General features: G+C 40.5%; 7 protein-coding genes, 1 long non-coding RNA gene and 1 pseudogene across 26 annotated transcripts; 3 read left to right on the plus strand and 6 right to left on the minus strand.

Moving 5' to 3' along the window:
• Positions 1-5982: 5982 nt before the first annotated feature.
• LOC103711027 (serine carboxypeptidase 1-like) lies at positions 5983-8506 on the plus strand. Of its 2 annotated transcripts, XM_039128572.3 has the most exons (8): positions 5983-6429; positions 6511-6618; positions 6712-6986; positions 7115-7366; positions 7464-7576; positions 7698-7796; positions 7899-8004; positions 8202-8506. In XM_039128572.3, exons 1-8 carry the CDS (start codon positions 6039-6041, stop codon positions 8343-8345), a joined length of 1488 nt encoding a protein of 495 aa, XP_038984500.3. In that variant the 5' UTR covers positions 5983-6038; the 3' UTR covers positions 8346-8506. The 2 variants fall into 2 exon arrangements, with proteins under 2 accessions (XP_038984500.3, XP_088578008.2); XM_088721882.2 differs by having other exon boundaries at positions 5983-6618.
• Positions 8507-8677: 171 nt separating this feature from the next.
• On the minus strand, positions 8678-12679 carry LOC149753497 (uncharacterized). Its single transcript, XR_016413229.1, has 2 exons — positions 12479-12679; positions 8678-11533 (listed from the first exon to the last, which is right to left on the minus strand). It is a non-coding gene; the product is annotated as an uncharacterized LOC149753497 (long non-coding RNA).
• Positions 12680-12889: 210 nt separating this feature from the next.
• Positions 12890-28746, minus strand: LOC103710981 (uroporphyrinogen-III synthase, chloroplastic). 6 transcript variants are annotated; one of them, XM_088721884.2, is made up of 10 exons: positions 28381-28746; positions 24990-25077; positions 22577-22643; positions 21204-21322; positions 18168-18263; positions 16986-17041; positions 14676-14761; positions 14153-14287; positions 13361-13412; positions 12890-13246 (listed from the first exon to the last, which is right to left on the minus strand). In XM_088721884.2, the coding sequence occupies exons 1-10, from the start codon at positions 28729-28731 to the stop codon at positions 13232-13234; spliced, it is 1065 nt and encodes a 354-aa protein (XP_088578010.2). In that variant the 5' UTR covers positions 28732-28746; the 3' UTR covers positions 12890-13231. The 6 variants fall into 6 exon arrangements, with proteins under 6 accessions (XP_088578010.2, XP_088578012.2, XP_088578013.2 ...); XM_088721886.2 differs by having other exon boundaries at positions 28422-28739; XM_088721887.2 differs by having other exon boundaries at positions 22577-22689; positions 28422-28731.
• Positions 28747-41686: 12940 nt separating this feature from the next.
• On the minus strand, positions 41687-50456 carry LOC103710980 (uncharacterized). The gene is made up of 6 exons (XM_008796931.3): positions 49794-50456; positions 48567-48802; positions 48224-48482; positions 42419-42598; positions 42168-42323; positions 41687-42075 (listed from the first exon to the last, which is right to left on the minus strand). Exons 1-6 carry the CDS (start codon positions 49821-49823, stop codon positions 41902-41904), a joined length of 1035 nt encoding a protein of 344 aa, XP_008795153.2. The 5' UTR covers positions 49824-50456; the 3' UTR covers positions 41687-41901.
• Positions 50457-58642: 8186 nt separating this feature from the next.
• Positions 58643-59210, minus strand: LOC103710979 (uncharacterized protein At5g64816-like). Its single transcript, XM_088721891.1, has one exon. It carries the CDS (start codon positions 59208-59210, stop codon positions 58830-58832), a length of 381 nt encoding a protein of 126 aa, XP_088578017.1. The 3' UTR covers positions 58643-58829.
• Positions 58643-69432, minus strand: HO2 (heme oxygenase 2). 2 transcript variants are annotated; one of them, XM_008796925.5, is made up of 5 exons: positions 68895-69432; positions 67041-67264; positions 65904-66011; positions 63914-65795; positions 58643-59251 (listed from the first exon to the last, which is right to left on the minus strand). In XM_008796925.5, exons 1-4 carry the CDS (start codon positions 69373-69375, stop codon positions 65703-65705), a joined length of 906 nt encoding a protein of 301 aa, XP_008795147.2. In that variant the 5' UTR covers positions 69376-69432; the 3' UTR covers positions 58643-59251; positions 63914-65702. The 2 variants fall into 2 exon arrangements, with proteins under 2 accessions (XP_008795147.2, XP_088578016.1); XM_088721890.2 differs by having other exon boundaries at positions 63862-65795.
• A 5238-nt stretch (positions 69433-74670) lies between these two features.
• On the minus strand, positions 74671-91882 carry LOC103710976 (alpha/beta-Hydrolases superfamily protein). 11 transcript variants are annotated; one of them, XR_015987163.2, is made up of 11 exons: positions 90920-91882; positions 86279-87427; positions 80587-81723; positions 80330-80371; positions 78059-78154; positions 76590-76666; positions 76028-76112; positions 75874-75957; positions 75653-75754; positions 75484-75582; positions 74671-75160 (listed from the first exon to the last, which is right to left on the minus strand). XR_015987163.2 is itself a non-coding variant. In XM_008796921.6 (10 exons), exons 1-10 carry the CDS (start codon positions 91649-91651, stop codon positions 75050-75052), a joined length of 3615 nt encoding a protein of 1204 aa, XP_008795143.1. In that variant the 5' UTR covers positions 91652-91881; the 3' UTR covers positions 74671-75049. The 11 variants fall into 11 exon arrangements, 5 of the variants coding, with proteins under 5 accessions (XP_008795143.1, XP_008795142.1, XP_008795146.1 ...); XM_008796921.6 differs by lacking the exon at positions 78059-78154 and having other exon boundaries at positions 86279-87424; positions 90920-91881; XM_008796920.6 differs by lacking the exon at positions 78059-78154 and having other exon boundaries at positions 90920-91880.
• A 5007-nt stretch (positions 91883-96889) lies between these two features.
• LOC103710975 (E3 ubiquitin-protein ligase RHA2A-like) lies at positions 96890-99018 on the plus strand. Its single transcript, XM_039128576.3, has 3 exons — positions 96890-97436; positions 97510-97601; positions 97688-99018. Exons 1-3 carry the CDS (start codon positions 97092-97094, stop codon positions 97929-97931), a joined length of 681 nt encoding a protein of 226 aa, XP_038984504.1. The 5' UTR covers positions 96890-97091; the 3' UTR covers positions 97932-99018.
• A 3225-nt stretch (positions 99019-102243) lies between these two features.
• On the plus strand, positions 102244-103572 carry LOC103710974 (putative carboxylesterase 12 pseudogene; annotated as a pseudogene). Its single transcript, XR_015987165.2, has one exon. The product of XR_015987165.2 is annotated as a putative carboxylesterase 12 pseudogene (transcript).
• Positions 103573-125956: the final 22384 nt, after the last annotated feature.

The following is a 125956-nucleotide window of genomic DNA, read 5'->3' on the forward strand; positions in this document are numbered from 1 at the left end:
TGGCATCCAAATGGATCGAACTCCCACTTTCTCTATTGGAAAACATCATCCATAATGGACATAAATTCACTTTATTATAGAATTCATGAAGTTTAGAATCAGGGATATTATGCTTGGTGATTTCGTTAAGGGTACAGGTTTCTTTAGAACTGCCACGCTTCCTTCCCTCTGAATTAGTTTGAAGACAGGCCCTAAATACCTATTTTCATTCTTGATGGTTGATTAAGAAAATTTAATCCATGTCCATTCTGGGTGCATTCCCATCCCAGTTTTCTGTATACTTTAATGTATCACGAGGAAGCATGGGTCCAAAACTCTGAGTCAACTAATCAGGTGCATTTGATGATTTGGACCGGCAACTCAATGGATGTTTTGGTGTTGCTGGGGATTCTCAGAGTACATGACTAGATACTTGGTATCCTAATTCTTGTACTGGTCCATTCTCTTTCTGACCCCAGGTTGGCGTGGCCCACAAAAGTAAGTAGCATAAATTATACTTAAATCCCCCGAAATTGTTGTTCATCTACAATTGAGGATGGTTGGCACGAAGATCAGATTGAACTCAACCTTTGATTACCAAGTGCAATGCTATGCATCCTGTATAAACTGTACGTGAACAATTTTCTTACTAGAGATTCGTTTGGTTCGCAGAAAGTATTTTTTTTCTAAAAATATAATTTCTGAAAAGTGATTCTCGAGAAAAAAATGCTTGAAAAAATACTTTTAGCATGTTTGGTTGACAATGAAAAAGTGACAGATTTCCAAAGTACTTATATTTGGTTGACCATCCACTTTCCTGAAAAAGTTATGTTATTCCTATTATATCCTTAATGAAAATTAGATCTTTAATGCCTTTTTAATGCTGAAGGATTTTTTTGGAAAAAAAATAAAAATAAAAATGATTTCCGGTTCAACATGTTTCTCATGAAAAAAAGTTTTTCATGAAACGTGGGAATCAATTTTCATGGAAATACAACTTTTCCGTCTTCCTCCTTTAAAAACTCCAACTAAATAAGAAGCATCTTATTATTTTTTTGTTAACCACACTTTCTTCCCTTCTTTTTTCACGAACCAAATGAGTTCTAGGTGGCAAGAGAAAATTTGTACGTCCATTAATTATTGAGTTGCCAAAGTCAACAATTATAATAGGAAATTTGTAGGTCGCTATCCCATTCCCAACTGCTCATGTTGACGCAATTAAGGTTCAGTCTAAACCAGCTTTTTAATATTTTGAATATATTCTGCACACGTTCAAAGAGCCACCAATGACTGATGCTAGAGAACAGGTGGATGAATGGATCATGTCCATGGATGTTCCATGCATCCTTATATGCAGTTTTATTGGATGACCTTGAGACTTTCTCCCGGAGAATTCGCTGACCTTTTTTCAAAAGAATTGCCGGTCCAAATTTCTCAGCTTTCATTTGGGCCAAGGTTAAATGTGTACCCATGATCTTCATGATGTTTAAATCACTGGTGCATGTGCATCCAGCTTCAGCTTTGATTTCCTTCGCAGAAATCCTTGGTCATGTCTTTGTTTTTTTTTTTTTTTTATGTAAAGGGAGGCAGAGGAAATCGTTGGTCGCGTCCTCTTTGGCTTTGATTCTCATTGCACGGTTGTTGTGATTGCCGCTGAAAGTTGAAGTGCAGATTGGAACACACTGAAGCCTACTTCTCCTGATCACAATTCAGCTCTCTTCCTTGCTGCTGCTCTATTCCTAGCGGTTTTGCTTGTTAGTACTTTCTTCAGCATCCTTGCAACCTTGTAACCTTTTTTTCCTTGTACATTCTAAACCTTCAGAGTTCTTCTGTAAAAAGTGTCCTCAATAAAATGTGGCATGGCAGAACAATTTCTCTATTAAAAAAAAAAATCTCCTTGCTTTCATCAAACATAGAATATATTATTCAAAATTTAAAATTTAAAGCCGTCTGCTATACAAACATCAAGCATTATTTGAATTTTGAAATTCAAATTTCAAAATTTAGATAGTATTTTCCTTTGCCACTAGATCATGATAAAGCACAGCCAATCATCAGAAATCTACTCAGTTAATTCACTCCACAAATTTTCTTTCTGTCCTATCGAAGAAGATCATGGGCACATCTTTACCTTGCCTTTATTTCAAACACTAGAAAAAAAAAAAGAAAGCGAAGGAGAGAAAATGAAGAGAGGATAAGGAAGGGAAGCTGGAATCAAGGAAGGTATCCATGTTGAAGAGAAAGAAAGAGAAGAAAAGAGAAAGAAAAGGAGGACTTGATCTTGGGGGTCGACTAGAGGGAGGAGAGGCTCATTTAGGAGGCCCACTCTCAAAGAGAGAGAGAGAGAGAGAAAGAGACCAAAAGCAAGGACGGAGAGGAGGGACCGACAAGCATGAGAAAAGGAGAAAGAATACTAGATTTGGAGATCTTTGGAGAAAGGTCAACAATCAAACCATAAAATAGAGTATGGAGAGAGTAGAGATTAGGAGAGGGGGTAGGGGGTTGGCCTCATAAAGGAGAAGAGAGAAGAAGAGAGAGGAAGGGCAGAGGGGAAAGCTATCTAGAACATATCAGAAGGGGAAGAGGGAGAGGGTTGTTTTTCATGGGTAGAGAAAGAGGGGAGGGAAGAGAGAGAGGAGGCAAGATAATGGATAAGCACCTATATTGACAATTATCAAATGATCTTATTAGGGCATCCAAAATTAGTTAGATAACTACTAGGTTGAAAATTCAGAATATGATGCTGCAAAACCTGATTCTTGAAGTTGTCTTTCATGTAACGGATACAATATGAGTGGTAACTACAAGAAAAGCACTTTGGCACTGATTTAATAATTTCTGATATCTATCCATTATAAATGTAAATTGCCGGCCATTATAGTAATAGCAACTATGAAGTTCTTCTTTCAAAATCCGACAAAACTAGTTCCAATTGTTATTAGTCATTGTATCGACGACACCATAAGCTATAGAAAACATATCTTCATTGACATCTGTGGAAGTCGCGCCAAGTAGTACACCTCTATTCTTATGCTTCATAAATATTCCATCCATAAAAATTAGAGATTTACATCCTTTTATGAAACCCGTTATTGAAGCATGAAATGAAATGAATAGGTGTATGAATCGACCTTCACTTATTTCATACATGCTATACTGTCGGGGTTGGTCTAAAGAATGACGTCATAATACCAGCGTATCCGGCCATAAGATAGGGATCTGTGACTATAAAGCTCCTTCATAACTACCTCCTTCCTATACCAAGCCTGATGATACGGTAATTCAACACCATATTCTCGACGAATATCCTTTACGATATCAGTCGGTCTATATAACGTTATATTTTAAAGTTTATCTTTAACAATATTCGAAACCTAACATTTCAAAGCCTATATAACATCATACTTGCAACCCTCCTCCGCATGTATACTTACTATTCATTTTTTTAATTACAAACCTTTTTTGATTTCTAAGTCAAGAGGCATGGATATGCCATTCACATTCCTCAGATGCACATTCCATAGTCACTCGCTGATGATCGTTCTTCACAAACACAAAATTTTTGCAATTTGCGTGTAGAAGTTGCAAATTGTGTCACGAAGAGTTTCCACATTTTTGAACTCCTGACCAACACCCTCTATAGAGGTATTCCAAGCATCCAGGATTTCTTTGACTAGGTTCCTCTTCGATTGCGGCTTTTGTTTCTTCAACAACTCAACCGAAATTACTTGAGCCACCCTTTGAATCATTTTTGGATCTACAACTACACTCAACATTCTGGGATGGGTCACTATCCCTACAATAAGTTAAACAAAATTTCAACATACTAACAATTTTGCACTTAAAATGCACAAACTAAGTAGTGAAATATGCAATACAACACTAATTTAAACTAAGAATAGCAAAACAGAAATAGATCAAATATCTTGTGCATTACCTCATATTGATTATCACATCACCAGCTTCGATCAAACATGGAGAATAACTAACAACCATCTTGATCACCGGCGCATTTAAGTTAACGTATATTTGTTACATATTCCAAACATTCTTATTGTCCATGAGCATAACAAGCATTCTAGACTTATTTGGAACATAAAATGTAACTTCTATCATTGTAGTAGATAGATGTCTCCACCTTTCCACTATTTTCTTGTAAATTTGATCAAGATTTGCATCCTTAGAATGAAAATAATAAAAGTTTCGCTACCATAAAAACAAACAGCTATGAAAACCGGGCTATTTGTGTTCTTTGAAGCCATGACAACAAAAAAAGAAGCGAGGGATAAACAGATGCTTTAGAATGCTTTTTCAACAATGAAGCAAAGGGATTGTTGCCACGGGGACTATTTTCAGTAAGGATATCAGCAATGGCAGATAGAGAAGAAGAGAATCCAGCTAAAACAGACTTTTCTTTGGATTGCAATCAGCCAGGGGATCTCTGAATCGCAATCAGCCCGAAATTCTTGGACCGAAAATGGTAGTTTCGGACAAAAGGGACTTTTTGTTATACCAAAGTCATAAGGAGGGTGGAGAATCAAAAGGGACTCTCGGTCAAAAGGGACTCTCTTCAAATCAATAAAAAGAGAAACCAAGATATCTCTTCACTCGGCAATGGAAAACAGAGAAGAAGAATGCGGTGTCTCAAGAGAATCAAAACATACTCTCGATCAAAAGAGACTCTCTGCAAACAGATAAAAAGATATCTCTTCACTCGACAATGGGAAATAAAGAGGAAGAGAGTGGCGTCTCAGGAGATATCGGGATATCGTAAATGGAATTCCAACCATTTTACTTTTTGGCAATCAAACCATTTCCATAGAGTCATGGGGCATCTTCGAATTTTTTTTTAAAAAACCCGCTATTAGAGACTGGGAATTAAGATTAGCGAAATTCTTGTACCGATAATGGCAATTTCGGTCAACAGGGATTTTCTATTATACCAGAGTCATTGAGAGGGTGGAAAATTAATTTCCGCAAAGGAAGATGGGTCCGACAGCTGGCCAAAGTTGGCTGACCGCCAGAGAGGGTTTTTCATATATGAATAGAGTGAATATAGATCATGTAGGTTTTCCATGGTTTAATGTAGTTTTAATTTTTTTTTTCCATAATAAACTCTAAGATGAAGACTCTATTGGTTTTGATTTCGGAATTCTGCACTAGACTTCATTTTTTATACTTTACTGCCAATTCTAGTTTAATCTATTTGATGTTTCTCAAATCCCTCAGCCCCTTAAGAGGAAGGCAGTCCAACATTTCTTTTTCAAAAAACAAAAGAATTCTAGACCTTCTAATTTTGATTACATTTTTGTCTTGATGGTGCCACCGCACAATATAACATTCCATACAAATTTATCGATTGAACCATCTTTCTCACTAGCATTTCTTAGACCTCCACTCCATTAAAGAATTCAAGGCGGACTCTTCTGTGGGAATCATTCTATCTGAGAAGCACCTCCATAGAATCATTCACAACTATCATGGCCGTAGTTGGAATGTTGCTAGGTGGGAAACTTGGTATTTTCATCCTCTCTATAAATAAATCTTTTCTCCTTTTTGACAAATACATTCTTGTTAGCTTAAATCATGCCTGCTTTCGACAATAAAAAGAAAGGAGCTCGCATAAAAAATAAAATAATGTTAAATAATTGTTAGTTCAAGCTTGTTGTTATCCAACTCTTCATACTTGGATGATGGTAAATAACACCTAGATTGGTCATAAAATAAAATAAAAAACAAATGCATGCATCAATTCAAGCATGGCCAATTATCTTTCATGCGCTTTGCATCTGCCAACCTCTTATATTATATAACCCATGGCTCTACATTCATTGATCTTTCCGTTCATGGTGATAGTTCCCATAATCAAAAACGGACCGCTCATTTGTACATGGCCTTGAAGTCAAGAACCGGCCCTTTGAACCTTCCGCCCTCCTCTCTCTCTCTCTCTCTATATATATATATATATATCTATATATATATACTAGGAACCTCCCGGCCATCTTTATATATTCATCTTCCTTACCTCTAGTACCAACTCAATTGAACTAGTTCCTAACATGGAACCATGGAGGATGACAACCACCACCTTAATTCTTCTGTCATTCTCATGCTGCCTTCTCGCATCGCCCAACATGGAAGGATACGATGAAATAAGCCGTCTTCGAGAGCTGATGAAATCCCAAAGGTCATCAGGCCCTCTCCACCACAACCTACAGACTTATCCAAATTCAAAGAAGGCCTACTCGCCGGTCTACGTCCGTCCACAAGATGGGCAGATGGAAGCCGATAAGATCGACGAATTGCCAGGACAACCGGAAGGAGTGAGTTTTGATCAATATGCAGGCTATGTAACAGTAGACCCAGAAGCAGGTAGAGCGCTCTTCTACTACTTCGTGGAGTCCCCACAAGACCCTTCCACCAAGCCTCTAGTCTTATGGCTCAATGGAGGTAATCAATTTGACCACCAGCACCATGCCATATGCACCTTTTTTCCTGGGCCTGATGAAGTGGTCTTACTAGAATCTGCAGGACCTGGTTGCTCTTCACTTGGAGGTGGAGCAATGGTGGAGCTGGGACCGTTTGGAGTCAATAGCGATGGGAGGACTCTTTATGCCAATATCTATGCCTGGAACAATGGTGAGCAACTGAGTTATTCTTTTCTATTGTGATTGCACTCGTCTCTTAAAGATTCTTTAGACCACTGCGTGCTTAATGACCATCCAATGGTAGTGGCGAATGTGATCTTCCTGGAATCGCCCGCTGGGGTGGGGTTTTCATATTCCAACACAACGTCTGACTACAAGCTGAGTGGAGATAAGAGGACTGCTGAAGATTCCTACACTTTTCTTGTCAACTGGCTCGAAAGGTTCCCTCAGTACAAGACTCGCGAGTTCTACATTACTGGAGAGAGCTATGCCGGGCATTACATACCAGAGCTTGCTAGCCTTATCCTTGCAAATAATAAGAACACGAATCAAACAGTCATCAACTTAAAAGGAGTTGCAGTAAGACACATAAATTCCCCATGATTAGGCTTGCTTGTTTAGTTAGCGTAATACTCTTTATGATACCTTTCAATCTGAAGTACCAACACTTTTGGCTGATTAATAGATGAGTAATGGCCACCTTGCAGATGGGAAATGCATACATTGATGGTAATACCAATGAGAGGGCGACTTACGACTACTATTGGACTCATGCCTTGATCTCCGACGAAGCGTACAAGGAAATTCGATTGAAGTGCACCTTCACCAGTCGAAATTATACTCCAGGCTGTGTGAGTGCTCTAGGGGCAGCTGATGCAGAAGTTGGAGATATCGATTACTATAACATCTATGCTCCTCTTTGTCATGGACCCTCCATGGCAGCTCACTCAACCAAATTGGTGAGGTTCCTTTCACATGGCCAATTATCTCAAACACAGAATATTTACTCTGCTGCTGCCTAACGCAAAAGATCTACCCTAATTTTTCCGATCAAAGGAAGCCGATCCATGCGCCGGGATGTATACTAGGTCATATTTGAATCTCCCAGAGGTGCAGAAAGCCCTTCATGCTAATGTAACAGGGTTATGGTACCCTTGGAGTCTTTGCAGGTGAACCACCCATTTGCTTAAGCTAATTTATCCGTTTAGGATGATGCGAACGATTGAAATCATCAGACTTCTTATTTAGTAAACTAAACTTGTTGCTGCTTTGTTAATTATGATATTTTAGTCGTTTCGTTGGAGGTGGTAATTGGAATGATGCACCTGATACTCTTTTGCCTACTATTAAAGAGCTCGTCTCAAGTGGCATTAGTGTGTGGTTGTATAGGTAAGTTCTTCCATGAATTCTACCACAGACAGAATATGACAAGCACAAATGCAATGTCTTATGACACCTGGAAATCTACTAATCGAGAATGCACTCTTGCAGTGGGGATCAAGATTCAGTGGTTCCAGTGACATCCACTAGATACTCCATAGACATGCTTGGACTCGACATCGAATCATCATGGCGCCCATGGTACACCGACAGCGAGGTAATCACAAGGATCTCCCATTGATCTATATCCAAGGACAGTATGACAATTCTGGCCTGTAGCAGACGAGAGTTTCTTCTTTCAGACACAATTGTGATGCACAGCAATCATTACAGTTTCAGTTGATGACTATTCCTAAGTTACATATCGTCGTTACATAATGCTGATGATTCTAGGTTGATGTTTTGCAATGGCAGGTTGGAGGGTATGTCGTCGGCTATAAAGGCTTGACATTTGCAACAGTAAGGGGAGCCGGTCACATGGTGCCGAGCGACCAACCTGAAAGATCACTGACCATGATTTCATCATTCCTTGAAGGAAAACTTCCACCAACTGCATGAGCACAACCCTCCCCATCCAAGCCTAATCATCTTCTTTCATTTCAATGATGGGTAATGGCATCCTGGCATCAGCACAGAAATCGAACGAGCTTTATGTATTCATGCCTTGATGTGTATGACTATTCCTTTGATTGATTACCTTCACCGATTGTGGAATGCGATACACCGTGATGATGGTATTCTCATGTTAAATGATTTCTTCTTCTTTCCTACTTAATGCATGTGAGGTGGAAATCTGGTGCATCGAGAATTTGCAGGAGTTTTCCCTGCTACTATTTGTTACTACTTTGACAGGTTTTAAACATAACTTAAAAAATTAGGAGCCACTGAGATAAGAAAACTACATAAATTACTCCAAACTGAGAAAATTTCAGTGACAAAATGATGCATGCAGGAATTATATGCACTTCGCAAGAGAATTCTAATCACTTTATGCAACTTCAAGACTTGCAGTTACTTTTTCAAAAAATAAGAGCAGCATGATCTTTTACAGTCAGCAAAGCTCGAATATGTTGACTTTTTGTGGTTTTGGTTCTCCTGTGAAGGTTGTTCAACATCATCTCCAGCATTATGTCAAAGCTGTCGAACATCAAACCTCCTTGATCTCATATGGGGGGAGGAAATCCTATGCTTTTAAACGGAAGTGGGGCAAGTTTGTCTGGTTTGATCTGACCATATGCAGAGTCTCAAAATTCAGAAATTTCAGTGTCAATGCTGACGACAAATGCTCTCTACATAAACGGAGCATAAAATGACCTTATGCTCTCTGTGCTCCAAAGTTCTGCAAGACTTTGTGACCAACCGTTGTAGGGACAGCAGGTGTGGACTTCTGACCTTCAACAACCACTTATATTTCCTCAAAATAAATAATGAAAAGAATGGCCACCCATCCCTATTTTCTAATAAACTTCTTGGTGAGATTCCTATGGCACATGAGCCATTATTTCTTCAATTACCATCCTGGCTTTTATGTGCCTAAACCTTGCCTACGGCATTCATAGAATTGCAAGGTCACTGAAAGTTATAAACAATCATCAAATTGTGGCAAATTAATGTGATTTATAACCTGAATAACAAATCTGAAGATATCAGTCTGATGATTGCCTGGATAGTGGGAGTCCATCTCCTCTCAATGCTGCTGCTACCCAATCCAAAATATGAAGAGCTGACTGCATGCATGGTTTCTGTCTTGTAACTTGTCAACCAAGCACTACACTTTCCTTTCTAGATGGATAGTGCTGTTAAGGATGATTCTGCTCCATAAATATATTTTTTCTGATGAATCACACTCTAATAATCTCTGCCAAGACTTACAAAGTGCCTCTCGGGCATAATTTTTAGCAAGCAAGCTCAAGGCAAGGCTGGTAATGAAATTAAAGAGCATCAACAGCTTCAGAATCCATGCTCAAATTTGTCATGACATGAACAAACCAAACATATGTAACAGTTTAATAATTTGCTGTTATCATCCATGCATGCTCACGTAAATGCTTAGCTGACTGTGCAAGATATTTCAATCTTCTTAAAGTGAATTTTTCCCATCTCTGCAACAACAGAGTTACCTCTTAACTGAATTGAAGAATTTTCTCTCTATTTGTATCATCTACTTACCTGGAGTTAATCCAGCAACGTCAGCTGGACAATTTGCCACACACCTTGCAGCTGACCATCATAAAACTCACCGCTAATGGTGTAAGAGTATAGCTGTTTGGATACTCTTGCTCCTGCAACATCCATTTCTTTTCCACACTGCAGAACACAAAATTCACTTATAACAGCAAGAATAAATTTCTGTCGAATGCCATCCCTAATCAATATGGGATTCCCTTTTTGCCCCCAATTTTAGCTTCAATACCAGACTCATCATTCTGACCTTCTCCATCATACTGGACTAAGTGGAAAACCGAAAGGTACGGTCAAGACACTGAATTTAAACAGTAGAAAACCCGGAAATGATGGATTTTTATTTTATGACTCATGAGAAGGCAGGTGAGAACTTACATCAAAAAAGAGAAGACAGGTGAGAACAGAAATACCAATAGTACCATCGAGCTATTTTGACTAGTGGAAGACCTCGACATTGTCAGTAGTCAACATTGAGGTACATGCACGATTGCTATAGACAGTTGAATCCAGAGTGGAAGGAAAAAAAAATCTTGGTATGAGGGAGGTCCTTTCATTGAATTTTGCTTTTTCAAATGAAACCAGGTGATTTTGCAACAACATTTCAAGCCTATGTTGGATCCGTTGGTTACGTATTTGCTTTTCAGATTTTGTATGATTATCTACCTGGATTCATTATTGTGTGCTATTTTCCATGACAGTCCCTTTGGTGAACTTATGAGTCAACTGTGAAAATAACCTTTAACATCATAGTAGACCGGCCGCTTCTGCATTATGTGTGATTATCTTCCACAATTTTTCCTAATGTTTTTATGTGGAACCTGATTTCAGGAGGAGGAGAAATTGTTGTGCCTTCGTGTTATTCTCCATCAACTTGATGCAATAACAAAATACAAGGTCTTAGTAAGATAAACTATTAAGAAGAGATTTGGATTTATGAAGAGGGAAAAAATTAAGCCTGTGCCACAATATTGGAAGGATTCTCTTATCTTATAATTTTGGCAAAATATCTATCTGGTCACCCACTAGCAAAATTCATGTGTATAATAAAATCTGATATTTTAAGTTAGGAGCTCTCAAGGCTATCGAGCTGGTTAGAGTAGTTTCAAGACTCTCAAGCTAGTTCTTCTTGGAATACCCTTCCTCCCTTCTAAAAAATAATTAGCAAACCTCTATTTTCCACCTATTCTTCTTCTGGCTCCTCAAACCCACAAAAATCATCCTCTAATTTCATTCAAGAGGTCACCTTCTTGCATGCCTACAATTTAATATAATTTAGAACATTTAACACTTTTATACATTGATGTCATTCTATTTACTAAGAAGCATACCTCATATTGAGATGACTTTTCCCGTGCTAATGCCCTTGCCATTGCTCACGTTACAGATGCATGTCTCTCTTTAAGATGCCCCACGATTTATCATTATCCATGACTTCTTCTCTTCCCATGTTACCTCTATATATATAAAACCAGAAGAAGATGAACAAATATGACGAGGGCCAGAATTTTGACATGATGAAGCTACATGCAGCAGACAAGAAGCTGAAGCTTAATCTTGATGGCCTGTTTCAAGCAGAGCAAGCTAGTTCCCTAAAAATCTTTCTCCAGATATTAAGAGAAACACACACACACACACACATATATATATATAATTCTGTTCAGATTGATTGAAAAAGGCTGAAGAAAATATCTTAATTGTATAGAGAATAGGTCTGAGCAATTTGTTTTGCACCTAGAAAAGCTAAACATCTTTGCGGAAGGAAGAACTAAAATATAGACACGTATAAAATGGCAGCACAACCAGCAGAAGTAAATCTAAAATGCTATAAACAATTGCAATTTGCTAAATCCAGTAGAGTTAATTTCTATAGTTATCAATTTAATCAACCGTGGATGACTTACATTTTAAGTGAACATATTAAATTTAATGGTTTATGTGAAGGTTTGGCACAAACACAAATGATTTCTAACATTGAAGTTGAAGATTACAAGATTCTAACAAATTCTGAGAATTGTCACGGCTTGCTTCTTTGCATCGACTGGAGCTGAGTGACATTTTTCTATGGCTCATCTAACTCTTTTTATCTGAGAGGTGAGGGGCCCGGTTTCAAGCTACCAATCTAATAGAACATCAATCATATCTAACCGTAATTGCTGGTTACTTTCTGAATATGACAAAACTAGTACATCCATTCATTTGAAAATGCAGCTTCATAATTAGTGGAGCAGGAGATCATGGGTTTAGAAATAACAAAAATAGAATTTCAGGAAAATCATCTACTGGTAAGAAGAATAAAGTGATGCTATTTAGTCAACGTCATTTAGTAATACAAGTTGCATGGGCATGAATCTGTTTAACTTGCTGAGCTGCTCTATTAAATTGCCACGGTACACTAACTTACAGGATAACCTCTTCATAAAGTACTAAACCAAAAGATTGCATGCAACATAAATACTTATAAGAAATCTTTCAGAATTCAGACTGGTATACCTTGCTTTGCAGATTACCTTAGCAGGCATGTATAGGCTGGCATTTCAGTGCATAAACTTCCATGAATGATGTACTATCATGTCTGTTATCGTTTCTGAAGTCTTTCGGGAAAAGATGGAGAATACATAGAGTACATTTCATCATGTATGGTAGATTGTTGACTCTCCATGTTCTCATGATCACTTTTTACATTGATTATTGACATTGAAGAAGTTATGCTACTCTTTAGAAAAAAAAAAAAAAAGAAGTTATGCTACTCAGTTGCATTGAATAATGAAATGTAAAAGTAATCTGTGTAAGATATGTTGTGTACAACTTTCTGGTGTAATAGGAACCAATCCTTCTGAAATCGTAGATCAGTAGGAAAAAAAATCAAGAAATACATCAGTAAAAGCAAAAAGAACATGAATTTCCAGACATTATAGATCTACACTCTGAAATTCCCCTTCTCAATACTGTGTTTGTACAAGTTAATATAATATACAAAGAAAGTATCTACTTAGTATATTATCACCTTCATATTTTATCATGTACAGTAGATTCTTGGTCCTCCATGATCTTATGACCACCTTTACATTGTTGTTGACCTTCGAAGAAGTTATTCCATCCGGTTGCATTCAATAATGAATTGCGATGGGAATCTCTATATGTATAAGATATTGCTAGGGTTATCACAGCAACGATGATATCTAGGCTTGCTTGATCCAAGAATGTCTTTTGCTGCAATTATCTTTAATGTTAGAGTCTTCAGTTCCCTGCATGTTTCCTTATCAACAAACTAGATCCTAGATTATATAAAAACAAATTACAAGAGGTGACAATAAGAAAAAGCAAAAAATGCAGCAAAAATATGCAACAGGTTTTTTTCAAGTAATAACTGTGATTACGTACAGTCGAACCTTTTGGAGTTCGTTGTGAATTCTTAGAGCTTCAAGGATGCTGTCAACCCACCTGTAAGCACAGATACAAGAACACACTAATAAGAAATTATCGGGGAAGCTTTTCTCTAGAAGACCAATCATGTGCGGGTGCACCTATTTTGGTTATAAAACATTGACAGTCCTCAGAGGTTTACTGTGGCATAATTAATAGGCCGCACAAAAGAACAGGTGGACTTTACTCCAGAATGGTACTCATGGAACTTACAAGAGAACCGAGCGAACTTATGGTGCACGCACATACATACTAATGAATTTCTTCCAAATACAACATATAAAGATATCAGCTTAAACATGATTGACTGGGAATATAAAACCAAGACATAGGATTAGTGGATGCAGGCTGTCAAGCATCTACATTGACTTATTCATGTCATACAAGTCTTAACACAGAAGATATATCCCAAAGAGTGAGACCTAAAATATTTGGTACAAAAGTACCAAGCTAGGATCAAAAAGTAGATCTATATTGAAATCTGTCTAGGAGTGTCTATCCAAATTGAAAGTATTTTTTCTTCCCTTCCGAATTTCAGCTCGGTAATATGCATCCACAAATGGTCAATCATGCCATTAAGAAAGAGATCTCCAGACTAGCCACAACAAAGTAAAAAATATATGTAAGACCTACTATGGACCATAAACTTGAATATTGTTTCCATTATATTCTGGCATTTACCAATTGCGGCAACCAGGCAGCAAGCTCCATTTAGTTAATGATTGATAATTTAATTATACGAAAGGAAGGAGACATACCCTTCAAAACCTGGGTTTGTTGGATAATATACATTCTTGAGGCCTAAACTCTTTGCAACCAAAGCAGTTGTCTCACCAATGCAAGCAACAGAGTTGTCCCAATTCTCCAATTTTGAGATGAGATAAATCCAGGCTCTATTTCAGATAATGATCAATCAACTCATTAGCAATAAACAGGAAAACTGCTTTGAGTAATGGAAATAAAGAAAATAAAACAGTAACATCATTAACATTAAAGGAAAACAAACAAAAGTGCTGTTCTACCAAACTGAAGATATCCTGGAAAAAAATAAAATTTCTTATGAACTTAAGATAAACCCAGTAGATGAAGCATTTAGATGATTAAGGATTAGATTTACTCTTCTTATCATCTTGTTTGCAATCAATGAAGATAATCAGGAAAGAACATACTCATGAATCAAATTGACTCCAGTTCCACCAAGGATTTAAAGGAGGTGCCAAAATACTGAAGGCATTGTAACCTGAAATCAAATACGATGAGAAGGTGCAATTGCTAAATTACCGCACTGCAGAAGGAGAGGCTACTGCAACAACTGGAGCAGAAAGAGCTTGTTTTAGAACCAGCTGGTCTACATCTTGAATAGGTACCTGATAAGTATAGAAAAAACATTATGACTCTGTATTGGTCAAGCTCACATCACTAATTTTCACATTGGTAACTTCCACTAACACATATCAGGTTATCAGATATAATATCAATATTAAATGAAATGATTATTTAGAAAAAAGAATAGCATATTAAAAGTAACCTAGCAAGTCAGGTTACAAGATCTCAAAACATGTAGATAAAATCAACAGAAGGTGCTGGACAAATTATATATGGAACTAAAACAACGCCATTTTCTAAAATAGCAGTAATTTTGACTGGGATCTAACAAAATTTACTATTGAACGCTCTTGTTGGAACCAAGTTGTTGGTTAAGTGCTCATGGACCTTAATGAAGATCCAACCACATTGTATCTTAGGTACAATTGGGTACTATAGCAACATAAGTGTTTATGCAATTGTAAAATTATTGCCTAATATATGATGATAAAGCACATCACAATCAGTTCAAAGTAATCATAAATACCTGGCATATGCCAACATCTTGATATAATTATTATCATGATATTTACCTCGAGAATACACTATAGACATGCACTTACAGTTGTCCTGATCTGTACTCTCTTTCATCTAAAATAATCAGAATGGAATTCGGAAAGTTAGAATCCACGGGTAGCACATATTGATTAGTATAAATTTAAATCTGCTATTGGCCTAGCAAGGTTAAATGGGCAAGTCAATGTGATTGATACTCACACACCATTAAAACATATCCCTTGTGCTCTGAAGGCTCATTTTAGAAAGTTGCAGACTCAAGAGGAGCTCTATAAAGAGAACAAGAAACTTGACTTGCCAACAATTTTTTTTAATTGGGCAATCTGAGTTGAGAAAGAACCGTTCATGTTCATCAATGAACCATGTCTTTCTCGATAAGCATAGGCTTCAAATAGAACTGACAACAGGGACAATTTCTGCATCAAGAATATATGGGCATAAAGATGAAATCGCAAAGAGCATCTCGTCCAAAAGAAAAATTGTTGTTTACAGCTCTAGAACAGAACAGAAGAGATGCAAAAGAAGGATAAAGTTATATCGTGTAAAAGATTTTAGATGATTTTGTTGCCAAAATGTTGGAGCACCTAAAGCTGGATGAACTAAACAAAGCGAGTATGAATAAGGCACTTATTAGGTGGTGTTGCTGCAGAAATCCAAGACCCAGCAACCAGCAGGCTGCATCATAACACAGCTGGAATTGGGAAAACACTAGCTGGGACATGGACGTATCAAACAAAAGGAGGATTGGAAAATGACAGATGATACATTAATATTTACATCTTTGAGTTTGGCTGGGGCACATTAAAGCTTCTGGTGGAATGGCCTTGAAGATAATTTTACTTTACCTGATACACTGAGCTGGCTTTCATACATTTGGATTTAGGCAAGTGTGGCAGGTGATTTCTTCACAAAAAACAACCCCAGATTGGCTTTTTTTTTCTTTCTTTTTTTCCTTTTTTTTTTTTTTGGGGGGGGGGGGGGGGGGGGGGGGGGTGCAGGGGTGCTTAAACAAATGAAAACGTATAACCAAGTGTTTGCGATTCTATATATATATACTTTGTATGGATTGCGACATCATTCTCAGTAACAGCAAAGAAGCCTAGAAAATTTGAATATGGCATCGCCATGTAGTCGTTTACAGTAAGGAATTATTTATCAAGTAGCAATCTACAAATAGTTTTTTTAGTGCTTAACATAATATATCCTAAGATAAAATACCCAAAGTGGTATTCCTTCATGGATATTGGTTATAGCATGCATATGCGGTGTTTTCAGCAACTCCTGTGTTGCAGGTAACAATTAACTTACTGATTACAATGCAGAATTCTCAGCAAAGAGAAAGCAGACAAAGAGCTACAAGATAATAGATAAACAACATGAAAAAATGGACAGACTATAAACTGCATCCTTTTTCTTATTTTCTAGTAGAAAAGTTTGGGACCCACAATCTAGGAAGAAACAAATCAAAATCTCTAGGTCATCCTATGACTGCTTGAGATTGTATTACAATGACGAGATAAAAATTTGTGGAATATGTAATTTCTTTAATTGAAAAATGTAAGAACTCAAGATTTTACAGTATTGTCTGTATTCATCTTCATTTTCTTATTTTCTAGTAGCAAATGTTTAGGATCCATAATCAGTAAGAAATGAATTTGTGGGATACACAATTTCTTTGATTGAAAAATTGTAAGAAATCAAGATTTTTACAGTGTTGTATGTATTGAGTCTCATGACCTCAAATCCTCGACCAGACAGGCCTTCTTCTGCACAAAAAGATATAAGAAGTTCAGACTGAAATTGCAAAAGGACAAATAAATTTAGTTTTGTCAATGAAAAATGCACTAGAAAGGATGACAATACATGAACAGTACTTACAAAATCCAAGCAAGGCCAAAAAAGTTAACATCCAGAGGGATGGATCAATAGATCTGACATTCTAGAGCACTGGTCATAATTTACTTTGGATTCAACAATTAAAATAGCATGTTTCCTGCCTGTGCTGGTTGGTACCCAGCACAGTAATGCATATTGTATCATATCATACTGATAGTTGGCACACACCAGCAAGGGAAGATACACATTTGTAAAAAGGATTGCACGAGGCACACCATGATATCCTACGTTATTCATTTTCTTTTTCAACATACCAAATTAATTGCTTTAAGAAGACAATAAAATAAACATAATTTTTAACTAATATATTGAGATAAATGATTGAAATATCTATTCTATTTTGTTATTTAATACATGCTTTCATAGTTTGTAAACATATTAATGCCATGCAAGTAAACATATACTTACAACATAAATAAGCTCAAAATTCTTGAAAAAACTGCAGGCAACATAATTATGTTTGCACATTGACAATACATTAGAAGTGTTGTACTATGAATGTTTCTGTAGTCAACGAGAACCCACAAATTGCAGTGCGATGGAAGTTTATAACTATTGGTTAACTTGATTTCTAATATTTGTCTAACATCCACCTTCAGATCCTCAAAATTAAAAAGAAGAAAGCAAAAGAAAAAATCAACAGAGATGACAGCAAGATTATATTGAAGAGAAATGGCCGTGTCTTGGATGATTAGATGAGTTTGAGAAGGAAAAAAGAACAAACTCATATCATTGTGTATCATTTCAACATGTTCAAATGCAGCATTACAGGCCAACACAGATTGTACAGAGGTAGTGAGGTACTCATCCTTGTACTATGCTGATAACCTAACAGTATGATACATACTGTAGATCCAATACAGTATGAGCGGGCACTTTAATTATTGCTCATTGTGTTTAAAATAGTTATGAGGCTAAGCATCTTTATGAGGATGGGCATCTGGAGAAAGCAAAGAGCACATACAACTAAACCATATGAACATTTAATTGACCTACCAATTTCATTGCCAGCCTTCACAGATGCAGGATATAAAACTGTACAATTCTTGTGGCCATACTTTGGGAGCTCCAAAGCCAATACTCCGCCTTTTGCTGAAGAAACATATATAACCATTAGGACTGATATATAATCAGATTTATCATGACAAACAAGATATCAAGTTATCCTCATATTGCCAGAACCAAAGCCAAGTAATGTCATATCATCATTTAGTTACCTTTATACAGATCCTAAATCACTTGCCTATATCAAGGAATACATCACCTACATCACCCATTGACATAAGATTGTAGAAACCTTGTCCAGTTACCATAAATTTGGTCTTTTCCTTTTCCCAATCCTTCCACACATTGGAAACTTCCATATCAAAGTTGCTTCTGGTCTATAATGCACATAACCACACCATCTTATTGCTTCATCACATTCTCCTCTATCATTGCAAGACTCAAAATTCCTCCACCATATTCATTTCTGAATGCATTTTTACTGGTTCATCATCCTTATGCTAGCATAATAATTTTTGCTATCTACGCTCTATTTTGGGCCTTTATTGGTATCTAACATTTTAGCCTGGACCTCATGTAAAAGAAAAAAATAAGGCCAAGAGCATATGATCATTTGCAATCACTTTTCAGAAGTTCAAAGAGAATGAGTGCAGAACTTCATGATGCAAAGCATGACACAAGTTGGCTGGCCATGGATGCCCCTGCAGCCTTGTGATGCATTTTGACTCTTCAGCTTGTGATTTTGGGACAGATATCAAGGTGGTTTAACGTCTTTCAAGGTGAAGTGAACAGAATGCATAACCAACGGAAACTTGGAGTCCCATGGCCAGTGGTGCCAACCTGCTTCCAGTGAAGCATGATGCAAAATTTAATGTCATATCAATTACCATACAAAAATTATTTCTGATTCTACATTTTGAAACTTTTAACCTACACTAAGCTTTATAAGATTCCATTTCTATCTAATATATATTCCTGGAATATCCTAGCCAGCTTTGTTTATCAAAAGCCTATTAGCCAAAATCACTCACATAGGCTAGTTCTCCCACTCCAGAAACTTATTCCAACTCTTTTGCTCCACCTGTCCACCCACTCTTAGCATTCCAATCTTACTAACCTTCTCTAAAACTATCACTACTAGTTTTATGATTTTATCAAAATCCACTATCAACTTTAATTCAATTGTAGATATATCACAAAATATTCTATCACATTATTTGACACTTATATCATCTATTTTTCCTACTATCACAGAAGGCAGGGTCACGTCACGCGGCTCGTAGAAAAAGATAACGTAGACAGAAGTAGGCGAAGTAAAGATTTAGCCAATCAATCTGCTTTCTACCTTCATTTCAATCCCATCCTTCTTTTCTCCCCGAAACATCTTGTCCGGTGCTTCTGGCTCTGCCACCAAGGTTCACTTTTTTAACGTCGGCTCTCCCAGAGAAGGAAGGTACTTTTCTTTCCTATTAGTAGCTCAATGGGCTACTTAGAGGAGGAGCTGACCCAAATAGTCGTCTACGGCTATAGCTGAGCGAGAAAATTATCATCTTGAGAAAGCGTTCAGACTCGGCGGAATTCCGATTCACCTTTTCAAGCTATGTTTTGATTCGACTGAACACTTATAACAAAATTTTTTTATCATTATAAGGATGAGATCAATTCGAAAGCACTTTTTTTCTTACTTTAGCGAACAAAATTCCATTGGTTTAAGTGTGAATTTGAAAAATTCTTGCATGCATCTCTGAGGAGTGTGGCACGGCCAAATACATCTACTTGCAGGCCTTTTTGCTCAGTAGTTCTTTTTTTTACCAACAACGCTCGTTGACTGAGTCCCAGGGGCCAGCCCGTCCCTAAAATTGCTAGCAACTTCTTAGTCTGAGAAGATTAGCGAAATTTTGTCATTTTCTAGAAGATCTATCAGTATTCCTAGATAGGCAGGAAGCTCCTCGGCCGCTATTTTGTCAACTATCTCATTCCGGTATGGAAATTTTTCACATTGAAGAGTTGTTGATGATATAGTCATGTTTTCAACCATCCTAAAATGTAAACATATTTTGCACAAACATCTATTAGTTTCTTCTATACCTTAAAGTTATTATTTATTATCAATTTTCTACCCATACTGAGACCTACTTCTGCACCTGCTTTAATTGAGCTAGATAAGATTCTAAACTCTAAAGCATAGGCAACTAGTGGCAGCATAATTGAAATGCTACCTACAATAAAAGGAGTGTTAAAGTAATATTATTTTCTTCATTTTTCAAAAGATTTATAAGATTATGCATTATAATTTTCAGTCAGCCATATCCTTCTCAAATGCTATTCTGCCAGATTTATATAGTCTAAGCTCAAGACCTCCCTTGCAGTTGGCAGTCATGCTGCAATCAAGGTTTTAAATACCGGTATTGAATATTGTGATATTTTCTATCAGAACGGTATGATACCGGGATCGACAGGCAAACCAGTATGCTAGTATGATACTATCAGTATGCACTGATACGGAGAGAACCATCCCATTCAGCAATTTTTGAATCCATGGATGCAATGGTCTCTTCTCTCTACACCACGTGGTTAAGCAAAAGATTACAGCCTCATGGAGACTTGAAACATACAAACTCATCTTGGCAGCTTGCTGCTGGTGTAGAATACTTCGTAACGGCAAGAGCCATCGCTGTTTTCTTTCTGTCTGGGAGAAAATAGGCCTGCCATCAAGGAGCTTTCATATTCTTTTTCTAATAAAATGGGTGGGTTTCCCTCCATCCTCCTAAAAGAAGAATGCAAAGATGCATAAAGAGACAGACATATTCAGGTCGTACAACATTTGAGAAATTTGAGAAAACGATATGAGAAGGGGAAACATAGAACTCTTGGTTAACATATGGAGCTATGGTGAATCTTCCTAACCCTGTAAAACTATTCTTTCCCCAAGTGCCATCCAACATATGTCTAACATGTTTCCATTTAAAAACGAAATAGCCCATATGTGGGGGGTAATGTTAGGAATGCTTTAGCAACATTGCATACCTTTTGAAGGAGAAAATGCAATTTCAAGAGATTGGTCAGGTAATTGCAATATGTCATGGAAAATACTTGCTGTACCGGATCCAACCACCCCAATTCGCACTTTGGGTTTTCCAGCAGCCCTAAGTAAAATGAAAATTGTTATTCAATGTACAAATATAATCACATGTTGAGGACAGGTACAAGCACAAATTAATATTTAAGTCACTCTTCACGATATCTTTCTAATAAACCAACCTTGAGGCATGACCTCCACTCTGAAAGAAATGTTCCACTATACTTGAACTAACCAAAGTTATTTACAAGTACAGTATTCAAGTGATGGTGTCACTAAGAGATCAAGTCACTAAAGTAGAGAGTTAATACAAATCATGGTTGCAAGAATACAGAAAATATGGGGTAAGCCATTGGAAAAATAATAGAAATGACCATGTCTTAAGTGCCTAGATCGGGAATTGATAAGTGGCAGACAAACACAGCTTAATACACAAATAGATATCATATGTTACTTGCAGCTAATAATATGGAATAAAATAAAATTCATGAAAAGACATACAGGCTAACGATACTAGATAAAATTGGATTATCATGTCATCACCATACATGGATTTATAAATTTTAGAATGAGAAAGGAAAGGGGGGATAAGAGCTAAAATAAATTTCAAAAAATGGTTTAAAATTTTTGGGTTATAATTGTATGTGATTCCTCTTTGTCAGGACAAGAGAAGATAAGGAATAATAAGAATATATACAAATGGAAAAAGGTTAGGTGATAGAATTGAATAAGAAGACAATAAAAAATGTAGGGGAAGAAGAGAGAAAGTTGGACAACAAAATGCTTATCTTTTTCTTCTACCTAGCCCTGATTAATCCTTCAATCTCTATTCAATCAGGCAAATGAGTTATAAAGAGGGAAAGGCAACAAGAGAAGGGCTAATCTCCATAAGTTTGTTGCAGATAACAGTCAATATCATTTCACATATGAAGACTTTCCTGTTTCTCTCTCTCACACACACACTCCCACACACATTTGTCAATCTGGATCTTCCATCTTTTGGTATTTACTATTTATTTCACATAGTAAATTTTACAGAACATAATGAAGCTTCCTAGACTACCAAATAGATCAAATTTTAATGTACACAAAGAAGAGATTTTAGAAGGAGAAGAAGTAAAGGAAGAAGTGCAGAACTCTTTAAACAATATGTTGAAAGGTCCACTCAGAGTCTACTTAAACTTCCATCAAAACTCTCCAAAAGTATCAATCCGATAAAAACGATCATAAATTAAGTATGTATACAAAACCATTAACATGGGCACTGACTATTACATAGTAAATTGTCATAAAGAAACAACATAAACTAGCTGATTCTTACTTCCATGCATCAAGAAACACCACACCAGCTTCAGGAGAAGTTATGACAACCCAATCAAACAGAGTGTCTGGAAACAAGAAGGGGTCAATCATCAAGCTTTCCCAACAGAAATTCTACAATAAGTTAATGAGCACTCTATGAGAATTTGTTTTCAAAGCAATCTGGCAGAAGAAAGCAGAGGTATATATAATGATTAAATTATATATTTTTCAAAATATAGAAAGCATAGAATAATAGATCAAAAGCATACAATAATTTTTTTGATCAAAGGAATTAAAGATCATATATGGTATTCACATCCATGGTTAATTCCACCTATGTACATACCAATCCCAAGCCTAGATAGAGGAGGAGGGTTGAGGTAGGTTAGGCCTTGGTGCAACGATAAAGTCGCTCCATTGTGACTTGGGTTTCACAGGTTTGAGACATTGAAACAGTCTCTCCATGCACAGAAGTAAGACTACGTACATCTGACCCTCTTCAAACCCCTTAGTGGTGACAGCCTTGTACACCGGGACACCCTATTTTTATGAAAACAACATTTAGATAGTTATCTAGTGCCCAATGTATTAATATCATCATAATCACTTCAATATTTCATACTACATCAAATTCTAAACCATAAATCAAGCCTAATGCAATTTATTTAGTGTCAACCTTGCTAAATGCATCTTCGTTCAACATTTCAATTAAGTTATACTTCCACCACCTCCACAAGCCATTTGGAATTCTCGGACACATCTTGTTCAAGTTATCCTAGTTCTTTTCTCCTCTTACCTAATCCTTAGAGATAAATCGAAGCCACTCTCCTAAGACCTTCAATGCACATGCCAATGCTATTAGTCACTTCTCTATTGCTGAGCAACTTTTATGCTTTCTATACTATAGTGATTCCAAATCCTGTCTTCCAAGGTTTCTGAAATCCACATTAGCATTCTTACCCTTCCGGTGCTTGTTTGTCATGATCCTCTTTATTACCTAACATTAAGAACATTGCTGCAAAATGGAATCTTCCCTAAAATCCCTTGGCACAGCTTGATCATATGACACCCCAATTGAACTTTATTCTGAGGTGATTTCATTAATGTCACCATTCATCTGGATAATATATTCAGATAATAGAAAAGATCTCATTTAGCCATCTCTTAACTATCATTGTTTTTTTTCTTTTTTGTTTATTAAGCATCATTTTTTCTTAAACATAAATTTTGTGCTACTCTTTATATTCCACTAAAGTTGTATCCTGTATATTTTATATTTGTTTTTAAATAAATATCCTCCAAAGGCTCTTAGAGTTTCATTTTAACATTTTTAAGATCCTGATCTCTTCAGAGAATACATTATCATCTTTAATGTCATGCTCCATTGGACCTCCTTGATATTATTGGCAGCAAGTTCATTTATAGCAAGTGTCACATCCAATATATTTAGAAAGATACCAGAGAATAGTGCCAAGGCATATTGCAGGAGATCTTGGATTCAAGTGATGCCAATATATGATGTCCAAAAAGAAACATCAGTCAAGTCAAATTACCCTGTCAGAACAATATTACTTCAAAAATTGAGCATACAAAAATATTCATTTAATTTATGGACCTCAGCATGAATACAATAGAAACGCAAAAAGTCTCCTCATTTAAACAGGTTATCTTACCAGTAAAAGATGTTGTTTAAGAAATTTACTTATCTTAGATGCTTTTATAATTTCCTAATCTAATGCATAGAAAATGTACTATTCCTCCTCATGGCCTAAATACCACATGTCACTTTTGGGGCTATAATAGACCACATGAGCTAGAACTTTTGAACTCTGTAATTTGCTGAAATATTTTTCCTGAATATATGCATTTGTATGTCATGCTGCACATTTGTTTTCAAATTAGTATTTAAAAAGCCTTGGAATCATATTCTATACTAAATAAAATATAAATACTAAATTTCCTATTTTTGATTTATTATTTATTGTATACATTTTTATAGTTTGTACAATTTTTTTGTATAATTCATGTACTTGTTTCAGTCCAGATTACACTAGGTCATTCTTTAAAAGAGGTATCAAACTTTGTGGTTACTGTTGCCTTTGAGAACACACTACATTTCTTTTATGGTTAGATAAACAATTATTTTTAGCTCTTTTCAAGAAAAACTACACATGACCGCAATCATTCTCTGCAAGCTTACTGCACATACATCAGCACCAAGCCAACACCTGTCATATTCCACCTGCTATTTCTGACAGGCACTGGTTTACATGTATTTGTGAAACCAGTGTTGGCAAATGGTGAAATGGAACTAGCAGTACTCTTTCTTCAAGAGGAAGAAGAGATACAGGGGTAAGTGCAATCATATAAAGGTCAAATTTCAGCTAGCAATACTAGAAGTATGACATGGATACCCATGTTCAGCCACTTACCATGTAGAAGAGATGTGAGCTTATCTGCATCAGGCCCTTTCGTGTGTTTAATCAGAGGAAACTCTAAACAGTGGATGTTATGCTTTGCCTGCAACATGAACAAGATTATAGAAAGAGGTCATCTATTAAATGGCTGTTATTTACAACAGATATTATTCAATTTTATAAAAAGCCTAACTAAAGCATGACAAGAACCTAACAATTAGTTTATGTATCTAGTCTTAAAATGAGCATCCATTATGCAAATTAAGCAATAATAATTTATGTCATAAAAAATGCTTGGATACATCAATACACATGTAGCATTATGCGTCACATTCGTGTGACACCAGATGTCTTTTCTTTTGACACCTGATACCATGTTGAGAGAAAATATTTTGGAGAGAGTAATTTGAATAGGACAAAAGAAATGTAGGGAAAGGCATTGCTTAATAGCCACTTTGGCAAGCTTGCCCCATGATACGAAGCAAGAAGAAATTTAAAATGAGCCTCATAAAAATCTGACCACCTCCACTGATCGTTTTCTATATTCTGTTGAAAACAATGCATGGTGCATAAACTGCATAATCATTCTTTTGCTAGAAATAACCTTAATGCTGTGCCTTTTTTCCCTTTTAAGATTAAGAATGTAATAACATATTAAAACAACCAATTATAAAGTGCACATATAAAGATTCAAGACAATAAGAGGCATGAAACTGACTACCCCATTGAAAGAATAAAGAGAGTAGCCAATTCCAGAAAGGAAGGACATTTAAGAAAGGCTGGAAATGCAAATCTTTTTGTTTTAGCCCATAATCCAACATTCACCGAATGTAAAGCAAAATAGTTTGAGAATTTTCCAACATGCAACTTGGAGCAAGGTTTGGAAAGAAATAGGCAGAGTTTTCCAGGAAGAGAACTTCGAAGCCCATGTTGAATGGAGAAATGTTAGATTCAACAGTTGCCTTTAGTAAGAAAAGTGTGACAAGAGATGGATCACTTTGACGGGACCTATACATGAATTCCGTTCCCACTTTTCAAGGAACCATCCAGTTCCTCAGATGGAATAAAATTAATGCAGTAGTGTTTTTCGGTTCATATGTGAGCCATCGACATAAGATCTGTACACATCAAAGCCCTAGTTATTAATGAATGGTTTATACTGTTCATTGAGTCCAACAATCTAAATTCCTTGGAAGAGTTCAAGTGATGTTCAGATAGTATATAAGAGTCAACGCACTGCAGCACTACTGTAGTCGGCACTATTCAGAATATTGTTTGTGGTACTGTAGCTCAATACCACCCGTGGAACCATAGCAATGACTTCGAGTTACTAGAGGCTTCTGCGTCCTTTTAGGTTTTCTTTCTTGTGCTTCATTGGATGGTTAGGGCCTATTTGACACCCTCACTTTAGGAACATGCCTAGAAAGATTGTATCCATTGGAAGAGATAGAAAATTTGAAGTCACCATGAACTCTGATGGAAGAGAACAAAAGAAGTGTGACTCACGGAACAGCACTTAGAAAAATAGCCCAAGAAAATACGCACCTATTAACAAAGCATAAACATCACAAGGACTACTTTGCACAACAAAAGTGCCTCCAACAAGATAGCTAGGGCCAATTACTGCATTAAGAAGGCACTGATCATTGATTCCAAATGCCTAAACATTTAAACAAAGATAAATTAAAATGGTCAAAGTCCATTAAGTCACTCGCATCAAATTGATCAATAAGGTGTCCGGCCAATTCTGCTACCTTTGAATTTCATAGTTACAAATTTTAATTTACTAAGAACCTTAAAAAATGAAAGTTTGGAATATGTTGAATAAATGTTAGTGCAAGATTAGGTCCAGAACAAAATGCAGAACTTATACTACATGTAATTTGTTGCAGTTAAAACCCTGCCAAATAAAGTATTGTCTGTTTCTAGTAAGGCTATGGGCATGTTGTATGACAACCAAGTAGATAATTATACTATAAGCTATACTAATGAGACAAAGAAATGCAGAGTGGGAACAGACACTTTATTCAAGAGATGAGGAAGCTGGCCAGAACATATCAACTCTTTACGTTATGATAAAAAGCCAAAAGGAAGGTGATCAAAACTTTAGTCTAGGGATGGCAGCCAGGAGGGTTTTTTCAGGTATCTGACCCATCCCAGATCCTAATAGGACCCATTTAGCAAAAGCCTATAGGGTTTGGGTTTTCAACTAAAACTTGTTAGGGTTTGGGATTTGCTAGTAACAAAATCTTCAAGACATGGATTTATCCTGTTCAATGTAAGGGAAAACATTAATGGTTCAAGTTTACTCTATTTGCCTTATTTTATAGTCACATAAAGGGATAGCATAGAAAAACAATGCAATATAAAAAAAATGATAATCCAAGATTCAACAACTTGTGGGAAGAAAACTTTCAAAAAACAGCACCAAAATGAAGAAGAAGACAAGACCAGATGGTGCAGTAGATAACGGCAACTCGTTTTATGCAACAGAACCAATTCTGAAGAGAAAACTTTTCAATAATAGGGGTTTCTAAAATCAAGTAAAATGGAATAAGAAATTGAAACAGCCATTAAGGAAAGGAAAAGAACGGGAACATAGAGAACCCATTTCTCCTGGCAAGTGTCTGATTAAAATTAAGCTATTATAGAGGCATAAATAAGCAATCTTCATCCAAAAAGCTTCGCTAAGAAAGATGATGAACAGACCCGAAAAAGAATAAATTTGGCTAGAAAATAGTGCAAGAAAAGAGACAAAGAAAACAAGACTAAATTAGCTGTATGAGCTGCGCTGCCTGTGCAGAAGACCAAATGCTAGAATAACAAGCACAAGTTTAAAAAGATAAGAAAAGAAAATCTTTCAAACAACTTCGGAAAGAAAGCAAGCATGTCGTTTAGCCCTACAATCATCCAACAAAAATTACTTAAAATTGGAAGACAGTCAGCAGTATAAGAGATTAGACAGAACAAAAACATAAAAAAACATATTTCAAACCAAAATACTGCAAGGAAAAGGAAAAAAAAGGAATAACATCACATAAAAGATAACACCAAAAACCGCAACTGATAAGCTTCTTTCTACCACAGCACAAATTTAGATGGTGAAACACAGCAATCGCAGTCCCATTTAGCATAAACAAACCAAAATACAGAAGAAACAAGACAACATTTGATAAAATGGGGGAAAAGCAATTCCTTTTTGTACAGCAACACCAATTTAATTGGAAAAGAGAACCATTCCAATTACAGTTCTATGCACGAATAAAAAAGTTAAAAAGGCAGAGCAAACCCAAGAAGAAATTCAAGGCAATGAAAGGCGACATGCAACAAAGAGAAGCCATTTGACCGTCCAAGAATAGACCCAAAATTCAGGAAAATTAGAAGCAAATAGGAGGAGAAAACCGACGCCAGCGTATGGTCTGTGGTCACGGGCAAGAGAAGGAGTACCAGAGCGCCTACGAGCTTGGCATTCTTGCCTCGCTCTCTGGTGACGACGACCTTGGGCCCGGGCTTGGGAGTCGGAGAAGAAGAGGGAGAGGACGAGGAAGCTCGGAGCTTGAGAGAAGAGAAAAGAGGTCTGCTCTTCGATAGAGGAGACGAAGGAAGAGGAGGGGGAGGAGGCGAAGAGAAGAAAACGAACGCGGCCATCTTTGGAGGGAGACGGGGGAGGGAAGGAGGGAGACGTGTTGGGTGGTGGTGGAGGCCGTGCTTCAAAGCTTTCCCAAACCAACACCTGCCGGGCTCTCGTCTTCCGCATAGACCTTTCTTGGATCCGCGCCGTCTCCTTGTGGATCGCTCACCCTGACCGCTTGGGCCCACCAAAAAGTAACAAATCTAAGGCTCAAAATCCAGAAACTGGATTTTGGTTTAACCCACTTTTCTCCAAAAGTCATTATGGCAAGATCCAGTTTACAATTTCTTTGTTAATTTAGTTGGCAAAATTGTTTTAGAATTTTTATTAAGGATGCTAGATCTAGTTGTGAAATAGGCAATGGACCATAAGACACATATAAAGAATTTAAGAGATTTTAAAGATATAATTTTTTTGAATTGCATGTAGAAATTTATCAAAACAAAACTATACCAGTTACCTGCTGCATTTATGTGTATAAAAAAGATGGGACAAAAATCAATAATTTTTTTTGGAAAAAAATTTAGTATTATGTTATGATAGACTTTTTTTTCTGTAGCAGAAAATAATAAAAATATAGTGAAATAACAACTGCATCACTTAAACTTTATATTAATCATGAAAATATATTATATTTTCAAAAGAATTCATAAAACAATATTAGATAATAAAATCACCGATTGTTACATATAATACTATTGCATCATTGCAATCATTAGAGTAATGGCACTAAAGTCATTGTATAAAATTATGAATCATGGTGGAGTTCGGTATTAAAATAAATTTCAGGCTACAATTTAGGGGTCGCACCTCCTAGTTGGTAGTATTTTGTAAGATTTTGTGTTTTAATTATTTTTCTTGTCTAAGAGAAAGAAAGGATAGGAAACTTATCCATGGTTATATTATAGAGAAGCTCGCTTTTGATGATTGCGTTGTAGATTTCGTCTGGAAGTAGGAGCAGACTGAGATGTATCAAACAGCAAACAGCATTTCAAGCCAATACAGTTGCTACCGATAGCACGAAATGTGGGACCCACAACCTCTGAAGCAGTCGCAGAACGACACGTGGATTGGGAGCAGAGTCATCATGTTCGGCGCAGCATGCGGGAAAGAGTGGATCTGTTGCCTAGCTGGTTGATTTCCCAAAGGTAACTAATAAAAAAATAACTCCAATCTTAGAGGACATGGCCATCCCCAGGACCCAAGACTCCCAGAGGTGCACCAACATGACGCAGAGTCTTAAATAGTAGCCTTTATTCATTATTAATGTCACTTTTGCAACATTATAATTACAGCAAGCGATGGCATTGTGGCTAGTGCACCTTAATAATGTTATATAAATTATGACTATTTAATGGAATCAAAGGGTTCCAAATTTCCAATATAAATTTAATGGCTGTGATTTTAAAATAGACTAATGGGAAGGAAAAAGTTTCTGAACAGTTTTAGTTTTCAAATTGACCTTTTTTTTGTGACTTTTAACATTTTTTTAAACTTTTCTTTTTTTTTTCTTTGTTCTTTTTATTAGAAATATCGGCTTTCTTTCTTGTTTCTTGCTTTCTTTTCCCACATATATGATCACTAGCTTAAAAGTTGGCTCACTCTTTTTTAAAATCATTCCTATACTTTCTTGAGTTCTTCTTACATGCAAATATAATTAAACAAAGCAGTTTTTGCAGTTATTGAGACTGTCCTTCAAGCTGCATAATAGATTTATTTTTAAAATAAATAAATATTCATATAAGTAGCAATATCAATTTAACTGAACACATTTTTTTTCAGTAAGTATAATTTTGTTAGTAACATTTTCTTTTTGCTGTTATTATTTGTCTGCTCCTTCTAAAAAATATCTGTTATGTTCCGCCATAACAGCTAGAATAACAATTATCTATCCTAATACATTCCAATAAAAATCCAGTGAACAATTAGACTAAGTAAATAAGAACCCTATTCCCAATAAAATAAAAGTACCTCTAGGAAGTCATTATAACAACACAATAATAGGCACACACGCCACTTTGATGGCAATAAATATAATATGTTATACCAGTCTCTTCTAAGTGGTGGTCTTCTCACTTAATTTCTCAAAAGAAATTAAATGATAAAAGCAAGAGGCCGATTTCATGTGGTTTGGTTCTTAAATTCACTCCGAAGGATGATACAACCACCAAACTGGCTGGGATCGATATAAGTGATCCATGTTTTGGACTGATAAAATATTATAATTATGAGAATATGTGCAGATATGTATTTAGTTTCACATTGGTTATTCGCTGAGATTTTGGATACTTATACAAGACTAAAAAACTAAATAATACTTTTCGGCTAGCCATTTTAGATGAAGTCCTGGATTGTTACAAATGGTACCAGAGCGAACTCAGCCAATAGCCTATGTGTACTAGAAAACACTGCAGCGCAGGTTAATGGAGGCTGACCTCGGGCCTATCGTAGTGTATGTGATTAGTTTGAATGGATTTGAACCCTTAGCCTAATGAGGACATCAAGGCCTAAATGGGGTATGTGAAGACCATGCGGACATGTATTTAGTCCACACCAGTTATCCGCTGAGGAGATTTTGGGTACTTATATAGAATTAAGAAATTCCAATAATACCTTCCATGTAGCTATTTTGGATGAGATCCTACGTTGTTACAATAATCATCCGATCTAAAATCTATATTTTCTCTTTATTACAATATTTTATCCTGAAAAGAAAAATCTATTAAGATATTGTTTGGTTAACTATAAAGTTTTTTTTTTTAATAAAAATCTTGCTATTATCCAAATAAAAAAATGTATTAATAACATTATTAATAGAGGGTTGAAAGTCTAGATGATTGTAATCAATATTCGTTGTCTCGGTACCGGACTCCGTACCAGTGCCAAACTAGCACAGTATCGGTACAGTACGGTACGAAATTTTTTTGGCGTACCTAATGTCAGTATGCTATCCATATTGTATGTCGATAATAAATTGATACGGTATAGTATGCACTGTACTATCTGATTCAGGCTGGTACAACATATTTTGGTTATAACGTTAAGAGATTTGAATCATGGGATAAGGATATGATTTAAGAGGGTGGGCCCTTGTGTGACCCCAGGCTAGGTTTGCGCTGGGAGACCTAGTAGCAACTAGTAAATGCCTTACCAGGCTATCCTTATCCGGAGTGGGAACAAGTGGCTTTTGTGGGCTTGAACTTGGTGATAAAGGCTACATGATTGTTCCCAAGCAAAAGCATCTCAAATTTCTAATACACCTGAGCAAAGAAGAGGAAGCAAATCTGGAAGAAGAAAAAAAAAACTGCAGGAGGGGGAGCGAGAGAGAGAGAGAGAGAAGTGATTTCTTCCAAACCCCTCATCTTCCTGATCACTCTTCTTTTTAGGTTACGAAGCATTTAGAAAAATATTTCAATTTTAATTTCTTAAATGTTCTATTTTCCCCCTATTGCCCTAGTGGTACAGAATGATTTGTTTTGTGTACTGGATTTTTTTCCCTTTCGCGAACAATTGCAAAGAATTCATTTTGCGTATAGGTTATGCTCGAAAAGTTTGCCAAGACCAAGAAATTATTTTGCCTAAATAGTGAAGATTTAGACATCCACAATTGTTTCGATTCCCTTACTTTCCTGGCATTTGTATCCCTGAAATGGTAGGAAGATGGTGAAAATGGAACTCGTGTTTGCGTAGTTGGATCATCAAAATGGAGAACATGGATGAGGTGAAGATTATGGTTTGACTAAGTGAGCTTATTGTTGCTTTAAGGGTGACCGTTTCTCATTTAACATGACTGTACAATTTGTCAAATTGGATTGATTTCTTCCATGTTTTAAATAATATTCAGTTGTTTTTCTTCCTCATCATAGAGTAGATGCATAACCTTCATAATTTGAACAAGCCCATAAGCCAACATTGTTCGTTATGAAGGTTCGACATCATGTCTTTAGATGGTATTATATAAATTATATTGCCAATCATGTTAAGTGCCCACTCCAGGAACATTATATTGTTGCCTTTAGGCCATTTAATTAATTAATTAATTTTAAATCATGAATATATAGGTGCCTAGATAAGTTTGATTAATATTAAGACTAAATTCGTTTTCAAACAATGCTCGGATAGGCACCCTGATAAGTTGAATTAATAAACAGTGATTCTAAAGCAAGCCATCCTCTTTTTGCAACTGCAAAAAAAAAAAAAAAAAAAAGAGACCACCATGCACGAGAGGCAACGACAAATGAAAAAAGCGCCCTTTTCTTCCACACAACGTGACCTAGATCTAACTTTGTATGACTTCTTATCTTTGGCGTTTGTTCATGCGAGCATTTTAGAAGTTTTTTGAGTATCAATACATCCCCCATCATGCTTTACATATTACACAAATTAAGCCAAAAATTCCTTGAGATAAAAGGAAATGAAAAAAATGCAGGAATTATTTTTTATTTTGCAGTGGTTATTGAACTATTAAAACAAATACCATCCTTTCAACAACCTTTCTCTTATAGCAATCGCATAATCATTGATTATGGCATTTTGGGCCAATAGGACTGTAACTCCATGGGGGCGCCTTTCTCAAGTTTCATGTAAGAAGTGTTTGCAATCAAATCCTCCAAGAGTCTCCTAAGGCTCTGTTTAGATAATGAATGATGTTGGATAGACACCACATTATTCATCTCGGAGACAAAGTACCGTCGCAACTCTCAAGAATAGAGAGGGTCATACTAAATGCTAAACATAATGCATTCTGACAACCATTTTTTTTGGATGGATGATGCGGTGGCTATCCAATCTTTTATTGTACAAAATACATATCGTAGAGTATCATGACTCTAAACTCTAGTTGTAAACTTTTTTTTTTGAATAACTCCAATTTTATTCATTTGTATTAATTCAGAAAAAGCTATAAGTCACCTACTATTTATTACCACTCATTTCAGCGGAAGATGTAGTCCCAACTTACACCACTAACCTCATCATTTTGGCATCGATTCCCAGCTGCCACAGTTGAACGGTGATCATTAGTAGGCAATCAGAAGCAATGATCGATCGATGTAATTGTTGCAGTTTTAATTAAAAAAATTAATTTTTTTTATCTCCTAAACTTTATTTATTTTAAATATTTTAAAATATCTTTTGTGAGGTGTCTTTTTCAGAAGCGTTGTGACTCTTCGAAAGAGAACATTGGTTTTCAAAAAGATGTAGTATTTCCGAAATATTACATATCTTCAGAATTATCACGTCTCTTCGGTCTTTCAGATAGAGTCTATAAATAGACTCCTCCGGGATTAATTCAAAAACAATCTGATTTTTCTCTTTTTCACTAGTACTCTGTCTTCTATGAGTTTTTTCTATAGATAGAGAGTTTTTCCACCCTTCAACTTTCAACTTTCTATATTTTTTATTTTTTGGGCATATGAAGGAGTAGGTCGGGTTGAGCCTCTCCAGCAATCATACTCGTTAGAGAAGGATTGAGCTGAGTTGGATTGTTGTATCTTGGTAATGAGATCACCGCAGACTTGCACCTTGGCGACGAATCATTTTTTAGAGCAGTGTATCTCACACATCTCGATCAAGATAAGTTCTTTTCAATTTTCTAATTTTATTTTAGTAAATAATTTCTTCATAAAATTTTTATAAAATAAAAATATAGTAATTTTTACCAAAATACTTCCAACAGTTATTGCAACCAGTAGGGACTAGTGTTTTGACCGGTTACGATCTTGTTAAAGGGACCAGTCGGAAAGACAATCCACTAGATAGATACTTTTCTCGAAGATCCCAAACCTTAGAACGTGCATGAGACCGAGACCAAGACTTGGGTCCCTTGGAGTCATATGCGTCCGTACCTCGATAACTGTTAATTTTGATTATATAATAGTGTTAATTAAGTAGTTGAGGCATCGGGTAGGGCCATTGGAACAACAAAAGACATGTTAATTTTGATTATATAATAGTGTTAATTAAGTAGTTGAGGCATCGAGTAGGGCCATTGGAACAACAAAAGACATGAGCTCCCTCCACATTAGATGGTGATCTTGGCTCTTCGGTGGCCCAAAGGCCACTTATGCACGCTCGTAATAGCTTAACTTGCAACTAGACTGGCGATTTGCACACTACCGTTTGCGAGAGTAAGGGGAATTAACTTAAACACTCTATTACCACCTCTAATATGATCCCATTACCCCCGCCCCTTTCCCGAGTGTTATCCTTTTTAATCCCATCAAGCCTTGGATTGCATGCAGTTAGACAGATGCAACTACATGCGAACCAAAACAAACAGATGTAACTTGAAATAAATAAGATATTTCACCATTCACTACAATTTTGATTGCAAGAAATCACAGCAATGAAGAGCTTTAGACAGCGTAGCCAGCCGACACTTTCATTCATTAGGGATTTATGTATGGTCCAATCTACAAGATGAATATATGAAGCCAAGACCCTATCAATTTGTTTACATCTTGTAATTTTGTTCCTTATAAGGTATTTTTAGCAAACTATTTTCGCAGTTCATGATGTAGAATTGGACCCCAATAGTTCAACCCCAAACAGGAGAAATGTTACTCTATTTTACTAATATTAAGAAGACATAATATATTTCAATAAATTTTCCATACTGTCTTTCTTTTTGTTGTGTGTGTGAGAGAGAGAGAGAGAGGGGAAGCGTTGGGGATATAGCGGCCAAGAACTTTAAGCACTTTAATTCCATCCTACTTGTGGCTCCAAAAGAAAACAAATTGGTGTTTTGTTTTGAAAAAAACGTGGCTGCTTATTTTGTACAGAGCAAAGCGAAGGCAAATAGATTGCAAAAACGAGGCCGCGATTAATTTATAGAGGAGTACTGGTAGGGATCCCGTTATGATATAATACTTGGTCAAGCCAGGCAACTAAGAGACTGACCTGGGTTCGTGCAGGTATCACCAATCTTTGACCATGATACTACTTGTTATGATTTGAAAACCAAAGACCCCCTAGGGTCTGAGCAATATGAAGGGGTACATCGTTATACAAACTCATTTGTTGAGAACCTAGCAGAATAGAAAGAGACCTGGATTTTTTTTTTCAGGAGTGTTTGACATGAGTAATTCATTTATCATTTCTATAAATTATTACTATGGCATTCACTCTTTTTTTGAAAAAACTAAAAAAAAACAAAAAGCAAAAACTTCTTTAAAGTTTAGGTTACATTTCACAAAAAATACAGAGAATCATTTATTACAGTTGTTAAAATCATGCACAATCTCACCTATTACAGCGGGTACGATATTCGATATCACAGCTGCCATATATTGCGTGAACAATTTTAGTATATCAGCTCAGATCAATTTCCAAAAATTATGAGATATTAGATATCACAGCTGCTACATATTGCGTGTACAATTTTAATATATCAACTCAAATCAATCTCCAAAAATCATGAGACATTAGATATCACAACTGCCACATATTGCAGGCATAATCTTAGTATATCAGCTTAGATCAATTTCCAAAAATTATGGGATCGTGTTGCTATATTTAAATTTAGTATTTCTACCAAATTATAGGATTTTGTTATTGTATTATATTATATCTGATCTTTAGTATCTTTTTCCATACTCATAAAATTTTATTATTATATTCTACTATATTTGGAAGTTTAATTTGTATATAAAGCACCCCAGTGCCATTAACTGAGCAAGCTATTCAAATCTTACTTCGAATACAAAATTCTCATCATTATTTAGGATCCCGGCCAGTAAGTGCGTAACCAAACCACGAGCACATAAGAAGTTATCATCCAAACATGCAGCATGTTACTGCCTTGGTGAATCAAAAGGGGGAGAAAAAAAAACTGAACTCAAGCTACTCCAACAACACACTAAAAATAAACCATGCATTAAAAACAACATACATACAAACAAGGAGCATAAGTGGAACCTTATAACCTAAACGTTCTTATTGATCACGACATTCTTATAGTTAAAAGAATGGCCAACACCTGGACTGTGCCCAGGAGTCGTGGGTCGAGCATCACTGATGCCCACCATTAGTGCATCGTCTCCATGGATTGCTGGTGGCGAAATGGGACCTTCCACCATACCTTTGGCACCAGCGTCCTGAACCAAGCATCTCCTGCACACCTTGGTCTTGTCTTCAACCAAAGTCCTTCCCACCGAAGTGAAAGTTTCAAAGGCAAGAATCATAAGAATAAGAAGAGCATATGTGTAGAAGGGCTTGTTGGCAGCCATGAGCAAGACACAGAGAAGTATATATATAAAGAGAGAGAGAGGAGAGATGACAGGGATATATAACCTCTCCTTCTCCTTAGCGAGGGATGGTATATACTCCGTCCCACTCATCTGCCTGCTATTTATAGGACTGACCGGCGGAGTTCCCAGCGCTCCGGGGCTGGTGAAGAATAGTGCGCTCCGTCCCACTCATTCTTTATGCATTATAATATTGTTTCATTTCCGTAGCTGTAAATATAATTTCACTGATTATAATAAATGGAATAAAGACATCTAGTTCCTGCTCATTTCCCCGAAAATTACAAGAAAAAGAAGAAGAAGAAGAAGAAGAAGGAGGTGTTTACTGTTTCTCGTTTTTCAGGTCTCAGTGACTGTAACTTCTTGGAGTGTTCATGCGGATGGTGTAACTGCAATCAAATGATTTTGATAATAATATATACAAATGATTTTCTGCACTACATCATAACACATTAATTGCCATCTTGCTTCAAGCCCCGTATCAAGCTTTTGGCCAATAGATAGCCCATGTGTTGTAAGTGCAATTTCTCTCAATCATCTTTTACTCGAGTTCACTCACTTGATTCTCAAATACAAATGTCCATAGAATTTTAGGAGACGAGAGAGAAAAAAGATAAAATTAATCTTTATCCATTCAAAAGTCCTAGTTATTTGGTTATCTAAGATAAAATTTTATATTCGAGTAGATTTATATTTAATTTAATATCCAACATGGGACTATGAATTTCTAAGGCTCCATTTGGAAGAGTTGTTGGCAACAGAGCTTTTGAAAGTATAGCTTTATGAAGTAGGGCTTTTATAAAAAGATTTTTTGTTGTTTGGTAACTATATTTTTAAAGTGTTATGCCACTTTAATATGTGTTTGGTAAACAAACTTAGAAAATACTATTAGTATCACAAAATGACCACAAAGGGCATTGCATACTATTATACGATAGAGCATAATAAAATATAATATATACTAATATATAAATATATGATATAGTATAATATTACTGTAATATTATTATAATATTATTATAATATATTAATATAATATGTATACTATAGCATAATAATTTAATATAATATTAAATTATTTAACATAACATATTAATGTACTATGATATAATATAATAAATATTATATTTATAATATAATACAATAAAAAGATATAAAATATTATAATTATTAACGTAAATTAATTACCCATAATATAATATATTTTCTAGCTAGATGATAAAATTGGTTAAATAATTATTAAAGGGACATTTGTGTAATTATTATATTTTATCACGGGTATTTTGGTAAAAAAACAACTTTCCGACCGGGCTTAAAAATGCTTTTCTGAAAAGCTCCAAAATGGAGCTTCTCCCAAAAAACTGTTTTTAGCTTTCTGATCAAGCTAAAACAGCTTCTCAAAATTTTTACCAAACATCTCTATTTCATTTAAAAATACTTTTGGAGGGCCAGAAAGTGCTTTTTGGCCCTCCAAAAGTTTCCCCAAACGGAGCCTAAAGCCTCAAAATTTTGGATTAAATATGTTATTAAAAAACCAACTGATACAAACTCTATATTTTATTTCACAACTATTCACATGCACCAAAAAGATAACCCTTTAAGGCTCCCAAAATATTCACATGCGCCAAAAGGACAGGGACTCCCTCCTTCCCACTAAGCTTAGAAATATAAGCTCATTTATTTGGACGGCTCCTACGAGAGCTTAGCATAATCTTGGTCGACAAAACCTGCATTCCAACCAGAAACCCTCTAAACAAGAGGCTCATACTTTTAAGATTGGAACCTTTTAGGTGGAAGTCATATATATATGTGATCACCAGAAGCGAGAAGCTTTAAAGATTCCTTCAAGTTAGCCCACTCTTGTTGCTAGGGGGGAGCAAAGAGCTTTCCCTAGACTAGGGAACTAGTATTTATGGCATTCAGATTTCATTAAGAATGTATGCCATGGCGAAAGGTTTTGGTATCCCATTGTCTTCTTTAATGCACGGCCCTGAAGTATGGGTTTTCTTAATTACTACAGTTGTTGCCGACTTGCGGTTGGAATGACTAGCTGTAAAGAGTGAGGAACTAATTAAAACGCGGAAGATCCAGTGAGATGGACAGCATCAACTGCCAAGACTGGTGAGAATCTCCCGAGCTCCAAAGTAGGATGTCGGCAGGAGAATCTCCTAGCATGGAGGGGAATGAGCTCGGAATCTACCCATGGGCGGATGCACATGGAGACCAAGGGCATCACACAGAATAATAAATATCAATGATTTTTACTGACCTCCGGCCATCGATGTTCAAGCAGGAAGACGCCACACGAGAGAGAGAAGAGATCCGGATCTTCTAACCTTTGCAGGACTTGAGTGCCTTAGGTGATGGATCCATAGACTATTTATAACGCTAAGTTAGATACTCGTATCCTTATCTATAAAGTTTATGTCTAATAGTTTCCATCTATCACGGTAACCATCTTAATATGATTGGATTTAATCATCATTTAAACGAGGTTTATCTTGATGTGGGATAAACTGATCAAGTGAGCCATATCAGTCTCCTAAAATTAAGGAGACGTGCTAACATCCCACCCCATTGGTTGCACAAGGAGTTGCAGCTCTGCATCCATGGCGCACCCATTGATTTCGAGCTAAGCTGGCGAGCATTTGATTTTCTAAGGTTAGACGACAGCCTAAAAAATTGGCTCTTTTGTGGTCCTCAGCATAGGTTTTGCCTTCTAATAAATTTAGATGCACGATGGCTGTCATATCTTTCTTTAATTTGCTTTCCTTCCTGCTGGTTCATGGACAGTAGTGGTTGAGTGGTGATGAATGGAAGGACTGCTTTCCACCTTGCCTTCAAAATCCAGACACTTGGCTCGTCCATTACCATCAAGTTGGTCCTATTAGTAGAACGTTCTTGCACAATAATTGATAGAAAACAAATTAAAGAAAAACAAAATAGCCCCGGAGTAGGTTAAGAAAAACAGGAGGAGGCGGCAGCGGTTTTAAGTAAACTGAATGTCGTACACAGAGAAGGAAAGTATGTGATACTTGTCACAAATCTATTCTTGCTGGAAATAAAACTTTAAAATAAACTTGGAGAACATCAAAATAAAACAAGAATTATAGCAAAAGGCCGACTATTCTTCGTCATGAGTCGGCACAAAAAAAGTGCTTGTTCTTGCTGCGCATTGCCTATTTTTGGGCTCGACTTGAATATACTTAGGGCTCGTTTGGTTCGCGGGAAGCATTTTTCCTCCTATGAATATGATTTCTGAAAATAAAATTCCTAGGAAGAGAATACCTAGGAATGTACTTTTGGCATGTTTGGTTAAACATGAAAAAGTGACAGATTTCTAGAATGCTTATGTTTGGTTGACCATCCACTTTTCTGAGAAAGTTATGTGTAATTCCTATTATACCCTTAATAAAAATTAGGTCTTTAATGCCTCTTTTGGAAAAAAATAAAGATAGAGTGATTTCCACCTCATGGGAAAGTAACTTTCCTATGTTTCTGATGGAAAAGACTTTTCCATAAAATGTGAAAATCATATTTCTATAAAAATACAACTTTTCCATATCTCTCTTTTGAAAACTTCAACCAAACAAAAGGCATCTCATTACTTTTCCGTTGACCACACTTTTCTCTCTTCTTTTTCCGCGAACCAAACAGGCCCTTAGTGTCAATTAATGATCTGCTATAGTTGGCTCATGAGTCATGAAAGAGCTAGTTTTCGTGTCTTTTCTTCTCACACCACTTACGCATATGCTTCTTACTTTATATAAAAAAAGCACAGGATTATACACTGATATGCAAGAGGAGTTGGAAGGCGTCCAAAAACTTTGCATGGAAAGAATACTAACCATTTGCTGAACCGATTTACCAAGCACTAACTAGAAGGTTGCACCTCTTCCAAATCGAAGAGCTAGGGGTGCAGCCACTAAAAGAGGTTCTAGGTTCAATCATGGACCATCGTGTAATCTCGTTATATTAATTTTCCACAGCGCAGAGATCATTAGCCAATGAAATATATCAATATAACAAATTATAATAAATAGAATAACTCAATGACTAAATTCCTGTTGCACATTAAATAATAAACTTTAATAATGACTAAACCAAAGTTTCCATTATTAATGCCAACATCATTAGCACTAACGTTTACTTCAGAAACAAAGAACTCTACACAAGAGTCTACTTGTAGAAACACTTGTCACTAATGCCAGCATGACTAATATGCACAGGATATAGTGTTTTTTCCTTCTTTTTTCAACTATTCTTAAAATATAACATAATAATATAATAAATTATCATTAATATGATACTTCAGTAGTCAAATTTCTGCTGCACATAAAGCAATAAACTTTAATAATGACTAAATACATTAACATCCATGTCATTGTACCAGTGTCCATGCAGCAAATGAAAAACTTTACAGATTACTCAACACCACACCACCAGCGTCATTAGTATAGGCATCCATATGGTAAATGAAAAGATCAGTAGAATAGATGTGGTCCCTCTCTTTCTCTCTCTTATATGTATAGATACATACATACATACATTTACATATATGTGGGTGTATGAGGCATGCTGAGGCAGAACTCGTTCATCATTAATAAAAGTTTTTAAGCCCTCTGTGCAACCAATAAAACAAAATATGTACATAAAAAAAAACTATCAGAACAAGAGAGGAGTCATTCCAAGTGGAGCTCAGTACAATTACTCCATCTATTCTCAACAAGCTCATCACATCGTAAAGACTTGGATATTACACACCGTACTAAGTGAAAAAAAAAAAATCATCAAGAATGATTAGTTGTCAACGCACAAAACAAAAGCAATCCATGTACGGAAACGACGCATCTTGGAGCCAACTTGTATACCATGAATCATATTCTTAGGGAAACAAGAAAGTTGGAAAGCTTTGGGAATATTTTTTAAGCATCAAATGCTATTTCGACAACCAAAATTTTTCTGGCTTATGATTGCATAAAAAGCCAGCTATTGGCAAGGGGAGAAAAGAAGGGAAATTATATACACCAACTGAACTCATGGTCACACTCTACATTTTGTAGTCAGCATGCAAGAAGTTCTCATACCGACTTCCTTTAAGGGCACAGTAGACGTCATCCCAGTTCTGAACCTGCTCGGACAATGGCCTAGTGTGTATTTTAACATGACGACTGGCCAGCTTTCTCTGAGGCACTTTAAGGAAGTCCAGAACATCCACCATTTTCTGGACGAAAACAAAGTAGATGTTATGGCAAAACTGGTTTGAGAAACAATTTAGATGTTTACAAACTAAAAGCAGAAAAGTAGAGAACTTACAGTGCGGTTCTGAATGAGATCCTCATAGTAGAGAACAATGTGGCGGGTGCCGTTAAAGTATTCAAGAGCATTGGCAGCCAACTCCCCGGTGTTTCGTAGATGTGAAATCAATGATGTCGCATTAATTGTAGGCTTGTATCGTGCAAGAACTTCAGCCTGCAGGCAATTGCCAACCAAAAAACTTAGAATCTGCCTAGAATTTTGTTTTGATATGTATGATTCTGTGCCAGAATGTGATGGGAGAGACTGGCCTCATCTTTTGAATGCACGTGAGCTTTATGCGTTCCATTTAACTGCTTAGTATTTCGATCATGATTGTTTGCTAGTATTGAAACCATCTGGCGGAGTTGGTTTCTTCTAAAAAGGAATATTGCAGAGACCCCTCTTATCTTGAAGTAATCAACTATTTTTTCATGATTTGCCATAAGACCCTGCAGTAACAATGAGACAATGGATGTCAGGCAGAACATCATATTCTACAATTATTCTGAGAGAAAAAAAATACAGAACAATTACTATCTAACATGGTCAGATCCCTCTATTTCCTAGCATATTTCTAACAGAAATTCGTCATTCAATTTAAAACCATGTACGGCTATGTTGGGCGTGGTTTTAGGCGCTAATAGGTTTTTCATCCTTCCAACTTTTTACTTTCAAAAAACATGTATATTCAAAATAAAAAAGTTCTCCACTTCTATCTATTCCAACCTTTTTCCTCTATCATCCCTTTTCAGTGTCCTTGGTTTGGTTTCTTTCTCTCATGGTCACACAAATCAATTACCAAAAATCTAAAGGTCAAACCTTCAAAATCCCCACTAGAATTTCTCCATGATGCTTTCTTACATGGTTGCCTCTTTGCGAGTCCACTTATTCACATATTCGCTAGCTGTTGGCTCTAAATCTCTCTTCTAAGGACACATTTGGTTGAGGGGGGTTGGGCTCTAGAATGAGAATGCGAATGAGTGACTCCCACTCCCAATACCGCAAAACCCAATCCCGACTCTCCTCCTAGTATTCAAATCCTATTATGTCAGGTTTACTTTAAAAAAATGATTTTTCAAAAATACCATTCTATTTAATTAATTTTCTAAAAATGTCCCAAACGGCCATTTTAATTCCAGTTCCAATTTTAGTCACAAACCAAATATGTCAGAAAATATGACCATTCCGATTCCCATTTCAATCCATTCCAATTTCAATTCCGGTCATGAACCATACGCACCTTACCTTCTTTTGTTTCTATTGTTTTAATATTAAATTTTCAATATGTGGATCTTAGGATATGTAATTATTATCAATACAAGATTTATTTATATTTAAAATCAATTTTCATGGTATTTTAAATTAATTTTCAATAATTTTTACTAACTTATGATGAGATGAATAGGACATTATTAACAGCCCTACCTATACCCCAACAAACAAGTTGTCATTTAAATTTTAATGTTCCAAATACATCAAAACTTGAGTTTAATAAAGTCAAAAGCAATTATGACAGGTTTCCTGACTCTTTTTATGTATTTAACATATTCAGCGTTAATGTGTGCTAGTAAGCGAGGAAAGATTTGGCTGTCCCCAAACTAAAAATTACACAGCAAAGTTACAGATTGTAACAAGTTCCACGTCTGAATCTTAGCCTCATCAGCTTTTTTTACAATTCATGTCTCCAATGATTTTGTTCCTTGAATCACTTAAAGCCTCTCTCTCACAATCATCTTCTCAGCTTCAGAATTTCACGGCCAAGTTTCAGACTTTCATAATGCATGGCAATGAGACCCAAACCCTTTTACTTGGAAGATAAAAGATTAATTTCTATCTTCTAACAGACTGCTAAAGAATGCTAAAACTTCCTCTTAATTTCCAAATCTCCGGCACCATAATTTTTGGGAATTTAATGTTTTCATTCCATTAATTCTTGTTTGCACCACAAACATCCTTATGAAGTAATGAACACAGAAATATAAAAATCAAATACAGAAGGTATTAACAACATATTTTGCTTGTTATATTAATTGAAGTGAGAATATAACTCCCCTAGATAAAGTTATAGTTCAAAATCCTCAACATGCATGGTGTCTGCTGGAATACCAACCTTATAGTACAGTGTTAACCTTATAGGAATTTACATACATATTTCGTACTTTCAAGATTTAGGAAAGGAAGACTAGTAATTTCTTGATGGAAAGACGCGAGAGATGCGATGAAGCAAAGAAAACACTTCATTAAATGGCCATTTAAGTGCCTATGCAACCATCTAGTGGCTAAATAAAGCATAAATGCTTAAGCACGACCTGCTTAAATTTTTAGCAACCTTTTAGTCTTGCATGATTATTAGTTTAATGACCAAACTAAAATAACTCATTAACGTGATCTAACAATCATTATCTGCATTTTTTCTCTGGCTGTGTATTTTAGTCATCAAACAGTCTAGAAGTTTCATGTGAGTACACCATAATATGCTCAACTGAGAGAGAAGTATTATTCTGATTTACCTGCACCTTAGCATTTATACTGACAAAGGAAAAATTTGTCTTGCCTTCCTCTCTCTATATCTTAATCTTTTTTCTTCTCCCTTTTTTCTTGTAACATTTAGATGCTCTCTTCTCAAAATAGTTACAGCAAAAAATCACCTTCTAGTTCTTGTTTTTTTCTTAAACTACCACCAACAACAGCACAGTCTTGTAATTTCCTACCAACTACTTCACAAAGTTCTCGGTTTTACTCCAAAGTTGATAATAAGGACACCAGAACATTTATTAAATAACAAATACGCCTAGAAGAGTCATTGTTTTTAATAATTTGGATGTTTTACACATTAATTTTATGTGAATTTCATACACTTAACATTTCGTAAAACTCAGCCATTCTATAGTCTATTTAAACTGATTAAACCCCCAAGGACCGGAAGAGTTTAAGGACCATATAAACCATTTTAACAACCTTGCTTTAGAGAAACAACAGTTGCAAGTGGACTAGCTAGAAAAATTGGAAAACTCGAGTCAAAACTCCACTTTATACAACAAGATGTTAGATAATAAGAACTCTGCAGCAAGTCTTCTTAGAAACTTATCGTTAATACAGAATCTAAGATAGGGAGAAAATGTTATTGTAATAACAAGTTGCACATAAGCTTAAATCATCATCAAAAGCGCATATCGATGAGCAAAAATGATGACTCAACTAGTTTGATAACCAGACATGCATGAGGAGAGCCTTGTGAATTCATTCCAAAGACTATCTGCAAATTATCACAACTGAGATCTTGGTACAAGTTTTACTTTCAGAATAGCTTAATTTCTGATAGTAACTGCAAAGGATGACTGAGTACTAATAACCACAACTGATTGTTAACAAGTTACCCATAAGAAAGATTTACCAGAAGGGAATACCGCACACATGAGAACACAGTGAAAGGTATAAGAACAATGAAAAACAACCAAGAACCAAATCCAAATGATAACTAGAAATGATACTCAATGACACCCCCCTACCATGGATGCCGAAGTAACTGGTTCACAGAAGCCAGTTAAGTGTGATGCTAATTACAAGGAATGTTCTAGACAAGCAAAGATACTATTCAGAGGAATAGCATGAAATTTGATTAGTAACCAAGGAATTGCACGATACATCATAAGTAACCAGAAGAGGAGAAAAGAACAGTGAGTGTGACTAAATATAAATTAATAGACATAGAACAAACCTCTACAGAAAGACTTTGACTGCAAGAAGAATGACTGACTGAAAACTTGACATGGTGACATCATGGCTCAGGTATGGGTCCAACAAACCAGACTCACTGGCAAGTCAGGTCAGTTTTGGGTTGTAGGATTCTGACCTGCCTAGAACCCTATACATAGACAGCACGCATATATACACAATGTACAAGACTTTTAAGGAACAAAGACATATAAAATGAAACCCTTATCCCTTATCTATTTCTACTACAATTGTGCCAAACCCAGCCTCCATCTGCTCCTCTCCTCTCCTATCTCTCCCCTCATATCACTCTCTTTCACTTCTATATCCTCCATCCTCCCTCTCTCCTCTCCCTTTTCTCTTCCTCCTGGAATGCCTTGATCCCATCATCAATCCAGCCTTTGGTTGTCGAGCTCCAGCGCTACTCACTATCACACCATCGAGGCCAAAGCTCCAACCCAGTCATCCACACCAATGGATCCCCACCATTTCAACTATCATGTCATTTGGGTGCAAGAGTTATTTTTTTCATCATCGGGAAAGAAAGAGAGACCCATCCATATTATCCAAGTCCAAATACCTGGGAAGTACCACCTAAGCCTCGAACCTAGAACCTTTGGTTGATAGCTTGATGGGTGTGACCACTAGGATAAGCTGTTAAGCCCCAATTCACCATTATTTTTAGGCAAAAGTTAGACAATGAACAAAGAAAATATAACTAAGTATCCCGATGATGACCTTTCACAAAAAGACATAAAATTCTCAATAACCTTGCCCTTTTTTTCTATCCTTCGATCTATCTCTATGATCCCTTTTTTGTCCCAAAAATTATAGAATTGCCCGAAACCAACCAGACCAGCTCCTTTATTTTATTCTCTTTCCCTCTCTTCTTCCCTCTACTCCTTCCTACCCAAGCCATATCAACCCCATCAACACTGGCACCTACAATATATCTGAGCAATTCTTTATGTCCTCCACCAACCATAAGTGTGTTTCTTTTTCCTCTGATTCCTCCAACCCCAGTCCACTCCCTCTAAGGTCTTCAAACCTACAATATACTTGCTGCTTAATCTATACCACTAGATACACTAAATTACCCAATGCCTCAGCTCTCTCCAACCTCTAATTGACTTAGAATGAACATCAAGACTCAAAAAACAGGGGAAGAAACTTTATTTTGTTCCCTTACCCCCAAACCTTCACCACCCCCCCCCCCCCCCCCAAAAAAAAAAAAAGAGACACACACCACACACCACCACAAAAAAAAAAAAAAAGAAAGGTAGGGGAGGATGAGGGGAAATGGCCAACAGAAGAATAAGAACACTTCAAAACATAAAATGACATATAATTGATAGAATATCAAATGATCAAATTTAAATCTCTTATTTCCCAAAACCAAAGCCCTATTATTTGATGCATCCTATATATCACTAAAAATTATTTACTATAGAAAAAATAATTACTAGAATACTAGACCAGAGTTAACTTGTTATGATACATGGATAAAAATATATTATTACAATTTAAAGAGCAACTAAAAGGGTCTGTGAACAGAAACAAGTAACTGAAAGAAAAATATAATCCTTCTTGTGACACATACATGGGCATGCTGGACTCACCAGTTCTAAGGAAAGGCTAAACAAGTCAGAAGACAAAATAGACAAGACTTACTAAAAAATGTTAGATAGAGTGCGAACAAAAGCATAGAGAGAAAATATTAGGAAGAGTGAGAACGAGAATTATCAGAGGGAATGATAAATCTACCTGTCACTTGAGTAAACGAGAACAAGAATGAGAAGGGAAGTAGGAAGATGATCAATAATGCAATTGATGGCATGATATCATAAAACAGCAACTCACTCCTAAATTGAAGCATCATCCAGTAAGGTCTACAGTATGGTTGTTGATTTGCTAGTAAAATGCTAAATATAAGAAACCCTGACGATTATGAACAAAAATACTGTTGTTCCATTTGATTTTAAAAATCTATAGTCTATAGCGACTGATAAGTGACAGATCATCAAATTCGAGCAATGCTGAGCTGGTTTTATCTAGCTAAGGTTTAGGCATTCAAAGCAACACAAGATGATCCAATCAAACAGAGAAATGGACAATGCATAAGCTAATCTCACACAACAAGCTCCTTATTTTCCAAAATAGATCATGGAAACAACCCCATGCATAGAAATAACTGAAATTTTAGAATTCTTTGTGACATCAGTGCTCATTCAAGATTAAAATCAAACAAACATAAACAGCTTAAACTTCTTACTTAGGTCCAACATTAAAACATGCATGACGAATACCATAGTACATACCATACTATACAAAACACATCACAATAACTTTCTTAGATTTACCTGATTAAGCATCCACTTAAAGCCGACAGCAGCTGTGCATTCATTTTTTGAAGCACTACTGTGCCAATCTAGATTGTAAACTTTGTCCAATGTCTTTATGATAGCTAATATACTACTTCTCCTTTCTTTGACGGAGAATATCTCCCCATTAGAGCTAATGTTAATGTGGCTGTTTAGCAAAGTCTCGAACCACCCACTTCCAGACCTCTGCATTGACAATATAGCAAAGTACCGAACTGGTGTGCATGCACATTCTTCCCTGACAAGGTAAGAGAGTTGTTATGCAAGGTCTTCGTAAAATCTAAATCAAAAATAAATATCCAGAAAAAAGAAGCCTCTTTACCGGCTATAAGTGGTAGGTTCCGGATAGTGCGCATAAGGAATCTCAGATGGTGGAATACCAGGATCATGGCAAGGCTGTTCTGCTAGTTCAATCTTTATTATTCTGGGCACACCATGATTTCCTATTTGCTTTAAACACATAGAGCAAATATAAACGCCACAGATCATAACAGCAGCCAAGACAACCATCCTCAATGCAAGCGGCGATTTCTTTGGAGGCTTTATTATGAATGACTCCTGTTTGAGATGAAGAAAAAGAAAATATTTAACATGGTTAGATATGTGAAACACATAGAGAAGCTATAAGTCCCCTGATAGTCCCATTGCGACCATATACAAAAATAAACACAACTCTAACCAAGATTGCACTTTGCTTGCAAGGAACTTGACAAGTACATAAGAAGGTTCCAGATTAGCTCTAGACGATACTAAGATTTGAATTAGTAAGCTCATCTATGATGCTTTCAAAGGCGTCCAAAGCAAAAAGCGGGTAAACCACAAGCTAAGGAAGGTCCAAACAAATGTATTAATCTTGTGTAGAGATAAGAAACAGACAGGAAAAAAAAAGAAAAGAAGAACTGATCAAACTTCTAGAGAGAGTAACAAAAAAGAAAATCAATGACCAGAAGAAAAGACAAAACAAAATAATTGTCGTTTCTCTACCCGTTCACTCCATTAGTTAAAAGCCATAAGAAGAAGAACCATGCAAAGTCCCTTGAAGTTAATAGAAATCAGATCAGAAAATTCATAGCACCGAATTCTTCTAATGCAAAGCATCAGAATATGATGGCAAACCACGAGCTAAGAGAGGCTTCAAAATCCACTGGCACCGAAGATTGTTCAAGCCAGTGCATTAATTGGATATAAAGATCTTCAAAATCAACAAGAATCCCTAATAAGGAGAAAAGAAAGGAGCTTTAAAGTATTTAATCAATAAAGAACGAAAAAAAAAGACAAAATATACTATCGTTTATTCAATACCAGGAAACTTTGCCCTAAAAAAGTGAATTAAATAAATCTCGGATAAAACATATTTATTCCAGGAAAGGAAGAGTATCATTATAAAAAAGATTACCAACAAAACAGAGACGCTCGTATTCCCACGAGACAACATCAAAATCCCACTTTTTTAACCCCGCAAGAAAGCAAAAACAGAGCAAGATATCTAATTGCATTAGACAAGGAAAAAAAAAAGATACAGAAAAAGAGAGAACGAGAGAGGAATCACCTTATTGAAAGAACAGCAATCTTCTGCCATCTTTTGCTTTTATTTCGGCTTTTTGTCTATCCTTCAAGAAAAAGGGCATAAAAAGAAGAGCTCCCCCCTCCCCTCTTCTCACTCTCTCTCTCTCTCTCTCTCTCTCTCTCTCTCTCTCCCACACACACAGAGAGTTTGAGCTTTCTTCCCTTTTTCTTTTTCTATTCCTCTTCCTCTTGCTTCTTCCCTCTCTGTCTCTCTCCCAAAAAAGACTTCTTTTTGAGCATATTTTTCTCTTCCTTTACAAAAGGAGGCTCTTTAAGGACCGGAGCGGAGCTAAGAAATCAAAGCGCACAGGTGGGCGTGGCCTTTTCCCAGCATACTAAAACCCTCCCGTGAGCCACCATCATTGCCATCAAACGCCTGAAACGCTCTCCTCTCTTCTTCGCTTCTCTTCTCTGCCCGCCTTTCCTTTCGCTTGGATTTGTTTCGATCTCGAATCTCCGATCGTTTTTCTTCCTCAAAAACAAATCTTTCCTCCTCTCTCGACTCTCTCAAAGCTTCACGGAAGTACACCTGGCAATTTGGAGAGAGAGAGAGTCGGCGAGAGGGCGGACAAATCCAACAGACACGAAGAGAGAAAGAGAGAGAGGGGAGGGCTTGGGGGGGAATATACTAATACGAGAAAGAGATGTGATGTATTCAAAATTTATGTTTTTATCCACATCCTATTCATCTGGAAGAAATCTAATTTGTGAACGGCTCCTAAAATTACGCTCTTGCTATCATGCATAAAAAAAACAAGAGAAAAGTAAACAGAACATTTTGATAAATTACTTGTCCGACACGTACTCATGTATATATAGCCACTCGTAGAATACATGTGCGTGCAAATTTGATGAATGGCAATGATGCTATTTAATTGCTTTTTTGTATGAAATAATTAAAATATTTGTATTCATAGTTTCTTTTTGGTAAATAAAGGAGACAAAGTTTGGACAGGAAATAAGTTACATGAGAAAAAAAAAAATAGCAGAACAGCTAGCAACAAACAACAGGGGACCATGATTGAACTGTGGCCCTGTCCCGCACAGACATAAGACAGAAGTAATTACATAAAGCTGAGATATTTCAACAGGGAACACTACTTTTTTTTTTTTTTTTGTGTGTGGTACAATGGCAATCCAAGTATAGGTACAACCGACAAAATTAAAAAAAAATAACATAAAGACTGAGGCACAGATGCATAATCGCTCCAGATGAATTCTTCCGAATGGTAGGTCGCAAATGAGGCCACCCAGTCGGCCGGGCTGTTTGCCTTTTTGTAGACGTATGTAGCCCATGAAAGATTATTCTCGTTTAAAAGTCAGCAAACATCACATAGCAGCAGGCTCGAACATAAAGAGAGAGAGAGAGGGAGGGTATATGAATAAGAGGATGAAAGAAATATACTTAGATTATATAGTCCTTAGGGGCTTAGAATTTCATTCTCCTCTTAGTTAAATGTGTTAATTTCTTGGAAATGGAATGATTTAACTAAGGCTGTTGGTTGCATAAAAAAATGATGTCAATTCCCTGGGAAAAGGTATGTTATGAGTTTTTGGGCTCATATGTGTACTGCAGAGGGGTAGAAATATGCAACAATTTGAATCGTCATCTTGGGCAAATTCCTATTAAATATAGATATTGCATGAGATCCAATTAAATTTGTGTTCTTCCTTTTCACTTGGAAGTAGTAGGATCCCAACATTTGTGATAGCACTCCTAAAAATTGCATTCTTGATGGCATGTATAAAAAGAAAGAGAATGTGTCAGTGCCCTGAGAAAAGGTATATTTTGAGTATGTAGGCACATGTATGCAATGGAGATGGACAGAATTGTATAGCAGATTGAACCATGATGGGCTGCGTTGAGTGACATGTAACATTACTAGCATGTCTAAAAAGAAAAGAAAAAGTGAACGGTTCACTTGGATAAATTGTTAGCTGAGTAATTGCTCATGTTTGTCTAGGTACTTATAGAAGTTCATAATAGTAGCATTGCAACATGTAATAAATGTGCGTGAAATTAATTGGATATCAGGCTAAAGTAGTGCTGGTTTTTGGGTATGTGTAATGCAGGGGAAAGAAATATAAATTTTGATGGATGGTTATAATCTTATGTAACCAATATTTTTTATCTAGACTGATCAATTTACTTCAAATTTTAATTGTACGAATGATCTTGTTTCTTTTCAACCACGATGTGTATATGTTCAGAAGGCAAGGGAGAGAAATGAAATGATTTTATTTTGTATATCAAATAAAAAGTATATTCAATATTGAAAATGGTTGTGCTCGTCCTTTGCTATGGAATTTATTTAGAGCTGTCTTATGCTTGTCCTTTGCTATGGTGTTTATTTGGTGGGCTAGGATGGATGGAGAATCTCTTCTTTTTATCTATTCTTTTTTAAGATTTTTGAACTAAATAGTGGATGAGGACCATCCATCCTTCTAATCTCACCCATGGTCTCCTTCATGATCCTACCTAAACACATGATGAAAGTTAAATATGTGTTTTACAACTATATCCGTAAAAGTTTCAAACTTTGGCATGACTCCTCCTCTTCGGTATAAAAGCACTCTCCTTTTCAATATTCTATGCCTCTATAATATAGTGCACTCTCCTTTAAAGCAAACAAAGAATTTCTATGACAGCAGGCATGCAACCAAAAAGCATGACTAGCCAACGGTTTAACGATAATAATTACAGGTTACGAGACCAAGTGCTTCAAATGAGAATGCGGCATTATAGCACACTAACACCACCTTTCATGAGTAAGGAGAAATGATTCATTTTTCTTGTGCATTCTAATTGCCAACGGTTTATCATGATTCCTAGCTTTGCAAAGCATACCAAACCATTACCCTATGCAAGAGCATATAAGAATTCAAATTTCCTCTAGAAAGCCATCACTCAGGCACTAGAGAGGTTTGGAATCCTCTGTCCGTCTCTCTCAAGCCATTTTCAAAGTCCGCTGAACAGTCTTCTATCAAGTAAGTTAGTAACTCAAAATTCATCGACTAATTAATATTGCCGCAGATGAAGACCTATACACTCCCCCAAATAAACGGCTTTATAAATCTCAAGACTGTTAGCGACATTGCATCCTACCAATAAGACAGGGTTTGAAATAACACCAGTTTTAGGTGGACGGACGCTTCTCCACCTGCCGGTGAGTGGTGACCGGCGAGTCTCCACAAGCCCCCAACCCCCATAATTTTGACATTTTTTAATCATATCTTTAATTATAAAATTTGAAAACAAGATAAAATGCCATGCGGAAAGCGGGGGTCAAACGCCTTTGTTCTGCGGCTGCCTCGGGGACCCGAAAGCTCGGACTCACGCGTAGCTGACGTGGCCAAACGCGAGACCACCAACCCGGCCACCATCCATCACGGCCGTCCACATCATCATACGGCGAAACTTCCGTGGTCCCACGTCTCCATGCTCGCTTGAAGCCGAAGGAGTCATCATCACCGTGCCCCCGTGGATCGCACGGTCGTACTTTTCCGTTCAACCTTGGACCCCGGCTCGTGCGACTCGAGGACCACCGTCGGGAACGCTGTTCCGGATGTGGACCAATTGATGGCCGTGTGACGCGATGAATGAGGTGCATCGTGGCGGTGACGGTACGTAGGACGGTGAGTTTTATGAGGTTGCGGGTGACGAGATGGCCTCGAGAGAAGAGCCCCGCCTCACGGCATCATGAGGGACGTAGGCGGTAGGCCCGGCCCATCATCAAGCCAGCGAGGTCGGGTCGATATGTGATCCAATCTGGACCATTGAATCCATGGGCCGGACCTTGACTTTCTAATGATGTTTTGGTATCTATATTTTATCTGATTTACTTTGTCAAAGTTTCGTTCGGGATTTTCCAATTGAGAGGATGGATTTTCTTCTTGTTAAAGTCATAGGTTTTATATGAATCCTGAGTCCCTGACAATTAGAAGAGCAAATGTCAGCGTCTTGAGCTGGTGTCTGATTAGAGAAAAAAGAATTTAATTATAGTCATTGCTCGACTTCGACTTCTCGATCGGGACAGGAAAGGCATATGTAGTTTTCAAGATTAGTTACGGAAGCCTTAGATATGATATAAAAGTATCATGACCTACGACCATGCGAACCTAAATGTTTTCAAGGCCTGTTTGGATGCTTATGTCCAATTTCTTCAGGTAACCTTCATTTGGATGCAACTGAGATGCAGGAACATCTCATCGACCCCTCTCAACCCATCTCTGTAACTGATGTGGCATCAAATAAGTATGGTGATGTGGTGCAACCAGATTCATCCAACCCACAACCCACATGGTAGCCCCAACACCTCCTTGATAGAATCAGACTAAATCAATTTCCACCAACTAGATGGCCGAGCTAAGCAGATTAGAAGCAACCAACTTGTGGAGTCAGGTTCCTTGCTCGACCAAACAATCAGCTCGACACCAAGCAGCTCAAACAATGGCCAAAAACACACTTCTTTCGTTACTCCTCGAGTTATAGCTGTCGCAATCTTAAGCCGTTTGGCATGATCCCAGATAGTTATAGCTGAATCTCATGTAGTTACAGCGGAATCTTCGGCAGTTACAACCCAACTCCTGATTGTTAGAATGCAATAGACAGCTTTCTCTCCGAAAGAAATCGGAGAGACTTTCTGGCGGACGAGGTCATAGCACCGGAACATCAGACCATATTTTTGAAACTTTGATAATTGTTCCGATCCGGCCTAAAATCTAGAGATTCTGTATCCCTTAACTATAAATAAACCTAAAGATCCACCATGAAAGGTAACTGCCAAAATCTCAATTAGAGCAATATTCTGTCTCTCTAATTTTTTCTTTATTTCTGTACAAACACTCTTCCTAATTTAAGCATTGGAGGGTCATCTACGGAAGCAGCACAGTAACATTGTTCCTTAGATTGTGTGAAGTTATCCTGGAATGAAAGACCTGGCTTCTGATAGGCCCATAATCTCAACTTCACGTCTTCTACTTGACACTGTATTCCAATTCATCATGATAACTTATCCCATTCCAAGATACTTTTCTAACTTTGATTATAATGTGCTTGACCCCTTCATCTTAGCGGAAAAATAATGAGCATGCTTACAAACTGTTTCAGGTCATTATGTTGATTATTTTCAGAGCTGCTAATGATCAGGAATTCTCTCATGATGAGAAACAACTGCCGCAATTTGAATGTTTCCCTTATAATAAATTTATTCTGGATGAAGACCTTAAATCAGCTCCATTAATCTAGAATTATAATAAATTTATTGTTTTACCATGGAGATAATTAATTATATACCAAACACATGTTTTGCGTGTATATATATATATATATAATTTCATGACACTGAAATATAGTGATTGCAAATAGAGATGTTAAGAGACGACCCTAGATTAGATTTCTTCGTGTTTGAGCCTCGTTAAAAGTTTTGGATATGCTTGCAGCAGACCTAGCCAATTTGTATCTCTATTATGATTATAAAGCAATTATGATTGAAAGTTAAATATAGAACTCGCATACAACCCTTACTTCAAGAGTAAAAGAATATTTGATGTCTGAAAGTGATCATATCAACTGGTAACATTTATATGATTTTTTTTCTCTTCATTACACCACATGGATATTTAAACCTACAAGAAGAGAGCATGGTCAGGAAACAGCTTCACTGAGGTTCTCAACTTATACAGAGTAGAGGTGTGAAGAAATTATATTATGCAGTGGGGTGGAAACTGCTGCACACCAGGTTTTATGATGCCTATGATATATGGAGATCTGGGTCTGATAGGCCTCAACCCAACTGGAATGAGCAAGGCCCCACTAAACCTGTTCTATGTTAAATAACATCATCCAACATTTGTAGTTGGACGATTACATGCCTCGACCCCATACCAAATGGTTAAATACTTAGGCAACCTACGACCGGCCAACAAGCAGAGTCATGAGCCATCAGTAACTCCTCCAAGTGGTCGCTCTATCCAATCTGTGGCACGTCGGTTCCTAAGCCAAGATAGCTCCACACAACACCGGCCGGCTGTTTAAAATATCTCATACAACTCGGAATTGCTTTATGGTGATCGATGAAATTTAGGAGAAGATTAGTGAAAGTTTTGATAGTCTGAAGCAAGGGAGGACCAGTAATAATCAGGTACAGGGGAGAAGTTTAGATAAGAAAAGTTAATGTGATGGCAGCTTTTTTCTTTTCTTTTCTTCGATACAACAGTTATTCACACCAATCGTGTGTGAGTGCACCCAATAAAATCATAAAAAAGTATATGGCAAAGAGGAGAAGGAATCGAGTCCTGATCTTCCTACAAAAACTCATCTGAATGATGCACAACATAGGAGACGACCCAGTCCGCTGCACTATTCACCTTTCGATAGACATGAGAGGCGGCCACACTCTTCTGCAAGTCTCTGAATATCTCAAAGTAGTGGGTGCCATTCATCCCAGGTATGCTGACCTCGGATCCACTCAATCATTATAGCCGAGTCTCCCTCCCGATTTCAAAGATGAAATATGTACAAGAATGTGGAGATCGGTATGGTCTGACAGCACTTTGGTCCGCTAGTTGTCACCTCTCTATCCAGCTCGTGTGGCGGGCCGAGGACCCGGGCTTAAATCGAGGAAGTGACATTCCTGCCATTTTTCCCAAACCAAAAGGGGAAAAAAAAGGAGTTAGGAAATTAGTATTGGTTGCACCAGTGTTCCCATTTAAGAAAATATAAGTTACGAATGATTTTCGTCCTGATATAGGTGAGTCTCTAGGCCAGCTGCAGACTCTGAAATATGACTATAGAAAAGTGCCTCAAGATTCAAGAGTGTCCATTAGTATTTCCTAACTAACTATAGTTTTCTTAATATATACATACATACATACATACATATATATATATATATATATATAGCCACACACACCAAGATCAACTCATGGATAAATACCTTATCTCATAAAACCAGCATGGCTGTAGAGAACATCTCCTAATCTTAGTCCACCAAATGTCAATTAATTTAAACACATCTAATCTATTAATCAGATAATTATGCTGATATCCAAAGGATAACATAGTACATTTTAGAGACACTATATCAATTAATGAGTAGTCTTTAAATATTGCATCCAGATCACGGAGCATTTTAGATCAAGAGATCAATCAACCGCCAGATGCATTGATAAGTTCTGTTTAAATATTTAATCTAGACCAACAAAGAATTTCATATCAAGAGCATATTTGGTGTCAGTTTCCACCAAACTGCCCAGTTTCCTAGTCAGATATCCTTTCAACTATCTCACAGCAACTGGTAAGAATTTGTCTTCAGATTTCTAGAGCGATGCTATAAATATTTAGTGGTGATTGGTAAAGATATCGTTGTTGCTGAGTTCATAGATCTTAAGAAAAATTGCACTTAAATTTGATGCCGTACTAAAACCAGAGACTCAAAATTTAATGAATGATGTCAAGGAATCAAGGCTGACTCTCATGCAAGAACCTGCAACAGCCAGCATGCAGGGGAAAAAAAAAAACCTCGATCCTATGATGCAAAGACGCTAGGAACTAAATAACGATGAGCAAGCCTTGCACAGGCATTGAATGATAAAGACTAGAGACTTGGATGTCCTGTGACCACAGATACGCTAATAGCTAAAGAATAAAACAAATTATAAAATGGCAATATAGCTGGCCAACATTGTATGGGTATTTGAAATTTGAATGTTAACAAAAAATGACCTTGTAAGCCAGATAAGTGGCAAAGATGAGAGTGTTGATATGTATGGTTAATTTACAAAGAATGGGATACCAGATATGCAAGACATGTAAGAAGAGGCATAACAGTTGAACTGACAGACAAGTAAAATGATGAAGATCATGATGGGCACAAGTTCAAAAACATGCAGAGACATCAGACAAAGATGCTTGTTGTGCCAAAGGATCAGAGAGAGAACACTTGGATGGAAGTTCTCAGGAAGAACTTCATCCAGCTTGCAGAAACGTCATACATAAACCTTTAGCAAAAAAAATAGCAAAAATGATCCATAAAACCAATGTCAAATAGATTTGACAAAGTTTGATGGTTATGCTCATGATAACATAGATCCAGTGAATCTGAGTTGGGATGAGGCTAGATGACTACAATAGTAACAGTTGAAATAGTAAAAAGTGAGTACTTTGATTCCACTATGAATAATTGACCTTGGAATGTACATACAGTCATATCTTCTCATGAACCCACGTTTTTGATTAACTTTAAATCGTTTCATTGTCTAACAACTATAGATGATTAACTGCCCAAAGACTTATTAGGCACACAAAAAGAGGATCTCAACTTTCAACCCAAAATACAAGCAAAATTTAGAGCTCAGTAACTGGCAATCACACCTTAAGCAATGTAAGCCGCATGATCTTATTGTAACAAACTCGGCAATTCACAATGTTCTCAAATTCAAAATCTAGTATAAATTTCTGAAAAATAGTCCATGATATTTAAGATGAAATGGCAAAAACCCGATTTTGCACTGAAGGAAAACAAAAACGTTAGGTGAGAGGAAGAAATTCAGTATTCAGCACAGCACATGGTACATTTCTATTGCTTTACAAGGGCTTCCAATACTGGGTTTAGAACATATACTACAGAACCATCAAGCTGAGACTCTTAAAAATTTCATACTTCAAACAAATGTTATTAGGCAACACATGGTTCCTTCCCAATAAACCATATCAGGGATGCCTTGATGATGACACCCTTGTCCGCATTGACTATGAAAGTAATAATACTGTGGGCTCCCTACAAAGATCCTAGCTATGAACCTGTTAAACCACAAAATGGTTCAACAATATCAAAACAAAAATTCACCCACCCCATCAGAACACTATATATTTAATGAAATTACATGAGAAGCACAAATTAACCATAACTCAGAAGTAACAAGAAGGTGCAATGAGGTAACAAAACTTATTGTACATGGAGCAAATAGTCTATAGAGACAACAACCTAAATGGTGTTTAATAAGAACAAACATTGGTCTAGCGAATCGATGATGATGACAACTTTAGGCATTCACTTTGGCACCGTTTTAGGCAGATGTCGTTCCAATTGGGCACCTGGTGTTGGTTAACACAAACTGTCCGTGCACAAGCATCAGCACAAGCATCAAGCTCAGAAACACCACAAACAGTAACACATGTGTCAGGAATTGGGTCTTTTGAGAATGCACCAACCTTCTTCAACATTCTTTTTGAAGTACAAACCCTTTCGCAGACAAAAATTTCATCTGAGTTCTTCTCACGCCCTCGAATACCCTTAAGACGCTGCTCCTCAGAACGCCTCCTTTTCACTCTAATGGCTTGGCCTGTTAGAATTGCTGGAATGGCAAACCCCAGCAAGGGCCACAAAAGGTCCACCATTACTATCGCAGCGCTTTAGTTGCCCCTCTTCACCCTCACCACTAGACAATATAAGAACATTAAAAAAAAAAAGAAATATCAGTGGAATGCTATTTTGCCATTTCTCTAGCAAGTATAAGGCAATAAGAAGAAGCCAGTTACAAAAAAGTCAAAAAGCATGCAATTTATGATAAATAATGATAAAATACCCTAAATGGCATATTGTTAAGATAAAACAAACAATCTGGAGAATCTAGCAAACTGCAGGAAAGGTAACTATCACCTCAATAAGTTGCAAAAAAAAAAAAAGATCAAAATTAAAATGTTTCACCAAGGAATTGCAAATATCCTAAGAAAAAGAAAAATTGCAAATTAACATATTTTAGACATCTGGAGCAAAGTGAATCAAACAATGAACTGAATGTGCAACTTTAGAAAGATGTCATCTTTCAAATGACAACAGAAAATGGCATGATGCAATGAAAATCACTGCTTTCATTCCTAACATTGGTTCTCAGATAAATGATGTAAAAATTCAATGCAGCCACTGAAACGTTGCATACTAATGGATTGCGCTTTCTGAAATATAATTTTGTAATAAAAATCTATTTTATTTGGTTTTTGCAAAACGGCTCACTTCTAAGTCCATTTTGAAATGTAATCACACAATTATATCTCTGCTTTCATAACCAGTACAAGAGCATTTTCACATGTGCCCTGACCTGTATTACTTGTCCATTTATTTGTTCAGGGCATAATGATCCAGCAAAAATAGGATGTGCCATTTTGACGAAGGAAAAAAAAAGAAGAAAAATATGCATATTTGGAAAAATGGATATATATTGGATACTTTTGCAATACCCCCTACTAAAAAATTCAAAATTATAAAGCAAAAGTTTTTGATTCTGAGACTGCAAATCACATTTATGGTTTATCACTTATTATTGGAGAGCAAGTTCTTCATTAAAAAAAGATTTTGGAAAGAAAATTTCTGGAAATACAGTATTCCTCAGTTTTTCATTTGTAGCTAAGATCAAGATCCTACTCCAGAGGTAAATAAAAAAACTTTTTTGAAAGGAAAAAGTGGACTCCAATTTTTCTCCACTACCTTCTAGTCCATTCCAAGGTTCATCATAGTTTGTCAGCAGGCTGGGTTGAGCCGGCTCAGTCTTACTAGGCCATAGAGACTTGATAGAGGATAATTACACTTTATTCAGCCGACTAGAAACAAAAATGAACCTGATAAATGCATTTCTCAGTCAAATAAGGGTCTGGAAATTTAATTCATGGGAAAAACTTCAGGAAAACAGAAGGAAGTGGGTGCTAGATAGGATTGCGTATTTACCATCATTTTCTCTCAGAATATTGTTTTAGAACTGACCCATTGGAAGATTTTTGACTATTCATTGTCCTATTCAATTGAAGCATTGTTTCTTTTTCTGGTTTCCAAAATGCCAACAAGGATAGGTTTTGTTTAGGGGCATAAGCAGGTGAGATAAGACCAGATCAAATTAGCACTTGAATTGGACTTGATTCATACCCAAATTTGAGGCCCATCGGTTGGATATGGTCCCCTAAACAGGAAAGAATCCAGTCTAGATGGGTATGGATCTTGTGGTATTTTATGAGAGCTGGTTAGGTCCAATTGAACCAATAAACTTCAGAAAAATCAAGTCTGGACCTTTAAACTTTGAAGACAATGAACAACACCAATCAAACTCGAATAGCTAGGTTATTAGGTCATATCAAGGTTATTGGCATGATTACGCCACCATGATATTTCTTATCATGCTGTTAGGTAAGCATGCACCTAAGATCCACTTGAGAGAAATCATTAGAATCACCCTCCATCAACCACTCACAAATCGCTGCTAGTCCAGTTTTTAAAACTTAATTCTTTCATAAATAAGATTTTTAAGGCTTAGAGTCAAGCTGAATTGACTCAGACTAAGCTCAAGTCCCTGAGAAAGTCCAATTTTCAAAGAGGCCAAGCTCTCAAAGTAAGTGCTAAGCTCACCTCAAAGATGTAGTTAAATTAATTGTCCTTGAGGGCAACTCAGAAGGTTGTGAATGAGGGAGAGGAAGAGGGTTCAACTCTTCTGAACTCATAGAGGAGGACGAGGAGGAGGAAGGCTACAATGCCTTTTTATGGCAAAGGCTACATGATGTCAATCTCTTAAAATTTGATGTCTCTAGGACTTTGCGCTCCCGGGTCTTGTTGCTCTCATATCTAGCAGGACTTCCACCCACTTGTTCCGATCTCAGGCCGAGGCTTAATTTTTCCCTCTGCTTGTGCAGTATGGTCTTCTCTTTGGATTTATATTTAATCTAAATAATAGTCCATGACAGTTCTTGAAGCCAGAAAATTGGTCTTCCAACTCCAGTAGGTGTTTTGGATGCTAATCACTTAGCTAGCCTTCTAACGCTCCATATAAGAGGACCATCATTTGCAGCACCCTGAAAGAGCTTACTTTCACATACACAGTCCTTTGCAAAGCAGACTGCATGCGACCAAGTTGATCTCTGTTGGTTCATACCCAACTCAACTTGAAACAAAGGTGCTCCAAATACTTCTAAGCAGCATCATGGTCTAAACCAGAGACTGCTCCATGGCTAACCCAGAGACAGGACAGGGCCATACTACAAGGGCACATAAAGTACACCTCATGTGTTGTGATGCAAATCAAGGTGATGGCATGGCATCTGAAGCATGAAATACTAAGCATGCTATAGACCATGGAATTCATCCTTCAGCCAGCAGCTTCAACGAACACAAGAAGCAAGCAGCGCCCAGCTAATTCAAGTATGAGATGGCTTTAGGCTTTTAATTAGTGCCTCGCAAACCAAGCTCCTCCCACAGAGCTGTGTGGAGTTTTGCGATAACTATGGCAACTAAGTTGCAAGGGGGCATTAACCTAAAACTTCAAATAGCCAAAAACTATAGGGTAGCAGAAAAGGCCTTTGTACTCATGGTCCAATCTAACAAAACGAACAAAAAGAAATAAGAAATGATATTTGTAATAGTGTAAATTATAGTAAAGAGGTGAATCAACTAGCTAGTTTGTCTTCACATAGGAGTAAATAAAGAACAATGTTCATGGAAAAAGGATGCATTCCTAAAGCTTTAGAGTCTTTTCTTTCTTTAGCTAAACAACATGGTTTTCCTTTTGAACAAAGGAACAAATTAATAAGGGCTTGCTCTGGATTTCTTATTAACAGAACATAATTAGGGTTTCAAATGAATTGAGACATCATCATACATAAGATAAGGCTTGGCTAGCTAAGAGACCTATTCAAACTCCTTCAGTCCGATAGCACCTGGGAACAATCGACACTGAAATGCTTGACTACTGAACAGGATGAGCTTCAATAATTGTCAACTTCAAACATAAGCAAAGGCTTGGACAGGGCTCCAGAATAACTTAATCAGTCAAGCCTAAGCATCTCTTGTTGAGCTTGGCTTAAGCTCAAGCTGACCTTGAGCACCCCCTTGACATAACCAAGTCAAACCAAAGAAAAAAGCAAACTAAAGCTTGGCTTTAGCTTAGCTTGTTTGTGGACCTAAAATACTAGCTTGGTCACTAAACTTAAACATGGAGTCCATAATGTCTTCCATGTGAATCTGAAACCATGGTGATATATTTTTTTAGCATTGATATCTATAGAAATTTTAACAGCTTATGGTCCTCAGATACATGTTAATTTACTCAAACACCCACCTGCTGAAGTTAACTCCTTTGCAGTTGCAGCTATTTAGCTAAGTTAATGTAATAGATTTGGAACGTGTCTACCATATACCACTTCATAGTTCATGGCATACAATGTAAGAATGCTCCATTACCAACTATGTGCTGTATTCCAGTTTTCAACTGTACCCAACAAGATATAAAAGCCAGCATATAGACAATTAACAAAATTTACATTGTTAGCTGATGTTAAGTAATGGCTTGATCACACGATCATCACCCATGACTTTCCCATCAACATGGCATGGATTACCGAGTACAATACTAATGCAAGAAATCTCCGCGGAAGGATTGCAGAAAGTTCTATAACTGGCTGACAACCTAACCAACATCAGCTGCTGAATTCTCGGCTAAGGCAACCCGTAGGCAAGAGACAAGCCTGCCCTACAACGTTCATTTGTTTGTCAAGCAATATCAACCCAGCAACCTCCTCGCCCCAAAAGACTTAAAAAGAATCTAATAAAGAGGGATGATGATAAAATCTCATATGGGGAACTTATTCAACTGAATCGAAATGCAAAATCAAATACAAAGTAGAATGCAATCCCATTTTGGCAAGTCAATTTATTCGATGCTATAACAAAGTTACAAATTGATGCAATATTGGACCCAGCTAGTTCGCCACCTAAGCCGAAACTGAGATCATAAACCTTGAACACGAATGGAGCGTGGGCATATAACCACTTGCCGAGAGAATATGATGCAAATTTGACACTAAAAGCACCAGGGAGGGTCGAAGTGCAACCAAAAGAACCCTAAACCCCGAGAGGCACACTAAACACATCAATAAATTTAGCATATTTAGTCAAGTGGAAGAAGAAGTTTGTTGTGGGGAAAAGAAATCAAACCCTAAAATTAAAAAAATATAATATAAATAAATTGACGGAAAAAAAACGATCGAGACGATTCAAGATTCTGTAACCCACCAGATGCCCCTAAGAAAAGATTTTTCAAGAGCGATTAGGGAAGAGATGGTACCGCCGCTTGAAGAAAAGAGAGTGGCCCGCTCGCGTTACAGGTTGTCCGGCGGAATGACCTCCTCAGCCTCGGTCTTCAGGGTCTCACATTTAAATGCCCCCACTTCATCACTCCATGCCACGAAACTGTGACAGGCCTCCAGGTGCCAATCTTTGGGGTCCGATTCGGACGAGCCTTGAGCCTAAACCCTAAACCCTGAGCCTCTAACCATAGTTGGGTCCAGATTGAGCCGCACACAATATATACTAAACTAGGCTCGGACGTGAGTGTGGATCCTGATTCAGCTCAGCTCAAGTCTAGGATTGAAAGCTGAGCAACTTAACCCAGTTTGTGTAATAGGGCTCGAACCTAATTCTATCTCAAAATAGTGCAAAAGGCGTGAATTGGATCTTATCTCAAATGATCACAGCCAACTCTGCTTAGCAACCAGAAGTTCTCCTGCCTTACAACCCCCTTTTCTCTCAGTCAAAAAGAAAAGAAGAAGAGATTTCATCCCCAAGTATTAGTGCTTGGTAATTATAATACAGGTGGATTTCCTTCATTTTTTTCTTTTTTTTCTCCAGAAAACAGAAAAGCAAAAAGGCTAGAGATTGAAATCCAAGTGGTATTAGGCTTCATAAACTTTAGAATCGGGTCAGGACCGTGTTTTGGTAGGTGGCTCGTTTTCGAGGCAGCCAGATTAAATTTTTGTAGGTTCTTGAGCTATCCAATGGTCCACCCTGTTCATGCTGCAGCCTTGGGATTAAAGAGCTACTTGTGTTAGTCCAAGCAATAAGGACTATCTCATTCTTGTCAATCTACCCCTCTGGTACTTGGTTGACGACATGGTGTAAATCCCATCGAGGTGCTTCAAGATTTTTTATCAAATACGATATGATATCTCGCTAAGCTGAAACTAGCTAATACCCTAGAATTGCATAGCTTATTTGGTTAAGAGGCTCTGATGTCCAGGAAAGATGGATAAGATCATTATATCAAAAGCAATCCAGCTTTTATAAGCAGCAAGCAGAAAATACTGTTCTCAGCTCATCAAAGCATTTGCGAGTAATCATTAATCTGCCATTCGAATGTCCAAATAACACTGCTGTATCAGCGAGGGCTGTTTCACAGGATTCAAATCCAAGTATAAAATTCAGGAGCTGAAGATTCTTCCAAAATTCAGTCTCAAGCACAGAGGACCTAAATGATTTTTCAGCATTCCAGTTGACCAGGGTCCCGGGAAAACTACACTACAGAGCCAGTGAATGGGAGGAAGGTGCAAAAAAATGGTCTAAAAGAAAGAAGTTTTGAGACGAAAAAAAAAAAAATCCTAAAAATCAATATGAGTTGCAGGGAGATCTACTTAAAAGGCAGAAAACGATGTACATCAATTGTTTTCAGCTTAAGACCGATAGAAGTAACTACAATTTCTATAGTGCATTGATGCTTGTATCAAGATCTAAGCTTCAGCACTTGCAGTCTAGCACTTGAATTGCTAGCCAAGTAAACTATAAGAAGGCACCATCCAACTTTGACAATAAAAGGGGAAGAAGAAAGCAGGACGAGCACAGATAAGTCGACTTTAAAGCATTTAGGATCAGAATGGGCATAAAGATTGTTAGAGAGAAGATATGATGCCATTGATTCCTGAGGAACTTCAAATAATGGACCCAACAAAAACAATAAATAATGAGTCCGATGTCAAAAAGACATATGAAATTGGTTCTACATCATTTCTTCCCTGACACTTTGTTGCCCATGGGTTTCTTCTTATACAGTAAAACAGGTTCAGGATGGACTGCAGAAATTGCTACAGAATGATCAAGCGGACAATTTGTCCTGAAAAGCGGAATGACTTTGCTGCTTCTCTTAGGCATCTGTTCTTTTCATCTCGGGTCCAATGCTGCATCCATGAAGTATACAATCCAATTAATAATATGTAGTTTATGAACTAAATTTGAAGTCATGCCAATGCAAGTAATAACACTAAATGGTATAACTGATTTGTTACCTGTCCCAACTCGTTGAGATTCTCCCTCACATCTTTCAACAACTCTTGTGCATTCCCATCCCATTTGTAGAACTCAAGTTCCTTTCCTTCCAAAAGCTTCTCACAAACCTAAAAAACAGGAATTCAAAGATCTGAAGTTCAGATAAGTAGGAGAATCCCTTATCATTTCTTATAAATATGTTCCAAGAAATCCAACCGTATGTTATACAAAACATATCAATATTTCAGAATCTAGTACATGACCGTAATTATCTCATCCACTTGTTCAAAAATCAAAGTCATATGCGGTTGGGGTTCCTATAAAATCAAGGTTACCAAACTAGGTTTCAACTACTGGGCAAACCACATTGATTTCAATGGTTTTGGTGGTTTCAGTGGTATGGCACCATTTTCAACCAAAACCACAAGTAAAACCATCAAGACCTTTCCAAACATATTGGAGTCAGGTTTATGAATTCTCATTTGCTAAGCGTTCCTACCTAGGGCTGCCTCTAATGAAAATTAATTCAAACTATTAAAAAAGTTAAACTTTAGAAATGTAAGAAAAAGTAAAAAGTTGAGAAAGTATTATAAACATCATTTTAGAATGTATTGTATTGATTAGACCTTTAATCATATCACTTTGGTGATTTCTTACTGAAAAATCAAAGAACTGTAAATAAAAATGAAAACAAGTTTTACAATCATGTTTGACATCATTTAAGAAAATATTTATCATTTTTTTGATTATGATCTAAAAAAATGTATGTCGAAAAGATGCCAACTCTAGCATGGCGAGACCTATGCCAACTAATTTACTTTTACATCAAAGCTAAGTTTCTAGAACTTTTAAAAACTCATAAAATTTAAGTTTGATCTTCAGAAAATCTCTCATGGAATTCAAAAAAATGAAGAAACATTTTTTTTTAAAAAAAAGCAAGCATTGTCCATATACAGCACATTTGGTTGCAGAAATCAGTTTCAGGCCTCAGCTGAAATCCCAGAAGCAACCTTGTACTCGAATTGCCTCAAGCCGGAACCAATATTTTTTTATTTCAGTTTTTAAGTTCGGGTGAAAGCTTAAAACCATTAAATGAACAATGCATTAATCAAACCATGCAGTATTATATTAATTTTGAAAATGGATTGCTAGGATACCTTTTTACCTATTACTTGGCCACCTGAGATATGTGCAAAATATATGTTGTACAAATGGCATAAGAAGGATGGTGCACTTCTCTCAGCCAGTTCTTTAAGATAAGTAGAATAAGTAGTTCCAGGAGAACTTGGTTCTGGAATCACAATATCTTGTTGTCTGAACCACTCTAAATCTTTTGAAAGACTAGCCGATCGCTCCAAACCAGTTCTTCTGAAGTAAACATCTGTAGAAACATTATAAAGAAATTATATTCAAGTTCTTCATATATTCATTACCCTAATGCTTGATAAGGGCACACTGTCCATTTAGCATACTTCTCTTTTTGTCTTCTTTAGCGCCTTTGCAAATGCTTCATAGAGTACATAAATAATTTCCAATAAACAATTTTAATTTTCCACTTCATCTGATGCATGAATGTTCAAATCTGGTTTAACATACAAACTAAAACAAGAACGTAGCAATGTTCAGACAATTTTTCATCTATTTCTAATGCATAAGCTTTAGCCAATCCTCTCTTCAGTTTTTGCAGGCAAAAAATAATGTGCTATTAGAAACAATACCCCTGCTGATAGTTATGGTGCGCAAAGATTTTACTCATGAACTTTCAAAGAAGATAGGAAACAATAAGAGGGGATTCCTAGAGACGAACCGCTTTCAAAACCCTTAAGAGTTCTTCCCAACCAAGCGTGTGTGCAGTCAGCTTCTTAAAGGCAAAAAAATCTACATCTAGATGTGAATGACCTAAAAGTAGCCATTTTTTGAAAGATTATAAAGTCTACATGTTTAACATCAGTCTTCCTACCCCTGTGATGTAATCAGATGCCAAAAAAGATTTAAGCCAATAGGTTGTTCAGCAGTCCCATGTGAAACCTCTGTTCTTGTCCACAACTAAAAAAAGTTCAGTAGTTTCCCTAGAACTTATGAAATATTATTTTTTTAAAATGCACGCTTAGCAAGTCAATTGAACACTGGCTTTTGAGATTGTTGCTAAAAACACTTAATGCAGTGCAGATTCAAAAAAACTGGCATAACATGTAACTTGACACTACCACTGAGCAAACAGGTACCCATGTTGCTGGTATTTTAAAATCAGAGGTGCAAAAGGATTGCTATCAGAGTGCTGATTGTCATCTAACCCTATATTCCATTAAGAAAATTGACTTGAAATACAATATATATATATACTTTTGGATTTTTTTTTTTCCTTCCTTGTTACGTTAAGTTTTCCAATCGGTTGTTCCTACCATTTCATTCCTTCTCTTACTTCCTAATCTTGACCTTTATATACCTCGCTTTAGTTGAGACTACACACATACACAAGTCTAGCTGATGGTTTATCTTAGGGACTCCTTTTAGTCACACTGAAAAGAATCATTGATGAGAGAAAAATAACCAAAACCAAAACCAAGAAATCTTATCTAAATTATCTAGCAATTATTTGCTAATAGAATCTTATCCAGCCTTTCCGAACTTTCTTCTCTCGTGCAGCTCCTTTGGAGCTAATTAGAAATCTCTAAGATGAAGAAAACAAACTCATCTTAAAATGGAAAAGTTGCAAATGAATACTTTGTTGATTCGTACACCTAGAATCGAACAAAGTTAAAGACGTAATATGCATGGAGCAAATAATGGTTCGGTAAGAGATAGCCATAATGTAAAATGAACATACTCAGGGAGAAACATGGTTGAAGCACAGACATACTGTGAGATAAATGTACATGGAATTGTTGTACTTTATAGACCTTACTCCTCCCCAATTCTTAAAAAGCACAAATGACAGAACAAAACAGGAAGAGAGATAAATCAAAAGGAAGTGCAGGAAAGAAAGAAGGGGAAGGAGAAGGGAAGCTCACAGGCGACATCGGTGGACTCGTCCACGATGCGCTCAACGGTGTGGAAGACGAGCTTGCTGTCGACCAAGTACTTGAGGAACCCCTCCATGCTCGGCTGCCAGGTGTCCCTAACGCCGCCCGGCTCGAGCTCTCCCTCCCCCTCCGCCCTCACGTCGCCGCCGGTGGGTGTGCTCCGGAGCCTCATGGCGACGAACCGCATCTCCTCGACGATGCCCTTGCTCTCCCCCGGGTGGAGCTTGCGGTACCTCACCCTCTTCTTCGCCACGGGAGGGCCGGATGGAGAGGGAGGAGCAGCAGCGGTTATAGGGGGAGAAAATGAGGGAGAGGAGGACGACGAGCAATAGCAGGAGAAGGAGAAGCTGGGGTTATTTGGGTTGAAGGAGAGATGGGGATTTGGGGATGGTGGGGGAGTGGCGGAGAGAAAGCGGGGGTTTTCCAACAGCCTCAAAGAAGAGGGTGCTGCTACGCCAAAGGACGTCATCAATCCCGTTCTTCTTCCCTTCGCTGGAGATGGTAAGGGTTTGATCTCTTTCTTTAACAAACATAACTTTCTATCCGATTTATTGAAAAAAAATAATTAAAAAAATTAATTATTAGGGCCATGTCTAAATTCTGTTGCATGGTGTGGCAATTTATGGCCGATCTTTACTAGATTTTGGTTTGGCATAAATAAATTTGGATCGTAAATGGGTTAATCTGCCTAAATTTTTTTATTGAACAAGTTAAGTTTATGATTAAACTTTTGATCTATTTAAATCCATTTAATTCATTAAAAATTTATTTAATTCATTTAATCCATTTGGCTTAAATTTTTAAATAAATAGATTATTTGGATTTATTTATTTAATAAATAGATTAGATTTAGATTTAAAATTTTGATCTGTTTAATAAATAGTTGAAATTTAGATTGATGAATTTTTGATCTGACCGGCATCAAACATAAGTACCTATTTCTAATCTGACCTGATCCGCTTGTCATCCCTAGTTGCAAATGATGCTGTCTCGGTATTAAGAAACATGGCTTGCGGCTTTTATATTTACCGCTTATGGTATGGTTGATCTTAATGGGTTGTTACTGTGAGATATAGAGGACACACGAGGTGCGATGGGACCAGAACTCGTCAAGTCTAGTCAAAAAAATGATCCCAAATTTTGAACTAACAATATGTCTATATAAAAACCGATTGGGATTCAAAAGTGGTTCCAGATCAACTAGGAAATCAACTCTCAGGAATTCATGATGCATCACAGGAACAGCATTCTTGATAGCAGTTTCAGAAAGTTGGATAAAGTGCACAAGATCTAGCTAAATTCTGAAACTGAGCACAAAGATTACTTGCTTCCAAGAAGCTATCTCTGTCCTCGAATCAACTTAATAAATACTTGGCATCCCCATCCTCTCCCATGAGGGTTCCAAATACCTTCAAACTAAATTAAATTAGCTTAAAACATGCCACTTGATGCAGGTCTTAAGGTAAAATCTACCGGAAGAATCAGTTTCTCAATGTTTGCCTGCCTCATCTGCTTCGCCAGTCAAATATTTCTATCATCATATTTTAACCATGGCCAAGAAGCTTACGGTTAATTCATATTAAGTCAAATGTTAAGCAGTGCAACACATTGTTCTTACCAATCATGAGGAAAGAAGGAACGGAAAGCAATCCGCTATCCTCTACAAAGGTCGTGGCTGGGAGAGGATAGGTTTAGGACTGCCATGAACGCTCTTGCTGTCTTTTTTTATTCTTTTATATGTCTTTGACACTCTAAGACTATGCATTATTTTCTCAGGGATAAGTATAGGACTATCTGTTTTCCATGCAGGTCCATTTTTATATCAACTAGATGTATCTCAACCTGAGGGTTACTTGGTCTGCGGAGGATTTACTTCGGCATTTCAAGTCTGCTGTCCAGGCTTTGAGTTCGGCCACCTGGGGCATTACTAGTGCCTATCTAGCCTATCATATTTGGCTAGATAGAAATGATAGGGTCTTCGAGAGCAGAAGGGCCCCTCTGAGAGTTGTGGTGGACAAAGCTATACGGTTGGCCGACAAGGTATCCGAGGTTACTGTGACAGTTTCATCTGTGTTGGCTAGGAACATCTGGATCTCCTCTATCGTTGTTACAGCGCCTAGGTATGCACTCACTTTCTAGGAACCCCCACCCCCTGGCCACCTTAAGGTGAACTTTGATGGCAGCTTGTCTGTCAGTGGAGGAGGCACGGGTGTTGCCTTTGTAATTAGGAAGGGTGGCACATCTTCAAGTCATCTGTTGGGGCGGAGTTCAGGGCCGCTTGGGAGGGCATCTCCTGTGCGAGGCAAGTTCTGGAGGCCCATTGCATTATCCTAGAGGGGGATTCAATACAGGTGGTTGAGTGGATTCTACAGGAGGCGTCGGAGGCTCTCGATCATCCGCTTATCGAGAACGTTCGGCGATTACTACAGAAGTGTGATGTATTCAGTGTTGTGCATGTATTGCGAGAGGTGAACAGAGCTGCTGACTGGGTCGCTTCCTTTGCTGCTCATCATTCTGGAGAGACCTTTTGGACTCGGTGCGTTCCAGTACCTCCACCGTTGTGGTCTATTCTGTCTTTTGACTCAGTTGGTTATGCTCATGCGAGACTAGTGTGAGTTGCCGGTGTACCAAAAAAAAAAAAAACTACATTAAATCTGACCTTTTATATTCACAACATGCATACCTAAAAAAAATGTTGTTGTTATTCATGGGAATTTAATTAATTCAACAGAAGCGTTAATCTTCATGCATGATAAAATAATTTAACGCTGCCATAACTTGCAAGGTAGACTGCCCCGTAACGGGCAGAACATGGATACCGTATCTGCCATTCAAAGGCTACAATAAAAGCCCAACGGCTACTACAGCTGCCCCAATGGTCAGCCCAATACCGAGTCCTAATTGGGTTGGGTTTCGGATTATCCATTAAAAGATAGCCTATGGGCCATGCAACCAAAAGGCAGCAGTGGCTTCCCTACAAATACGGCCGCCTCAGCTCCCCCTTTCTCCCTAATTCCGAGTTCTTCGCCACTCTCTCTCCGGCCTCCCCCCGCCCTCCTCCCCAGCCGGAAGGGGCACGCAAAGAATTCGAATGGGGAAGTCCGAAAGAGTCGAACGAGGAGGAGCAGCCTCTCTTTTTCTCACTTAGACGAGAAGGAATCGAAAGAGGAGGAACCGAATGAGGAGGAGATGCGGCTCCAAGAAGATTAGTGTCCAAGAAAGCAAGAAAAAGCTAATTGAAATGCGGCGTCAGAAAAAGCTGTAGTCTTCCTTCGGCTTGCAATAAAGAATAGAGTGCATAAGAATGAGAGCAAGATGTCAGCGAAAAAGATCCGGGACACTAAATACCCACTTGTTCCAAGGACAAGTAGAAAGATAATATCCAAAAAAAGAGAGTAGAAAGATAAGATCGTTATCAGAAGAGCTTAGGATCTTTATAAGGGCAATCCATTATTGGAACGTGTTTTTTTTTTGGCAGGATTTGGCTGCGTCGTCTTAAAATCTAGAAATTTTCTAATACGGATCAGTTCAATTGGACGATCTAATGCTCCATATTTTCATCAAAGTATATGCCAGCAAAAGACAGGAATGTCCTCAACCACGTCAGCACATTTTATGTTTGACACGTCACGGCACTTAGAGCCAAACCGTCTGCATTAACTGCTGTATTTTAGCTCACGTAAGCAGCGCGGCTCCAACCCATTCCCATCCCCGTATCTTCCAAAACCAAAATAATATGGGGCAGGCACTATATATATATATATATATATATATATATATATATATATATATAGAGAGAGAGAGAGAGAGAGAGAGAGAGAGAGAGAGAGGCGGGGGGGGGGGGGGGGGGGGGGGAGGGGACTTTCTATTTTAGTATATTTTTTTAGTACATATTTTAAAGAAAAATTTAAAAATCAATGGCTCTTCTTTTCAATAGAGTCATCAATCTACCGCTTAAAAAAAAAAATAGATTTTTTCTTCTTCATTTTCGATACAGACTTTTTTTTAGTACGTACTATATGACTAGATTGGTACATATCAAGTAAATTAATCATCCAACAAATTAATATATATCTCTAAATAAATCGATATATAGTTTATCGATCTACCAATTTTTTAGATTTTTTTTTTTCCTGCCTATTACTGTTTTTTGTGTTTTGTTGTTTCTTTAGTCTAATTTTCATCTGCAAAAGACAAAAACTCGTTTTGGAAAGTAACTCCAGGTTTGCTTTTGTTGTCCTCCGAGGTTTATTTTTTATTTTTTCCCCCTCTTTAGATTGTGGAATCTTGTAGACTTGATTTGAGATGGGTAGATGTTTGATTATGATGGGGACGCTTCAATGCCACCTGTGGTTCGATCCCACATGATTTCCATCAGCACTCCATCCTATGGAGCCACGATCGGATTATATAAGATTATGACAATGATGCAGGATTATTAGAGATTATAGATAAGGGTAAACTGGTTAAAAATTGGATCTTTTTTTTTTTTTTTTTTTGCTCTATTCGTTTTCTTTTTTTAAAAAAAAACTTATGTTCTGCATTTCTTGTCTCTTTTGTTCTTTGTTTGTTTTTGGGTGTTCTATGTGTTTTCCTTGTGTCTTTTTTTTTTTTTAAGGTTTGAAATGTGGAACTGTTTGGAGTAATTGGGTAAATGTTCTCTTTTGGTATATTTTCTTTTGTTTAAGCGTTAATAATTTTTTTATATACCAAAAAAAACCCGTTAATATTCTTTTTTTCATCCTTTAATCATACTTGTTTATGCTGGATACACAATGAGCCTCTTGAAAACTAATCAGAGGTTCCAACTAGAAATAATAAAGGGATTAAAAAATTTATGATTTTTGCATTAAAAAATTTCCTACTTTTGCTTGAAAATTATGGAGTATTTCTTCCTGACTTTTATGTACATTTCTTCTCCCTTTTGTGGGTGATATTTTATCAATCTAAACCAAGTTTTCTTTCCAAAAAGAGGTACTTATGTGCAGAATAAAGACTCGTTACTCCTGTCAAAAACAATGACCCCAAATTTGGAATTATCAATATCTCTATATAAAAACTGATTGGCATCTAAAAGTTGTTCAAGATTAATTTGGGAGAGTATGGTTTCAGCTCCACTTCTTGGTTAGACTGGAAGTCAGTCAGCAGTTCTATTAACTCTCGAGCATTCATGACGCATCACAGCCGCGGCATTCCTGATAGCAATGTCAGAAAGTTGTATGAAGATGCGACGGATCTGACTAAATGCTGAAGCCGAGCAGTCTAAGCTGTTACAAAAACTAGCTAAAGAGCCAAGAATGAAGAAATCTCGTTACACCAACTATAGTTACCACGGTGAAATAACACCATAGGAAGTGGGTGACAAATCACCACCCACATTTTCTGTAACAAAGACTACATTCTTCTGGAAGTTATTTGCAATGTGGTTCCTATCTGTCAATGGATCAACTTAATACTTCGCATTGCTGTCCTCTCCCATGAGGTTTCCGAATATCTTTATAAACTAAATTAGATTAGCTTAAAACATGCCACTTGATGGTAGGGTTTAATGTAAAATCTGCACGAAGAATTGGTTTCTCAAGGTCTACCTGCCTCATCTGCATGGCCAGTTAAGGACTTTTCAAATATTTCAAGCAGCAACAAATGCCGAAATTCTTATCATCATATGATAACCTTAACATCAACAAAATAATATTCAGCGACCCCGATTCGTTTCCTTCCAGCAAGCTACCTAACCATTGCGCTCATGTAAAATTCAGCAATATGACAAAATTAAAAAATTCAACAAATTATATATACAGATGTTTCCTGTTTCTCTTACAAAATTTTCTTACAAGGTGCGAGACATTTGCACTCATATAAATGAGGGTAATTTCTTTTACAAGTGATTTTCTTTAGAACAGAATGCAGATAACTATAACCTGTATCCGGTGAATGTTCCTATAAATGCTTCATGCTTCATGTTTCATAACAATCTTCCCTTGAAAGGCTTTCATGAAATATCAGATTATCTACTATTAGCACCTTCACAAGCTCTTTGTAGCAAATTCTGCACTTTGTAAAAAACCTGGCAGAATTTTGTGGCTATCAAAGTACAACTTGTCATCAAAGGGACTAAGATCTTAAATGAAATATATGGACACTCATGTAAGGCGTGCTTTCAATTTCTTTAAGAAGTCCAACGTCTCTGCATAGGATGGATCAATACGGCTAACTGGCTTGCATGAGTTTATATGATCAGTGGCATCCAGTACCTATGCCAATGTATCACATGAAAAAGCAATAAAAGTGATATTAGATTATACACGTTTGTGCTTAGCAATAAAATCTGTATCATACTTCACAGAAGAACATTCAACGGAATCAAATAAATACTTCAAAAACAGATTTTACATATCAAATGGGATTCTAGTTCTCAGAATGATGTAGCAAGTGGATGTGAAGGCAAAAATTCGTGTGCAAGTGAGAAACTTAACTAGAATTCCAACGGACACAACAAAAGCCCACATAATTGAACTTATGTATATCAAAATTCATAGCCAAGATTTTATTTTCGGAAAAGCCATGTTTTTCTTACCACAAGTTCGCCAAAGCCAGGATATGCAGATTCAATTGGTACAATCTCCATGCGAAAGGCCCAGCCACCATAACCTTCAACAATTGGGGTAACCTGGGTCTGTAACAGCGTATTGGCATAAATTATCTGAAAACATCTGATAATGCAGTATGAAGGAATATTTCTTTACCTCACTGAAACTGAGAACCTCAAGAAGTCCTTTTTTTTGGAGATGGCGAAGAAGGTCATTCAGTTCTACCAATCTCGGGGAGCCACTTCTTAGTTCCCCAATCTACAAGAAAGCATAAATACGAATAACGTTATCAACTTCTGAAATTAGAATTTCAAATGCTGCAAGTTCAGTGGCTCATAGCAACTCCTTATCCAGGTTTAGGATTTTAGGATACTGACTGATGGTGCTGGACGGAGAACCAGGCCCATACGCCAAGGCATATCAGCAAGCTTGCTACCAAAATGTGGACAGCTATAGAACACCTGTTTTAAGGATTACATTAGTATTTAACAAAGAATGACTATGAATATCTTTGGTGAGGGAGATCCATACTACTCCAATCGTATTGTTCATAAACTTGTCCAGATTATTTATCTTTGCCTGAAATAACATCTGCTTAACAACCAGTCCACCCATGCTGCAGAAATGAAGCAATAAAGAAGTAAGACAATGTTTCCACAGTTTTTTTATGTACATATGTTTGTACTTACATACGTAGGCATGTATGTACCATGTATATCAGCAGAAGAACAGAATCAAGATCATTTTATGTAGTATTCCTTCTAATGTATTCACATATAGATATCTTTCTTTAACTTCAAAAATGCCTTTAACCTCCTGGAAGAATGAAAACTTGTGCCACTTGGAAATTACCCAGGCAAATAGGCATAAGACTTCTATAGTAGGTGGTTAATTGGTTATATGTATAACATATATCCATATAACATATAACCCAAGCATCCTAGACCTATTTTAAGACCTCATAAAAAATTTTGTACACATATTCATTGCATCATGTAAATAGACTTTCATTGTATATTTGAATTATGTGAAGCAACCAAATGGATGCAAACGATTTACCATAAGATTAGAAACTGAAGCTCTGATTACATACCTATGAGTCACAAATACAACAGGTCGATTCCCAATTCCCGCACCAATTAGCTTTCTTAGCAGCATTGAACTGACCTCCTACACAAATGGATGTAAAATTTAACCATAAAAAGTTATATGTCAAATTGTTGACAAGTGATAAGTTAGAGAATTTGTATTTCCAGCATGTTCTTTTAATACAAATTTCATTAATCTCTTTAATGAGTTTCAACATGGACTGAACATGGGTCTATGAAAACTGCCCGTACTTTGTCGAGTCATAAGATGTGAATCCTTTATATTGTTTACCTTTGGTTTGATTATCTAAGCCATAATGTCTTCCCCTCCAAAACTTGCTCCTCAAGCTTCACAATTTCAAAGCTCAAGATTACCATATTAACTTTTGAGACTTTCACAGTCAGAAAACTATATTACATGATTATTCCATCAGATAGGACAAGTTTCCCATGTTTTCATTTCAAATTGTCATTGTCAGACTTACAATATTCCAGACTACGTTCATTAACTAATTCATTAGAACATCACCATGGACAAGGCCAAAAATAGTACGGAGGATTGATTCAAAATGAGGAGAGTCCATTCTTTGCCCTTGAAGCATCTTTTTTTCAACACCTGTGAAGCATCTGAGAGGGGTTTCTTCTCCATTTTAGAAAAAGTAACCCAGAGGGTTAAACCAAGCTGTAGAGTCCTTTCTAACCTATAAGCCTTCTACATTTTGGACAGCTATCATTCTGTGATTTAAGAGTTCATAATTTCTAGATACTGTCAACCATACCTGCTAAAACATATCTGAAAGAGGATTTAAGATTTACTTTTTTGCCTCCTTTTCTTATGAAATCAGAATTGAAGCTTTTTATTGTATGAATCTTCTTGCGAACGCTGAAGCTCTCATACTTTCTCGTCAAATCATAAGCCCCTGAATACCACTTCAATATGTTTTTCTCACTTTTGTCATGGCTTTATCACCCTTGATTTTTAAGTATTTCATGCTCTGATCCATGGTCATGATCATCACCTCTCATGTAATTAATCTTTCTTCACCTGAGTCAGTACTTCTAGAGTTTCTAAGGTCCTGTTTTCTCATTATGGACACTAGCTCTAAGGCACAACTTATTCAGATTTTTAAGCCTTTCTGGTGTACAGGTAATTTGAGGATGGGCTTTGGCGCAACTGTTAGGTAGCTCCATTATGACTTGGAGGTCATGGATTCGAAATATGGAAACAGCCTCTCCGCATGCAAAGTTAAGGCTGTGTATATCTAACCCTCCCCTGACCCTGCAATGGCAGGAGTCTAGTGCATCGGACTGCTCTTTTTCTCTTGTGTACAGATAGCTCCCAAGTTTTACATATCAACTAGTATACAAAACTATGCTAGGGTAATTTAGGTTTCACATTAAATCTGAGAAAGAGATGGGAAAAGAGCAGGTAGGACTTTATATCAAATTTCCAATGGAGAGGAAGGAGAATTACATGGAACAGACTTGCTTATCCAATAGTTCAGATCATAAGCTTGCAGCAGATCATGCTGAAAGCATCATGATTAAGAAATGTGATTCATGCGGTCCCCTGATATGGATACAGTTCCCAGATTATTGAAATTTCTTAAACGAATATCTAAATTGTAGGGAAAGACAAGACAGTTGATAGATCCAGAATATGATACACTGATCAACATGGCCACATACAAGTGATGTAAATACAATTATGGTGACTCATATTATCAAGATTAATGCCTGACCATATCGTATACTTTTCAAAATATTACTATGAATGATATCAAATATCTTAAATGAAATTAACAAAAATAAATAGGTTGCACATATCTAGGATGGTTGAACAGTAAAAAATAAATAGCTGTCGACAGTTGGTATAAACAAGAAAATCAAGCAATCCTGAATGTAGATGCTAATCAACATGGCAACATACATGAAAGTGATGTAAATGCAACTGTGATGGCTCATATTGTCAATATAAATTAGTCATTATATTGCATGTTTTTAAAATGCTATCACCCATGATATTAAAATATCTCGAATTAAATTAACAAAACATATTTTCTCTTCTTGAAATAGCTTGGACATATTTAGGATGGTTTAATTGTAATAAACAATCAGCAAATCACTTAAAAATAGACTTGCCTAGATCAATTCCTAGAAGATTTGTAATTTCATTTCAATGCTTCTTTTTAAGAAAATATAATAGTTAATGTTCAAGCAACTATCAGCATCAGTTAACCAATTTACAAAAAGTATAAATCAACTGTCATAAAATTTTCAAATAATTTAAACAAGATATTTTACCATTCTACAAAAGATAAATTAGTCTTCAAAGAAAACATGATAAGCTAAAACCTTTAATTATGTCTATGATTATCATTAGGCAGGTGGGATTTGATGGATGAGATTAACGGGCCAAACTTCCTTCACATTTTTTTTATTTCGATCAATGGCACTCACAGAGGTCGTTTCAGATTCTCTTGAGCTCCATTTGGTAGCTAAGAAATGAAAGTAGAGTAAGTCAACAAGAGAAAAGAAAAGAAAAGAAAGAAAATTAAGAACTTTCTCTTGTCTAGGTCAACTGAGAGATTGCTAAGAGAAATTAGAGAGAGTAGTTAGGATAGAGGTTACTCATTGTGATCCACTAGGCTTTTCTTCTTGCTCTCAAAATCAGCACCACTTTAACGCCATTTTGGAGAAAGTTTTAGTCCTTAGTTCTCCTTCAATCTCCTTGAATTCCTTCTTCATCAAACAGAGTACAAGATTCACCACTAACAAATTATTTCATATCACTTTCTCAGCAACTAAATAGAACCTTAGGATTTTTGCAGCAAAAAAATTCTCCCCTATCTTCTTTCTCTAGCATCAAGATCTCAAAGCATGATATGATGACGAAGGCAACAACAATAAACAACTGGAGAGGATACCAATGAATCATATATAGCACATTACAATTAAAAATAAAATACTGTTAAAGGCTCAAAACATCTAACATTCATGTGCAAAGCTATGGGAAACGCTACCAAAATATCTCAATTTTTTATTCAAGAACCAAGGATGGTATACCAAAATGCCCAATGTTCAGTTGTTGGATGATAGATGGTTGTATTTGCAAGAACTGTAACTAACTTTAGCCGCATGCTCAAGAAATTAACATAGATGTAAACAAATATTGTTCGTGAGATTTTAGGTCATTGAAAAAACACTCTTGCTCCCCCCCCCCCCCCCCCCCCCCCCCCCCCCCCCTTCTTCTCCCTTCTTTCTTTTCCAATGTGAAAAGAGCCACATTAGCAAATCATGCCACTAGTCATGTGTTAAATAACTATGCATACCTTTAATCATCAATTCTTAGGAGACAAAAGAGGCAGTTCCTCTTTTAACAAGCATGCTGCTCCCCATCATCTCTTTTCACATGACATTTCTCTGCCAATTTTGGTAAGAAAATAGCCAATACTCCTTTTTTACTATATTTACCAGACAATACTTTTCCACCAAAATGAGAGAACTTTCAGTTTCCAGCCTATAACAAGATGTTGCACAGGTATTCATTGAACAGAAGCTTTTCAACATCTCAGATCGATCTAACACTATAACAAGAAGAGTAGCTAGTGCCATCAGGCTACAATAACATTTTTTCAATAATGTCTTAAATCTTAACTCTGCTTACACAGCATATGGAGTTATGCCACAAAAGGCACATCTATAATTATAAAATCTTTAGAGGAAGTACTGAAAAAGCACAAACCTGAAGAGGCAAGCTAGCTCCCGACCATTGAGTAAGATTTGTCTGCACCAAACGTTCAATTAGAAGGTAGATGTTCATCAGAAGGTCCAAAATGTAGTGGACCTTTGAAAATAAAAACTGCTATTGCTGTGACTACAATGGGCAAGGACTGTGATCTTTTTTTGTGTATTGTTTTCAAAAACAAGTCTGAGATGGTTCAGGAAACATGTCTCTGAGAAAACAAAAGGCATAAAATGACATGTTGTCGCAGCACAAACCTTGTATCTAACAGTAAATAAGCGAGCATCAGGAAAATCAGCAGCAAGCCATTCTCTTGGCCAGCATGTACCCTGTTTCCCAGCTTCTTGATCTATGTTCTCTACCAGGCCAGATTTACTGGTTGTTGAGGACTTGTTATCTGCTATGCGCCACGACTTGAAAGGCCCACCACGTAGGCCATGGACAAAGACAACATCCAGTAAAGGAACTGCTGACTTGGATACTACTTCCGAGCCATCTGAAGAGCTGGAAGTGCTATCAATCTCATGTTCAATACATTTACCACCATTAGAAGGCGAAGCAGATGGATCTTGTGAATTTCCCAAATGGCTCTTGTCAGGACATTTCCAGTATGGCAATTCAGGATTTAGCAAGAATATCATATCTTCAAATTGAGGGCACTTTGTCTTTTGGTTCCCTCCATCCATTTCAGGATGCTTATGACTTCCTGCCTCTAAATCTTCTTCTTCTGAACAAAATACATTTAAGAGAGTTGCCCTGGCATAACTTTGAATTTTAAGGTCACTGCAACAAGGGATGTTCCCGCTGGCACAATCCTCAAGCCATTTACACCATATTTCATCTGCTAAAATAGCTTTCTTAATGTTTGGTAGAAGAGACAGAATTGTAAGCAGCCGAGCAGCATGCCTCCGAATATGTGCTGTAGGAGGAACTCTTATGCTAGAATGATCATCAGGGTCTGTAGCAGATGAATCACCAGAAACAGTTGAATTCCGATCTTGAGACTCTAGAAGCCTTGATGCATCGTATGTCTCGTTAGCAGCAAGCTTTTCATAATCATCATCCAAAAGGAAGCGTCTGAGCAAGCAAAGCACTCCAAATTTAGCTATCGTACTTTGGCATGTAGCATCTTCTGAACAAAGCTCTGTCAGTGCTTTTATACCCTTAAGTGTAGCAAATGCTGAATCGGCAGCATCAAACTTGGGCAAATTATTCTTCTTCATGTTTTTAAATAATGCAGCAAAAGGTTCAGTAGAGAGAAAATCAGCAAGAGGAAATTCATCAAAGGAATCAGGCTCAGATTTCAACTGAACCCCAGCTAGTTTTATAACAGCAGTGGCTAACTGATTGGCAACTTGTGCCGCTGACTGAGCATTGGACTGATCAATTTGAGTCTGCAGAGAATAATCACTTCAATCAGAAGCATTGGAGCATAAATTTTATAAGACAGATTTTCTAACAAAAATTAAATGGTCATGTAGGGCAAATGATATAACAATTCTATGTCTATAGATTTCAGGAACTCAGTATATAAGTACCAAAGACAAATTCAAGTTTGAGCCTAAAAGTTGATAAAACTTTTTAATTGATACACTGGACCAATTGTTAAGGCAACTCCATTGCCTACTCAATTCGTATTTAACTTGGGTTACCATTATAGAATTAATCCTCAGACAAGGTTTGAAATGATTCATTCATAGATATATGCCAAGTACATCCAGAAATATCAAGTATAAATGAGTGTACATGTGTGTATGATAAAAAAGGAAACCACATGAGAATTTTAAGAAGATATTAAGATCATAAACATCTTGGTAGTTAGACAAGACACATGATTTTACTAATACTTTAAAAAAATGATCGGTAATGTCAAATAGCTTCCCATCATATCACAATTTAACAAAGAAGGTATTTTTGAGCTCTATCAAATTTTTATGTATAGCTCAAAAATAATTCTAGAATATCCTAATATATATCATAGTCAATAAGGTAGGCTATCACTTTTTTTTTCTTCCAAAGTTAATCTTAACTCCAGAACGAGAATAAGACACTCAATCCTGACCTGCTACACTATTATAATATGGCGCCAATTTGTGGTTACACTTGCTCCTGAAGAAGCTAGGGTTTATGACAAACTATGGCTTAAACTTCCAAAAACATTCATCCCTCCGATTGAATGTACGAGGTGTTTCTTTTCTTTCGAACACCATCTTGTGGCATAAGAAGTGGCACTTTTGACTAGACCATACCAACAGTAATTCCACCTAGACAAATTCATAGCAACAAGTACCCATGGATGCATCTCTCATCATGGATGCTATCATTGACAACTTCCTCATGTAGAGAAAAAAATGTTGGCAACTCTGGATCCTTAGAAGCAGTGATTGTTGAATCAACCTGAATCGTCCTAGAACAGCACAATACAAGCCCATACCGTACCGTATTGGTCGCCGGCTGGTACGATCTTCGGTATTGGTTCAATGAACCTTGCATAGAAATAATAGTAAAAGTTTGTGTATAGAATTATATCTTCATTTATATCCCCACTTTCAATCTTTGGATCTTGTTTAACTATCTATTTGAATAAGCTGTCCTCATAGGTCAACAAAAAATCCTTTTCCCCAATTTGCCTAAAAGCGAGGTTAAATACTGAGTGTCAAGACAGGGACCATTCCAAGCGTCGAAATGGGGTGAGTTAAAAAATGGACCATAATGGGACCAGAAATTCACCATTTCAAATATCGGTACATGGGGTGTTTCGTTCAATAGGAAAAAATAGGATGGCCCCATCGCACAATATTTCAAACCTTGCCTAAAAACATATTTATTAGTGAAAACAATGTTTGACAACCTCTCTCTCTCTCTCTCCTCTCTCTCTCTCTCTGTGTGTGTGTGAGAGAGCAATATGGTGGTAATTTTTCACCACCCTAGATTGAACCCAGAACCTCTCAAGCAATGTTGTGCATTTCACAAATAGACAACACCACACTAGACTCAAAGAAACTATCATCCACCAGAAAGAAACCAAACAGTTAGAAGTTATCAGCATAAATATGACATCCCATCATGAAGATGGCATGTACGTTAATCCTTAAATTGTCCAGAAGTTATTTCATGGTGCTACCTCCATTGTCAATATAGTTGCATATGCAATTATGTCACATGATGGACCATATTAATGTATTTGTATGGCACTAATTTTCATTTTTGGGCTAGATGCTTGCAGGCTTTTATAAATTGCATTGCACTTTGCTCCATGATAGCAATGATGAGACTTCCATTCGCTTTCATGATCAAAAATATTCATCAAAAGAATATAGCAAACAAACACAGGGGCCAATCAATAGCTTTTATACCAAATTTAAGCAGGTATCCAAAGAAAAGTCTTCTATTAATAGCTAGACATAAACTACTATTGAATAACCAATCAACCCCAAAAGCTTAAACTAATAGGAAAAAGATCAACAATGTATATCATGCTTAACAACCGTTGGACAAGTGCCAATTCTTTTTTTCTGAAAAAAGCCATTACCCAATTATAAATCCTAACAATTTAGGGTCCTAGGAGGGGCAAACTGGGGACAAGCCTAACCTTAGACATTTTTTTTACACAAAGTGGCTGCCCCAAGACTCGAAACTACGTCATTGTGCTTGCTAGCCCAAGCCTTTTACCATTGCACCAAGCAACGGCCCCAAATAGGCTGCCTAATATAAAGATAAGGTATAACTTGAACTGCTTAATTCTTACTAAGACAAATAGTGGCATCTTGATTAAGTTGTTTCACCTAGATGTGGTCATCAAAAAATTGGTGCTCCATAGAATTTTGTAAGCATAGTTCTTAGATATATTCATAATGTCACCCCTTGGCTTTCATTCTATAGATAACTAGGTAGCTTCCTTAATTTTTAATTAGTTAGAGGGTTGGAAGAAGATCTTTTGATCATGAATAGTTAGTTTTTTCTTGCAATCCGCTCTTCTTGGTATTCAAAAAGAGAACATCAAGGTTTAAAATACCAATACCGAGACTCCATTACCAATACTAAAATTGGAATTGCATAGCACTGAGATATGACAGTACCATCGACTCTTGGGACGGTTATGCATCCTGGTACTGTAACAAATTTTTTTTGTATTTTGTATTTTTTATTTTTTAGATTAAACGCATTTTTAGTGAATATTTTTTTTTCTATGTTCCAGTGATTATCAAGACAATCAAGGGGTGTATGGGTTCATGCCAAAAAAAGGGCAGGCCAAAATTTGCCCTACTTCCCTTCTCCTTTCTCCTCTCTCTCTCTCTCTCTCTCAAGTCTCCATTCACAGCATTTACCCAAGCAAAAGAAGACAATGTGTGGCCCTCAAGTCTCTTGCTCTTTTTCCTTTCTCAAATCAAGTGACTCCGCTAGGTCACACTTGGTGTCGGCCGTACCAGCCCTAATACCGGTTAATCTTGACTAGTTTTGGGCTAGGACAAGCAAGATGTCCTAATCCAGTCAAGGAACAATATCCCACACCCCCTAGCAGTCCCATTCTCCTATCAGAACAGTATGGTACCAACAGTACAGTCTTATTTCAACGAGTCCATAATTCTTGGAGTAGATAGTCAACAAAATGTTGCTTGCCTAAAAAACACTAACACATTGAAGGAAAGGGGGAAAACAATAAATAATCATAACTAAAGCAATTCTAGGCCTAATAACTTGGTACAAACTCAAGTGACAACCCACTAAAGGTTATAATGCATTCAAAAACAAACATAACAAAAATATTAATTCTCATTATCAAAAGCATTTACAATGGACATAAATAAAATCTAATAGTTATTTATAAGTTTAAAGCCCTGATATAACATCCCAGATTGAAGGATAACAAAATACTAGAAACAGGAGCTTTATTGTATTCCTGCATCAAATGAAAATTTAGGACCACCTCTAAAATTTCAGCAAAATGAAACTTTAGGGCAAGTAGAATGCTAAACTAGGCCCTCTACATTATCCCAAGGTAACACCATTGCCATGGTGGACACACAATGATGAGCTTTATTACCAACTATTACATTAATCGATCTTCTCCCATCTCCCAACTGGTAACTACTGCAGTTAGTCTAACAAACAAAGGATGATGACTCTATGAGTTATGTGTTACCTTGAGTTGTTTTACGACTTAATACAATGGATCCATGTCTCTCTTTCCACTTCCAAACATGAAAATCATGTATAGCATATAGAAGGTATTAAAATTACTAATAGATGAGTTTAATGGAATCAAATTTCATTCTGCATCAAATCAGATGTGGAGAAACAAAAATTATTTATACAAGTTTCAAGAAGCCAAAATCATTTCCTTCTTTTCCTTAATTTAGTAAAATAAATTGAAATAAACTAAACAACAAAACCATGCCCCTCCCTTTCTTTAGACTTGCAGTAAAGCTGAACAAATTTACTCAGCTTGCACTTGAGCTTGAAGCCTTTTTTAATCCTAAAGTAGCATTAAAAAATCCCCAAACCTACGAGAAAGCCAAGACCAAAACCACTACTGGCCCAATAGTACAGTGCTTTCCCCCCTGACTTTTGACCTTCCTAGCTACCAAGCCCCTCTTCAAACCCTTTCCAGAAGGGCGAAAGGAAAGATTCTTTGAGAATGATATTCAGAGTAAAAAGCCTTAAAGAGAAAGCTTTAGCAATGGTAGGAGTTATTACTTATGGCAGCACCTAATGAGCTTACCAGAACTTTCTCAAGTAACAAGAAGAGTCTGACTTAGACAAGTTCATGATATGAAAAGCCTTTAGATGAAGAATGCCCTACTAATACAAGCCAATGAACTAAGGTACTAGCTAACACATTTGTCTAATATAATACATTGAAAATTTCATATCTATCGACATATCTGTTTATATATGTACATGTATTTCTATATATAAAAGATAAAAGAAATGAGAATAATTTCTAACCTTTACTTTGTCAGTGCTTGCTTTCAAATATGATTTCTTGCTGATTCCAAGAATCTCAGTGAGCAAGAGAGTTAACCATCCTTGAGAAATTGGTATTGTAGCTGGCCCATGGTCTTCAAGGATGCAAGAAAGGATTTTTGTAGCTGAAAGACGTGTAGTGTCGAAGGAAGCTTGACTAAAAACCCAACGAAGAAGAATACCAGACCACTTTTGACTTTCCTCAAGAGATAAGTGCATGTCTGCTGCATAAAGTAATTCCAATATCCTAGCTAATGCTTCTTGCAAATGTTTATATTTTTCCGACTGTTTAGCTATTCCTCTCATGAGATAAAGGCCCTTTTCCATAACCACTTTCTTTGCATCATTACTTCTGTCAATAGAGACAAGAAAAGCTGATAATGCTACTCGAGCCAATGCGACGTCTTCAGCTTCACTAGCGTAAAAAGCTGTAGAAAGAAGACTGGAGCTCCAATTTGGAACAGAAACAGTCAATGGCAAATTCCAATCATCTAAAAGAGCTTGAGCCGCCAAGCTCCCATGCCATTTTACTGTTCTCTCTGGTGCCATTAAAGCAGTCATGATAGCATGCCCATCTCTATCAAGTTCTTGAATATGAGACCGGTTAAGCTCTGATGCCAATGCCCAATTTGCTAGAGCCCATGCAGCAAAAGGTACAGCAACATGTTCTCTCTGCAAATCATCCCAGAGGCCTGGGACAGTGACAGAAGTTAATTTCTCAATTTTTGGTGAACTGCAACTATTATCTTGGAATACCAGATTCTTGCAGATATGCACAAATGATTCTAGGTGACCATAATCAAGCTTTCCCAAGTTCAAGAAGCCGTCTGTTCCTGAAAATCCCAAAACAGTTGTGCCACCAAGAACTTTAATCCCGATTCCGCGCATTCCTCGGTCACCATCATCATCATCTTCATTCCCATGGTGATCATGAAAGTGCATTCCACCTTGCTCAACAACTTCAAGTGCTACTGCAATATCTCTCATATCTGCATTTCCAGGCAACAACGGCTGAAATGATGAATGATCTATCTTATCACAGTTTGAAGTGATTACATCCATAAGGGCAGCAACAAGCATGCTCCTTCCTTTACAAAAATCTGGACCATCCAACGAAGTGTGTTTAAACTGCTGCTTTGACAAGAAAGAAAGTTAATGTAACAGGAAAGGTTCAGAACATCCAATAAAGGGATAAATATTAGACGAATCTCGAAAACTAAATGTCTAGGATACGAATAAATATGCAAACTTAAAAATACTAATTTTGGGGGGCATTTGTAAGAATTCAAACAATAATATGAATTAAAGTTGATAATTAATAATTAGGGGAAAAAACAACTGATCTAGAAAAGGTTATATGAGCATTTTTTGATCTTTTAGGCTAATAATTCTTCGATCCTTGATTCCTCTATTTAGTAGGCAAAGGGTTTAGATTTTGCCCATCAGACTAGTTGATGACTTAAAGTTGACTACAAGTTGTTTGTACGTTATGTGAAGCAATCCTAGCTTATTATGATTATTTATTCAAAAAGATTTTAAACATTATTAATGTTTTCATTGTACTTAATGTATATTATTTATTTTTAAATAGGTAAACAATACTATTCAAATAAGCACCCGCATATATGGTATGTGGTCCCTTAACCACCCGCGTACCACAACCACCTTTTACAAAACAGCACAGATGCATGCTTTACATCACGTGCAGAATCCCACAAGCATGCATAGCAACCACCCATGTAACATCTATATACATTTCCTCCATGTAACAGATAAATCCAGAAGGCATTCGGGAAAGAGAAAAGAAAAAAGCACTGGCTACCAAGGAGAACCAACTAATTCAATTAAAACCAACTAAAACTTGTATCAAAAAAAATAAATAAATAAATCACAAGTCCTAGTCCGTGAGACCTGGAACAGACTATTAAAGCTGGTTCAGCATGTTTGAGAGCACTAAAAAGTTAAACAACAATAATTGAGGGATGTCATTAGATTTTTCCCCCTTTTATAATAAATTTCACAGTATAATCACATGATACATAATAAATTTCACAGTATAATCAAGTAAAGGCAAAGAACACCTTCAATTAGTTTAAACTTTCAACTTTCTGATGTTCTCTTCTTCTTCAATTTTGTGAATCATCACAACTTGCACTCAAACGTCAAATGCAAATGGCAGCTTACGATGTGATAAACTAGCACAACATTTATATGCCAACATTTCGACCCTCAAAAATCAAAATAGATCAAACTGTATTTATCAAGGAAGAAGCTGGGTGGTCCGCTACATTTAGTATATACTTAATACCCACAGCTAGATCATTAAAACATCAGATAAACATCGCGTCAAAAAAAAAAAAGGATCCCACTCAAAGAATACAGGAATGCAAACTGACAAGGTACTCCAATCTCAGTTGAGGCAAAAGTTGCTTTGGCTCGACTGCTTCAGATCCAAGTTATTGTATACATCAATTCTAAATCATACTAACATATAACAAAAGAATAATGGAGCCACTTTCATAATACTTGCAACACAAACAAACAATCAAGACCAACAAAAAAGGGGAAAATCACACAATCAACTTGAGCTTCAGAAAAGCCTGGAATTTATCTAAAACCATTACTCTGCAATGTTGCATGGAAATGAATATGTGAATTGGATTCGGAGACATATCCAAGTGTCTAACTCAGCAAGAGAAAAGAAGGAGATATGGAGATACATAAAAAATAATTATAATTAAATTATATTTCAATATTGTATGAAGAAAATTTCAGAATATACTATTTGTTCAGATCTTTCATTACGTATTTTTCAAACTTCCTAATTTGTTGAGAGATACAATAAAAAATGATATTTTGCAAAGTTATGTCAATATCTACATCCTTGACCAATCTTTGAAAAGAAAAAAATCACTTTCAACATTATTATAGTAGGTGGAACCCATTATTGGAAGAGTCGAATTATCCATCTATCTATAAAAGCTGAAAAAAATCTAAGTATCCAAGTTTCTGACATGCATCCAATTCAGCTATATACATATCTGATACATATTTTTGGAGCCGGACATGAGTGTCCATGTAACACAAACTCTACAGCAAGAACATAAATTAGACTATACTTCTAAAATTTACCTAAAAGAAATAATCATGCATTAACGTCTGAAGTTTATTCACTGGCCAAAATTTGACTGAAATGCTTCAAATAAAAATAATTGTGCGATGAGTAGCATTAAAGATGCAATGTGGCTCAAACCAAAAGTTAACACAACAATTTGTAGGCTAAAACTTTCCAAACAAGACCAACACAAGCCATTTTAGGTTTTATTTGGTCTTTTGAGTTCATCCCTTCGACAGTCCAAAATATTTCAATTGATACATTTCCTTTGGCTGAAACTTCAAACCATGATGATATATTCAAGATATTGTTGACATTGCCATATCAGTAAGATTATCAACCCATTTAATGAGCAAGGTATAGACTTGATATTTTAATGCATCCAATAGAAGGGGGAAATTCTCTTGGGTCAAATTTTAGTTGAAATCCACATAGAAAATGATCTCTAGGCAATTAGTGCTTTTGGGGCAATTCAGTAAGATCATAGTCAGTTGGACTAGACAAATTTAGCTTAATGAGGTGCTAATATGAAGTCTTAATTAGAATGGATGTGCCATATTAAAGGAAAATCTAGTTAATTTATGAGACTTTTGGGAGGTTCTCTTTGTAAATTATCAAAAATAATCAGTTGGTATAAAATTCATTAAGGAGTATATCATGGCCAGCTACTAGGAGTGTTTTCAGACTTCCACCACTGTTGCCATCATTATGGAATTCTATGTTATCACCATTGCAGAGTGCTATGCTAAGCAATAATTTTTAATAATAAGTCTTATTTCAATAGTATATTGGATTGAGGAAGTGCTACTTATAAGATTATAAGAATGATCTAGGAATCAGTATGTACGTAAACTACATATATATCCCAATTTTGTAAGCCAAAGGACTGCAAGCTTTTGCATAAAGATTCAACAACAATGAATTCCAATAAAGAATTCTCTATAATCTACTTATTTTTTCACATTAATTATCTTTACCATGCCCTTATTGACATAGATTATAGAAAGAGAATTCTTTCTGATGTCTTCCAACAAATAATTAGATAGATACATAAAATGACAAATAGAAAGATTTTTTTCTTAAGAGTAGGTGTTAAAAAGAAAAGTTGCCAAGGGAATGGATCAGCTAGAAAAGTTCCTGCCCGAACAGCTGACAGACCCATGCTTGTAGACAATTAAGCGACAAACTAATTCATATATAATAGATCGCGGGATTTGGAGACAGTGCAGGGTTCAAATCCTGCGTACAGCTAAAAAAAGTCATAGGATAGGGAATTGGCACGTACTGTAGTTTTTCCTGGTTACTCATCCATTTCATATGCAAGGGGCATCGAAAAAGAAATAGAGGAAAAAATAAATGAGAAACCTAAGAAAAATTGGGACTAAGCATCCTTTACAAATGGCAATGCATTATAATCTCCAGGAAATTCCAATACGTTTAAGCATGGCAACGAAAAACCAGAATCAAATTCCCTCCTTTTTCGACACACCTCGAGACAGAGGACTTACCTTCTTCGGCCTCTTGGGCTGGAAGGAGAAAATGAACTTGAGGAGTTTCGGGATTGCATGGGGCCGCCCGAGCACGGACTGGCATACATTAGGGTCCGCGATTAGGTGCGCGAGCGCCCTCGCGGCCTCAGCCTGGATACCACTATGATCCCCTCCGTTCCCGGACGATGCCACACTCTCAAGCAACCAGTCCACGACGGCCCCGCTGCCCGCCCCCACGATGGCCGACCGGCGGACCCCGTTCGCGGCCGAGATGTCTGCGAGAAGCGCCGCCACCCGTAGCTCGAACCCGGACCGGACCTCCTGATTGGCCGTCGACAGCACGGAGGCGAGCAAGTTCCAGAGGACGGCGGCGGCGGCGAAGGTCTGCTTCATTTGGTCCAGGACCCTCTGCACGGAGCCCTTGGATCGTTCTAGGGTTTCCTCGAGGTCTGCGTAGATTCGCTCCGATCGGGACCGGCGGCGATCGTCGGAGGAGGGGTAGGAGAGATAGGCGACGAGGGCAAGGGAGGAGACTAGGGTTCCAGTGAGGGCGTAAAAGGGTAGGGAGCGGCGGGGTGAGTAGGGAAGGGGGAAGAGAGGGGAAGAAGGGAGCGGTTTCTCGAGGAGAGAAGGAGGGGAGGAGGAATCTTTGAGGTGGCGTTGTGAGGGCTCGCCGGAGGTTTGGGAGGAGAAACGCCGCCGTGGGGAGCGGGGAAGGCGGCGGAATGGCCGGGACAAGAGGCGGAGCATCCCGGCCTTGGGGTTCTTCGATTCTGGTTTGCGTTTGCAGGGAAGAAGGTGGTCTTCCGCTGGAGTTATGCCGGTTACCTATACAGGCGAGGAGATTAGGATGCCGCCAGGCATCGAATTGGGCTTACCGGAATTTATTATTAGGCAGGAGGACGAATAGGCGGCAAAGGAGGGTACGTGGAATATTCGATGGTCCGAAGCTGGGGGAAGCGAGGACCGAACTGTCAACTGTGATGGGGTTAAATCGATGGGTGTGATGGGTCGGGGGGTGGTTCTATATACACCCCCCCTATTGCTCAGGACACCCCCCAAAAATTAAAAAAAAATTAAATACTCTCTACACCCCCCCCATTTGCTAAGGACACCCCTAAAAAATTAAAAATTCCTAAATTACCCCCCACCCTCCCCACCCCCTCACCTAAATTGCTCTCTACACCCCCCAAACCCCCCCCCCCCCCACCCCGCTCTTTCCCTCCAAAACACCTCGCCAACGCCCAAAACCCCCCCGTTCCCTCTTCTCCCTCTCGTCGCCGGCATTCTCCCGATCTCCGACCACCTCGCCGGCTTCTCTCGGAACCACCTCGCCGGCTTCTTCCGAAATTTTTTTTTCACGGTTCGTGCTCCGTTCGGCACTGGATCGCCGAACAAAAGGCTTCTGTTCGGCTGAACAGTGCCGGACAGAAGCATTCTGTTCGGCACTGTGCAGCCGAACAGATCTGTTCGGTTGAGGGTTGCCGAACAGAAGGCTTCTGTTCGGCACTGTTCAGCCGAACAGAAGCCTTTTGTTTGGCGATCCAGTGCCGAACGGAGCACGAACCGTGAAAAAAAAAAAATTTCGAAACAAGGTGGAACACGTACCTTTGCGGCCGATTCTTCGTCCCAAATCACTAGTTGCTTGTCCATGCTTCGAATGGGGCTTAAATCTCCTTCAAAGATCGCCTAAACGATGTAAATGGATCGAGGGGTTTAAGGGGGGTTTGAGGGGTGTTTTTTTTTTTTCTTTTCAAAACGAAACGGAGGAGGAGGAGGGGGGGGGGTGTATGAGAAAATTTCAAGGGCAATATGGTAATTACACTAAAGGTTAGTTTGGGTATTTTCTTTTTGGTTTTTGAGGGGTGTCCTGAGCAATAGGGGGGGTGTATATAGAACTACCCTGGGTCGGGTCAGGCTTTTGCATTGCCTGATTTAGCCATGTCAATCGGTGCTGCATGTCTCTTGTACCTCAGTACCTGGCCATATGGAGAGGGAAATATGGTAGTTAGGGATGCTAGTTGTCATTAGTTGGGGATGCTAATTATTATAGCCGTATATGCTATATGGATTTATTAGTGCGGGCCGATCCTTTTTCTGATAGTTTAAACTTTTGAGTAGAGGATATCTAGATCAAAAAGAATTTGGTAAGATCAAGTAGGACCTAGGTCATGAGTGAGCCACCTCTCTCTCAAGTAAAAGCCAACTGTGACAAGAAGATTATGAGGTTGGGTAGAAAAAATATGAATTTATTAGCATAGGCTGGTCCTGACTGCTTAAACTTTTGAGCTGTAAGTTTATGGCATAGTTCTACTATGTATAACTATTGTGTATATATACTATCAAGTAGATAAAACTCCTTCATAGATCAATGCATGCAGGGCCGGCCCAAGCCGGTCGCCTAAGGTCTCGAGCCAATGAAAGGCCTCCGGGAGGCAGACCAAAAGGAAGCAAAGGCCCTATATAAAATAGAAACATGAGCTGGCTACGAGTCTTCCCCCTTGATGGAAGGGGAGGTGGAGAGTTTCCTGGCGTGCAGAGGGGCAATTTGGGAAGTTGGGGATAGTAGTTTTGTTTTGGGTGGAGAGAGAGAGAGAGAGAGATAGATGAGGGATTTGGTTGGCTTGATACACGTCTGAAGCCACTCTCATCTTTCATCCCTTCTCTTTTTTGTTTTGGTCTTGGTTTTCCTTCCCTCATATTACTCCTGATCCAGCTGGGCCATCAGGAAGAAACATAGGGGGATTGGAGATGGACTTCTTGGAGGGTAGAGAAAGAAAAGGAGGGAGGGGGGGTTGAATGGCTGCTGTGCTGTGATATTGCAGTGGCTGCTTGGGTACTCACTTGAAGGGGAGATGGTGGGATGAGACTTTTATTAATTAGATAGAGTGAATTTCTCATAATGCCCCTACTTTCTTTCATAGAGAGGTTTCTTCCTGGACAAATTCTTTCCTTTACCTTGACCATGAAGTGCGATGGGATAACCTTTTCCTACTCTGCTCTTGCTTGACATGGTAAACAATACTGCAAAGCATTATCCTAGTTATTTAATCAATTTTATGGGCCCTTCCTTAAGCATAATTACTTTTTGTGCTTTTATTCAAAAAATATATTAAACTGAAAAAACTTTTTATCTGTCTTTGTTGCATACATGCTTTTTTGTTGAAATAATATACTCGATGGCTATCTATTTTCATATTTTTTTAAGTATTTTATACTTATTAAATTTTTTTATTATTAAAAAAAAGGCCTTATTCACTGAATCCGCCTTAGGCCTCCAAATATATTGGGCCGCCCCTGCTAGCAAGCAAAATACTAGAAACCCAATTCAACACAATTGATAGTAGGGTTAAAAGTTTGGCAAAGTTGGTTTTAGGGTTTGATGTGGGCTAAGGCAGAACTATGGTAGCAAGTGGTGCTTGGGTTGGGCTAGTAGAGCATTGTCTCTCTACCCTCAAATCTTGAATTCGAGACAACTAATTTAGCAATTTAACATGCGAAAACAACGGTATTTCCTACAACATTTTGAAATCAACTTTGGCTTTCTCTCTTATTGCCATGTTGTTTTTAGAGCATCTTCTTTGATATGGAAGATGATAGATATTGTACATATAGGAAATGTTTGGGGCGTTCATTTCATTCATATAAAATCTCAGATCTACTACTGCTGCAATAACAACTTTATGTTTAACTATCTTCCTTATCTTGTACTTGTAGGAGGAAATTTTCATGTGCACAAAAGCAAAACCTTGTATCTTATTTTACATAACCACTCTCTCTAGCTCCCTTCTTTTATCTTCGTATTTGTTTTTAATCTTTGAAATATAGAGTGAGAGGTAGAGTGATAGATGTTCTCCATATGAAAGTGCTTGGTTTAGCATCACATCTTGTGATGACCCGCCCAAATTGGACCCATATTGAATTAAAGTCGGCTGGCCCAACCGACTTCAATATAAAATTCAAAAAAAGAGAGGATAAGAATAGAGAATAACGCGATCCTCCATTCGATTCCTCAGCCGTTGTGATTAGGGTCGCAGAGCTGTGGGCAATGACGACTCTGCAGGGTCAGTGCGAACGGTCGTTGGCCGTTAGGTCGTTGTCTACCGATAGTCGGCCCTATCTTCTCGTTAAGCTGAGTTCATCTCTTCCAAAAATATTTTTAAAAATCCACCGCATCTCCTCTTCTCTAATGGTCGTCATGCCACCATGGCCGAGCGCCACCACCCAAAACCCCCTCTCCCTCTAAAAACCCTCTGTTGCCCTATTTTGCCCTATTTTCGAATGTTGCCACCACTAATCTCACCAGAATCTACCATCGTTTGCCGAAATTTGCCACCTCTGCTACTTGCCGATGAGCTCCCTTCTTTACTCCTCTATTCCTCCCTAAGCCGAAGAGCCCCTAACTCCTGATTTTAACCCCACTTGAGATCTTGGTCCATCTTCAATCGGCATGTTCTCAAACCGCCACCGCCCCCAGCCGTTGGTGTCGTCCTTGGTCGTTGTCGCTGCCGCAATGGCTGTCAGCTCTATAGTACCCGACTACTAGATCCTCAACACCCACCCCCAATCTCTCCTCTTCTTTTCCTTCTCCTCTCTTTTTCTCTTCCTTTGTTTTCTTCTTCTTTTAAATTCTTCCCTCTTCTTCCTATATTTTTTCTTATTTATTAATTTCTTTATCTATCACACCTCGAGTTGATAGCCCAAGCTAAGCATGGGGCGGACAGCCGCACATCCCTAGAGTTTAACCCTACATAACATGCAAGGTTTGCCCTTTTTATGTTATTCCAAACTTAGTGGTAAAAGCAAATAATCTAATACATTTATTTAAAAGAAATAGTCCACAATCATTACTAATAAAATCATGTATAAATCTAATTTATTCGCAAAAAAACTCCTCAAATATCTTCTAAACCCTAAACATCTCACTGCTTGGTCCTAAGCCCCGTCTACTCTGCTACATCTATTAAAAAAAATAGAAAAAAGGTAATGAAGTTATGATATGTAGCAAGTTTCCAAAATTTATAGTGGATCAAGTATAAAATAATTTTTTTGAAATATAAACTATTTAAAAATACTAAGATGCATTTAATAACATAATTTTTTATATATGCACAACTCTCGAAGTGATCATTGCGCAATCAAATGATAGGTTCGTGCCAAGGAAGATAAATCCTTCGTCCCTTAATAATGAGATCATACCAAGATTACATAGAGCAATTTCTATTTTACAAAAATGGTAAGCCAACGATGAATGAAGGAAAAAAAATCTATTAACACATCAAGCTGGCAGACAAACTAAAGTTTGGCATAATGTAGATATATTTAGATGTGTAAGTTTATGTTACTTTATATGAGTGATTAAGCTAGTGCACAAAGTGAGATTTGATAGTCTTACCTCAGTCATTTGAACAGCCAAAGATTAGAAAGTTGTTGTGATTACTGTCAAAAGGTAAACATAAAGTTGAAAATGAAAAAAAGGAAGCAGTTCCACTCATCTTGCACGTGCATGTAAAATAAATTTTAAGAATCATAAAGTATGACTATGCGATACTAGTTGCATCATTTTAACAAAACTAGAAAAGGTAACTAATACTTTGCGATGTTAAGGGGGCGGGATGCACAACCTAGCCTGAGCTTGAATTTGAGTCCAAGTTTGTTTGGATCCGAATACTTGTATTCAGTATTCTACATTATAGCTCAAGTTCAAGGGACCAACCCGCTCGGAGCTTTAGGCTCTATTTGGAAAGTTTTTGGAGGGCCGAAAAGTACTTTCTGGCCCTCCAAAAATATTTTTTAAATAAAAAAAAATTTAATAAAATTTTGAATTGCTGTTTCAGCTTTTTTTTTTTTTTTTTTTTTTTTTTTTTTAAGCTAAAAATAGTTTTTTTTAAAAAAACAAAAAATCTAATTTTAGCTTTACCAAAAAATCTATTCTTTTAAAAAATACTTCATTTAAAAGCTTCTACTTCCTTCCAAAACACTTCATTCCGCCGCCTCTTCCTCTCCCACCTATTCCCCTTCCTCCTCCTCCTCAATGCCCCCTTCAAAGCCCTCTCCTTCTCCCCCGCCGCCGCCCCAGACGCCCACTGCCTCTTCTCCCTCTTTCTTTCTCCCGATTCTTCACTCTGTAATAATTATCAAATTAAGAAAGAAATTAAATTAAAAGAAGGAATGGAGAAGGGGCAAAGAAATGGGGCTCCCGAACCGACTCCACGACGCCTCCAGCGACTCCATACCGATCCTTCTCGTCGTGGCGGCCGCCGGGTGGGTCTCCTACCTCCGCTCCCTCCTCCTCTGCCTCCTCCACTCCCTCGGCCTCCAACGCCTCCACCCCTCCTCCGCCGCGGCCGACGATCCCCTCTTCTCCGCTGCCGGGTCCGGCCTCGCCGGACTCGTCGTCGTGGCCTCCTCCGGACGCCCCTTCGCCTACGAGGCCTTGCCGTCGGCGGCCACGGAGGGGGAACGAGATGAGCCGGGCTGCGTGGTGTGCCTCTGCGAGCTCGCCGACGGCGACCGGCTTCGGCGGCTGGATTTGGTGAGGGAGTTATTTGATCTAATGCCAGAAAGAGGTGTGGTTTCTTGGAGCTGCATGATTTCGGGCTATGCAGAGTAACAGGTTCATGAAGGCACTGCACCTCTTTAAAGTGATGCAACTGGAGAAGAGTGCAAAGCCCATTGGGTTGGTGGATGAAGGGTGCAGGTACTTTGTTAATATGTCAAAAGTTTATGGGGTTCAGCCTGAGATGAAGCATTATGGTTGCATGGTTGATTTGTCGATTCGAGCAGGGTTGTTGGAAGAGGCAGAAGGGATCGTCAGAAGCATGACAATGAAGCCAGATGTGATGGTATTGGGTGCCTTCTTGGTGCTTGTAGGATTCACATAGAGATCAGAATTGCAGATAAAGTGAGAAGTCAAGTTCTCAAACTAGAGCATCATCAATCTGGTTGCTGTATTCTGCCATCTAATATCTGTGCTGCTGCCAGTAGATGGGATGATGCCTCAAAATATGAGGATTTTATTGAAGCATAGTGACATCAGGACTGAACCAGTCTAGTTCGGTTGAATTAGATGGAGTTGCTTATCAGTTTGTTGCAGGAGATTGTTCCAATCCAGAGGCCAGCATGATATATTCCTGGCTAGATGAAATCGGGAGAAAGCTAAGACATGAAGGATTTTCCCAGTGACTGAAGATGTTCTGTTAGATTTAGGCGATGAAGATAAAGAGACTTGGCTTTTGAGGTACAATGAGAAGCTTGCTTTAGCATTTGCCTTGCTAAGGGCTGTACTTCTGTCAACAATAAGAAGTGTGAAGAACCTACGGTTATGTGGGGACTGCGACTGCCATTTATTTATAAAGCATGTGTCAAAATTACATGCACAACAAATTCTTGTGAGATATCAGATGAAGATCCATTTTCACCATTTCAAGGGTGGCCTTTGTTCATTCAAGGATTATTGGTGATATTAAAGCATTGCTGGAACCCATATTTTCTCACATAGGTTGCAATAAATTTCAAAGATTGTATTTGGTGGTGCCAACTGCTGCTAGATGACTGCATTGTGCTTGAAGTTTAAGATGCTCTTTTAGCCAGCAGAAGGAACCTTACCAAGATGCAATAAATTCAATAGTTTCTGCTGATCTTTCATCAAATAGTTTACTACAGACAGATAATCAGCTTGAACAGGTGAAGGATTTTACTTGGTACCTCATCTCAAGAAAGCTGTCAGCATCTTTAATATGTCTTTGAGAGATCTATGGTTCCTGAGAACATGGTGAGCAATGAGGTCTCGAAAGGAGTGTGTCAGTTGCTCATATTTTGAGGGGGAAATGATAATATTCTACCTCATGTTTGGTCCCCTCCCATCCATCGTGGATGTTGATATGGATTAATGGTGGTAAGCCATTCCAGTACAAGTTTTTTTTTTTTTTTTTTTTGGTGGCTGATTACTTCATCTCTTGTTAATAAATATGCAAGTGGCTAAGCAGATTTTTACTGGAGTTGAGAGGGAAGCTTAACTGATGAATAATGCTTCCAGTGTTGATTGCTTTTGGGCTACTGTTTTATATTATTGCTTTGCTGTTTAAAAGTCAGCAAAAGACAAACTATTCCTAGAAGTTTTTTGAAGCTGCAAAGAGACGATGCATCTCTATCAAAAGCAATAATACAAATCTTGACAAATGCAGAATCTTGACCAAAAGCAATAATATAAATCTTGACAAGTATCCCTAGGACAACTAGATTTTGAGGCTTGATATCTAGGGCAGCTAGAAGAATGCAATTTCTTGACTTCAGGAAGGCTGCTTTTCTTGTTGCTGAAATATTCATGTGTCAATGTTGAGCATTCCATGTGAATTATGATGCAGAAAAATTAATTTAATATTATGTTATATTATAAAAAATTAATTTATACTAATAATTATAATATTTTTATATTTTTATTATTATATTATAATATAAATATAATATTATATTACATTATATCATAATATATTGATATATTATATTAAATAGTTTAATATTATATTAAATTATTATGCTATAGTATAGAAGGGAGGAGAAGAAGAGAGGAGAAAAGAAAAGAAAATGAAAAAAAAGAAAAGGAAAGAAAAAGAACAAAAAAAATGAAAAAGAAGAAAAGAAAAGAAAAAGAAAGAAAAAGAAAAGAAAAGAATAAATAAATAAATAAATAATTGCATAAATAAATAAATAGATATAAATAAATAAATAAGATAATAAATAAATATATTTCAATAAAATAAAATAATAAATATATATATAGATATCAATAAAATAAAATAAATAAATATATTTTCAAAACAGCTTTTTGGAAGAAGCTCCAATTTTATCACCTATCTAGAAAATTTGTTAGAGAAATAAATGGTCATTAGAAGGATAAAAAATTAATTTATACTAATAATTATAATATTTTATATATTTATTATTTTATCATACTATAAATATAATATTATATTACATTATATCATAATACATTGATATATTATGTTAAATAATTTAATATTATATTAAATTATTATGCTTTTTTTTCTTTTTTTCTTCTTTTTCTTTTCTTTTCTTTTTTTTTTCTTCTCTTCTTCCCTTCTTCTTCTTTCTTCTTTCTTCTCCTCTCGCGAGCCGGCGGCGCCGGAAGGGGGCCGTGGAAAGGGGCTTGAGAGGGGGTCGGGCCGCCGGCGACGGCGGTTGCGGCTAGCCAATGGAGAACACCTCTCCTTCCGCGAGACTAGCGAGGCCGGAAAAAGGCCAGGCTGCGGCGGACGCGGGATGAGGGCGGGCCGTGACGGGTGACGACCGCAAGAGGGGGCTCGCGAGGGGGCGAGGGCATATCGGGCGGCGAGGCCGCGGGAGGGGGTGGAGGCATTTCCGGTAGTATGGCCACGGGAGGGGGCGGGCCGGCGGCGGCCGTGGCTGGCCCGACCCCTTTCTTCCCCTCTTCTTCGGTAGTGGGAGAGGTGGGAATGGGAGATTAGTAAGATGGGGGCATTTTCGTTTTATAATGAAATATTGAAATATAGCTGGATTGATTATTAAACAACCAGTCAACAGAAATTAAATGTTAGAGGCCGGTCAAAAAATGGACCGGTCATTAGTTTCCCTATATTCTAAGCGCTCCATTCTACTACATTCTAAGACTGTAATCCAAAATTTGCAGGCCGCTACTCGGAAAACCTACCTCCAAGATACAATGCCCGACTCTAATATTTTTCCTCTAAAGCTGCATACTTAGACAAAGATGGATCAATTTGAACCTTGACAGTCAAAAGAATACAAGAAAAGCACAATAAAACACTCTTTTCTTATTTTGCCAGATATATATAACAACCCAATGTTTATTATCCAAGTGACATGCCCCTTTGGGAGGACACATCTTTTTTGACAGGCTTAAACAAATCATAATTCCTTATAATTGTTAAGTATAGAAGTGCAATATCCAAGACAAATACCGAAAAAAAAGGAAAAATACGAGTGGCACAAGAAAACGTTAGTTGCATCATTCTAAGCCGTGCTTGCAGATCCCCTAGTTTCCACAAATGCAGCATCCATATAAATCGTTTGCCCACAGAAATAAACTATACCCATCGGTGATGTCTTTTAACCGCATCGCCAAACCTTGATTTATTTTTTTAGAAAATACTACAATATTCCTCACTATTTTCTAAAAAAAATAAAAAAAAAGTTAAAAAAGAAGTAAAGAGATAAAAATAAAATAAACTAAAAAAAATAAAAGGCTATATGCACAATATATAGTCATAGGTAGATATCCTTAACCGATGGTTAAACAAAATCAAAAGCAAATGAGAAGATAAAATCTTGATCTCATATAAGATTCTAGATTTGTTCACATTATATAGAGATTCATTAGTTCTTTTAAGGTAGCAAGTGCTCATCCCAGCTTAGCAAGTGCTTTAGAATTTTATCGTGGTTTGTAAGAAGCAACCTGACAATCCCATCAGAAGTGTTCACAACCTCTTTATCACTCCCCCAAAGCTATGAGTTTGTTGGTTCAACCATACTTTGTTGCGAATTAACAGTGTAATATGTAGAGATGGAATTTCTTCCTTTTGAAACTATAATACAAACCCCTAGCTCCAAATCATGCACTAGAAACGTAACCTGATTGTTATCATTTCAATGGATCTTAACTAATTAAATTTCCTTTGAACCCCAATTTTTCAAAACTGGAGCAGGCTACAATCAGTTGATTTCAATGAATTGGTAATAATCCCATCTCCTTTAATTAAAGCTTTGAATAGTTTTCTTTGTTTTGACAGCTAGTAAATAAATCTGCCAACATAAATTCCGTTGAAAGATATTCCACAACTACTTTACCTTTTTTCACCAATCTCCTAATATGGTGATATTTCATGATAATATGCTTAGTTTTGTTAGATATTTTATAGTGTTTAGCAATGTATATTGCCACTTTATTATCACAATACATAGGAATGGGCTTTATAAGAGTATTAATAAAAGGAATTTGATGACCAGTTGACCACCCAATATAACTACCGACAATAACTCCGCCCCATCTCACCAAAAGAACCCCCCAAGAAAATTAACGAGCGGTATTCACTGCCCTCTATTACCCTGGCAACAGAAGTCTTATTTCCTATTTTTTCCGCCGATCGCTGCTCGTTTTGTTCCATGAGCCATAGCCGTCGTTGAAATGTGCAGACACCAGAACGTGGTGCACGCAAGGAATGACGCTAGAGTCTAAATTTGTGGGACCAACCTTAATTTCCCTCAGTCCGACGGCATCACAGTTGACAATGGTCGAGAACAATGGATAACAAGAAACACAGGACGGGACATGGATTTTTGTGGTTGGTGAGGTGTTCTGTTCAAGATAAGAGGCAGTTCACACCAAGACAATAGCTCGCGGTATGTAGATGGGTATCGATAAAAAAAAAAAAAAACATTGGTTCAATCCTATTAATTTTCAGACGACTCATTGATATTAATAACCGATCGAAGGAGGAGAATCCAACTAGAGCCATCTTCTTGTTTCTTCGTAGCTCCCATCCCTTCCCAAACCCAAACCCTTCAAACTCGATGGATCCCGGCAAGGAAATCGCTGTCGAACTCCTCCCCCTCATTCGAACCTACAAGGACGGCCGCATCGAACGCCTCTTCGGCAGCGACGACTTCGTCCCACCCTCCCTCGACCCTGCCACCGGCGTCACCTCCGAAGACGTCCTCATCGACTCCGACACCAACCTATCCGCCCGTCTCTTCCTCCCCGACCTCACCTCCCTCGGCCCTTCCCAGAAGCTCCCCGTCGTCCTTTACTACCATGCCGGCGGCTTCTGCTCCCAAAGGGCCTTCTCGGCCGTCTACCACAACTTCGTCAGCTCCCTCGTGGTCGAAGCCAGGGTGATCGCCGTGTCGGTGGACTACCGTCTGGCGCCGGAGCACCCGCTCCCGGGGGCCTACGAGGACGCGGCGCGCGCGCTCCAGTGGGTGGCGTCCCACGCCGAGGGGCCTGGGCCCGTGCCTTGGCTCGCCGAGCGGGGGGAATTCTCGCGCGTGTTCTTGGCCGGCGACAGCGCCGGCGCGAACATCGCTCACAACATGGCGATGCGGGGGGCGGAGGCGAAGATCGAAGGATTGGTGCTGATACACCCGTACTTCTGGGGGTCGGATCGAATGGGCTGCGAGAAGGACCGGGTTGACAAGCCGTTTCTGGAGGCGGAGATGCTCGACCGGCTGTGGCCTTTCGCGTGGGGGAGCGCGGTGGAGAGCGACGACCCGCAGATAAACCCAATGGCGGAGGGGGCGCCGAGCCTGGCGGGGCTGGGGTGTGGGAGGGTGCTGGTGGTCACGGCGGAGAGGGATGTGCTGAGGGACAGGGGAAGGGCGTATTGCAAGGCGTTGAGGGCGAGTGGGTGGAGAGGGGTGGTGGAGCTGCTGGAGACCGAGGGGGAGGACCACGTGTTTCATCTATTAAATCCTGGCTGCGACAAGGCGCTGGAGATGATGGCGCGGTTGGCGGATTTCTTTCGTGAGTAGCGGGTTGACGACGACATGATGAGAAATGGGATCGGCCTAGGTTCTGGGCCTCGTCTCGACAAAATTCGGTTAGAGCCCAAATAAGAAACCAAGATGTTGTAATGATTGCGTATAACCAAATAAGAAGAATTTGGTTCAATCTTCGTTGCCTTATAGGCTGTTATTTCTCAGAGTCATGATAATTAGATGACTATCAATTTTTGGGATGCATCACCAGCAAAATCACTCACATAACCATCAATTACTTTGTCAACCCAATTTATGGATGAAAAATGAAAACATGTTGGGGTGAAAAGCTATGAAAAATAAAAGAAAATATTTTAATTGTGAATTCTCTCTTGCAAAACACCTCTTCTAAAAAAATCGATACAGGAACGAGACAGATGTACATTGCAGTCGGCAGTCCAAAAGCATTTTACTAGAGTAGTAGAACACCACCAAACGGGAAATAATATGGAGTTTATTGATGACCTGGAATTCCACCGAAAACTTGAGACCTCGCTCAATTAAGTCTATTTTGGAGGCAGGCCCAACCGACTTTTCTCTGTAACTCAAAAAAAAAAAAAAAAAAAAAGGCTGAAGCAGAGGAGGCGATCACGATTCCTGTTCTCCCTTTTTTTTGGGTCGATAAGGCCACGATAATTATGGCTGGGGGGACTTAAGGAGTCCGGCATGGAGCAGGTGCTCGGCCGTTCGGGTCGCTCCTAATTGCCACTAGATTGCAGTGCACCGTGCTTATCTTCCCATTAAGCTGAGTTCAACTTTCCAAAAATCCACCTTTAAACTCTCTCTTTTTTTAGTGATTGATCACTGCCGTGCTGCCGTGATCGACCCACCGCTCAAGATCTTCTCTTTTTGCGTTTCTTCGCATGTTTCTTGCATCACTACCATAAAACTGTCGGAGCCAATTGTCTTAAGCTGAGCTCCAGTGGCTGCCGCCACCCTTGGTAAACCCCTCACCTCCTCCATGTAGTTATCCGATAAGCAAACCTTAAACCGAGCCCCATTCTCCTATTTTTGGGCTAAACCGAGATCTTCTTCTCGGTCTTGCTACCTCCGTCGGCTGCTATTACAGTCGCTGCCGTCTTCGCTGCTAACTCCACAGTGACTGACCGCCGGATACCTGGCACCTGTTGGGGGAAAAACCCCAAGTCATGCCATAACGGAGGCGCTCGGCCAAAGAGTGCCGACCGGAAAGGCGCCTGGTCAAAGAGCGCCGACCAGAGAGCTGCTCGGCCAAAGGATGCCGACCAGGAAGACGCTCGACTAGAGGGCGCCGACCAGAGTGTGCGCCAAGAGGTGCCCAACCAAAATAAGCTGCTCGGTTAGAAAATGCCGACCAAAGACAGCGCCGAGGCGCTCTGCTAGAAGGTGCTCGCCTAAAGGGCGCCGACCAGGAGTACTTAAAGCAGCCCCGCCACAGGGCGCCCCATTGGGCGACCAGCTCGGCTCGGCACCCTTGCCGAGCCGATGCCTTAACCAAATGTTCAACCTTCGCCTAAAGTCCAAGAGACTTGGCAACTCCTACGGCTTGCGACTTGCCACTATCTCCAAGCCATCAAGGCATAAGATCTCCGCAGGCATTCGGCACGACCTGCCATTAATGCACGAGACTCCCTCAAGTCTCCGATGCACTCAGGCATTTAATGAACACGGCCCAAGACGATCTCCGGATCACTGAACCATCAGAGCGTATGGCTCTACCTGACCGCCGGTTCATTCGGTAATAAATGCACTTACCATCCACAGACCCCAGGCCCGCCACGGCCGGCGGTTCAACCACTCCAACAGGTCCGATCGACCGTGACAACTCCCTGGTTCCGGTCTGATTCGGTCCCGTTCTCCACTACACCATAAATGGGCCAAACCGTGCCCAATTATTACGGACAGAGACAAATCCCCCGGTCACCTCCCAGGTAACGTAATCCCCTCCTATAAGAGGGAACCTGGGAGAACCAAGGGGGAGGGGACACAAAAAAAAACGGAAACGGACCCCCGGGACTGAACCCTCCGGGAAGCACAGACACAATTGATGACATTATTCCCTTCGTCTTCTTGATAAAAATACTGTGTCTTCTCCATATACTTCTTCTTCCCCGCTCTCTCCACATACTTGCCCCCTCTGACTTAGGCATCGGAGGGCCGGCGCCGGGGAGCCCGGCCACCGGTTTTCCTTGCAGGACTCGCACACCCCCCGCGGCGGAGGACGCAGCCAGCCGGCGCACCACCGTCCGCCTCCTGTAGCAGCGGAGCTCCTCCTTCCCCGGCTTCACGGCGGCCCCCGGGTCCAATTTCCAGCAACAGTTGGCGCTAGAGGAAGGGCCCGAGTTCGCTGCCATGAAGCTAAGAAGCAAAGGGGCTTCCAACGCCTCTCGACGTCCTCCACCCAGTCCTGAACATTCTGTTCGGAACTCACCGCCTCCGGCCGAGTCAGCACCTCAAGTTCGACCGGAGCAGTTTGATGCCCTGGTGCAGCAGGTGCAGGTGTTGGCTACCGCCGTCCAAAGCTTGCAACCCAGGGGCATTCCAGCGGCACCGCCTCCTCCGGCTCCAGTCCAACCGGAGCCTCCTACAAGCGGATTTCCCCTTCGAGGTCAGGACTCTCAAGTCCAGGCCTCCCTCTGGAGAGAGCACCCAGCCAGAGGCCATGGAGGCTGGCCACAACCTTCAGAAGCTGAGTCGGTTCCAGGGCAACCTGCACCCGAACGAACTGCTGCGGCGATCCTCCAAAATGATGAACTCGACCGGAAGGTTGAGAAGCTGGAGCGCCAAATCCAGGCACTCCATGGGAGGAAGTCAGGACATAACGGCGACTTCGAGTTCAATACGAAGTCGCCCTTCTCCCAGGAAATTGAAGATGAACCGGTCCCGCTGCGGTTCAAGATGCCCCAGGTGGAGCCTTACAACGGCAAGGCTGATCCCCTGGACCACCTGGAAAGCTACCGGGTCTTAATGGCCCTACAAGGAGCCTCGGAGGCCATGATGTGCAAAGCTTTTCCGGCGACACTCCGAGGACCAGCCCGGCTGTGGTTTACCGGGCTGAGGCCGAGTACTGTCTCCTCCTTTGAACAGCTCGGCAGACAGTTTGCTGGCAATTTTGCCGCCAGCCAGCCCCAGCGGCGGACGTCCGACTCCCTCCTAGACGTTAAGCAAAAGGAGGGAGAATCCTTCAAGGAGTATCTGAACCGGTTCACCGCCGCAACATGGGAGGTCCGGGAGCTTGACCAGTCAATCGCCATGTCGGCGCTGAAGACTGGAACCCGGTCCTACAGATTCCTCTTCTCGATTGAGAAGAATTTCCCAGCGGACCTTACCGAAATGTTCGCTCGGGCCCGAAAATATGCCAAGGCTGAGAAAGCCGTGGCCGTCAGGCGGGGCGGGACCGAGCAAAATCCCAAGAAGAGGCGCCGCGAGGAGCGCGGCCAGCCCAGAAGCCCGTCTCCGCGACAAGCCAAGAATCCGCCCCGCCCAAGGAGTCCACCCCGACTGAGGGGACCGCCACAGCAGAGGTCACCACTCCGCCCGAGGTTCCCACTGCAGGCCCGTGCACCCGAAGGGAGGTATGAAAAATACACTCCCCTCAACACCCCTCGGGCCGAAATCCTCATGGAGATCGAGAGTCGAGATCGCATCCGGCTCCCACCTCCGAAGCCTGATACCCGAACCCGGCGCGATAACCGGAAGTATTGCCGTTTCCACCGGGACAAAGGTCATGATACCGAGGAGTGTTACCAGCTCCGAAATGAGATCGAAGCACTCATCCGCCGAGGGGTGCTCGATCGGTTTGTGCAAGGCCGGCGTGAAGAAAAGCAGCCCGCCGAAGCAGCAGCACAGCCTGAAGGTTTGAATGCCAACAGGCCCATTGCCGGCGTCATCAACACTATCCGAGGAGGGGCCTCGGCTGGAGAAGCTTCGGAGGGAGAAACCTCATCGAAGCGCCCGCGCACTTCTGAAGTCATCTCCTTTTCAGACGATGATTTAGAGGGAGTTGAAACTCCCCCCGATGATGCCGTGGTCATCTCCATGATCATAAATAGATTTGATGTAAAACGCATCTTAGTCGATAATGGAAGCTCGGCGAATGTTTTGTACTTTGGTGCATATTGTAAAATGGGGATGACCAAAGAACAGCTACGGAGGATGAATGCTCCGTTGGTTGGATTTACTGGGGATTCAGTCCCAGTAGAGGGCGAGATCGACCTTCTGGTCACGGCCGGGCTCGCCCCTCGTGAAAGTACCGTGGGGATGAGCTTCCTCGTGATACGCCTTCCCTCGGTCTACAATGCCATCCTCGGGAGGCCAGGCCTCAACGCCCTCCGAGCGGTAGTCTCCACTCACCATCTACTCATGCGATTCCCCACCAGCCGGGGGGTCGGCGAAGTCCGAGGAGACCAAATGGTGGCAAGACGATGCTACCTGGCGACCCACGAGGCAAAGCGACCCGCCGAGGTGCCTGCCCCAGCGACTGACCAGCCCTCAACCGAGGTTATGGAGGCACGGGTCGACCCTCAGAAAGAGCGGGTAGAGCCCGGTGAGTTATTAATTCAGGTTCCTCTACGTGAGAACTCTCCCGAGCTAACCGTGCAGGTCGGCTCCGGCCTTGACGAGCACGAGAGGGGTCGCCTCGTCAACTTCCTGCGAGACAACATGGATGTTTTCGCATGGTCGCCTGCAGACATGCCGGGGATAGATCCAGAGATCATGGTCCACCGGCTCCAAGTAAAGCCAACCAGCAAGCCCGTGCGGCAGAAGAAGCGAGGCGCTGCCCCTGAACGACAGCAAGCAGCAGCCGAGGAGGTCAGCAAACTCCTTGAAGCTGGATTCATCCGGGAGATAGCTTACCCGGAGTGGCTCGCCAATGTGGTCCTCGTCAAGAAGGCCAACGGGAAGTGGCGTATGTGCGTGGACTACACCGATCTGAATAAAGCCTGTCCGAAGGATAGTTTCCCACTTCCCAGCATCGACCAGCTCGTGGACTCCACTTCGGGTCACGAGCTACTGGCATTCATGGACGCCTTCTCCGGATACAACCAGATCCGCATGGCGCCAGAAGATGAGGAGAAGACAGCCTTCATCACCGATGGGGGAACCTACTGCTACAAGGTGATGCCATTCGGCTTAAAAAATGCCGGGGCAACTTATCAGAGGCTGGTCAGCCGGATCTTCAAAGATCAAATAGGCCGGAACATGGAGGTCTACGTGGATGACATGCTAGTGAAAAGCAAGGTGGCACAAAACCATATAGCCGACCTCAATGAAGCATTCTCCACGCTCCGAAAGTACCAGATGAAGCTCAATCCAGCTAAATGTGCATTCGGAGTCACCTCTGGCAAATTCCTCGGCTTCATCATTACACAGCGAGGAATCGAGGCCAATCCAGAGAAGATCCGAGCCCTTCAAAAGATGACGCCTCCTAGGACGGTCAAGGAGGTACAACGGCTCACAGGCCGAGTTGCAGCTCTCGGGAGGTTCATCTCCCGCTCGGCTGAGCGCTGCCTTCCATTTTTCGCGGCCCTCAAGAAGCCGAAGAACTTTTTGTGGTCGGACGAGTGTCAGCAATCTTTTGAAGAGCTCAAACATCTCCTGGCTTCCCCTCCCCTGCTCACAAAGCCGCAACAGGGTGAGATCCTCTACTTATATCTAGCTGTCTCCCCTGTTGCGGTAAGCTCGGTCTTGGTCCGAGAGGAGGGCAAACTTCAAAAGCCAGTGTATTACACCAGCCGGGTCTTGAGGGACGCCGAGACCCGATACACCAAGCTCGAGAAGACCGCCTATGCTCTGGTCATTTCGGCTCGGAGGCTCCGACCCTACTTCCAAGCCTATACAGTGACTGTATTGACCGACCAGCCGGTCAAGCAGATCCTGCAGAGATCAGACCGTGCGGGCCGGATCACAAAATGGGCCATTGAGCTCGGGGAATTTGACATCGAGTACCGACCCAGACCGGCAATCAAAGCACAAGCACTCGCAGACTTTATAGCCGAGTGCACCATACCGGACGAGGTCGAACCCGAGCCAGAGCCACCCACGGAGCAGACCCCGAGTTTGACATGGACTCTGCATGTCGATGGCTCTTCAAACTCGGGGGGTAGCGGAGCAGGGCTCATTCTCACCAGCCCAGAAGGGGTGGTCGCCGAGCAAGCCTTGCGCCTGGAGTTTCCTGCCTCTAATAATATGGCGGAGTACGAAGCGCTCGTCGCCGGGCTCAAGCTAGCCAAGGAGCTAGGAGTAAAGGACTTGAGGGCCTTCAGTGATTCTCAGCTCGTCGTCAACCAAATTATGGGCGACTTCGAAGCCAGAGACCCGACCATGCAGAAGTATCTTCAGAAGGTACGGAATCTCGCCTCGACCTTGGACTCTTTTCACATCCAACATGTTGCCAGGTCGGAGAATCTCAGGGCCGACCAGCTGTCAAAGCTGGCGTCCTCTCGTATGAGCGAGCTTCCCAAGGGGGCAGTACTGGAGTATCTTCAAAAGCCCAGTACAGATGAGCCCGAGCAGACCTTCTGCACTGAGTTCGAGCCAAGCTGGATGGACGAACTCATCAGCTACCTACAAGACGAAGTCCTCCCCACTGATGAACGAGAGGCTCGCCGAATCAAGCGCCTCGCCACCCGGTACATACTATACGAGGGAAAGCTCTATCGAAGATCCTTCACCTCTCCACTCCTCAGATGCCTCCGCCCAACAGAGGCGGATTATTCCCTGCGTGAAGTCCACGAAGGGATCTGTGGAAACCATCTAGGAGGGCGAGCGCTGGCCCACAAAATTTTGCGCCAAGGATATTATTGGCCGACACTCCAGAAGGATGCCATGGACTTTGTCCAAAGATGTGATCGGTGTCAAAGGAATGCCAATGTTCAGCGCCGGCCCTCGGCTCCTTTGACTTCTATCAGTTCCCCTTGGCCTTTTGCCCAGTGGGGAATTGACATCCTAGGGCCATTTCCACTGGCCACCGGGCAAAGAAAATTTCTGGTCGTCTCCATCGACTACTTCACCAAGTGGGTAGAAGCCGAGCCCCTTGCCCGGATCACCGAGCAGAAGATGCGGAATTTTGTCTGGAAGTCCATTATATGCAGATTCGGACTCCCCCGCATCCTTATTTCTGACAACGGTCGCCAGTTCGACAACATCCACTTCAGAGAGTTCTGCTCCGAGCTTGGCATTGACCACCGCTTCACCTCGGTCGCGCACCCTCAGACGAACGGAGAAACCGAGATAACAAATTGTACTATTTTGCAGGGTCTTAAAGCCAGGCTCGACAAATCCAAAGGACAATGGGTCGAAGACCTATATAATGTCCTGTGGGCTTACCGGACCACGTTCCGTGTCCCCACCGGCGAGACTCCCTTCAACCTAACATATGGAACGGAGGCCGTCATCCCACTGGAAGTGGGGCTTCCCTCCCCAAGAGTCGAGCATCATGATGCCAGCTCCAACTCTTCGCAGCTCAGAAGCAACCTCGACTTGATCGAGGAAACAAGGGAGACCGCCCGAGTTCGTATGGCGAGGTACCAGCAAAAGACAGCTCAGTACTACAACGCCAGGGTCAAAATCAAATCTTTCAGACCAGGGGACCTTGTCCTCAGAAGAGCTGAAGCCTCCCGACCAACTGAGCAAGGGAAGCTGGCCGCGAACTGGGAAGGACCATACCGAGTCACGCGCATCCGCCGACCCGGGACTTATCAGCTAGAGTCTCTAGATGGGACTCTCATTCCGCGGAGCTGGAGCTCTGAAAATCTCCGCGTGTACCATCAGTAGAACCCTAAGGGGTTCCCCATTATTCAATTATTGAATTTCATTTTATGAATTCCATTTCGTAACAAACTTATGGTCCGCATACTCATTTTTGAGCTCACCAATTCTCCTGATTATCTTATGGTGTCAGGTTTATTTCTCCTACCCTGACCACGGTCAGGATGCCCTGCCACAACGGGATGCCCCGATTCGTCGGGATGGCCTGATCCATCGGCAATGAGTTAGCGGTCCTCTCTGACCGGACGAGCTCGGCTCGTGCTCCATCGGCAATGAGTTAGCGGTCCTCTCTGACCGGACGAGCTCGGCTCGTGCTCCATCGGCAATGAGTTAGCGGTCCTCTCTGACCGGACGAGCTCGGCTCGTGCTCCATCGGCAATGAGTTAGCGGTCCTCTCTGACCGGACGAGCTCGGTTAGCGGTCCTCTCTGACCGGACGAGCTCGGCTCGTGCTCCATCGGCTATGAGTTAGCGGTCCTCTCTGACCGGACGAGCTCGGCTCGTGCTCCTACCCTGAGACGTCAGGATGCCTCAATATATTGGGATGCCCTGTCGCAACGGGATGCCCCGATTTGTCGGGATGGCCCGAGACGTCGGGCAATGAGTTAGCGGTCCTCTCTGACCGGACGAGCTCGGCTCGTGCTCCATCGGCAATGAGTTAGCGGTCCTCTCTGACCGGACGAGCTCGGCTCGTGCTCCATCGGCTATGAGTTAGCGGTCCTCTCTGACCGGACGAGCTTGGCTCGTGCTCCTACCTTGACCACGGTCAGGATGCCCCGAGACGTCGGGATGCCTCGATCCGTCGGGATGCCCCGAGACGTCGGGATGCCCCGGCTATAGGGATGCCCGAGACGTCGGGATATGAGTTAGCGGTCCTCTCTGACCGGACGAGCTCGGCTCGTGCTCCATCGGCAATGAGTTAGCGGTCCTCTCTGACCGGACGAGCTCGGCTCGTGCTCCATCGGCTATGAGTTAGCGGTCCTCTCTGACCGGACGAGCTCGGCTCGTGCTCCTACCCTGACCACGGTCAGGATGCCCCGAGACGTCGGGATGCCTCGATCCGTCGGGATGCCCCGGCTATAGGGATGCTCGAGACATCGAGATGAGTTAGCGGTCCTCTCTGACCGGACGAGCTCGGCTCGTGCTCCATCGGCTATGAGTTAGCGGTCCTCTCTGACCGGACGAGCTCGGCTCGTGCTCCTACCCTGACCACGGTCAGGATGCTCCGAGACGTCGGGATGCCCCGGCAATAGGGATGCTCGAGACATCGAGATGAGTTAGCGGTCCTCTCTGACCGGACGAGCTCGGCTCGTGCTCCATCGGCTTCAGCCAACGAGTTCGGCCCGCTCTTCGTCATTTGATTTCTCTGCCGACGTCCTCGAAGAACGGAGTCCGAGCGGAGAAGCGTCTTCAGTCGCCTCGGCGCCAGGACGCACACGGTACAAGGTACCTATTTATTTAATGTTTACATTACATTACCTATTATTGGATTTCTCTGCCGACGTCCTCGAAGAACGGAGTCCGAGCGGAGAAGCGTCTTCAGTCGCCTCGGCGCCAGGACGCACACGGTACAAGGTACCTATTTATTTAATGTTTACATTACATTACCTATTATTGGATTTCTCTGCCGACGTCCTCGAAGAACGGAGTCCGAGCGGAGAAGCGTCTTCAGTCGCCTCGGCGCCAGGACGCACACGGTACAAGGTACCTATTTATTTAATGTTTACATTACATTACCTATTCTTGGATTTCTCTGCCGACGCCCTCCAAGAACGGAGTCCGAGCAGAGAAGCGTCTTCAGTCGCCTCGGCGCCAGGACGCACACGGTACAAGGTACCTATTTATTTAATGTCTACATTACTTTACCTATTCTCGGATTTCTCTGCCGATGTCCTCAAAGAACGGACACCGAGCAGAGAAGCGTCTTCAGTCGCCTCGGCGCCAGGACGCACACGGTACAAGGTACCCATGTATTTAATGTTTCTACATCATTTTATCTATTTCTCTGCCGATGTCCTCAAAGAACAGACACCGAGCAGAGGAGCGTCTTCGATCGCCTCGGCGAAGGAGTGCTCATGACACCGACACATTATTGTACTAAGTCCGGTGAATCCCTGTCACGAGCTGACGAGTATTCAATCCATTTGTAAGAGAAGAATCTGGTTCGCCCCGGCAACCCGAGGCTCGGATTCGAAGTTCGCCACATTAAGAAGTCCAAGTCCTAACGACCGCCCTAGGGCTTGGTCGAATTCTGGACTAGGCTCGAAAAAACTCTCCGAGCCCAAATCCTTGGTATAAGCACAAGCGTTGCTATATCACTAGTCGAAGAACCGAGCAATGGAGCTCGACAAGCCAAACTTAAACTCAAAACCTGTGGCGGGAAAAGCTGAGGCCCTAGAGCCCATATCCTCGGAACCTAAAACGGATCCGAGCAGAAAAACTTAGGCTACGACAGACGAGTTTCCAAAAAAGAAATGTATATTCATTTCAAAAAGGCCCGTAGGCTAAGTACAAAATCCGGGTTTGGCCCTTACAAGTATGGGAGGCCATCCCGACTTTACAAGAAATAACAAAAATTACATCAAAGGCTCGAGCTCGACCACCTCGGCCTCGGCAGTGCCAGGAGTGGTTGGCTCGGCTGCCGGGACCTCTTCGATGGCCTCGGCAGCAATAGGAGTAGCCTCGGGGGCGACCTCGGTCACTTCGGGGACAGCTGCGGCCGCCTCGGCCCCCGGAGTTTCTGCCTCCGCCTCCGGAGTTTCTGCCTCTGCCTCCGCCCTCCCTGCTCCCGGCTGGAGCAGGTTGACATCAAAATCCGGGAGAAGCCGCCGCAACTGGTTGCGGAAATCCCGGAAGCCTTGGATTAGCCCGTTCACGCCCTCCTCCGCCATGAGTTCGCGAAACTCCTCCGACTCGCGGAAGAGCTTCACTGCGTTTTGGGCGTTCTCCCGGGCCTCTATCTCCCGGGCCTCGTGGTAAGCGGCTCTCCGCTCGAGGCCCCTCAGCTCCTGCTCGAGCTCCGAATGTCGGAGGCGGGCATTCCCCATCTCCTGCTCGCGGGAGGCCAACGCCTGCTCGGCCTTGGCCAATTGAGCCTCCGCGGCGCGCAGCTCGGACCTTGCCAATGCATGCGCGCCCTTCTCTTCATCGAGCTCGGCGGTCAGAGCTCGAATCCTTTCATCGGATGCTCCGACCTTCTCTTGGAGCACCCGTTGTTCGGCCTCAGAGGCCTGGTACTTCTCCTTGGAGGCTTGGCACTTCGCCTCGGCGGCCATGTACCTCTTCTGGGCCTCCTCGTAACTGCGCTCGCACCTCCGGGCCTTCCCCCGGAATTCGTGGACTAGGTGCATCAGCATCTCCGTCTCATGCAAATACTGTAAAAGAGACGAAAAGGAAAACATAAGGCGCCGCTAGTAGAAAAACTATACAGATTACATAGGCGAAAAATTTTACTTACCCGGACGGAGTTGCAGCGCGTAGCGTCCATGAAAGCGTTGTAGCTCATGGACTGCATCATGGCCCGGTCGGCCGGGAGCAGCGCGAGCCGAAAAACTTCGCGCGCCACTTGCGGGTTTCCGAGGGCCGAATCGCCCTCGAACACCGACCAGGTGGGTGCGAAGGGCACCCGTTCTTCCGAGCTCAAAGGGCCCGGGAGGCCAGCGTCATCTGGCCTAGGTGGAGCCGACCCCGAGACTCCTTGACTGCTCCCCGGCTGGGAGCTAAGAGGCTGGGGTCGGGCGAGCGGCCGATCTAACCGCCGCACAACTATAGCGGGGCGTGCAAGCACGGGACCCGCTGAACTCCTCCCCTGGTCGGCAACTGGAGCGTCCTGCCGACCAGGGACCTGCGTCAAGGGCGCCGGGCATGGGGGCGCCATCGGGGCTCTGGAGCCCGAGCCCCCGGAGCCCGCGCCCCCTCTCCGATCAGCCTCAGGGCGCGCGGGCTGAGAAGGCCCCGCCTCGGAGTCAGCGGGGCGAGAAGGCCCCACCTCGGGATGCGCAGGGCGGGAAGGACCCGCCTCGGCCACCACTGCTGCCGAGGGAGTCGAGGTCGCCGAGACCTTTTGCTTCTTCCTCGGCTCGGCGGGCTCGCCCGAGAGCTCGGCTGCCCTCTTCTGGTAGCGGGCGTAGAGGACCTCGCTCTTGGTCACCATTTTTGCGATGTCTGCAAAGGCGAGCAAAATTAGAACATTAGAACAATTAAGGAAATAAAAACTTTATAACTATCCTTACCCTGAGGACGTGCCGAGCTCAGGCCCACGTTCACCAGGGCGTCCTCGCTAATGAGGCCGTTCAGCAAAATCCCGTCCCCAAGGCGGCGGATGGTGTCGAAGATCTCCTGCTCACGCGGAGAAAGCTGGGGGAGCCTGTTGATAGATTTAAGCTGGGCCGGCCTCCACCTGGGGTCAAACCCCCAGGACCGTTCAGAGCCCAGGAAGAAGAATTTCTCCTTCCAACCATGAATGGATGAGGGGGCACCATGAAAAAGTGGCCGACCCACCCGGAGGGCGATGTAGAGCCACTCCCCGTCTCCCGGGTTCGACTTAAAAATAAAAAGTCGCCGGAAGACGTTGACAGAGGTAGGAATCCCCTGCAGTAAACACAGTGACAGGAAATCCATCACTGTCCTCCAAGCGTTTGGAGTGAGTTGCGCCGGAACCAACTGGCATACCGCCAGCAACTCATTCACAAAGCTGTGAAGAGGAAATCGGAGGCCGGCCCAGAGTGACTCCGAGTGCACTCCGATCCGGCCTACCGGGGGATCGGTTACCCGATCCCTTCGCCTGGCGAGTTCCAAACGGAACCCGTGAAGAGGGAAAAACCACTCTTCGGCCATCTCAACCTCCAGGACACTCATGGTGGACACTACTTCACTAGGCAAAGAACCCATTGCAAGAGAGGGAAATCAAAAAGAAGGGGGACCTGGGAAAGATGCCGGAGAGAAGAGACTTCGGTCTGAGGAAGACTGGGAGAATAGGAAGCTGGAAGCAGAAAGCAATAGAGAGAGAACAGGGGGCCCGGGGAGAGTTTATATAGACCTCCCCAACGGCCCGGATCAGCGAAGAAAGCGCTGCGTCCTGGTTAGATGATAACACGTGTCGGTCTAAAAGACAGAACGACGCATTTAATTAGGGCTAGCGCTTCGAACGTCGAAGCGCCCCATCGGATCGTGCGGAAAGGCGTCCGCAATCGAAGATCGTGCGGCCCCATCAAGAGCCCACGACGCGAGGACGCTTCGCAAAAGGTGTCCCAATAATGAGGCTTTTCGGGAAAGAAGAGACGCCGCCTATTAAAGGCACCTCGAAGCGTTCGACAACTCAAAACGCGCAACGAATTAAAATTTTCGGAACCCGTAATGCCCCAACTAAAACTACTTCCCGCACTCCAGCTGGAAGCCAACTGGAACTCGAAAGTCGGGGGTAGTGTTGGGGGAAAAACCCCAAGTCATGCCATAACGGAGGCGCTCGGCCAAAGAGTGCCGACCGGAAAGGCGCCTGGCCAAAGAGCGCCGACCAGAGAGCCGCTCGGCCAAAGGATGCCGACCAGGAAGACGCTCGACTAGAGGGCGCCGACCAGAGTGCGCGCCAAGAGGTGCCCAACCAAAATAAGCTGCTCGGTTAGAAAATGCCGACCAAAGACAGCGCCGAGGCGCTCTGCTAGAAGGTGCTCGCCTAAAGGGCGCCGACCAGGAGTACTTAAAGCAGCCCCGCCATAGGGCGCCCCATTGGGCGACCAGCTCGGCTCGGCACCCTTGCCGAGCCGATGCCTTAACCAAATGTTCAACCTCCGCCTAAAGTCCAAGGGACTTGGCAACTCCTACGGCTTGCGACTTGCCACTATCTCCAAGCCATCAAGGCATAAGATCTCCGCAGGCATTCGGCACGACCTGCCATTAATGCACGAGACTCCCTCAAGTCTCCGATGCACTCAGGCATTTAATGAACACGGCCCAAGACGATCTCCGGATCACTGAACCATCAGAGCGTATGGCTCTACCTGACCGCCGGTTCATTCGGTAATAAATGCACTTACCATCCACAGACCCCAGGCCCGCCACGGCCGACGGTTCAACCACTCCAACAGGTCCGATCGACCGTGACAACTCCCTGGTTCCGGTCTGATTCGGTCCCGTTCTCCACTACACCATAAATGGGCCAAACCGTGCCCAATTATTACGGACAGAGACAAATCCCCCGGTCACCTCCCAGGTAACGTAATCCCCTCCTATAAGAGGGAACCTGGGAGAACCAAGGGGGAGGGGACACAAAAAAAACGGAAACGGACCCCCGGGACTGAACCCTCCGGGAAGCACAGACACAATTGATGACATTATTCCCTTCGTCTTCTTGATAAAAATACTGTGTCTTCTCCATATACTTCTTCTTCCCCGCTCTCTCCACATACTTGCCCCCTCTGACTTAGGCATCGGAGGGCCGGCGCCGGGGAGCCCGGCCACCGGTTTTCCTTGCAGGACTCGCACACTCCCCGCGGCGGAGGACGCAGCCAGCCGGCGCACCGCCGTCCGCCTCCTGTAGCAGCGGAGCTCCTCCTTTCCCGGCTTCACGGCGGCCCCCGGGTCCAATTTCCAGCAACAGACTGCATCATGGCCCGGTCGGCCGGGAGCAGCGCGAGCCGAAAAACTTCGCGCGCCACTTGCGGGTTTCCGAGGGCCGAATCGCCCTCGAACACCGACCAGGTGGGTGCGAAGGGCACCCGTTCTTCCGAGCTCAAAGGGCCCGGGAGGCCAGCGTCATCTGGCCTAGGTGGAGCCGACCCCGAGACTCCTTGACTGCTCCCCGGCTGGGAGCTAAGGGCCTGGGGTCGGGCGAGCGGCCGATCTAACCGCCGCACAACTATAGCGGGGCGTGCAAGCACGGGACCCGCTGAACTCCTCCCCTGGTCGGCAACTGGAGCGTCCTGCCGACCAGGGACCTGCGTCAAGGGCGCCAGGCATGGGGGCGCCATCGGGGCTCTGGAGCCCGAGCCCCCGGAGCCCGCGCCCCCTCTCCGATCAGCCTCAGGGCGCGCGGGCTGAGAAGGCCCCGCCTCGGAGTCAGCGGGGCGAGAAGGCCCCACCTCGGGATGTGCAGGGCGGGAAGGACCCGCCTCGGCCACCACTGCTGCCGAGGGAGTCGAGGTCGCCGAGACCTTTTGCTTCTTCCTCGGCTCGGCGGGCTCGCCCGAGAGCTCGGCTGCCCTCTTCTGGTAGCGGGCGTAGAGGACCTCGCTCTTGGTCACCATTTTTGCGATGTCTGCAAAGGCGAGCAAAATTAGAACATTAGAACAATTAAGGAAATAAAAACTTTATAACTATCCTTACCCTGAGGACGTGCCGAGCTCAGGCCCACGTTCACCAGGGCGTCCTCGCTAATGAGGCCGTTCAGCAAAATCCCGTCCCCAAGGCTGCGGATGGTGTCGAAGATCTCCTGCTCACGCGGAGAAAGCTGGAGGAGCCTGTTGATAGATTTAAGCTGGGCCGGCCTCCACCTGGGGTCAAACCCCCAGGACCGTTCAGAGCCCAGGAAGAAGAATTTCTCCTTCCAACCATGAATGGATGAGGGGGCACCATGAAAAAGTGGCCGACCCACCCGGAGGGCGATGTAGAGCCACTCCCCGTCTCCCGAGTTCGACTTAAAAATAAAAAGTCGCCGGAAGACGTTGACAGAGGTAGGAATCCCCTGCAGTAAACACAGTGACAGGAAACCCATCACTGTCCTCCAAGCGTTTGGAGTGAGTTGCGCCGGAACCAACTGGCATACCGCCAGCAACTCATTCACAAAGCTGTGAAGAGGAAATCGGAGGCCGGCCCAGAGTGACTCCGAGTGCACTCCGATCCGGCCTACCGGGGGATCGGTTACCTGATCCCTTCGCCTGGCGGGTTCCAAACGGAACCCGTGAAGAGGGAAAAACCACTCTTCGGCCATCTCAACCTCCAAGACACTCATGGTGGACACTACTTCACTAGGCAAAGAACCCATTGCAAGAGAGGGAAATCAAAAAGAAGGGGGACCTGGGAAAGATGCCGGAGAGAAGAGACTTCGGTCTGAGGAAGACTGGGAGAATAGGAAGCTGGAAGCAGAAAGCAATAGAGAGAGAACAGGGGGCCGGGGGAGAGTTTATATAGACCTCCCCAACGGGCCGGATCAGCGAAGAAAGCGCTGCGTCCTGGTTAGATGATAATACGTGTCGGTCTAAAAGACAGAACGACGCATTTAATTAGGGCTAGCGCTTCGAACGTCGAAGCGCCCCATCGGATCGTGCGGAAAGGCGTCCGCAATCGAAGATCGTGCGGCCCCATCATGAGCCCACGACGCGAGGACGCTTCGCAAAAGGTGTCCCAATAATGAGGCTTTTCGGGAAAGAAGAGACGCCGCCTATTAAAGGCACCTCGAAGCGTTCGACAACTCAAAACGCGCAACGAATTAAAATTTTCGGAACCCGTAATGCCCCAACTAAAACTACTTCCCGCGCTCCAGCTGGAAGCCAACTGGAACTCGGAAGTCGGGGGGTAGTGTTGGGGGAAAAACCCCAAGTCATGCCATAACGGAGGCGCTCGGCCAAAGAGTGCCGATCGGAAAGGCGCCTGGCCAAAGAGCGCCGACCAGAGAGCTGCTCGGCCAAAGGATGCCGACCAGGAAGACGCTCGACTAGAGGGCGCCGACCAGAGTGCGCGCCAAGAGGTGCCCAACCAAAATAAGCTGCTCGGTTAGAAAATGCCGACCAAAGACAGCGCCGAGGCGCTCTGCTAGAAGGTGCTCGCCTAAAGGGCGCCGACCAGGAGTACTTAAAGCAGCCCCGCCACAGGGCGCCCCATTGGGCGACCAGCTCGGCTCGGCACCCTTGCCGAGCCGATGCCTTAACCAAATGTTCAACCTTCGCCTAAAGTCCAAGAGACTTGGCAACTCCTACGGCTTGCGACTTGCCACTATCTCCAAGCCATCAAGGCATAAGATCTCCGCAGGCATTCGGCACGACCTGCCATTAATGCACGAGACTCCCTCAAGTCTCCGATGCACTCAGGCATTTAATGAACACGGCCCAAGACGATCTCCGGATCACTGAACCATCAGAGCGTATGGCTCTACCTGACCGCCGGTTCATTTGGTAATAAATGCACTTACTATCCACAGACCCCAGGCCCGCCACGGCCGGCGGTTCAACCACTCCAACAGGTCCGATCGACCGTGACAACTCCCTGGTTCCGGTCTGATTCGGTCCCGTTCTCCACTACACCATAAATGGGCCAAACCGTGCCCAATTATTACGGACAGAGACAAATCCCCCGGTCACCTCCCAGGTAACGTAATCCCCTCCTATAAGAGGGAACCTGGGAGAACCAAGGGGGAGGGGACACAAAAAAAACGGAAACGGACCCCCGGGACTGAACCCTCCGGGAAGCACAGACACAATTGATGACATTATTCCCTTCGTCTTCTTGATAAAAATACTGTGTCTTCTCCATATACTTCTTCTTCCCCGCTCTCTCCACATACTTGCCCCCTCTGACTTAGGCATCGGAGGGCCGGCGCCGGAGAGCCCGACCACCGGTTTTCCTTGCAGGACTCGCACACCCCCCGCGGCGGAGGACGCAGCCAGCCGGCGCATCGCCGTCCGCCTCCTGTAGCAGCGGAGCTCCTCCTTCTCCGGCTTCACGGCGGCCCCCGGGTCCAATTTCCAGCAACAGCACCCACCACCGGCCCTTTTTCTCTCCTCTTCCCTCTCCTCTCTTCCTTCTCGTCTTCTTCTTCTTCTTAGTTCTCATTTTCTTCCCATTTTTAGTTTTCTTTATTTATTTATTAATCCTTAAATATATAAATATTGTTCTTCCCTAGTTGTTAATTTCTCTTTGTGACGCATGGACTAGATATAGTGATAATTTATGCCACTATGATAGACCAAACCGAGACTCCTGATTGAACCCAGATTTAAACTCTCTCTTTTTCCTCTATCTTTCTCTAAACTAGACCCAAGGATCTTAGTTCAAAGCCCTAACTCTCTTTGCTCAAATCCAAATTGACCTAGTGTGGAGGCTCTGAATTGTCCCGATACCCAGACAGAAGACCAGCCCATTATCTTAGCTCTTGCCGGATCTTTTTGCAATTCGACTACTATTAATTTTCATTGAGTCACTTATATCATGCCTGAACTTGACTAGTTGAGTTTACCTTGCTCGAACCCACTTAGGCAGTCGAGCACTACCATATGATAGACCTTGCTTTTCTTTCATCCGGATTTGGGTATTAGGCCGTATCTCGAATAGCATTTTAATTTTTGACTTTGCTTGATTTTTAAGATATTGATAAAAGTTAATTATATTTTAATGACATTAAAGCAAGCGAATTTGATCCGTCTAATTGAAGTGGAATTTTGACGCAAAAAGAGTTAAGTAACCTAATACTTTAAAGTGTGTTTTTCGAATTTCAGTAAAATGATTGTTGCCCAGATAGACAACCCAAGAGGAGGGGGTGAATTGGGTTTTAAAATAATTTTGACAATTAAATGGTTTGTGAGATACTAATTAATCCTTTTTGCAAGTTGATTAATTAGATGCTATGTGCAGTGAATGAAACAAAAGTAAGAGAGACAAATGCAATCACAAACACAATGATTTTATAGTGGTTCGGAGCTAACCCTTGCTCCTACGTCCACTCCCCAAGCCTCACTTGGGAATTCAATATAACCCCTCGGATTACAGTCGATTGTTTTACAAGCTCACAACCCAACTTGTTGTTTTACGAGGTCACAACGAACTCGGTCGGTTTTCCCAGGCTCACCGACTAGAACCACCCCGATTGTTTTCCCGGAATCACAATCGAACCCTTACACCGTTGGTTTCAACCTAGGCTCACCAACAAACCTATATACCCTTGATTCAATCCCCTGATTGAATCAAGTAAGACCAAATGGAAAGAACAAAGACAAACAGAAAAATAGAGCTTCTAAAAAGCAGATATACAGCGATATAAATAAGAGAAAAGTTAAGAGCCCTCAAACACGTTTGAGTTGGAGTAGAGAAGGGCTTCTTGAACTTTGGGTCTCCTCTTGAATGTCTGGAAGACTTGAAGGCAGGAGGAGACTTCTTTTTATGCTGGAAAGAGTTGGTTGAATGGAGTTAATGGCGCTCTTCCTTCTTTTCCGTTGAAAATCAGTTTGCAGATGAAGGATTCTTGTTTTCTTTGAGTGGAATGTTACTTCTCTACTTTGCTACAGTCCTCTGTGGCTATTTAAGCCATTCCCCACGGAAACTAGCCGTTAGACTCACTTTACTAGCCGTTCTGCACACTCTGCACATCCTGACAATGTGTCCGTTGGGGTCGGAGTCGACTCGCGCGATCTGGAGTCGACTCGGCTGTAGCAGGAGTCGACTCATGCTTTTCTGGAGTCGGCTCGGCAACTGTTCCGGATTTGAATTAAAGTGAGCTTCTCGACTGGGAGTCGACTCGCCTTAACCCGGAGTCGACTCGCCAAAACCCGGAGCTGACCTGGCAATGTTGGAGTCGGCTCATCCCATGGAATCCATAGAGCTATTCTTCAACTTGGCTCACTCGAGTCGACTCAGAAATTCTGGGAGTCGACTCGGCGCTCAGAGCCCGAACTCCCGATCTTCTGTCTTTTGGCTCGTGCAGTCTTGGAGTCGACTCTAACTGTTCCGGAGTCGACTCGGCTCTCAGTATCCGAGAAACAGCTTTCTGTCTTTTTGGAGTAGCGCTGCCTTGGAGTCGACTCGAACTGTCTTGGAGTCGACTCGCGTCTCAGAGACAGCAATTCTGTCTTCTGTCTTTTTGGGGTCGCGCTGTCTCGGAGTCGACTCGGGCTTTGCGGGAGTCGACTCGGATCTCAGTGTTCGAAAACTGCTCTCTGACTTTTGCCTTGTATAGAACTGAGAGTCGACTCTCGCTTTCTTTGGAGTCGACCTGCCAACCATCGGAGTCGACTCGCATTTCTCAGGAGTCGACTCGGCTCTCAGGGTCGAGAATTGCTCTCTGACTTTTTGTCTGTAACTCCCTGGAGTCGACTCATACTACTCAGGAGTCGACTCGGCAAACATCAGAGTCGACTCGCGCTCTTCAGGAGTCGACTCGCCGACAGGTTTTGAATTGAGTCTTTCTGTTCATCTGTCTGTTCTCAGTCGGAGTCGACTCATAACGTTCCGGAGTCGACTCGAGCCTGTGCCAGTGCTTCTGATACACCTGGAGTCGACTCGTAATATCCCGGAGTCGACTCGAGTCTCAGACTTTGGTTCAACTTGACTTCTTAACTTATCCAAAATATCTTGAACCAAGTCTAGACGCACTTAACCATAAATTTATAAGATTTTCACTGAAACACTAGATTGAATTCATTAGTAAACATAAGATATACTCAAATGCTTTGATCTCATCAAAATCAAATAGGGTTATGATCAATCACTCCACAATCTCCCCCTTTTTGATGATGACAAAACATTGAGTATATGTACAGTGAATTGCACAACAAACAAGGAAATTTATGATAAAATTTTTGAAATGAATTCAAGTGTCTGGTTATTTAATTTATCCAAACTTGAAAGGTGTGAAACAATAAATTTTGGAGTTAAAGCTCCCCCTTTCATTTGGAATTATATAAGCCTTCATGTCATGCAATCAATTGTTTGGCTTATATGTCTTTAATGATTTTGCTTTCTTAAAAGTTCAGATTCTCCCCCTCAACATATGCATTCAACTTTGTTTTGATTCTCTGAATTTTCTTTTAATGCATTGAAGCTTTTGAACTTAAATTTTTGGTTTTTAGAGGGAAAAACTGTCAATTTGTTCTTGAGTAGGATTCAACTAATCTCCGAATATCCCTTGAATAGATTCTGGAGATTACTCCATTAGGAGCCCCAACAGAGAGATAATGAGCCTCGAGGTATCAAATCCACTTAAAACAAATTATTGTGTGTTTTATAAGTTTTTCTTTTTATTGATTTTCATTGATTCCTTTTACATATCTATTCCTTTTACATATCTATTAAATATATTCTCCCCCTTTTTGTCATCGTATCAAAAAGAAAGTGAGTAGAACACACACGCAAGCAGAGATCAATGTGCACAATTTTGAAGAAATTTGTCTACTCATTGTATTGATGTATATGTAAGTACATTTGTGAATACAATAAGTAAAGCAGTAAATATAAGTCAAAGTAAACAAAATCAGCTAGGGTCTCCTCGAGGATGTGGCTCCTCCTCTCAGTCTGGACTGCTCCATGAGGAGACCGACTCCATCCGTGACGTTCCCTAGCTGGGTGATAATGGCCGAGGTGGCCCTACTGTGCGTCGTGGATAGCTCGGTCAGAGTCTGCTGGAGTATGTCCAGCTTGGCAATCAAGACATTAGCCAAGCGCTCGGCCCCCTGACTAGTAGTGCCCATATCGTGTCGGATGTCATCTCGCATCTGTCTTGTGTTGCTCGTGACATCGCTCATGTTGGAGAACTGGGCTTGTATCAGGCTCCTGACGTTGAAGATCTCCTCCCTCAGATGAGCCGTCATCTCGGTCACGGCTGATAGGGAGGGAACCAACGCAGAAGAGGGGGCAGTGGCTGGACCTCTGAGCTCCCTCAGAAGATCGTCCCGAAGATCTCTGACAATCTCCTGCCGCAACTCCCGGAGCTGCTCAGGAGAAATCCGAACCTCCATGGGCTGAGTAGGTGGAGCTGAGGAGGAGGGTCCGGCTGAGGTGGTGGGAGCTGAGGTGGAGGGAAAGGTAGGGAAGTCTGAATCAGGATCTGGACTGGGGGAATGTCTGGTAGTAGGTGTGGAGGAAGATGGTTTCCTGACCCAAGTTCCCTCTACCTTACGAAACCCCATCCTGTGTAGGGTTCCCTCACGCATGCGATCTGTCCATCGCAATGCGCGAGAGGGTTCCCCCTCAGGAATAGAAATCTCGGACTCCCTAAAAATAAGAGTGTACATCATCCCATAAGGGAGGGTGAACCTAGGTCTATCTAGTGGCTCACATAAGTATCTATAGATCATCTTGGGGAAGTTGATAGGGGTGTCCTGGAGAATGTAGTACATGAGGGCTAGGTCCTTCTCAGACACAAAATCAAATCGGCCGGTCTTAGGGAACAATGACCTAGAAATGATGCTCAGGAGGAGCCGCATCTCAACAGAAAGTGAGCTAGCAGACACCTCATCTAAGGGGGACTGGGGTGGACTCCCTAAAATGGCCGTAAGGGCCTTAGTCCTATCCTCGGGGTGTGTAGGAGATACCCCTACTTGGGGAAGGTGGAGGATTTGAGCTATGAAATCCTCGGAAATAAATAATGGGACACCGGCTACGGTTCGCTCTATCCCACCATTGCCCCTACGCACAGTTCCATAAAACTCCCTAACTAGACCTGGGTATGTGGGGAGATCTAAGGAACAAAAGAACTCTAAACCCTGGGCCCTCAATCTCTCTCCTATGGTGAAGCCCTCCCGGGAGAGATAGTCAAAGTCGACGTATCTCCCGGTGGAGACCGCCTTCCCGGCGCACGGTCGCGAGGGAACCGCCCTCGGCGGGGAACGAACCGGAGGTTGTGGCCTCACGGGATCGTTCCGAGCTTTGGAACGTCGCTCGGCACCGGTCGCGGGTTGGAGCCTCTTCCGGCTCGAGACAACCGACTTGCGAGGCATTCTTGACCTAGGAAAGGGGAATGAAACCTAAGGGACGGAAGAGGGTCGACGGAAAAGCCCTAAGAATGGTCGGAGACGACGTAGGAGACAGCTCTAGGGTTTGTGAATAGTGGCGGCGGTGAATAGAAGTGTTGATT

This window comes from Phoenix dactylifera, chromosome 5 (assembly GCF_051530095.1).
Source record: "Phoenix dactylifera cultivar Ajwa chromosome 5, Ajwa_hap1_PhDact_Kaust_v1.1, whole genome shotgun sequence".
Taxonomy (NCBI): Eukaryota; Viridiplantae; Streptophyta; class Magnoliopsida; order Arecales; family Arecaceae; genus Phoenix; species Phoenix dactylifera.

What these genes read in the sequence shown, in the direction of transcription:
- LOC103710979 (XM_088721891.1), bottom strand. Translation starts at nt 59,210, where the DNA reads ATGGTGGACCTTTTGTGGCCCTTGCTGGGGTTTGCCATTCCAGCAATT.
- LOC103711027 (XM_088721882.2), top strand. Translation starts at nt 6,039, where the DNA reads ATGGAACCATGGAGGATGACAACCACCACCTTAATTCTTCTGTCATTC. An exon ending in TATCTATGCCTGGAACAATG is followed by an intron (nt 6,619 to 6,711) that starts GTGAGCAACTGA and finishes ATCCAATGGTAG; the next exon opens with TGGCGAATGTGATCTTCCTG. An exon ending in TCAACTTAAAAGGAGTTGCA is followed by an intron (nt 6,987 to 7,114) that starts GTAAGACACATA and finishes GCCACCTTGCAG; the next exon opens with ATGGGAAATGCATACATTGA.
- HO2 (XM_008796925.5), bottom strand. Translation starts at nt 69,375, where the DNA reads ATGACGTCCTTTGGCGTAGCAGCACCCTCTTCTTTGAGGCTGTTGGAA. An exon ending in GCCAAGTAATAGGTAAAAAG is followed by an intron (nt 66,012 to 67,040) that starts GTATCCTAGCAA and finishes CCTGTTTTTTAG; the next exon opens with GTTTGTGAGAAGCTTTTGGA. An exon ending in ATCTCAACGAGTTGGGACAG is followed by an intron (nt 65,796 to 65,903) that starts GTAACAAATCAG and finishes TCATGGATGCAG; the next exon opens with CATTGGACCCGAGATGAAAA.
- LOC103710975 (XM_039128576.3), top strand. Translation starts at nt 97,092, where the DNA reads ATGGGGCTCCCGAACCGACTCCACGACGCCTCCAGCGACTCCATACCG. An exon ending in GGCTTCGGCGGCTGGATTTG is followed by an intron (nt 97,437 to 97,509) that starts GTGAGGGAGTTA and finishes CGGGCTATGCAG; the next exon opens with AGTAACAGGTTCATGAAGGC. An exon ending in TTGGTGGATGAAGGGTGCAG is followed by an intron (nt 97,602 to 97,687) that starts GTACTTTGTTAA and finishes CGATTCGAGCAG; the next exon opens with GGTTGTTGGAAGAGGCAGAA.
- LOC103710981 (XM_088721884.2), bottom strand. Translation starts at nt 28,731, where the DNA reads ATGCGGAAGACGAGAGCCCGGCAGGTGTTGGTTTGGGAAAGCTTTGAA. An exon ending in TGCATTTTCTCCTTCAAAAG is followed by an intron (nt 18,264 to 21,203) that starts GTATGCAATGTT and finishes ATGTTTCTTCAG; the next exon opens with CAAAAGGCGGAGTATTGGCT. An exon ending in GACTCAATACATACAACACT is followed by an intron (nt 14,762 to 16,985) that starts GTAAAAATCTTG and finishes TATACTTATCAG; the next exon opens with GTACCTATTCAAGATGTAGA.
- LOC103710980 (XM_008796931.3), bottom strand. Translation starts at nt 49,823, where the DNA reads ATGGCAGAAGATTGCTGTTCTTTCAATAAG. An exon ending in GAACCTACCACTTATAGCCG is followed by an intron (nt 48,483 to 48,566) that starts GTAAAGAGGCTT and finishes TTACCTTGTCAG; the next exon opens with GGAAGAATGTGCATGCACAC. An exon ending in TTAAGTGGATGCTTAATCAG is followed by an intron (nt 42,599 to 48,223) that starts GTAAATCTAAGA and finishes TTGTTACTGCAG; the next exon opens with GGTCTTATGGCAAATCATGA.
- LOC103710976 (XM_008796920.6), bottom strand. Translation starts at nt 91,651, where the DNA reads ATGCTCCGCCTCTTGTCCCGGCCATTCCGCCGCCTTCCCCGCTCCCCA. An exon ending in TATTTACTGTTAGATACAAG is followed by an intron (nt 80,372 to 80,586) that starts GTTTGTGCTGCG and finishes CGTTTGGTGCAG; the next exon opens with ACAAATCTTACTCAATGGTC. An exon ending in TTCTCCGTCCAGCACCATCA is followed by an intron (nt 75,755 to 75,873) that starts GTCAGTATCCTA and finishes GCTTTCTTGTAG; the next exon opens with ATTGGGGAACTAAGAAGTGG.